Genomic DNA, 144,179 nt, shown 5'->3' on the forward strand with positions numbered 1-144,179 from the left:
CCTTAACAAATAAGTACTTAAAATATATATGCAATCCAAAGATTAGAAAATATTTGTAATATAGCTAACAATATATATAAAGCACTCTTAAAAATCAACAAGAAAAACACCAACCATGTCGAAAATAAAAAGCAATTAATTTGAAAAGACTTCTCAGCAAAGTCATTTTGAGGCCAATTTCCAGGGCCAACAGGTAAATTAATAGGTACTAACCATCATTAGTCATCAGATAAGGAATTACATATCCAAAAAATTATTAAAAAGACTGGCAAAATCAAACATTGGCAAGAATGTATGATAAATAAAACTCCCAAAATTTGTGGATGGAGTGCAAAATGGTACAACCACTTCGGAAAACTATTTGGCAGGTTTTTTTGTTTTTGTTTTTGTTTTTGTTTTTTTAAAAAACACACCCTACTCTTACCCTAGCAATTCCTAGGCATTTGTCCAAAAGAATAAAAACAGATTCCCATGAAATGACTAGTACACAAGTTTATATAGCAGCTTTATTCGTATTGGCCCAAACTGGAAAGAATCCAAATACCTATCTAAATGATAATGAAAAAACAAAATGTTATATTCCTAGTCTTCAGCAATTAAAAAAATAATAATAATAACTGAGGGGTGCCTAGCTGGCTCAGTTGGTGGAGCATAGGACTCTTAATCTCAGGGTTATGTGAGTTCAAGCCCCACACTGTAGGTAGAGTTTACTTCAAACAAACAAAAAACAAACAAACAAACCTGAGACATTCAACAGCACGAATGAAACTCTCATATTATTTGGAGCAAAAGAAGTAAAACACAAAAGAGTAGAAGACACTGCTTCATTCCATTTACGTGGTGTTCAAAGATTTTAAAAAATAATAAACTACGGTCATAGAAATTATAGCAATGCTTGTCTCTGGGGAAGAGATGGGAAGTGATGGGAAAGTAAGAAGGCAAAACTTTCTGGGATAATTGAACTAGCTTATATTTTGATCAGGAGATCAGAGTCTAAGTTACATTAATATAAACATTTTATCAGAAATGTTCAAATTATTTTCTGTCCTTCCACCAAAATCACACTACCTTGATAATTTGATAAGCTTTGTGCTGAACACTACTGAAGACGTCCCTTCAACTATTTTCTTCTTTCAGACCATCTTGTCTGTTGGCTGTTTTATACTCTTTAAACCAGCTTTCAAACTTGACCCCCACCCAAAAAGAAAACTGCTGGGATTTTGATCCATATTTTTTTTTAATTTATAAATCAATTTAGGGGAAATTGACACTTAATGATATAGAGTCTTCTGATGTCTGAACACAGTATGTCACTCTTTATGATCTTTTAAAATCTTTTCTTAAAATGTTTTGTATGTTCAGGAGAAAAGTCTAGCACATCTTTTATTGTATTTACTTTTAGGTATTTGATATATTATTTTAAACATCTTTTCTAGTATATAGAAATGCAAATTCATTTATATTTATCATTTATTCAGGAAAACTGCAAAACTCACTTATTAATTCTAGTATGTTCTTAGTGGATTCTTTCAAAAATTTCTATATACATGAGCCATGTCAAATAACAGCTGTTCTAATCTATATTTTCAATATTCACTAAATATGAATATTATATGAATATTAATTTCTTCATTTTCCACTATTATAATGATTATCAGTATAATTTGAAAAATAGTAGTGATAATAGCTATCTTTGTCTCATTTCAGACTTTAAGAAACAAACTATTCAACATTCTATAAATCTATTAAGTATTTTATGTACATGTTTTGCAGATGTTCTTTTCAGATTGAGAAAATTTTCTTCTATTTCTAGCTTACTGAAACTTTCTTTCACAAATGTATGTTTAATTTTATCAAATCTTTTTGGTTTTCTAATGAGATAATCAAGGTTTTTTACCTTGATATGGTAAATTTGGTCAATGCAGTAACTGAAGTTTTCAAATGTTAAACTAACAATGGTTCCTTAGAATAAATCACACTTATGATTACCATTATTTATGTATTACTAAATTCAATTTGCTTTTTTAATTGTGGTAAAAAAAAAATCTACTCTCAAATTTTTAACAGTAGAGTGCCGTGTTGTTAACTATAAGCACAGTGTACAGCAGATCGCTAGAAACTTTTCATCCACATGACTGGAACTCACTACCCACTGAACAGCAGCTCTCCATTTCCTCCTCCCCTGTGTCCTTGGAAAACACCACTCTATTGTCTGTTTCTAAGACTCTGACTCCTTGAGATACTTCAAATAAGGGAAATCAGGCAGTATTTGTCCTTGTGTTACTGGCTTATTTCAATCAACACAATATCCTCAAGATATCATATTATCATATGATAGGATTTCTTTCTTTTTATGACTAAAAAAAATTCTATTGTATGTATATGCCAAATTTTCTTTACTCATTCATTCATTAATGAACATTTAGATCATTTTCACATTTTGACTACTGTATATAATGCTGCAATGAACACAGGAGTGAAAATATCTCTTCAAAATCCTGATTTCAATTATTTTAGATAAATACACAGAAATGGGATTGCTGGATAATATGGTAATTCTATTTTTAGTTTTTTTTGTTTGTTTGTTTTTATTTTTTAGGAAACTCTGTATTGTTCTCCATGATGTCTATACCAATCTGCATTCCCAACAACAATGTACAAGGGTTTCCTTCTCTACACATCCTCACCAACACTTGTTATCTCTTGTCTTTTTGATAATAGCCATTCTAATAGATGTGAGGCAATATTTCATTGTGGTTTTGATATACATTTTACTGATGATTAGCTATGTTAAGTGCCTTTTCATGTACTTGTCCATTTGTATGTTTTCTTTGAAGATTGTCTATTCGAGTCCTTTACACACTTTTTTCATCAGTTTTTAATTTGGGGGCGGCTTGTTTTTGTTTTTTTGCTATTGAATTGTAGGAGTGCTTTATTTTGGATATTAATCCCTTATAAGATATATGGTTTGCAAATACTTTCTCCCATTTGATAGACTGCCTTTTTCCTCTCTTATTTCCTTTGCATACAGAAGGTTTTTTATTTGATTTATTCTTACTTGTTTATTTTTGTTTTTGTTGCCTTTGCCTGTGGTGTCATATCCTAGAAAGTACTACCAAACCAATGTTCTGAAGATTTTCCCTGTATTTTCTTCTACAAGTTTTATGGTTTCAGGTCCTACACTTAAGACTTCAATCCATTTTGAGTCGGCTTTTCTATACAGTGTAAAAAATAAAAAGGTCTAATTCTTGTATGTCAATATCCAGTTCTTCCAACACCATTTGTTGAAGAGACTATACTTTCCCCACTGTGTAGTCTTGACACCTTTGTCAAAGACCATTTGGCCTTACATGCATAGGTTTATTCCTGAATTCTTTATTCTGTTTAATTTGTCTATATGAATGTACTTATACACTGTTTTGGTTACAGTAGCCTTGTAATGTGTTTTGAAGTCAAAAAATAAGAGACTTTCAGTTTTTTTATTTTTTATCAACATGCTTTGGTTATATAGAGTCCTTTTTTGTTTCATATAAATTATGGAATTTTTTTTTCTATTTCCTTAAAGAATACCACTGGGATTGTCATAGGGATTCAGTGAGCTATAGGTTGCTCTGGGTGGCATGGACATTTTAACAATATTAGATCCTCCAATCCATGACAAAATAAAAATCTTTCTATTTATTTGTATCTTCTTTAATTTCTTTCATAACTATTTTAAGTTTCCAGTGTATAAATCTTTTGCCAGCATGAATAAGTTTATTTCTAAGCATTTTATTTTTTGATACTATTATATTGATATTATAAATATATTGTATTTCTATTTATTCATAAGTATATTTATATACATTTACATGTTAATTATAAATAAAATAATATAAATATAACAAATATAATAACATAATAACCATTGTAATAGTTGATAATATAAATAGGACTTTATTTCTTTTTTGGATTGTTTATTGTTAGTGTATAAAACTGCAATTTATTCTTGTATGTTGATTTTGTATCTTGTAATTTGCCAGATTTATTTAACACTTAATTTTTTGTGCAACTTTTCCTGTTTTCTACATATAATTTCATGTCACCTGTAAATTTTACATCTTCCTTTCCATTTGAGTGACTTCTGTTCCTCCGTCTTGCCTAATTGCTCTGGCTAGTACTTCCAGAACTATGTTGAATAGAACTGGCAAGAGTGAACATCCTTTTGAGAAAGATGAATCCTCTTACACTGTTGGTGGGAATGCAAGCTGATATAGCAACTCTGGAAAACAGTATGGAGGTTCTTCAAAAAGTTAAAAATAGAGCTACCCTATGACCCAACAATTGCACTACTAGGTATTTATTCAAAGGATACAAACATAGTGATTCAAAGGGACATCTGTGCACTAATGTTTATAGCAGTAATGTCCGCAATAGCCAAAAATATGGAAAGGGCCCAGATGCCCATCAACAGAAAAATGAATAAAGAAGATGTGGCATATATACAATAGAATATTACTCAGTCATCAAAAAAATGAAATCTTACCATTTGCAACAACATGGATGGAACTAGAGTGTATTACGCTAAGCAAAACCAGTCAATCAGAGAAAGACAATTATCATATGATTTCACTCGTGTGCAATTGAAGAAACAGAACAGATGAATATAGAGGAAGGGAGGGAAAATAAAATAAGACGAAACTGGGGAGAGAGACACAAATCCTAAGAGACCCTTAACTATTGGAAACAAATTGACAGTTGCTAGATGGGAGGAGGGTGCAGGGATGGGGTAACTGGGTGATGGACATTAAGGAAGGCATGTGATGAAATGAGCATTGGGTGTTTTACGCAACTGATGAATCACTAAACTCTACCTCTGAAAATAATAATATATTATAATTGATTTTAAATTAAATGTAACTTAATTTTTTTTAAAAAAGTGAGTATCTTTGTCTTTTTCTTGATCTTAGAGGAAAGGCTTTCAGTTTCTCATTATTGAATATGATATTAACTGTGGGCTTTTCATATATGGCCTTAATTATGATAATTTTATTCTATTCCTACTTCATTGAGTGTTTTTATTTTGAAAGGGTGTTGAATTTTTCCAAAGGCTTTTTCTGCATCTATGAGATGATCATGTGATTTTTATTCCTCAGTTAATGTGATGTAGTACACTGATTTTCTTACATTGAATCATCCTTGTATCCCAGTGTAATCCCACTTGGTCACAGTGTATGAACCTTCTTTTCCCCCTTTTTTTTAATGCATAACTTTTAAAAAATTTTAGTTAGTGAACATATAGCGCAATATTGGTTTCTAGAATAGAATTTAATGATTCATCACTTTCATACAACACCCAATGCTCATCACAAGTGCCTTCTCTAATACCCATCCTCATCTAGCCCATTTCCGACCCATATCCCTCCATCAACCCTCAGTTTGTTCTCTATCAGTAAGAGTCTCTTATACTTTATTCCCCTCTCTTTCTTTTCTCCCTCCCCATACGGCATCTGTTTTCTTTCTTAAATTCCACATATGAGTGAGATCATACGGCATTTGTCTTTCTCTGGCTGACGTACTTTGCTTAGAGTAATACATTCTAGTTCCATCCACATCATTACAATATTCCCTTAGGTATACACACCCACATCTTCTTTATCCACTCATCAGGTGATGGACATTTGGGCTCTCTCCATAGTCTAGCTATTGTTGAAAATGTTGTTATAAACATCAGGGTGCATGCACACCTTCCAATCTCTAATTTTTTAATCCTTTGGGTAAATTCCTCATAGTTCAATTGCTGGATCATAGGGTAGTTCTATTTTTAGTTTTTTGAGGAACCTCCATACTGTTCTTCAGAGTGGCTGCACCAGTTTGCATTCCCACCAAAATTGTTAAGAGGGTTCCCCCGTCTCCACATCCTCACCAACATTTGTTGTTTCCTCTGTTGTTAATTCTACCATTCTGACAGGTGTGAGGTGGTATCTCATTGTGATTTTGATTTGGATTTCCCTCATGATGAGGGATGTTGATCATCTTTTCATGTGTCTATTGACCATTTGGATGTCTTCTTTGGAAAAATATATATCCAGGTCTTCTACCCATTTTTTTAACTGGATTATTTGTTTCTGGGGTGTTGAGTCTGATAAGCTCTTCATAGATATTGGATAAAAACCCTCTATCAGATATGTCTTTTAAAAATATCTTTTCCCATTCCAGAGACTGCCTTTCAGGTTTGTTGATCATTTCCTTCGCTCTGCAGATTTTTATCTTGATCAGGTTCCAATAGTTCGCTTTTGCTTTTGTTTCCCTTACCTCTGGAGACATACTTAGTAAGAATTTGTTACAGCTAATGTCAAAGAGGTTGCTGCCTGTGTCTCCTCCAGGATTTTGATCATTTCCTGCCTCACACTTTGGTCTTTCACCCATTTTGAATTTATTTTTCTATATGATGTAAGAAAATGGTTCATTTTCATTTTTCTGCATGTCATTATCCAGTTTTCCCAATACCGTTTGTTGTCAAGACTATCTTTTTCCCATTGCATATGCTTTCCTGCTTTTTTGAAGATTATATTATTGACAATATAGTTGTGGGTCCATTTCTGGGTTTCTATTCTCTTCCATTGATCTATGTGTCTGTTTTTGTGCCAGTACCATACTGCTGCTTTTTTTTTTTTTTTTTTTAAGATTTTATTTGTCAGAGAGAGATCACAAGCAGGGGGATCAGCAGGCAGAGGGAGAAGCATGCTCCCCGCTCAGCAAGGAGCCTGCCACAGGACTCAATCCCAGGACCTTGGAATCATGACCTGAGCCGAAGGCAGATACTTAAGGGACTGAGCCGCCCAGGCATCCCAGTACCATACTGTCTTAATAATTACAGCTTTGTTACATAGCTTGAAATCTGAAATTGTTTTGCCTCCAGTTTTTTGTTTGTTTGTTTCCCCCCAGAATTGCTTTGGCTATTGGAATCTTCTGTGGTTCCATACGAATTTTAGGATTGTTTGTTCTAGCTCTGTGAAAAATGTGGGTGGGTATTGGAGAGGGCACGGATTGCATAGAGCACTGGGTGTGATGCAAAAACAATGAATACTGTTACGCTGAAAATAAATTTTAAAAAAATTAAAAATAATATAAAATAAAATTTTTTTTAAATGTTGGTGTTATTTTGGTAGGGATTGCATTACATGTTTAGATTTCTTTGTGTAGTGTAGACATTTTAACAATGTTTGTTCTTCCCATTCCATTTCTTTGTGTCCTCTTCAATTTCTTTCATAAGTGATTATAGTTTTCTGAGTACAGATCTTTTACTTCTTTAGTTAGGTTTATTCCTAGGTATCTTGTTATTTTTGGTGCAACTGTAAATAGAATGGATTCCTTGACTTCTTTTCATGCTTCTTCATTATTAGTGTATAGAAATGCAACTGATTTTTGCACATTTATTTTATATCCAGCAACTTTGATGAATTCATGTATTAGTTCCAATAACTCTTTGATGGAATCTTTTGGGATCTCTGCATAGTGTATCATGTCATCTGCAAATAGTTAAAGTTTGACTTCCTCCTTCCAATCAAATGCCTCTTACTTCTTTTCGTTGTCTGAATGCTGAGGCAAAGACTTCCAGTACTATGTTGAATAGTTATGATGAGAATGAACATCCTTGTCTTATTCCTCACTGTAAAGGAAAAGTTCTCAGTTTCTTTCCACTGAGGATGATATTAACTGTGGGTCCTTTATCTATGGCCTTTATGATGTTGATATATGTTCAATCTATCCCTGCTTTATTGATTGTTTTTATCAAGAAAGGATCCTGTATTTTGGTCAAATTCTTTTTCTACATATGATCCTTTAAATGTACTGTTGAAACCTATTTACTAATATTTTGTTGAGGACCTTGCACCTATATTCTCTAGGAATATTTGCCTATGGGTATTCTTTACTTGTAGTATCTTTATCTGGCCTTGATATCAGGGTGAAGTTGGTCTTATAAAATAAGTTTGAGAATTTTTACTCCTCTTCAATTTTTTGGAACAGTTTGAGAAGCACTGGCCTTAATTCTTTTTTACATCTTTGATAGGATTCACCTGTGAAACATCTGGTCCTGGGCTTTTCCCTCTCATGTGTCTCATAGCTTTGTGCTAATATCCAAATATTTGAAAAAAACAGCCCTCTCTCTGTCTTTATAAACTGGCTTTCTGCAGGCAGAGATGCTCACCAATCTATCCAACTACAGATTCTGGGAACCTCTAAAACAATTTTGGGAAGAAATTTCTCTGGGTCTGTACATGAAATTTCTTAATTCAAGAAACTTAATGATTTCTTTCTCAGGAGCTCATAATTTCTTCCTTCCTCTAGTACCTGCCTATGGCAATGCAGCTCTCTGGTTGTTCAGCAGCAAGCTGCAGGCACCAGGCATCCAAACTATGTTGGCTTCCTATCAGTACCATGAGTCAGAAAGACAGATCTATTAATCCCTTGGGCAGCACTCTGAAGAGCTAGAACATTGATACACATGCACTACTCTTCTCTTTTCCCCCAAGATAGAAGTGGTGAGCCAGAACATTCTCTCCTGGCAATGAGATGTGCTGCCTTGGAGGAGGGACTGACATGGTAAAATGAAATTGCTCTTATCTGTTTCGCTGCAACTGTTCTCTGCTTTTTGCTCACCTGGGGGATTACACCTTCTTAACTGAATTCAGAAAATCTCATGAAGGTATTTTGGTTTGTATATTACTGTTAAATCAGTGTTTTTAATGGGGGAATAGGCACACAGACCTCCTGTTCTGACATCTTGCTAACATCTGCTCATATTTTGTTTTGCATATTCAAGAGTGTGGGTAAGATTCAGACATTTTCAAACATTCAAAGCCTGAGAAAATTTACCACTCAGATTCTCAAAGTGAACTACTAAATTTTCATAAAATGCAATTTAGATAAAGAAGGAATGGTTTGGAAAAAAAAAAAAAAAAAAACAAGGTGGGCAAATAAATTGCCAAATTTCAGAGCCAATTTGAATAAACATTGACTCTAAAAACAAACCAAAAAATGTGATATAAAAACTAAATAAAAAACTAAATAGTAGAAATAGTTTTATTATATAAAATGGGAGAAGGTAAAAGGAATTAAAACTTCCTGAGATATGTGCCTTATACTGATAAAGGGTAGAGATATTAATTAAATTAAACTGCCAATTTAGGCCTACCTATCCTCGTGATGATTCAAATATCCTTCTCAGGTCATAATCCCAATAAAAAAGAATATCCATTCTCCTTTAGTCTATTCTCAATTCAAAAGCTTAAGAAAGCAGTAAGTCACCAACTACTATTCTATAACAATTTTAACAGGCAAATTTACTACCAGTAAATATGCTTCAATGATTACGTCCCTCTTCAGAGACCTATGACACTTCACTGATCCTTTTCACCAGAAGTTAAATGCTTCCCACTCATTCCTTCTTACCTCTTCTCTTTAAGTTTTAATTAAGATTTGGTCTCTTTATTTCTAACCAAAGCAGCAGTATAATCAGTGATGCATATCTGAATTACCTAGAAAAAGCGCTACAAAAATATATATACTGTATTCTATATCCACATTCCCAGATGTACTTATGCAATAGGATTTAGATGAATCCCAGGCAGGAAAACATGTCTCTACCCCAATAACTCTGATGCACAGCCCATGATCTTCAAGTGAAATCTATATGCATTTTCCAGGACATCAGGCAGCAAAATATCATTTATACCAGTGTTCTACCGTGTGCTGAATCTACCCTGAAATGTAACTTCCTACAGTAAAATTTTTATAGAGGCTTCTTAATCTACAAGGCAGTACCATTCAATTTTTTTTTAATTTTGCAGCAATATATGCTTTCACAGGATATTTTTAAAAATTAATATAGTTGTTCTTAATTCCTTTTTTTGCTTATTCTAATGTGTATGTATGTGTATGTGTGCGTATACTTTTTGCTAAAAGTTAAATTGTGCATTTTTTATATAGACCAGTTTATTTTTATCTTTCTTCATATAACATTATATTGTGACCATTCACCAATGTCTTTGCAAAATTCTCCCAGCACTTGAATTTTTGTTTTATATTTCCTCATATAGACACACTATAATTTATCTAACAATTGTACATTGTTGAACATTTAGTCATTTTCAATTATTTCATTAAGATATATAACGATGTGAAGTTCTTTAGCATAAGTCTTTGTACTTTTCTTTAATTATATCTTTAAGAGAGATTCTCAGGAATGTAAATTAGTGGGGGTGAACATTTTAAAGCTCTGCATTCCAGACATGTTGTTTAAGGTTCTATTACTGATATGGATCTGTATTTTTTTCTTTTTTTTTTTTAAGATTTTTATTTATTTATTTGACAGAGAGACACTCAGCAAGAGAGGGAACACAAGCAGGGGGAATGGAGAGGGAGAAGCAGGCTTCCTGCCAAGCAGGAAGCCCGATGTGGGGCTGAATCCCAGGACCCTAAGATCATGACCTGAGCCGAAGGCAGATGCTTAACACTTGAGACACATAGACGCCCCTAGATCTGTACTTCTTATGGAGGGTCACACTATTGTAGAAACTCTATACTTTTATAGATCATTGAAATATGTAGTCTAAGGATAGAACATTTTACTCATCATAGCAGAGAATGTGGACCCAGGGAAATAAGAGACTTGAACCTTTTTCCCTTCCTTACAGCTTACTTGCTCTGTGGCCTAAAGCAATTCACTGAACTATTTTGTTGAAAAGCTGCCTCAAGTTTCCACAGAGTAAGGATGAACAAGAGTGTAACATTCACATTCTTTTAAAGATTGCACTGTCTGCTATAAAATTCAAGCAGATAAAATGAGATAAAAATAAAGAGTTGAATTTAACACACAAGAGCAAACAAGTGACTATATTACTTTATGGGTGAAATTGTAAAGAATTATATTTAACATACCTGCAGAAGTTTCCACAGATTGAAATACCTTGTTGCCTTTCATAAACAAGCATTTACCTTTCTGTTTAGAAACACCTACAATTTTTCACTTAGCAGAGCAATTTCACTTTATAAAGTTCACATTGATCCATAATTATCTCTTATCCAATTCTTACTTAAGATTTCAAGTTATTTATTTTCTCCTATTTTTTCTCAAATGCTCATTAAAAATTAATAAAGAATATAGTGTAATTGCTTTCAAAATGCCAATAAAAAGTCTCTTGAGCAAACCAATTTGGTAGAAGAGAGGAGCCTATTTGAAATGAAACACCTATTGAAGTTTTAAATTTTGTAGCATCTTTTGAAAATGTATAGGAGCAATTCATTCTAAAAATGATTCGGAGCATTTTCTAAGTGTCTGGCACTGTGTTAGACAATAAAGACTGAGAAACAATAAGACAAGTGATCTCTCTTCAAAAGGTTCAGAGCATAGTGAGAGAAGTCAACATGTACACAAATAATTACAGTGCCATGGGTAAGTGCTACTAGACTTTGAGGAAACATTTAGGCTGGAGTAAATAATGACAAATTGAGCGTATGGTTAGGTAAAGAAAAACTTCTCAGCAAAAGCAACTTTTGAACAGACAAAAAAAGAATAGGCCTTCACACAAGTTAAAAGAAGAAACATGTTAAAATCATGCTGCATTAAAAGAACACAGAATTATAGAACTTGGACTATACCATGAATGGTCAGAAAGTCTCATATTATGTAAGAATTCTCTATTAAAACACATTTATTCGGGGCACCTGGGTTAAGCCTCTGCCTTCGGCTCAGGTCATGATCTCAGGGTCCTGGGATCGAGCCCCGCATCGGGCTCTCTGCTCAGCAGGGAGCCTGCTTCTTCCTCTCTCTCTGCCTGCCTCTCTGCCTACTTGTGATCTCTGTCAAATAAATAAAATCTTTAAAAAGAAAAAACACATTTATTCTCTCTACATTTGCAATCAGGTATCATATTTCCTTCTGCTGTAATCCTAGGAAACTACCAGAAATTGTTTCTTTAGCGCTTTTGTACAGATATTTTATATAATTCTCTCCAAACTAAAACTAATTTTTAAATTAAATTCTAACAAAAATGTGAAAAAAATCATTCAGTAATGAAGCTAAACCCAGACAGGCAGTGAACCTTCAGAATTGGAGATGTTTTCTACAAAGACTAAATAACTGAGCAGAACTTCAAGAAACTGATGGTACATAAAAGACTACTTCCCCACAGCTTGGCCCCACTGCTAGGAACGGTGTTTTCAAGAAAGCTGAGCAGAGTACAGAAGCCTGGAATCCTTCCCAGGTCTCAGGGAGTTTGTGATCGGGACTTTGATCTCTTCAGAATGAGGCATAATGCAAATACAAAGTATTTATTACTAACTTTTCACAGAAAAATTTAAGAGCTGAACAGTAAAATTTCAACCTAGCCAAACAACATTCTTTAGGTCTAACAGGCTGCTAAATAAAATGAAACAAAATGTTATAAGCAATTAACATTCCTCATACTTATGCAGTGTTTCTGTACAAATGCCTATTAAATAGTAAGGTGGATCATGGCTGGTGGCATGCCAGGGCTCTGCAAAGCACACAGCATATTAGCCACTACCATTTGCTGGCATCAGTTGAGGCTGCAATTTGAAGATAATCAAGTTCTTCTCTCCCTCCCTGTGTGCATCTAGTTTGTTTGTTTTTGTTTTTCCATTTTATCTTCCTCCCCAATGTAAAATCAAAGTCAGTGATTTAATATTCACATTTTTTAAAACCACATATAAAAGAGGTACGTTAAACCACATTGGGAGATTTACTAGGAAAGAAGCAATTCTAGGACTGCACACACACAGTTTTCCCTAATATTTTCTAGCATAAAACATTAAGCAAGAAAAGAAGAATTTTTTTATCTATTCAGTAGACACAGAGAGAAGATTCATTTGCCAGATTATAGAACTACACAAAGCCCTGTGGAAGGGTAGAAGGAGAAAGCACCTTCCCACAGTAATCCATTCATACTCTTCTAGACCAGCTTTCCTCCCAGGAGGCAGTAGCTAGTATTCTGGAATTCCCAGATGAGGAAAAGATCTGATACTTAAAAGCTAATCCTGTCCTATATTGCATACTTTGGTACATTTATTCTTCATAACAATTCTGGAAGTAGGAAACCATTTTACAAAAGGGGAAACTGTATCAGGAAAATTAGGTAAAATATATTGCTAATCACTGACTGACTGAATCTCTACAGAACACTAAAGCATACAATATTTTCCTTGTAATAAGCTACCTCATATGAGTCTCTCCAAGCTCAGTACCACTCCCCACCCTTATTTTTTTCACACAGACTTCTAACCAGATGAAACTCACTACCCATAGATTACTGATATCTGCTCTATAAAGATGTGAAAATCAAGTTTATAATTCTCTTACTCCTTTCTCTTCATTCAAGTCATAAGAAGTCTGCCCATATGAGTTGGATTTTTTATTAAGGTCCAAGTCCAATCTACTTCAAGGTTGGGAACAGATGGGAGTTTGGAAAGTCCTGAATAGCAATCTTTGATAAATCATTCCAATCCAGAGGGTCTCTGAGAAATATGTCCAATGACCTCTGTATTTAAGCTCAATGGACATTAGCCTGGTATCTCTGGAAACTGTATCCGGTGTGTAGCCAATGGTTTATTGTCATGAAAAACATAACAGGGCAATCCAATCTTCTTCCACATATAAGGCATTCCAATGAGCCCCACCCCTTCAAGGGACCCAACTCATTATACCAGACCTTCATAACTGGTCTGGAAGGTGCAAACACTTAGGCACATTATATGGCTTTTAGTAGTTTTGTTTGTTAATTTTTTTAAGATTTTATTTATTTGACAGAGATCACAAGCAGGCAGAGAGGCCGGCAGAGGCAGAGAGAGGGGATAGCAGACTCCCCACTGAGCAGAGAGCCTATGCAGCACTCCAGGATCACGAACTGAGCCCAAGGCAGAGGCTTTTTTTTTTTTTTTTAAGATTTTATTTATTTATTTGACAGAGAGAAATCACAAGTAGATGGAGAGGCAGGCAGAGAGAGAGAGAGGGAAGCAGGCTCCCTGCCGAGCAGAGAGCCCGATGCGGAACTCGATCCCAGGACCCTGAGATCATGACCTGAGCCGAAGGCAGCAGCTTAACCCACTGAGCCACCCAGGCACCCCGATTTATTATTTTTTTTAATATAAAATATCCATGAAGAATGTTAGGTCAAAAAATCTTCATGCTTGTTTTTCTTAGCAAATAATAATAATAATAGTTATTACTTATTATTTATTATTTCTGACACATATTACTTATGTGTCAGAAACTGCTCTATTTTTTAGAATAAGCTCATTTAATCTTTATCACAATCTTATAAAAGGTAGGTGCTATTTCCATCCACCTTTGTTCAAATCAAGAAAAGGAAGCAAGAATGAATGCATGATTGACTTCTCTATGGGTACAAGTCAGAGTGAAACTTAATCCCATGGACTCTGGCTCCAGATGTGAAGCCTTTAACTGCACTCTGCCACCAGCACAAAGTGAGCTTCATATGAGGAATCACAGATTGCAATTCAGAACTTTCCAAACTCCTTGTATAGTCTCTTTCTAAGTATCTTTAAAGGATGGCATTAGATCTGCCTCATCCAAGTAATAGAATCATTTGTATGTAAATATTTAAAGATACAGTATTAGCTTCAAAGTACTTAAGATAATAAGATAATCAACCCAAAAGAAAATACAGCATATCCAATTCAGCAGACATTTCTACTATAGTCCCTACTCTGTGGTCTAAGAAATATTCCCTCTTTGGAATCTTTATGCTTCCACAGTACCTTGCATTTAGCTCTACTATTATACTAATCGTACTATCTTAGATCTATTTCTTTATTCTCCTGCCTATCTCACCATTCTCACACAGGGCAGAATTAGAGATTTACCTATTCTTCTATCTTGTACACTACTCTGACAACATCAGGTACTCATAAAGAACTGGTTCTGTGAATAAACAATACTATTACCCTCAAAGAGTTTACATTTTATTACATAATAACAGGCATTCTATTTCAAAATTAAACCCTATTAAGATCACAGTAAGGTATCACCTCACTCCTGCTGGAATGGCTATCATTAAAAAAGAAAGAAAGAACGTAATGCTGATGAGGATGTGGAGAAAAGGGAACTCTTACACACTGTTGGTGGGATTATAAACTGGTATAGTATATGGATACTATGGGATTATAAACTGGTATAGTATATGGATATAGTATATAGTATATGATATAGTATATAGTATATGGATAATAGTATGGAGGTTCCTCAAAAATTAAAAATAAAAATACCATATGATCTAGCAATTCCACTTCTGGGACCATACCCAAAAGAAGTGAAAACATTATATCAAAGAGGGATCTGTACCTCCATGTTCACAGTAGCATTATTTACAATGGCCAAGACAATGGAAACATATCCATCAATGAATGAAAAGGACAAAATGTTGTGTGTACACACACACATACACAATTATTCAGCCATAAAGGAAAAAAAAAAAAAACATGAAAATCCTACCATTTGCAACTATAGATAGACCTTGAGGGCATTATGGTAAATGACGTAAATCAGAGAAAGACAAATACTGTTTAATCTCACTAATATGCAGAATCTCAGAAAGAAAGAAAGGAAGGAAGGAAGGAAGGAAGGGAGAAAGAAAGAAAAGGAAAGGAGAGGAGAAGAGAAAAATTAAAAACCCAAAGAAAAGGAGATCAGATTTATGGTTACCAGAGATGAAGAGTGGAGACAGGGGGATTGGGAATTTCATGAAGGTGGTAAAAAGATACAAACTTCCAGGTATGAGATAAATAAGTACTACAGAGATAATGTACAACATGATGATTAGAGTTAACACTGCTGTATGGTATATATGAAAGTTGTTAAGAGTAAATCTTAAGAGTTCTTATCACAAGCAAAAAAAAAAAAACACTTTTTCTTTTATTGGTATCTATATGAGTTAATGGAGGTTAAATAAACTCAATCATTTCACAATATATGTAGATCAATTCATTTTGCTGTACACCTTAAAATTATACAGTGTTGTATGTCAATCTTATATCAATAATACTGAAAAAATCCTATTAAAATGTAATTTAACATGCTGACGTTTCAAGGATTATTACTAATAGATTTCTGAAACCTTGCTGCAAATCCCATTCTTTCATGGAAAATACAATTCATGTTCCAGATTTTTCATTCAAATGGTTTTACAGTGACATTTCATAAGAGAAAGCAAAATATTTCATTGGTAGTTTGAATCCTATGAATTTGGAAAATACATAAGGTTTTTTGAGCTTGTGAAATATATATTTTTTCATATTTTTATATATATGTATTTTTATATATTTATATATCTTATATGTATATAAATTAAGAATTAACATACATTGCTAAAGGTTGTTTGAATGTGCAAAATACATTTTTTCATAACCAATACACATTTAATTATAAGTAAGCCTACTGCATTTTTCTGATACTTTTAATTTTTTTCCTCTTAAGAATCAGGTCGATTTTCAACGATACCTTTCTATGAAAATCCTGCTGAACAGGATTCAGGCAATGAGTGCTATAATCAGAATGAACTCCTTCTGTGCTTTGGACAGACTTTCCCATGATTTCTTACAACCCCCCCGAACATTTCAGAAATCAAGATTAAAGTAGGAAGAATTGATACACATACATACAAATAGGATATGCCAGGAACCAGCACTATTCTTTAAATGGAAACTATTCAGAAGACGTGCTTCTTGATTACACACAATACTCAGTGTCTTAAGGCTGTGTTTGATTTCTGAGCACCAGTGGCTTTGCTGGTAACAGCGGATCCTTTTTTCTGCACTCTTGAGAAGAGTTGTAGTTTTAAGGTAATACAAAATAATCCAAGAAGCAGTGGAAACAATTTTTAAAATAATGGCCTGGATTCCTTTCGTACATTGAGGTCCTTCATCCATTTTGAGTCTATTTTTGTGTGTGGTGTAAGGAAATGGTCCAATTTCATTTTTCTGCATGTGGCTGTCCAATTTTCCCAGCACCATTTATTGAAAAGGCTGTCTTTTTTCCATTGGACATTCTTTCCTGCTTTGTCGAAGATTAGTTGACCATAGATTTGAGGGTCTATTTCTGGGCTCTCTATTCTGTTCCATTGATCTATGTGTCTGTTTTTGTGCCAGTACCATGCTGTCTTGATGATGACAGCTTTGTAATAGAGCTTGAAGTCCGGAATTGTGATGCCACCAACGTTGGCTTTCTTTTTCAATATCCCTTTGGCTATTCGAGGTCTTTTCTGGTTCCATATAAATTTTAGAATTATTTGTTCCATTTCTTTGAAAAAGATGGATGGTACTTTGATAGGAATTGCATTAAATGTGTAGATTGCTTTAGGTAGCATAGACATTTTCACAATATTTATTCTTCCAATCCAGGAGCATGGAACATTTTTCCATTTCTTTGTGTCTTCCTCAATTTCTTTCATGAGTACTTTATAGTTTTCTGAGTATAGATTCTGTGTCTCTTTGGTTAGGTTTATTCCTAGGTATCTTATGGTTTTGGATGCAATTGTAAATGGGATTGACTCCTTAATATCTCTTTCTTCTGTCTTGCTGTTGGTGTAGAGAAATGCAACTGATTTCTGTGCATTGATTTTATATCCTGACACTTTACTGAATTCCTGTATAAGTTCTAGCAGTTTTGGAGTGCATTCTTTTGGGTTTTCCACATATAGTATCATATCATCTGCGAAGAGTGATAATTTGACTTCTTCTTTGCCGATTTGGATGCCTTTAATTTCCTTTTGTTGTCTGATTGCTGAGGCTAGGACCTCTAGTACGATGTTGAATAGCAGTGGTGATAATGGACATCCCTGCCGTGTTCCCATCAAAAGAAATGAAATCTTGCCATTTGCAACAACATGGATGGAACTAGAGCGTATCATGCTTAGCGAAATAAGTCAAGCAGAGAAAGACAACTATCATATGATCTCCCTGATATGAGGAAGTGGTGATGCAACATGGAGGCTTAAGTGGGTAGAAGAAGAATAAATGAAACAAGATGGGATTGGGAGGGAGACAAACCATAAGTGACTCTTAATCTCACAAAACAAACTGAGGGTTGCCGGGGGGAGGGGGTTTGGGAGAAGGGGGTGGGATTATGGACATTGGGGAGGGTATGTGATTTGGTGAGTGCTGTGAAGTGTGTAAACCTGGTGATTCACAGACCTGTACCCCTGGGGATAAAAATATATGTTTATAAAAATAAAAAATTATAAAAAAAAAAAAAAAAAAAAAAAAAATAATGGCCTGGGATTCATTAGAATAGGTAACTTCTAATCTTGGCCTTTTGGTCCCCAGATGTGAGGTCTTCAGCTAATCTCTCCTTTTTATGTCACAGTTTGCTTCCCTACAAACAAAGAGGGTTCAGGGTAGCCTGGGTGGCTCAGTTGGTTAAGTGTCTTCCTTAAGTTTGGGTCACGATCCCAGGGTTCTGGGATCAAGCCCTGCATCAGGTTCCCTGCACAGCAGAGAGCCTGCTTCTCCCTCTCCCTCTGCTACTCCCCCTGCTTATTCTCCCTCATTCTCTCTCCTTCTCTCTCTCTGTGTCAAATGAATAAATACAATATTCTTTAAAAAATAAAGAGGGTTCATTCATTCCAGGTTTGCTTTCCCTGTAACTGACCATATGCAAAACATTATGCTAAACTCCACAGATGATACAAGTAGCCTTCAGTTTACTAACTAATAGAAATAACCTGTCCTTTTAGAAATGCAGCTAGAAGCCATTCAATTGAGATAGATATTACTTTAAGAGACCCAGAAATTCCTAAATCCTATCATGTCAATCACCCATTATTTGAAGCCATTCCCAAGGAGTAACAAATAAAAACCAAAGTATAGTTTTATTAATGAATCAACAATGATAGGGGTGCCTGGGTGGCTCAGTGAGTCAAGAATCTGACTCTTGATTTCAGCTCAGATCATGATCTTAGGGTCAACAGGATCAAACCCTATGTCAGGCTCTGTGCTCAGCTAGAGTCTGCTTGAGATTCTTTCTCTCCCTCTCCCTCTGCTCCTCCCCATGCTCTCTCTTTCTCAAATAAATAAATAAATCTTCAAAAAATAAAATAGAATAAGTCAGTAATGATAATAACAAATAAAATTTTCAATCACCTACTATGTATCAGAACTCATTCTAAGCATTTTATATGTATTAGCTTACTTGATATTCAAACCAAACCTATAAAAAAGTTTCATTTTTATCTTCATTTTTCGTAAGAAAAAAATGAATCCAAGAGAGTCAAAAAGAAGCTGAGTCAATTAGTTAGTAAGTGGAAAACCTCATATTTCAACTCAGGATTTGAATATATACAGACTATGTTCTTAACATTCCTCTCTATTGCCTCCTATAACAAGATAAGGACCCAATAATTCAATCCAGAATTTCATCATAAGAGCAGAAGTACAACAAACAGTTTACCCCTTGATGTTCACCCTTTGAGACTAAACCTTGTGTGTTGGTAGAGGGTAACACTTATGAAATTGATCTTCCTACCTCTAAGCAAATACCACGATCTTTAAGGCTATCTGTGTTTTGTGTATCTTTGTGAGTTTGTATTATTTGTGAAAAGTATACTCATATGAGTAGAAATAAATGTCTCTGACGACCCTTCTGACAAATAGACTGTTCTTAATCCAACTAAATTGGAATCTACAGGAATCTACATGCTACATGGGAAATGGCAGCAAAAGAGTCAGTTGGGTTTCCACAATGGGCCCTGGCTCAGTTACCCTCTCCCCTCTATTAACAGAGGTAGTGAAAATAAAAGAAAATGAAAGACAAGAAACAGCAAGAACTGGACAGAATTTACCCTTCTGCCCAGCTGTACAGAAGAGACCCAAACATAACTAACTGAGTTTTAATACATTGATATGCCATTTTGTAAACATGACTAACTCATGGGGGCAGATAGCAGAAATAAAAGCTTACTGGTACACAGAAAATTGAAGTGCTCCTATCCCCACATATATGGAGAGAGCTTTCTTTCTTTTTCAAACCCATTTCCTTTATATATTTTCTTTTATCCTTATAACAGTAGTATAAGAAGAAAATACCTTCAAATACCTTAGTCAAGATATACATGCTTTATTACATCAATAAGCACACACTCTACCCATAATTCCTGAGACTAGTCTGATTATTAATTCATACGTGGTCTTTATTTAAACCAAATAGATATTTATGAGAACCTGTTTCAATTCAAAGACTTCTGTCATTAATACATTCAAGACAGCTAATGCCAATGAATAAAATAGATAAATCTGAATATGTTTTCCCCTTATTTTATATTTAAGGATGTTCTTCCAGCTTTGGAGACTGACTAATTCAGTTTGAGTCAGAAATTTTATTTGTGATTGGAAGCTACCTTTTTTCCATCCTATAGTAAGCCAGATTACCATTGAGGAGAATGCCCACTCAATTAATTTTACCTTCTTACCCTGAATTGCCCCTTCTATGTCTCAGACTAGAATCCACCAAATTGAACAGACTTTGAGATTTCCTCCAAATCAATCCTCAGTTAGCAATCTCCAGAGCCACGTGTGACTCATTCAAATAGATGCTATCACCCCAGCTATTGCATAGCTGCTTTAGAACTGTTTTATACAATAGCTCTCTGATGTTGTAGCCATACATTTTTTAAAAAGATATTAATGACTATAAATGTGGCTACCCTCCCAATGGATGTATAATATCGTGCTCAATTAAGATGACCCAATATTGGAAAAAGATTTTTCTCCCCACAATGCTTAGCTGAATCAGATCCGGACCCATGTTCCAAGTCTGAGCAAGCATCTCATTTTCCTTTATAAGTTAGAAAGCACATAAAACATCTCAGGGATATTTTCCCAATGTTTTCAAAAGAATAACAGAGACAGTTATTTCTGTGTCTACCATAGCACTTAATGTTTCTGGCAAATGGAATACTTATCCAAAAGACAAAACTAAAACCTAAATGACACCCCTGACTCCTCTATCTCCTTCATGACTAACATCCAACTGATTAATTCCCTCTATGCTGCACACATGCTCACACACCCCCACACACCCCTCCATCCTCACTGTCAGTGCACCTCGCTTTCTCATCACCTCGTCCAACCATCCCCAAACAATTTATTGGTCACTTCACTATATTGGACCAAGTAACATGCTTGTTACTGCTTTACAAAAAATGAAATGGAAATACCAGATATCAAAGTACAGAGGCAAAAACAGATGCATAATCAAACAACTAAATATATCACATTAAATATTCCAGAATGAAGAAAAAAAGCCTTATTTTCCTTGAGGGAGTCCAAAGCAGATATATGGTTTCGAAGGAGAGGAAAGAACATGTGCAAGGCAGTGTGATGCTAAAGATCAAGGCACACTGAGAGATAATCAAATAACCAAAGATTCATGGAACAGAGGTACATAGTAGTCTCCCCAAAGTGGCTTTCTACCAGAAATGCTTTCTCATCTACACCCTTCTTTTATTTTTTTTTATATAATTTTTTTATTTTTTTATAAACATATATTTTTATCCCCAGGGGTACAGGTCTGTGAATCACCAGGTTTACACACTTCACAGCACTCACCAAAACACATACACCCTTCTTTACATGGCTACCATTTATTTTTCTAAGACATATGTCTGGGCCTGTAGCGTAACTCCTAAAAAAATGTATACAGCCCTATTTTTCACAGCATAAGATATAAACTCTGCCCCCAAGCATTCATAGCCCATTCTTGAATTAAGACAATGGAGTTTATCTATTGACAGTGGTGGCAATAGATGGATTTTGACATAATTTTTGAAATAATTTTAATCGATCTTTTGACATCATTTTTTTCTGGACTACCTCCTTATATAATAGTTTTTTTCAGATGTTTTAGATTGACAGAAACATACCATATTCACAAACTATTCAATATTTTATTATTGAAACAAATAGGTTTTATACATTATTTCTGAAACATTCAATTCCCATCCACCAAGTTTAATAAAAGTATATAACAGAGAGGGGTTGTTGCTGTTTTAAACCAAGGGTTGACTAGTTCATTCATAGTTCATTCATTCAGCAAATATTGCTTGCTCATCTTCTATGAAAAGCACAGTTCAGTTCTCCCAATACAATGGTAATTCAAACTATCCCTGGCATTTTTGTTTTGTTTTGTTTTACCTTTTGAATCTTTTCACCCATTTCTCTCACTGCACCCCCCCCACCACCACTGCCAGCCTCTGGCAACCACCAATCCGCTTTATGTATGAGCATGCTTTTGTTTTGTTTTGCTTTTTTAGACACAATTATTCTAACATTTCCATGGCAAAATATCAAAACACTTTTATTTCCTACTTTAAGTAATCATTTTCAGGTGCCTGTTATGAACCAAGCACTTACAGATGTTTATGATGTATCGATGAATGAAAAAAAGATCAGTGCCTTGGGGAGTTTAAATCCTAGTGAAATGAGAAAGACAATAAAAATAATAAGAAAGGAAATTGATAAGTTTTAATATGATTAGCATAATGAAGAAGCTGAAGAGGTAAAAGAACCAAATCTGCTGGGTTTGGGAAGTGGGCAGTTTGACATTTTTGACATGATTTTTAGTATGGCATTCATCAAGAAAGTAACATACGAGCAAAAACTTAAAGGAACTGAGGGAGTTAACCATGGAGATATCAGAAGAGGTGTGTTCCTGACAAAAAGAACAACCAGTCCAAATTCTCTAAAGGGAGAAAGAGCATGGCATCTTCAAGGAATAGCAAGAAGACTTGCTGGAATAGAGGAAGTGAAAGGAAGAATAGTGTAATGTAAAGACAGAGTATAAGATGAGGGGACAGATTATTTGGAATGCTGGTTATTATTAGAAGGATGACAGCTTTATTCTGAATGAAATGGGAAGCTACTGAAAGATTTTAAGCAAAATGATATGTTCTGATTTACACCTACATTTTCAAGGCAACACTCTAGCTACTGCCTTGATAAAGAGAAAAGTAAAGAAACAGGGAGAAAGTTAAGTAGCAACTGGCAACATAAGTGAAAGATGACGAAAGTGAAAGATGATGATGGCTCAGAACAAGACGACATCACTTTTAGTGAATAAAATGATGAAAAGTGGTTAGATTCTAAATACAGTTTTAAGGTAGAACTAATAGAATGTCTTAATAGATTAGATGGAGATTATGAAAGGAAGAAAAGAATCAAGTATAACTCCAGGATTTTTTTTTTAATTTTTTATTTTTTATAAACATATATTTTTATCCCCAGGGGTACAGGTCTGTGAATCACCAGGTTTACACACTTCACAGCACTCACCAAAGCACATACCCTCCCCAATGTCCATAATCCCACCCCCTTCTCCCAAACCCCCTCCCCCCAGCAACCCTCAGTTTGTTTTGTGAGATTAAGAGTCACTTATGGTTTGTCTCCCTCCCAATCCCATCTTGTTTCATTGATTCTTCTCCTACCCACTTAAGCCCCCATGTTGCATCACCACTTCCTCATATCAGGGAGATCATATAAGTCAAGCAGAGAAAGATAACTCCAGGATTTTTTAATGCTTTCTTTTTTTTGTTTGTTTGGGCCTAGAAAAAAATGGAGTTGTTACCAAATATAAGGGGAGACTACAGGAGTAGCAAACTCTGGGTGTTGATTCACACTAAATGTAAGTGATAAACACCCTAATGAAATACAGATACTTACCTATGTTAGATAAGAAAGCAAGACCCAACCACATGGTGATTACAAAAAAACTTCCTTTAAATATACAGAAACAAATAACTTTAAAGTAAAACAATAGAAAAAGAGATTCTTTGCAAACACTAATCAAAAGAAAAGAGAATCAGCTATATTTATAGCAGACAAACCAGATTTCAAATCTCAGGATGTTACTGGAGATAAACAAGGTCATTTCACAATGATAAATAGGTCAATACTTCAATAGGGCCTAAAAATCATAAATTTTTGTGTACTAATAATAAAGTCTCAAGATACATAAAGGAAATACTGATAGAACTGTAAGGAAAAAAAATAGACAAATCCATAATTACAGCCAGAGAATTCGATACCCTTCTCATGAGTGATAGAACAAGAAAAATCAACATCAGTAAAGAAATAATAGATTTGAATAACGCGGTCAATCAATTAGGCATAACTTACATTTAGAGAACATTCTATGTGCAACAACAAAATAAAAATCCTTCTCAAGTGTACATGGTCTATTTACCAGGGTAACCAATATCCTGAGCCATAGATCAGGTATCAAAAAACTTAATAGAATTAGATTTATACATATTATGTTCTCTAATCACAATGGAATTAAATTAGAAATAATAACACAAAGATATCTGGAAATTTCCTAAATACTTGGAACCTTGAATAACATAGTTCTAAAAAACCCAAGCGTAAAAGAAGAAACCAAAACTGAAATTAGAAAGTATTTTAGAATGAATGAGAGCACAACATATCAAAGTTTGTGGGATGCCACTAAAGTAGTACTTAGAGTGAAAGTTATAGCCTTAAATGCCTAAATTAGGAAAAAAAAAAAAAGATCTTAAGTGCCTCAGCTTTCACCTAAAAATCTAGAAAATGAGCAAAATAAACCTGAAACAAACAAAAGAAAGGAAATAAAAATATCAGAACTTAAATCTATAAAATAGTAAACAGAAAAACCATAGAGAATATCAGTGAAATAAAAACTGATACTGATTATTTGAGATTAATAAAATTAATAAAGCTCTAGTCATACTGACCAAAAAAAACAGAAGATACAGGTTACCATTATCTGGAATGAGCAAAGTTACAAACAACAAATTTTACTGTTAATAACAGCATAATATGAGAATTACTATGGCAATAAACTCAACTACTTAGATTAAATGAAAGTTGCTTGGAAGAAAAACTACCATATCTCAGTCAAGAAGAAATCGATACTCTGAATAGCCCTATATCTATTGAAGAATTTGCTTTTGAAAACCTTCCCACAAAGAATAATACTAGACTAGATGGCCTCACTGGTGAATACTACCAAATATTTAGGAAATAATACCACTTTTATATAAATAGTCCGTAAAATTGAAGGACAGGCAACACTTCCCAACTCATTATATAAGGCCATTATTATAATGATACCCACACAGAGAAAGATAATACCAGAAAAGAAAATGGCAAGCCAATTTCCCTCACAAAAACAGCTATAAGTCTTAACACAACTTTAGCAAATTAAATCCAACAATATATGAAAAGAGCAATAGCCTAACCAAGTGAGTTTTATCACAGGAATGCAAATAATTCAAAAGTCAATCAATATAATTAATCACAGCAACAAACTAACCTAGAAAAACTATATGATCACCTCAAGAGACACAGAAAAAGCATTTGACAAAATTTCACATCCATCCTTAACAGAAAGACTCACCAAACCAGGAACAGAAGGGAACATTCTCAACTTCATAAAAAGTATCTATGAAACATCTACAGCCAACGATATGTTACAAGGTGAGAAACAGCTTGCTTCTTTCTTAAGATCAGTAATGAGACAAGGAAGTCTGCTTTCCTATCTTCTATTCAACATTATACTAGCAGTTCTCTAGTGCAATAAGCTAAGAAAATAAAAGACATCCATACTAACAATAAATAAATAAAACCATAATTACTCACCAATGACATGATCATCTTCTTGAAAAAAAAATCCAATGGTATCTGTAAAACAAGATATTAAATCTAATAAGTGAGTTTAGTGATGTCACAGGATTCAAGATCAATATGCAAAAATCAGGTTTTTTCCGAATTCTGGCAATGGACAGTCAGTGAAAAAAAAAATATCATGTATAACACAAAACATATGAAATACTTAGGAATAAATGTAACCAAAAATGTGCAAAAGTATAGTGCTGAGAGAAATTAAAGAAAACCTAACTAAATAGATAATCCATATCTGTGGGTCAGAAAATTCAGTATTTACTTGAAACTGATTCATGGAGTTAATGCAAATTCAAATAAAAGCCTATCAGAGGTTTTTGTTTTTGTTTTTGTTTTTGTTTTGTAGACACTGACAAGATGAATGGATAAACAAATTTTGGTACATCTACACTAAGGAATACTATTTAGCAATATAAAGGAACACACTACTGAAATAGGTAACATCAACGAATCTCAAACTAAGTATGTTGAATAAAAAAGCCAGATGAACTGGAGTACATACTGTATTATTCCATTCATATGAAATTAAAGAAAATGAAATATACTCTTTGGTGACAGAGTAGTTGTCTGAAGATAGGTGAATAGGTGGGGAAAGGGGAGGAAAGGATTTCAGTGGGACATGAAACTTTGAAGGGTAAGGAATATGTGCATTATCTTAAATATGGTAATGGTTGCATGGATGTTTACATATGCCAGAATTTATATTTTAAGCATCAGCAGTTTGCAGAATATCAATTACATCTCAGTACAACTCTTTACAAAGAATGTAGGTAATTGCTGAAATGCCACCTTTGAGAAGCTAATTGGAAAGATAATCAAATAGGAAAGCCAGGACAGACTGATAACATAAGTAAAAGGACTGGCTTTAGATAGGAGCCCAGATACAAGCACTAAGGCAAAAGAACAGAAATGGAAAAGCTGATAGGTGAGGAGATGCAGCTGTGGGAGTCCTTAGTTCTCTTATCAGTGTTTCAATTTTCTCAGTGAAATGCCATTATCTGTGATTACAGACAGAGGACAAGGTTTGGGAGGTTTGAGGAAAAGGGACTAATATAGAAGAAGTAGTAAAGAGGAGTCTGTGCTAGTCTATGAAAATTCAGTATGTTTGCCAGGTAGCATTAAAAACCCACTGAGGGACACCTGGGTGGCTCAGTTGGTTAAGCCTCTGCCTTCAGCTCAGGTCATGACCTGAGAGTCCTGGGATCCAGTCCAGCATCAGACTCCTTTCTCAGCAGGGAACATGCTTCTTCCCATGCTGTTCAGCCTTCTCTTGCTCTCTCTGATGAATGAATAAACAAATTCTTTAAAAAAAAAAAAAAAAAAAGACAGCTAATGTTTGAGGCCATGAATTTAAAGTAGAACCATTCAGCATGTTTGGGTATTATTCTCTAGTCAGAGGAAAAATGTAAGCATGGAGCAGGCAAGGAGCTCTTTTTAACTAGGGTAGTGGCTTTTTCCCGAGTAAGTCAATGAAACAAGAGAGAAACAAAAGAATTGGGACAGGGGACAGAAGTTTCTATTAATGATTGCTCAAAGGACTAAATCCTGGTTAGAGTGCAGGATGCATTAAATTAATCTATTGGACAGGTTGTAATTATTAATTATGATATGATCTAGAGTAATAACATATGAGTGAGAGCTGAAACATGATATAGGACAAGATCACTGTAGGACACAATGTTGAAAGGATCATCAAAGGCCGCCTGGGTGGCTCAGTTGGCTAAGTGTCTGCCTTCAGCTCAGGTCATGATCTCAGGGTCCTGGGATAGAGCCCTACATTGGGCTCTCTGCCCAGGGGGTAGTCTGTTTCTCCCTCTCCCTCTGTATGCTCACATATTCTCTCTCTCTCCCTCCATCTCTCAAATCAATACAATCTTAAAAAAAAAAAAAATCATCAAGTTGAAGTTGAACTGAAGTAGAATTAAGGTAGGAATGGTGTTGGCAAAACACAGGTAATTAGATGCTAATATCTTTGAAAAAAGAAGGGAAACAACCCAGAGGTTGAGATAAAATCAAAATGATAGAAAATGAGTAATATAATTAGATGACATAAAATGTTTCTGCAGTTTGAAGAGGATAGAATCTGTGAAAGAAAGACTATCAATAGCTGAGTGAGCTAAATAGAGTCTCAAGGGGAAAACAGGCTTTTATTAGAGCAAAAAAATAAAAATAAGTGATTTAAATGTTTTGATAAGAGAGTCGTCACATATGAAATATTTGCTGATGCTGGACAGTGAATTCTAGAAAGCACAATGAAAATACTGTGCTTTCTAAATTATGGAAAATACTGACGCTAAGGGATGATAGCTAGTTTAGGGCTTCGCTTAGTGTCTGATGAATCAGAGAGAGATGCATAGGATTTGTCCTGATAGATTCAAAGTAAATTGTGTTGCTAATAATCTGAGTTCAGAGGTAGGAAGGATTAGGTGTCTGGAACTTTCTCTTAACTCCTCTTTATGGAATCTAGGAAGTATCCTGATGTGGGACCTGAGTCCCAAGGCTGTGTAGGGAAAACTATGGTGAAGCATGGTCTTAGTCACAGCATGTAGATTCACCTTTATGCCATATCGGAAAAGGGGTGAACTTATGACGATTGTGTTGACTCATCTTTGACCAGTTTTGTAGATTTCATAGGGAAGCTAGTTAATGAAAATAATCACCCTAAGCTGTACCCAATCTGATCTTCCATCCCATCTTTAAGCACATTATTTGAAACTTCTGAAAATAATTTAAAGTAAAACATTTTAGCATTTTAGGCTGCATCAAAATATCATGTGGTTATTTAACCTTCTACATCTTAATCTCCTACCCCTCTTTTTCCCACCTTCCTACCTACCTCCCCTGCCCCATACACACATACCATGAACCACTTACTCATGACTGCTCAAACTTTTCAAATCCACAATACACTTTTATTGGTCTGTGCTTATACTACCCTCTCAGCCAGAAATCTCACCTGCTGTCCTCTCATCTGCCTGATGTACTCTTACTCAGACCTTGTTCAAATGTCCCACCCCTCCTGGGAAGCCTTCCCAACATCAGTGCTCCATTCCCAGTCTTGTGCCATACTTCATATATACTACTCTATCAGAGCATGTAGCAGAATACTAACTATTCATGTGCTTGTCTTCCTTGCTAGATAGTGAGTTCTTCAAATTCAGGAAATGATACTGAAAATTTATACTATATTACAAGGACCTCAGTGCCTTGTTGAATTAAACTGAATAAAAGTCCTACTGATTATTTCAAAATAGGCAGTGTTGACCAAAGCTAGATTCATAGCAAGCTCATCCAAGCTTTCAAAAATGTGATTCATATTCACTTTTATTAAAAAAATAGCTTATTCACATTTCCAACAATATTTAAGGAAATAGGATTCATGAATTTTGTAAAGGGAACAATTTATTTTATCGGACAATGATTAGTTGAGTCATATCAGCAGTATAGCTGGAGTCAGTAAATTCAAGCTAGCTTAACAAATATCATTGGTTTCAATGAAGAATTAAAGGATAAAATTATACTCTATTATCAAGTGAAATACTATGCATTGAAATAACATAGATGAAACAAAAGGTTAATTGGAATTTAAACCAAACCCTGTTTTAGTAGACTAAATAAGCTTTCAATCAAAAGGTGAAATTCAGCATTAAACACTAAAATAAGTAAGTGTTACCATCTGAGACCCAAGCTTATAAAAGTATGATAAATCAGGTTAGCTTTAGTAGAATACAAACAACTTTGAAATATATAGGAATACAACTAGTTAAGGCATAGTAACAATCTGGTAAGGCACAGTTTACAACATAATTCAAAATATACTGGCCACAGAGTAAAAGCCTAAGTCAGATGCAATTTATCCGGACAGATGAATTAATAATACAATGTTAGCCCAATCCTGCTCAACTATGTAGACATCCCAGGAAGTTAGCCTCACATTTTAAAAGTTGCTTAAAACTGAGGGCACATATTGCATGGAGCACAGGGTGTTGTGCAAAAACAATGAATTCTGTTATGCTGAAAAGAAATTAAAAGAGAGAGTCAATTATCATATGGTTTCACTTATTTGTGGAGCATAACAAATAGCATGGAGGACAAGGGGAGTTAGAGAGAAGAAGGGAGTTGAGGGAAATTTGAAGGGGAGGTGAACCATGAGAGACTATGGACTCTGAAAAACAATCTGAGAGGTTTGTAGGGGTGGGGGGTGGGAGGTTGGGGGAACCAGGTGGTGGGTATTAGAGAGGGCACGGATTGCATGGAGCACTGGGTGTGGTGCAAAAACAATGAATACTGTAACACTGAAAATAAATTTTAAAAAAAGTAAGGAGAGAGAGGAAATACAACAACAACAAAAAAGTTGCTTAAAACTGAATTCAAGTGCAACACCCTGAAACAATCAAGTGGCTGCTGAGTGATAATAAATATAGATTTGAGGTTTAATTTTTAAATATGAGATTTTATTTGAAAATTGATATTCAATCTTTTATTTTGCTATTGCATTAACATGAAAGTTAGTGCATAATAGTGTCAATAATCTGTTTGAAAGTCAGCAAAAAGATTTGCAAGCTGTCAACAGGTTTAAGAGCTTGTCCCAGTCATACTGACAGAAGCAATTCACAGCCTTCTTTGCTGGACACTCACAGAATGCCCAAAGTTGACATGCTAGGAAATTCTATTTTTTTCTGAACCACGGTTTATCCCAGAAAATGAGTGCTTCATATTGCTGGGGTAACAAAACGGTGCAACTCACCTATGCTGCTTTTTCACCCCAAGGCAGGTGACAGAGATGGCATCTCCATCTTGAGAAAGGCTTGAGGAGGGAATGAGGAGACATTAGCATCCTTCTTAAGCAAGGAGAAATAAAAAGTTAACTGGTCTTCCCTCCCAGGAGAGAATAGCCTCCCAATTAGCTACTCCACTAACACTGTATTCCCCAAAAATGTAAAATTCTCTCTATTCTTTTAATCCTTCTGAAAAGTTGAAACTCCTCACCAAGTTGCAAATCATTAGCATTAAGTGACATTTATGAGGTCTTGATTTGCATAACTCTGTTGAAATTGTTAATAAAATCTAAGAACAGTGCTCTCCAGAATTACATTCACATATTAATTTTTTTAATCAAAGAAGGAGTCATATAGAGACAATGACTGCAATTATCCGATCAGTTGCTGCAATCAGCAGCAAAAACAATATCCTTGAATACAAACAGTGTGACCAAAACACCCAAAATTGAGTATCAGTAGTTTTATGTAAGAGTGAGAAGACACTGCCTGTTGTCCATCGGCCTGTATTTATAAAAGAATGTGTTAACAAAAGGAGACGGAATTGAAGAAACCCAAGGCATGTTAAATTAAAAGTCAGAAGCACCTGGTTTCTTAGAACCTCAAGCCTGCTCTGTACATACACCATGGCCTTCTCTTTCCTCTTGCTTCGACATAATACTAATGTTGCTTCCTAATGATGATTTATACACAAAATCATGGTGAACACTGCATTATCAAGGCCTATTGTAAAATTTGAGGCTATCACATTAGCAATTTCAACAAAAAAACTGCAGACTCCAGAATTCTGTCCAAAATACACACACACACACACACACACACACACACACTCACCCTGTAAACAGCCACGCTAGATTTCCTTCAAAAAACTTACTATTGTCGTAAAATGCAAGAGTTGCAATCAGTGATATTTTTTGACATTTCAGAAAAGCAGCCCAGTAGCATTCTCATCCAGGATGGTCAGTTCCATGATGCCTGCAGTGAAATTGATAGACGCAGAGTTCATAGGCCAATCTGCTCAACTAATGCTAGACTTGCCATGCGAAGTGACAGGGAATTGATATTTTCTACAGCAGCTTAGAGTTAGTCAATTAAGGAGTATGAAAAAATGGGAAAGACTCCTCTCATCCTATTATAGCTTATTAATTTTTGGCAGGTACTTGGACTTCCTACTTCTGTCTCTGCCTCAGGATTCCTAAACTCTGAGCAATGTTATTATTCCTTAACTATGATCTTCACTTGGAGAGCAAAGAATCTTCTGTAGTAGATAGCAAATTTGAGCTCCCCAAAATGATGTTGATTTAAGTTGCTATTAAACACACTGCTATTAGGTATGAGCACATACCTAAATATACTTCTAGTTGTTTTATTTTTGCCACAGGGAAATCCTGCAAATTATAATTATCATACAGAAACTTCATAGCAATGGAAAGTTTTCCTGGAGAAAGGAAGTACCTACCTGAAAATGTTACATATGAATAACCCCAAAATACCCTTTTTGCCAAGTTGAAGAATAATAGATTTGAGTTGTTATTCGAACAGTAAACATGATTCTCTAATTGATTTTTCTTAAAGTCTTACTAACATTTTATTGTAACAGATTTAATCTTATTTCTATGAATATTTCAAATGGAAATTATGGTTTATGCCTTTTCTTTCCTACTTGGTGGCAACTGATAGATTGAGTTCGAATTTTTCAACTATTTAGCAATTATTCTGCTGCTGTGCTTCATCACACACTGACAGAATAAGGTGGAATGGGGCATTAGGAAGCATGGATAACAAACAGATCTACTTTTGGAAGTGTTTAAATCACTATTAACCTCCAACTCAGCATTTTATAACAAACTGTCCCTCAAAGTATAATGGTACACATTAGTCTCAAGAACATACCAGGCACCTAACAACCAGAACTGAATAGATAATCTAGTTGAATTCAAAAATCAAACCCAAAAATATCTGTAGATACCCTCTGAGTAAGGCACTCTGGGGGATACAAAGGAGGCTGCGTACCTTAATGAGCTATTGCAAATAACTAGAATACAGGCTTCCACGTGATTTAATTAGAGTAGAGAGGAAACATTTAAAAAATGAGAAAGCATATTTTTTGGAACAACCAGAAAAGCATCATGGAGGATTTCACATAAAGACATAAAGAGTTTTTCTAGAGATCTGTTCAGACGGTAATTTATTTTTCAAAATAAATATGAAGAGAGGTAATTAAGATGAATAAATTAAAGTTCTTACAACCCACATAATCTCTTGGGCAAAAAATGGCAGAATCATTCAATTCTTGTATTTGATCTTCCTGTTCCTTATTTCCTACTAATACTACCCAGAGCATAGTGTTTTGTTTCCTTTTGTTTTTTCTTTTAAATCAAGCTGAATATAGTAGAATGGCTAAATATATTTTGATATATTTATATTGTAGAATATTAATAGTTTTGTAAAAGATAGATTTACAAGTGATTAGATGAATAAATTTCCAAAATAGATGTTGAATGGAGAAGCCAGTTGTAAAATGTTGCACACAGTATGATATTATATGTGTCATAAGCACTAAGGAAATCTCATGAGAACTTGTAATTTCATATAACTAAATCTTAAGCCCCTAATACTCAATTGACTGGAGCCTCTAGGCAATAACTGTAAACACCTGGGATTCACAAACCCAAGGGAGACATATTCTAAATTTTCACGATAGGATTCAATCCAGGAGTGGCATGAGAGAGTCAACAACTTTTGCAGAAGGAAGGATTTCAGGACAGGACTATTGTTCATTAACTTAACCTGAATACAGGATCCAGATGAGGCTATAAAGGTGATGGGATGGGGGGGGGGGGTGTTCCCTGCTCTGAGCATTCAGCTCGGCTACTACCAGGCACTCAAAAGGACACTGGCAATGCTCACTGAGGAACCCTAAGAGACTCAGTGTCCTGATGGAATCCTTCTCCATCTCGTTTCCACAATCTTCAAGTACACTGGCCCCCATGTATCCAAAGTAGGTTTTATCAAATAAAGTTATTGATATGAAGCAGCAGGAAAGGAGAATATTCAAAACTGTGCCGATTGACCAGCAATTACAAATATATTCTACACAAGACTAGTCCTGTGATTTTTTTTTTTTTTTCTGCTCAGAAGAGGTCCAAATTTGAAAAAGAGCTGCAAAAAAAAACCCAAAACCCTGTCTTGGAGAGTCACAATTCACATACATATTTAAATACATGAAAAGCTCTAAGAAGTCATACAGTAACAGAATCTGTTACACGTTGTTTCATTTCTCTCTAAACTCCACTGCCATATCCCTCTTCAACATATCTAAAGGCACCTAAGCCTCCATGTGTCAGAAACTGAATGATTATAGCTCCAAACTCGATCTTCAGGTGACTTCTGAAGTGTGCAAATCATTCATCAAAGGTGCAAGTCACAAAGCTCTCTCCCTCTCTATCTTCTATATACAATCCAACATCAAATCTATTAATTCTACACGCAGAAAGCCCCTTGCTTTTCTCAATTTCTGCCATTCCCATTGTAGTACATACCACATTATCTCCTCTCTGAACTCTGTTGTTGTTCCCTACTCAGTACTCCCATATATATTCTCTCTGCCCATATTCATCAGCTTGGCCGCCATAACAAAACATCACAAGCTGGGTGGCTTCAACAGCAGAAATTTATTTTCTCATGGCTCTGAAGATGAGAAGTCCCTGATCAAGGTACCAATAAATTTGTTTCCTGGTGAGACCTCTCCTCCTGTCTTGCAAATGGCCACCTTCTTACTTGTCCTCATGTGGCCTCTTTTCTGTGCGCAGGCTGAGAGAGAACTGTGATGTCTCTCTTCTTTTAAGGACACCAGTCCTATCTGATTAAGGCCCCACCCTTATAACCTCACTTAATCTTTATTACATCCTTTTAGGCCCTAACTCCATATACAGTCATATTAAGGCATCAACATATAAATTTGGCCCGACCAAATTTATGGGGTCACAATTCAGTCTATACCACCCACTTCTCCTCTAATACCTATACTACAACCTAAGTGTTATTTTAAAAATGAAAATCTCTTCTCTTCCAAATGTCTCTCTTTTTCAAAAATGGTCTTTAAAAATATCATAGGTGCTTTCCTCATTCTGGCATCTGCTTACCTCAGCAACCTCCCTTCCAACCTACCTTCCACTATAATGACCTTTAAATTTCTCACATATCATGTTTCTGTTTATGTGAAGTCCTCTGTACATGCTACTCCATTCCTGCATTGCCAATTTCCCTTTCCCCCCGGAAAGCTTCCCTAGCCCCCAAATACTCCAAAACTATACGACACCTCCTAGAACAGTCTATGTGTCCTATACTTCAAGTACATTGCAATGCTTTCAGTTATGTATTATAGATTTCTGTAATTAGTTAATTAATGTCTTAGTCCACCTGGGCTACTATAACCAAATAGACTAGGTGGCTTATAAATAACAGAAATTTATTTCTGACAGTTCTGGAGACTGAAGTCCAAGTTCAAGCACCAGCATGGTCGGGCGAGGACCCTCTTCCTAGCTCACAGCCACAGCCATCTTGCTGCATCCTCACAAGGTGCAAGGGGCTAGGGACCTCTGTGTAGCCTCTGTTATAAGAGCACTAATCTCATTCATAGGCTCTACCCTCATGACCTAATCGTCTCTTAAGGGCCCACTTCTATCACTTTTGGCACCAGGATTTCAACATATAAATTGGAAGGCAGGCACAAATATTCAGACCATAGCACTTAATGTTTGTTTTCCTTACTAGACCATAAGCAATATGAGGCAGTGATCATGTCCATTTTGCTCATCATTATATGCACAGCATCTTGCATTGTGTTTACCATGCATACTGTGTTCACACAGTAGGTAAAACATTTGTTTAATGAATGAATAAATGTACCCAGAATTCCTCTAATTTACTTGAAAAAAAGATTGCAAGACCTACTTACAAATATTCTGTTTAACTAATATTATGCAAAACACACTTTTGGAAACATACCAGTAATCTAAACTTCCCTGGGCTAGAGATATAAACTGTCAAATAAACCCATAGGAATTTGCATTCAAATCTAAAATCCACAAGATCACAAACCTGTGAATATGAACTAATAGCAGAATTCTTATTAGAAGAGTTATAGACATATTCTTGAAAATTTTCAGGTGAATTCTGAAAGGACGGACCTCTCTCCCTCTTTCTTTTCATTCAACTTGTGACCCTGTGATCAGAATTAAAGTCCAATTCCTTAGGTATAGTGACCCATATGTATGTGATTCAAATTAATTATGACAGGTTTACTTGGCTCTAGCAATAAATTTTTTATCAGCTGATTGCTATGAGTGTGTATGTATGTGGTTATGATGAAGGAAGGATGCATGTGTCTGGCTCCACATATAGAAAATTCCTGTCATTGCACTGGGGGAACGTTACAAATAAAATATATTTTCTGGAAATTCGGATTTGTGCTATCAACTAGTGGTTTTTACCAACTAATCTTAAAGGTCCTGTCAACTCTGAGATATTATAATCCTACTTTTTCATACTTAAGAATTAATACACCAAAAAGATGGATGGTATCTTGAGACCCTAGAGAAATATCATCAAGGATGTCTTTGGGGTGGTATCATCAAGGATGCCCTGGGTGGTACAGCTTGTCGGGCAGCTGACTCTAGACTTTGGCTCAGATCATAATCTCAAAGTCCCTCCTTGGCTTCATGTTGGTGGGGGGCGTGGTCTGCTTCAGGAGTCTCTCTCTCTCCCAGAGCCCCTCCCCCAGCTTGCTCACATAATCTCTCTCTTTCTCAAATAAATAAATAAATCTTAAAAAAAGGCGGGGGGCACCTGGGTGGCTCAGTGGGTTAAGCCTCTGCCTTCAGCTCAAGTCTCAGGGTCCTGGGATCGAGCCCCACATCAGGCTCTCTGCTCGGTGAAGAGCCTGCTTCTTCCTCTCTCTCTCTGCCTACTTATGATCTCCCTCTTTCTCTGTCAAATAAAAAATAAAATTTAAAAAAATAAAAATGAATCAACAATAGTTTTAAAAAAAGGATGTCTTTGAATAGCAAAGGTACTAGAAGATCCATTACATAAATGACAAGAGAATTATCATGCTCCCACCGTATAGATAAGTTGAGTTGCCTGATGTCTAATTCCATAATACTAATACAAACTCTATTGTTCCAAATTACCTAGTTCATTTAAAAGGTAGCAGAAAAAATAAAGACTAAAAGTCCATGTAAAACTATGAGTCACTTAAACCAACTTATGATATATTATTGTCCCATATTGAGTTAGGTGATAGAGAAGTCTAGAAATTAAGATCATAAAACCTCATTAATTTGTTTTTCCAAACTAAGGATAATTTATATTCAGTTGATTATAAAGTTTGCTTGTATGCAATCCATCAGAAAAAAAAAAAGGCTTGCTAAGCAAATGAATATCATATACAAGATTATAGAGATAATGTTTATCCTTCTTAAGTCAAACTGTTCAAGTACTTAAAATCATTTGCATATAAGCAATTAATATGCTCAATATAAGAGGTGGTTATGTATTCATTAGAGTAATTCCTGTAGGACTGCTACTTGGCAAGTCGTCAGTGTGATTAAACATAAATTATATTATATATAATGGTTGAATACAACCATCAAACATTTAGAAAGTTCTTTTTATCAACCAGTTAGTAGCAGATTGTTTCATTTCATTCTTTCTAAATTCCTCATAAGTAGATGCTTATTTAGTATCCGATCAGATACTATATGTCCCATATATTTCTGAAGAATAAAAGTTCCGATTTCTCAAAACATTCCTTAATTCTGAACTTTCAGAAATTCATGCTGCCTTTCTCTACTAACTTTGATCTCCTCTTCCCTGACTTGGACTACTGCAGAGGTCTGGGCCAAAGCAGGCACTGTGGCAAATGGAGCCTCACTTGGGCACCCCCTGTTCAACCAACAAATCTGTGCAGCAAGTTGATGAGATTATAATCCAATGTGAGGTCACCTCAGTCATGGGAAGATCTTCTAAATAAGATATCCATGGAAAGCTTTGTGTCATCTACCTTGCTCGAAACACTGTCTTAGTAAAAAAGACCTTGGATGCTCAGTGTAGGTTAAACTTTCATGCAAATCCTCAGAATAAGTTAATTACAAAAGAGAATGATAGGTATGGAAAGATATGGCTAAGACTGAAAACAAATCAGAGGGGCTCTAGAAAGAAAAGCAGGAAGTGGTACTAAATCTAACTAAACACGTGCCAAGCGGCTATGAAGCTTTTTGATCTTCCCTCCTTCTTGACTTCCTTCCTCAAAGATAAATTATCTCTCCCCAAAATGGAAATTGTGCTGAGTCTGTAACATAATGATGAATGAAAGCCCCACAAAAATTGGTTTTACATCACAGAAGAGAATAGACTCAATGAAAATTTTGTGTCATAAATAAAATTTGTGGAAATGACTTGCAAGTTATAAATGCAAGTATTATTATTCTCATCCAGGGGACATTCAAGAATTCCTAAGTGTTCCCTAAACTTTTAATGCCTTTCCTGTCACTTATCACTGACAGATGCCACAGGGCATTTTGTCTAAAATTTAATAAAGTCAATGCTCATCATAAAATCAATTAAAATGCAAGCAGCCTGCAGGCTGACTTCTTCCCTAGGTGATGAAGATGGCATGTTCTTCTCAGACCAAGTGTGCCTTTGTGTTGAGAAGCAATACTCTTCAGTTGTGTGTAAATCAGGATACCATCCACCATTGTCACGGAACACTAATTAGTTCTTCTGAGCAGAGTCCTATGTCAACTTCCATACTTACCTCCTCCTTCCCAAAACAACCAGGGTGGTAATGACAATACTGGTGTTTTAAAGGAGAAAAAAACTATGGGTTTTTAGTACAGAAGTATAACCAATGACTGCATATAAATGACACCTAGGGGAAACAATAAAATACCTGTGTTCTTGGTCAGAATGTTCACTGTTAATAAACAATGAAAGAATCTTAGACAACATAAATGTTCTGATGTGAGTATAAATCATCAATGCTAGATTACAAACTCCTCAACTAATATTTGCATAGCAATTAACATTTACAAAACACTTTTATATATATTCTCGTACTTGATATCAAAACTTATAAAGTTGTATTTTACTATTGGTAATTCATACAGAAGGAAAGAGAAACTAAAAGAGGACATACAATTTATTCAAACTTATGAAGCCCAGCAGAGGCAAAAGTGGGCTCAAACTCAGAACTTCTGATTCCAGATACTCTGTTTTCCCCCATCCACCCAAGCTATCTCTGATGATTCCACAGACTTGAGAAAATAATTTCAGGTAAAATGATTTCAAGCCCAGTAGGAGTGTGGTACTCTTTAGAATAAAGAGTTTAGTACTCTTAGAAGTCTGAGACTGAAAATTTCTGAACTGAAAATTTTGAGTGGGCCCACCCAGCATGAAAATATCAGTGGTAAGGCCTTTGCTTTGGGTTCAATTCCTCAGCATGGAAATCTAGGAACATAAATTGTATCTAGAATCCAAAATACTTAGGGTCTGTATTAAAATCAAAAGTGTTCTGCTTCTCTAGGCCTGGTCTAAGTGTTGAATTTGTAGCAATGCAGAATCGTAGGCTCCATCCTAGGCCTGTTAAGTTAGAATCTGCATTTTCACAAGGTCCCCAGATGATCCATATGCACTCAAAGTTTGAGAAGCATAGCTCTGGCCTAAATATCACTGGACTTTATATTCTAGTAGAGGCAGGGTCCTGCCATTATGGAAGTTTGGGAGTGTGGGCAAGATATCTCCTATTGTCATTAGATGTACCTCCAGATTCAGCTTCTCACATTATGCTCACATCTATGCCAGCATGTTTCCCCTCTTGAAGGAATGAGGCGAACACAGTGGTTGGCCAGAGCAATTAAAAGAGAAACAGAGGGGGAAAAAAAAAGAAGAAAAGAAAAAAGAAAAGCAAAACTGAAGCTAGGTGACTTGACACATTCTGCAACAAAACACTGAGGAGAGAGCATTAGAGAATCAGTGGAATATCTTATATATTAGGGGTACCTGGCTGGAACAGCAGGTTATGTGACCAACTGCTCAGTTTTTGATGAGTTTTGGCTCAGGGTCATGAGATGGAGCCCCCACATACCAGCCCAGAGTCTGCTTAAGACTCTCTCTCCCTCTCCCTTTGTCCCTCCCCGCTCAAATAAATAAATAAATCTTAAAAAAAAAAAAAAAGTAGTATCTTTGTTCAGAAACAATGATTTTTTTATTAATTAATTCCTTTATTATCAAAGAAGTACCAAATACTGTTAGTCCCAGCCTTATATAGTCCTGAAAATTAGCATAAACTAATCTGTAAGTACCAATAAAACATACTACATGAGTCGAGTCACCTGGAAGCTTCAGTATGTGCTAATATTTGTTACTGGAACTTATTTTAAAGACAACTATGATATACTTTTTAGATGACACACATTATTCTGAAATGTAATTTGCCTAAGGAAAAACAAGTGAGTCAGCAGCCTGCATCAGATTTCAAAAGTAATTCTGGAGATTTGTTCTTAGAATAATAGGGTTGTGGCTAGGAACAAAGTAGACATCTCACATTGCAAAGGAATCTGCAAATGTCCAGGGAGAGCACCAAGTCTAAGTGCAGCATGCCTTTAGGAACTGATAAAATCTGTGTCAAGACCCACAAGAACACCAACCAACTGGAAGGTCCAAAAGGAAGGGTGTTGTAGGTAACTCCCCATGTGACAGCTAGACCCCTACTAATACCCTACCAAGCCGATTAGCTCATCTTTGCAATCACTGAAACACATTCTAACTGGAACTATTCATCGTGTAAACAACATGGCCCAAAGGAAACAAAATCCTGCTTTAAATGTCAAATAAAAGGTCTTTTTTAAAGCAGATATGAAAGGAAAACAGTCCTTAGAAGAAGCCTTGACAATAGGCAATTAATGTTTATTTAAAGATTTTGAATGAAAAAAATCAATAAATCAGTGAAGTTATTGATCATTGCTACTCCCATGCCAGATTTCTATCCAGAGTCCCCTTTGGGGCTCAAATGTTAGGGATGTTTTTGCTTTGCTGTGATTTCCTTTTACAGCAGTGATGAGGTTCACAAAGTCAATAGTATGAAAAAACTGTTATCCTCCAAGCATTCATGCTGAAAAGGGTAACACACACAGAATATATGATACATATTTTTTTTTAATTGCAGGCAGTTGCAATGCACTGAAGTGGAATCCGTAATGCAGAAAACTCAAAAGTAAATTTATAATTGTCACAAAACATCCTACAGTGAAACAAAGCATGTGCCTTAAAAGAAAGAAGCAGAGCTTTATCTGTAATTGAAGAAAGGGTTGCAAGCCAGGGCACATAAATGGATCTTTAAGCAGTAGGGAGAGGAATGTTGATGGCACTACGGTCTTTTGGGGCCACATCAACACACAATTATCCAAGTCACCAGCTATCATATCACCTTAGAAAATATGCGATCCCTGCCTGTGTATATACAGTCATTTCTAAACCCGGTGTAAATCTTTCAAGAGCCAACACAAAAAGTCGAAATTGGAAAACTCTTAATATCAAGAAATGTTTTCTAAGAAGCTGCTAAGTATAAGGCACTCAGGAACATCAGTGGTAGAAGTAAGATATCTGCATTAGCCATAAGAGCAACCACATTCATGAGTACTTCTTTATGCCCCATTTAAATCACTTTTGAAATTACTTTTTGTTGGAGAAAATGATCTCCTCACTAACCACTTATGCATTTTTACATGAATCCAACTATATCAGTCACAGGATATTCCTTGTTAGATAAAGAATAATTAGTTCCTTTTCTAAAATGGATGCAATAATTCAAAAGAATAGTAGCCATCATTTCTTGGGGAAAAAATGAATTAGCAAAAGTAAGGTCTCTCAGCCAGAACTTTCAACATGTGATATTAGGAATGTGGTGGCCTTTGGTAAGAGGTTAGAGTTGAAATGGGAGGCAAAGCTTACCTGAATTTGCCAGAAAGAATGAAATGAGAGCACTGAGTATTTCCATATTCCAAAGCAGAACAATTATGAAGGCAATAAATTATGATAAAATGTGTAGCTCTGTGCAAGCCCATAAAAGCATGAAGAGTTGCCAAATGCAAGCAAGTTTATGATCCACCCTGGATAGTTTTCAGTCTCTGAAAATGATAGCTAGGAAATGCATACTTGTTGAGCTGAAGAAGAAAGAAAATGCCTATCCCTAAGGTTGCACATCGTATATTTAGCTCAAGTAGAGGAAATGATCTTATGGCAAAATTACCCCCCACGGCGGGGTCTCACATCACAGCAAACATTTTTATAAAGAAAACTGCTTGCAAATCTGTCAGTAGTACATCCAAGGTAAAGAAAATATACAAACCAGTAGCCCCCTCTATTTTTAAAAAAATGTTCATGTTCTCCTACCCACTTAAGCCCGCATGTTGCATCACCACTTCCTCATATCAGGGAGATCATTGGGAGGGAGACAAACCATAAGTGACTCTTAATCTCACAAAACAAACTGAGGGTTGCTGGGGGGAGGGGGTTTGGGAGAAGGGGGTGGGATTATGGACATTGGGGAGGGTATGTGCTTTGGTGAGTGCTGTGAAGTGTGTAAACCTGGTGATTCACAGACCTGTACCCCTGAGGATAAAAATATATGTTTATAAAAAATAAAAAATTAATTTAAAAAAAATAAATAAAATAAAATAAAAGGATAAAAAAAATATGTTCATGTTATAAGTGAATCGAAAAGGCATGAAAAAGAAGAGAGAAAGGAAGTCAAAATGAAGGAGGGGGAAATGACTCATTCATGAGTTCTTTAGTGCTCCCAGAGTTTTTAAATTAAATTCAAAATGAAAGTTTCCAAAATAAAGAAACGTCAACCCAAATCCTTGTTAACAAAAGTGAAAGAGTCTCTATTAAATAGTCAGCTTGTTATTTTTTTCTAAGTTTAATTTTATAGCTAAGAAGTGTGACCACAGAGGACGTAAACTTGAAATGAAAATAATGCATTTATTAGACGGATAAAGGTGAAGCACATTACAGCCAAAGACGATGACATTGCTAAAAGGAGGAACTCTGAAGTGATAAGGAAAAATGAACAGGGGAGGAGAAGAAAAGAATTGGGAGAAATGGAGCACGAAGAACATTATTTCGTGTAAATTAAAATTAAATGTAAAAGGATGACAGTAGCTGTGATCTCGTCAGGCTGAGGTATTTTGGTGGCAGACGGTAATATGAGAATTATAAGCAATTTGCAAACCACAAGTCTGCAGGCATGCACATTTCTCCTCTCCTGTGTCTGTTAATCAAGTTTGTTGTTTTTCTTTTTTTTTTTTTTTTTTTCATGGAGAAAAACAAATTCCAAAATATCAGTTTCATGAACCCCTGCCAAAATCAGGAACAGTTTGGTCCCTGGCGATGACATTCCCCCTGCAAGATGCAGGCAAAATTGGGCAAAAGATGCAATGTTTTTATGGTGCCTCCATCTGATAGCAGCATTCCTAGAGCCTGCCTTTCAGGCAGAATGCAGACTGCCCCTTTCTCCAGGCTGTCTCTGATTTGGCAACAGTCCCCTGACCCCTCTCCAGGCTTGTCAGCATCACAACTCTCCTTCTCTAGACCCATGTCAAAAATGGTCTGGCTCCATCTCCTATCCTCTACTAAGAGCTAACACATAGTGCTTGCTATATGCCAGGCATGTTGACATATATTAATGCACTGAAAATATGTCATCCTCAAAACCACCTGATGCAGTTTGCACTATTCTGACCCTCATTTCACAGATGTGCAAAAGATTATAATCTATGTAGGGAGTTTTCATTTTGTGCAGAGTGCAACAGAAAGCTTTTAATGGGATTTTAAGCTGCAGAGTGACATGATCAGATTTATATTTTTAAAAAACTCTTTTGTGGGAAATGGATTGGAGGAACAAGAGTAAATACAGAGAGACAAAGAAAAAGGCTATCATAATAGAACCATCCAGAAGGTGTGGTGGTTCCATGGTTGTGCCAGACATGGTATTGACATGAATGCAAGCAATGAACAAAAGGCAGGACTTGATGAAGACTCCCATGGTAGACAGTTGGGAAAGATTGAAAGAATGGAAAAGTTGAAACCAAGAGTTCAGTTTTTAATGTATTGTGTATAGTTGGTCTTAAGCCTCCACCCTAGTGTTTAATCAAAATATGATTTGATTGGCTCCAAGGTGGAAGGCAATAAGAGAAATATTTATGAATCTGGGAGAAAAGGAGACATTCTTTTCCAAGGCAGGGGCTCTAAAAAGGGAATCAGTTCTAGAATTCCCAGCACTGTGCAGTGTCCCTGGTGTAGCTATAATAGAACAAAGCTTGTTTCTGTAGCAGAGAGCCTGAGGTAGCCAAACCATGATGTCTTTTGCCCAGCCAGGAATGGTATGGGACAGAAGCCCAATGTCTCTGGCCCCTAGAACGGTGCTGAATATCTGAATGGGGAGTCCTGAAGTATCTTGCAATCATGACAAGCCCTCTCCCCACACCCCACCACAACCGAGAGCTTACAGCCAGCCTTCAGATGGTAACACCAATATCTCCAATGATGGGAGCACAGAGCAACAGCCAAAGGCCAACGACCAGACAGGATGAGTGACATCCTACTTTGTGTATGTCTGTATGAGAGAAAGAACAAGTTGCACCACATGCTTCCCTCAGATGCCAGAACTTGGGCCACTTTGAAGAAAACGCTGGGGAGGAAGAAAATTCAGAATTAACTCAGTTTACAACAGAAACAATAAGACAACGCATAAAGGTAACTCAGTTTACCTGAGTTATTATTTAACTAGTTACTATTTAACTAGGTAACTACAGTTTACCTGAGTTAAAACTATTACAATTAATGTGTTTTGCCTTGAAGCAGAATGTGGATTGATAAAGTTTCCTCACTTAAGTAAACTTACTTGGAAATTTCCACCAACTACAACAGTAATGACTGGTATTTATCCTTCAGTTCCCCCTCACAATCTTCTGGGAGATTCTGTGAGGTGCTTTACAGGGGGATACAAACATTCAATCCATAACACCCTCCTTTTTCTCCTTTTCTGCCTCTAGTGTCCCTGGTATATCTTTTAGATAGAATTTAAGTGGCAACTTAAGTATCAGTTCCTCATTTATTCACTTATCCAAAAAAATATTTATAGAAAGCCTATTATTTGCCAAGAGTTGGTTCTAAGTTGCTGGTAAAACATCAGAAAAGAAGAAAAATAAGATCAATAAGCAGTCATTCTAAATGTGAGGAGGGGTGGCTGGGATAGGGGAGTATGGAATAGATAATACAAAAGTAATCATGTCCTACGGTTAGAATAACACAGGTTATCTGATAGAGAACAAATGGGGAAGTATCATAGCTGGAGCTGCCTTAAACCAGAGTTAATTATTTACATCATCCCACTCTTTGCAACCTTAGGTAGTCTGATTTACATGAGAATGTATTATCATTGTTATTTAATTGTATCTCTATGTAAACTTGCCACTGCCATAAAACAAAGTTAGAAGTGCCCTATATGGAGCAGTATAATGGGTTAGAAAGGGTACAGGCTTCAATGTACAGACCTCTACTGCATTCCTATACACTTAATAATGAAGCAGGAAGGTTGCCTGGGTGGCTCAGTGGATTAAAGCCTCTGCTTTCGGCTCAGGTCAAGATCCCAGGGTCCTGGAATTGAGCCCCACATCTTGGACTCTCTGCTCAGCAGGGAGTCTGCTTCTTCCTCTCTCTGCCTGCCTCTGTGCCTACTTGTGATTTCTGTCAAATAAATAAATAAAATCTTTAAAAAAATAATAATAATGAAGCAGGAAAAAGGGAAATTAACAAAACAATCCCATTTACAATTGTACCAAAAACAATAAAACACCTAGGAATAAACTCAATCAAAGAGGTCAAAGACCTGTACTTTGAAAACTGTTATAAAATGATGAAAGAAATTCAAGACAATATAAAGAAATGTTAAGTTTCATACACTTGAAATGGAAGAATATTGTTAAATATCTACACTTCCCAAAGCAATCTACTCATTTAGTACAATCCCTATAAAAATACCAATAACATTTTTCACAGGATGAGAAAAAAGAATCCTAAAATCTGTATGGAACTGAAAAAGACCCCAAATAGCCAAAGCAATCTTAAAAAAGAAGAAAAAAACTTGAGGCATCACAATCCCAGATTTCTAGATATACTACAAAGCTATAGTAATCAAAATAGTATGGTACTAGCATAAAAGCAGACATAGATCAATGAAACAGAACAGAGAACCCAGAAATAAATCCACGATTACATGGTCAATTAATCTTCAACAAGAGTAAAAAGAATATGCAATGGGAAAAAGACAATGTCTTCAACAAGTATTGGGAAAACTGGACAGCTACATGCAAAAGGATGAAACTGGACCATTTTCTTTCACCATATACAAAAATAAACTCAAAGGGATTAAAGGCCTAAATATGAGACTTGAAACCATAAAAATCGTACAAGAGAACACAGTCAGTAATTTCACTAACACTAGTCATAGCAACTTTTTTCTAGACACAGCTCCCAAGGCAAGGCAAACAAAAATAAAAATAAACTTTTGGAAATACAACAAAATAAAAGGCTTCTGCACAGCAAAAAACAATCAATAAAACTAAAAAGCAACCTACCAAATGGGAGAGAAATTTGCAAATGACATCTCTAATAAAGGATCAGTATCTAAAATACATAAAGAACTTATACAACTCAACATCCAAAAAGTACATAATCCAATTAAAAATGGGAAGAACACACGAACAGACATTTTTCCAAAGAAGATATACAAATAGCCAACAGACACATGAAAAGATGCTCAATATCATTAATCATCAGGGAAATGCAAATCAAAACTACAATGAGAGGGTGCCTGGGTGGCTCAGGAGTTAAGTCTCTGCCTTTGTCTCAGGTCATGATCCCAGAGTCCTCGGATCAAACCTGCATCAGGCTCCCTGCTCAGTGGAGAGTCTGCTTCTCTTTCTACCCTTCCGCCCTGCTTGTGATCTCTCTCTCTCTCCCTCTCTCTAATAAAAAAATAAAATCTTCACACACACACACACAAAAACTACAATGAAATATCCCCTCACACCTGGCAGAATGGCTAAAAGCAAAAACAAAAGAAACAAGTGTTGGCTAGGATGTATAGAAATAGGAACCCTCACACACTGCTGGTGGAATGCAAACTAGTGCAGCCACTATGGAAAACAGAATGGAGGCTCCTCAAAAAATTAAAAGTAGAACTAACCTATGATCCAATAATAATACTACTGCCTATTTATCCAAATAATACAAAAACACTAATTCAAAGGGAAACATGCACCCCAATGTTTACTACAGTGTTATTTACAACAGCCAAATAATGGAAGCAACCCAAGTATCCATCAACAGATGAACTGATAAAAAAGATGTGGTTTCACACATGTGTGTGCATGCATACACACACAGAGAGGAATATTATTCAGCCATAAAAAAAAGAAGGAAATCTTGCCATTTGTAACAACATGGATAGGGCTAGACAGTATGATGCTAAGGGAAATAAGTTAGAGAAAGACAAATACCCAAAGACTCTATTGATATGTGCAATTTAAAAGACAAAACAAATGATCAAAGAAAAAAGAGAGAGAAAACAAGAAACAGACTTCTAACTATAGAGGACAAACTGATGGTTACCAGAAGGGAAGAGGGTGGAGAGTAAAATAGGGGAAGGGAATTAAAGAGTACCCTGATGATGATGAGCACTGAGTAATGTAGACTGTTGCTGAATTACTGTATTGTACACACCTGAAACTAATATAACCCTGTATATTAACTATACTGGAATTAAAATTTTTAAATATTAGTAATAATAAAAAAGAAAGGCTGTAGGCTTCAAGGTCCAAGAGATGAGTGTTCCGATCCCTGATCTGAATCTTGCTAGTTGTGTCCCTTTGGGTAAGTCACCTGACCTCATAAAACCTCATCTTACCTATCTGCAGTGTTGAGAATAGGAACACTGAACTCAAAGTTTTGTTACAGTTATCAAAATAATAATAAAATTAAATAATATACGTTTACTTAGTTTGATTAAAAAGTCTCAACTCATTGAACTATAAATCTGAAGTTGTTTTACCATTTTCCAAAGGAAAACCTATTCAAATGTCTCTTTTCAACCTCCGTTCCACCTAGGAACAAACTCCTTAAAGATCTCTGAGCCCATGCTTATACCATTTCTTCAGTTTAGGTTTAGTCTCTGAGCCCACGCTTATACCATTCTTAAGTTTATCTCATATCTTCTATTTCTCCCTCTTCTACAATAGCAAGGCACCCCATTAACTGACAGTGTTTGGGGTAGGGAGGAAGGAGGGTGGACTCCAGGTAAAGTACCGTCTGCCTAAGCTTCAGTTGCAGGTGGAAGTGGGGAGACATCTGCTCATGTGAGTGACCACAATACCTGGTAAATAATCCACCATTCTCTTTCCTTTAATTGTTGAGATTCTCTGTTGAACACTGGCTGCTTGTCAATTCCACCTCTGAAAGAGATATCCAAGTGTGTGGGCTCTTTGTAGGTTCATAGGAGTGATATCACTCTGCATAATCTCCTGGCTGGGAGACCAGGCTGAAGCTAAGTCTATTCCTTTCTGCTCAATACCAGCCTTCATTAGCAATGTTTTCGATACAAACAGGAAAATCACATATCCTTACTAAATGAGGGGAATAGAGTTGAGCCTGTCACTCTACTCACAACCCTGTCATCTCTCTCTTTCCTGCCCTTTCATCCACGCCCAGAACCATCAGGTGGTATGCTGGCTCAGTGGTTCAGCACCATTCAGGAAAGAGAAGGTCATCGTTGTAGACCTCATAGAAAGGGAAGTACTCAGGCATTTACTACCAACATCAAGGCCTCCCTGGAACCCACCACACTTAAGCATAATGTCAAAATCCTTATCACAGAGGTCTTCCAATCACTGCAAACTCTTACTTACACCACCACTCCAGCCATATCCCATGCCCACTCCACCCCTTGCCATCTGTATCCTTGCCTAACTTTGTCTTAAAGACTTTATTTTTTGAGGCAGAGAGATAGAGAGAGACCACACAAGCAGCGGGGAAAGGAGGACAAGGAGATTCTTCCCTGAGCAGGGAGCCTGACCCGGGCTCCATTCCTGGACCCTAGAATCATGACCTGAGCTGAAGGCAGATGCTTAACCCACTGAGTCTCCCAGGTGCCCTCTCACTATCTTCTTTATGATCATCAAATATACCATGCTATTCCTCACCTCAGTGTAAAGACAGATGAGAAGCATTCCACAGTGTGAGGAACACCGATGTTTTATGGTGGGTTTAAAGTAGGAAAAGATGGCAAAGGAAACAAGAGAGATATCCAGTAAGGAAGGAAGAAAACCAGAGCATGTGGTATGGCAGAAGTGAAGTAAGGAGAGTGTTTCTACATAAAGTAAGAGGTCAACTGTATCAAATGCCACCATAATGAAGCCCAAGAATTGGTCTTTAAATTCGACCAGGTGGAGGAGACCAGTGACCTTGAAATAAATGTTTTAGTAGAGTAGTGAGGACAGAAGTCAGATTGAAGTACCATAAAGGTGAATGGGAGATAAAGAACTAGATGATCTTTAAGATAATTATACTTAATAGAAGGAACAGTATTTATAGCACTTAAATTATGTTAATTTAAAGTGTACTTACTCTTTGCCAGACACTGTGCTTAGCACTTTACAAGCATTTTTTTCATGACTCCTCACTGGGACACATTAGGTGATGTCACTGAATCTAGACAGACTAAATAAATTGACCAAAAACATAGCTAGCAAGCTCTGGCTGACAGAATAACGGTCCCCAAAGGTATCCAGGGTCTAATCTCTGGAAATTGTAATGTTGCCTTATATGGCAAGAGGGACTTTGCAGATATAAGGCTCTTGAGATGGAATTATCAGCCTGAGTTATCCAGATGGGCCCTAAGTGTGATAGAATTGTCCCAAAAGAAAGAAGGAGAGAAACATGACACAGAAGAGAGAAGACAAAGTCATAATCTCAGCAGAGAGATCTGACGATGCTTTACTACTAGTTTTGAAGCAAGAAGCCCTCTGCCCAAAGACTACAAAGCATGCAGCTCTAAAACCAGGAAAAGCCAAGCAAACAGATTTTCCTAGCAGCCCTGAACTTCAGCCCAGGAAACTGCTTTCAGACTTCTCATCTCCAGAACTGTAAGAATAAATTCCTATTGTTTGAACCCACCAAGTTTGTGGTAATTTGTTATGGAAGCCCTAGGAAACTAACACATATGTGGCTGTGATTCTTTCTCTAATACAATTCCACAATAAATTGAAAGATCAGACATATAAAAAATAAGGAGAAGGCAGAAGAGGAAGAAAGAAAGAAAAAAGGGAAGTGAAGGAAGTAGAGAGGAGGGGAAAGGAAAGGAAAAATGGGGGAAAGTTAAGAAGATAAGAGGATAGGGGAGAATAAGGCCCCACATATTCTTGAAGTGACATCACAACTGCCCACAGCAACCTCACCTCAGACACAACTGGCCCAACCTGAGTCAGACTGAGTTGGCACTTGGCCCACAGTCCAGAGTTAGCTCTAGGGCATAAAATCACAACACAGAGTAATCTAGACTCATGTAGTCCTAGTTTAGACATGGACCGGCTTAGCAATTGTTGGGGACAGCTAACCATTAAAGATACAGTATTAAATGCTAGAAGGTGGGGGCACCTGGGTGGCTTGGTCAGTTAAACATCAGACTCCTGATCTAAGGGTTGTGATTTCAAGACCTATAAAAAATAAAATAAATTCTGTGAGATGAAGTTCAAAAAAATCAACTTGATTCATTTTCGCATCAGCAACTCAAGTATGCCTTAATTTGCTTTTTTGCTTTTTTGGTTTTTTTAATATATTTTGGGGGAGCTCAGTCAGATAAGCATCATTTGCTTTCGGCTCAGGTCATGATCTCATGGGTGGTGAGATCCAGCCCAGCATCAGGCTCCAGGCTCAGCAGGAAGTCAGCTTAAAGACTCCTCCTGCCTCTCCCTCTACTCACTCACTCTCTCTCATTCTCTCTCTCAAATAATTTTTTTTTAAAAAGGTAATTTTGTAACTTTTTTAATGCTATTATCTTGTTATTACTTATTAGTGTCTATTATTTGTTATAATGAAATTATGTTGAGACAACTTCACTGAACATGCTCTAATAACTGATCTATTTTCAAAAAGGAATTTTATACATGTATTATTATTTAGATACATTATTTAACTTCATGATGAAATAATGTTCTTTTATATATTAATCAGTGACCATATCTTCTTTTTAAGATTTTATTTATTTGAGAAACAGAAAGAGAGAGAGAGAGAGGAAGGAGCCAAGGGAGAAGGACAAGCAGACCCTGCTTGTCCTTGACCCTTGCTGAGCACAAAGCTGGATGCATGGTTTCAATCCCAGGACTGAAATCATGACCCCAGCAGAAACCAAAAGTCAGACATTCAACCAACTGAGCCATGTAGCACTCCAAAGGCCATATCTTAAAACATATACCTGTATCCAATTTTTAATAAAGCAGAAGGAAACAAATAAAACAGCAGAAAAACAAATAATTTGTGTGTCTAACACTACCACTCAAAAAAACTGATGAAACTTATTAAAACGTCTGTCCCTTAGGTTCAAGGGCATCTGAGAGTAAGGCATAATGACTGAGTTCTTAACCCTGACTTGCCATGCTCTCATAGGATTCTCTTCCTAGTTGGGGGTTAAGGTTACATAATTTTTTCCTAAGGAAATGAGAAACTGCATTTTGAAGTTCGCTAAGATTTTGAAGAGATTATAAGAGAAACATTTGGAGTCCATATATAGATTGTGAATATCCGCAGCCGGGATTTTCCAAATTTGCTAACAAACAGTCCTCATATTATAGAGCCGAAAACCACATTTTAAGGGAGAATTAAGAATTAGTAAGGCTAGAGAGGAAGGTGTGTTGGGGGAAGAAATGCAGAAAGGAATTTAATTCAGTCTCTCCCTTTCAAGAACAAAAAGGGGAAATAGCAACCAATAACATAACATACGGAATGTCTGTCTGGGGATGAAAATGCCAGGTAAAGAGGTCTTAAATTGAAATCCTCAGAAGACAGACTTATCCTCCCCTCCTGAAAATTCTTAACCCTGCTCCTGGTGTCTGTCACACAAAGGACCAGGTAACAGCGACATCTAGTGTTTAAAGTGATGGAGGACAGTGAAACAAATGCTCAGTGAGAGCTGAGAGTAAAGCTCTGGAACGGAGCTGCTCTATTAAAAGTTTCCTGATTTACATGGCAAAAAAAATTGTATTCTGATGGAATCAGAGAGCCCTGTCTCCCAGAAAATGATAGTGTTCTGGGTCAACATTTAGAAAAGTCACTTAGTGTTCACTGCTGGACAATGGGGAAAGCTGTAGTCATATCATATCACACCACCTCAGTCTTGGAATGGGAAATGTGGCAATATTGCTGGGATTTAAAAAAAAAAAAAGAGCATTATCAAATGGCTACAAGAGGTTATGCTTCCCTGACGGGAGAAAGGCAGCTGAATACGCTTCTGAATGCCAACCCTAAAAACCTATCCAAAGATATTAAATTTCACTTTTTTTTTTTTTTTTTAATTTCTCTCCAGACTACTTTCTGCTGTCAACAGAAGAGGCCATCGTAGGCCATTTTCTGGCAGCTGAAACTCTGGCACTCAGCCCTGTGAGTTAGACCTAGAGCTACACTGCTCTGCCCTTCTTTGCCTCAGGTGCCAGCCCCAGCATCCTTTTGTCTGGTTGCCAGGTCAATAATCTCTCTTGGCATCTGCCTTTTTCACCCCTTCCCTCCTCCTCCCCCTCCATCAAGAAATCTAATTCCAAGCTGGCAGGCAGAAGGTCAGAAATCTTTGAAAGCTGCTGCTTCCACCGCCTACACTCGGATCTTGCCTCTGCACGTACTGCCAAATGCCAACGTACTTTTCTCCCTCCTCCATAACATTCTGTATCTCTATAATGCCCAGGTTGTCACCTGAATCTTGCCCTCACATCTGCTTCCTTCCCCTTCCTCGGCAGCAGAGCTATCTTTTATTAGTAACATTCTGCCGTGTCTGTCCCAAAGGCTCAGCACATCTTGTCATCTGTCCGGGGATCGGCAGCCTCTTCAGAGCTGGTGACTCTGGGGCTTGCCACCGTCAGGGGTGTCTAGAGGCCTGGAGCAGGCCCAGGGCATCTGGGAAAAGGAGAGCTGACAGCACCATGAAACCCACACAATCGTATCTTTGAAAAGTGGGCCGTATTCAGCAAATGACTGCAAGCTAGTATGACAGAAAAGACAAAGGACAGAGTCACACCCAACCTGAAGAGGTGACAGTTTTATTTCTTTATACATTTTGAAATGACATATTCAAAGCTACTTTAGAACAGTCTTTCAGGGGAAAAAAAAAATCTTTTAAATATCTTGCATGATTTTTGCCCACTCTGAAAGAATGCTTTAGAACATGTTTAGAACACTAGGGATCTTATATATTTCTTAGTTTTAAAGAGGAGACCATGTCAATGTTTAATTTTGAAACTACATTGTATATAAATTATATTCTTAAAAAATGGGATTTTCATCTCACATCTTTTTAACCTCATGTAACCACTGTACTAACTCTCTCAATTCTCTTCCCAAACAGCAAAATCCAAGCTACCCAGCCACCCCAAAAAAGGAACAAAAGGTAACACAAGTATTGGGAAAAAAAACTAAAAAAGAGAAAAGGTAATTTCTATGATACAAATATCTATCAAATGGAACCTGAAAATTACTCCAAAATCTGTAAAACAAGGAAAATGTTTATTAGTAGCAACTCAGAAAAGATGGCAACATTTTGAACTACTAAAAAAAAGTGAAGTTACAAAAAAAAAAGTCTCTGAAGTGTACTTTAGAAATTTTATTACTTCTGTGTTGCTGTTATACACATAACATTGTGTTAGGACCCTTGACAAAATTACTTAAACACGGATATTATATGGGGATCATTTAGTTCTACCCCATTTTTTTTTTATGTGAACTGAAACAGAAGTCTAAAGATTTGGACTGTTTTTCCTAATGCTAAAGCAGGAAACAGGCCTAAATTTTTGATTCCCGATCCAGTGTTATATGTAGCATTTTTGAATACTAAAAGGATGTGGTTGTGAAACAGATTATGTTAGGGGCTGAATTCTGTCCCGCAGAATTCATATGTTGAAGCCGTAAGTCCCAGTATAGTAATACTTGGATACGGGGTCGATAGGGAGTAATCAGGTTTAGATGAGGTCATGAGGATGCAGCCACCATGATAGAATTAGTGCCCTTATAGAAAAGAAAGAGAAACAGACTTAACTACAGAGAACCAACTGAGGGTTGCTGGAAGGGGAGGGGGGAGGGGAGATGGGCTAGGGATGGGCTAGGGATGCACTAAGGGGGATTAAGGAGGGCACTTGTGATGAGCACTGGGTGTTGTATTTAAATGCTGAGTCACTGAAATCTCCACTTGAAATTAATATTACCTTGTATGTTAACTAACTGGAATTTAAATAGAAACTTGAAAAAAGACCAAAAAAAAAAAAAAAAGAGGAAGAGAGACCAGAGCTCTTACTCTCTGGCTCTCTCATTTTCTCTTTCTCTTTCTCTCTCGTTTTCCAATCTCTGTCTCAGTATATACAACAGAATATTACTCAGCCATCAAAAAGAATGAAATCTTGCCATTGCAATGACTTGGATGGAACTAGAGGGTAGTATGCTAAGCAAAATAAGTCAGTCAGAGGAAGACAGATATCATTTCACTCATACTGGAATTTAAGAAATAAAACAGATGAACACAAAGGAAGGGAGGGAAAAATAAAATTAAATTAAATGAAATCAGAGAGGGAGACAAACCATAAGAGACTCAATCATAGGCAACAAAACTGAGGGTTGATAGAGGGAAAGGGGGGCGGTCAAAGGAGGGGGTAACCAGGTGATGGGCATTAAGGAGGACATATGATGTACTAAGAACTGGGTGTTAAACGCAACTGATGAATCACTAAACTCTACCCTGAAACTAATAATACACTATATGTTAATTACTTGAATTAAAAAAAAATAAATTGGGCACCTGGGTGGCTCAGTGGGTTAAGGCTCTGCCTTGGGCTCAGGTCATGGTATCAGGGTCCTGAGACCGAGCCCTGCATCCCGCTCTCTGCTCAGCAGGGTGCCTACTTCTCCCTCTCTCTCTCTCTGCCTGCCTCTCTGCCTACTTGTGATCTCTCCTTCTCTGTCAAATAAATAAATAAAATTGCTTTCAAATTTCCTATAAAAATAAATAAGTAAAATTAATCAAATAAGAATAAAAAAATGACATTCTTTCCCCAGATTGTGTAAAAGGAAAAATAAAAGAACACAGAAACAGACTGAGGTGAAGAACCACAGCCTGTAAAGAGTGATGATGATTATAAGATTCAGACATCACATGTTGATGGCCCAGAGACAGTGCTTAGAACTTGCTCCTCTCTCACCATGTTTTATTTGTGTTGCTAAGAAGACACTCAGTTTAAGATGACTGGAAGCCAGTATGTCATCCAGGGACTAATGCTAAAGAGAACGATGGACAGAATGAACAGTCTGCTGCAAGCTAAAAGAATAACAGAAGGTTTCTCTATCTTCTACAGATTTGTGATGGACTGATGGTGAATGTTTGCCTATGGCTACAGCTCTCAAAAGCACCTTTCATTATTCTTTTAAAAGTGGTACATCAAAAGAATTCCCTGATCATCCAAAAGCAAAGTATTCACTGAAACCAGTTGCAACTCAGTAGAAGAAGACACCACAATCCAACATACCTGAGTTGAAATCCACTACTTTTTGATTATGTGATCTTGAGTCAGGCACTTAACCACACAAAGCCTCACTTTCAATCTTTAATGTGGAAATAATACACATCCACAGTCTCTTACATGAAATCTTGGGGCTATTACATAAAGCAATACAGTACAGATACTGAATTTTATATAACACCCATCATGTTTGGGCCAGCACTTAGTAAAGCAAACACGCTGATATTCCATCACAAAAATATATCAATAATCAACTGATTGAGAAAATAAAATTTATCAAATGACAATTCGAGTCAGGTGTTTGTCAACAAATTTAAAAGATAACATTCTCATTTAGAGGTTTCTGGGTTTTGGAATTATAGATACAGGATGGGTGTTCCATAAATATATTGATCCTAGAGTGACAGTGGGGAATAAATGACTCATGGAGGACAGAAACTCTTAAATATGACTATGTAGGATGAATAATAAATTGAATTATAAATGAGAATCCAAGGAATTCCAAGGTACCCATGTCTAAGCAAAAACAAATCTTTGCTGAGATAAACTCCCTCTTCTCAGATAACTGACATCCAGATGCCAAGTGATCTGAGAAGCAATTGTAAAGGTGCATAGATCCCGTTTCTTTCTTCCACTCAATATTCCTTTCTTCAAACCCAGTATCTCCAAGCCCATAGGAGCCAGCTTTTCTGCAGTGTGGGGAAGGGAGGTGCAATCAATAGCATTTTCCTTTTCTTAACACCACATCTGCCCTCTTTTTCCTCACTCCTTGCCCTGTGAGTCCCCAAGGAAGAGGAAAGAGCTTTGGACATTGCTTTATAGTTTTTAAAGCACATTGCTTGCACTGACTTCTTTCATCATCACACCAGCCAATGAATGGCAGGTCTTATCCTACTGCTTGTGGTATCAGAATTTAGGTTCCTCACACACTGCCCTTCAGGCAGATGACATCATCCTGGGAACTTCTCTGCCTCATGGCACACCTCTCCCGGGATCCAGGAAAGCGTGGCTCTTCTTAGTTCAAAGCTCAAGTCCACTTTTCCCAGCAACCCCTTGTTTCCTGCTTCAAATCTGAAGAATGCCTCCACTCCTACCCAGTGACTCATTCTAAAATCATGCCCTCTTCAGTCCCCCTAGGAATCCACCTTTCTCGAATTCTATTACTACAGGTGTTACAATAGAAAATTGCTTTACACTTCAACAGCAACAGCAGCCATTCAGCCACCACAGTGAACAAAGATTGTTCTCTCATGGTTCTGTACAGTTTAACAGAAGTCATAGATGCAGACAGATATTAAATCTGTCATTTACGTCCCCAAAACTACTGCACAGAGATGTAGCTTGGTTTGATTCTAAATTCTAATTTTCAAAACCCCTAGTGACACCTAGTAAGATAAGGGTTTTGGGAAAGAGGACAATTTTCATGGAAAGGCAACCACCCACACAAATATCTTATGACTTAGACACTGTGTTTCTCAAACATCATCTTTAAAAGACTACAGTAAGTCAGGACAAGCATAATAATTTTAAATATTCCAGTAACCAATAACAGGACTAATACAGCTGCTATGAGTTTTGTTTCCATTCAACTCAAGAATCCTGTGTGTTTCTGTTTATCTGCGCATGTGCAGTAAACCTTGAAAGCATTACAACATAATCTGTTTCTATGTTGTTAGAAGGAGTACATGGTATTGGTGCTATTTGGTATCAGATCAGAAAGACGGGCATTCTGAGCAGAATGATCTGATACCAAATAGCACCTGTGGGGCCACTGTCCTTGTACGTGTGGTGCATATAGATTCTTTCTCTCACATTTTATAACATGGTACTCTGTGGCTATCGGGCCTCAAAACACCAGGTGGTGAACACTTGGAGAATTCAAGATGCTGTTACCATGGGGACAAGATGCTAGTCCTTCTCGAGGCAATCAACACACTTCCTCTTTCCGAAAACTATTTCCACTGGAAAATAAATGAGCTTAAAAATTGAAGCTTTTAGTTTAAAAAAAATGACTAGTTTCTGAAAGATCTGTATTTAATAGTGAAAGACGGGCAAGCAAACAAGAAATATTTAGAAAGGCATTGTTTTCAAAGACATACTTCTGACTTTGTTCTCCACTGGCTAGTATTAGGTGAAGAAACAATCTTCTATCTGCATTTCTTGAATGTCTGTCCTGTGATAGATTAGCAAGTGGCCACCAATCATTCTTTCTTCCTTTTTCTGTATCTGTTTGTATTTGACTTTTTTAACTCTTGTCATGAAGAATTAGAATCTACTTCCTCACTCCTTGAATATGGGCCGAAATTGTACCTTGTCGGGCCAACAGAATGTGGCAGAACTGAGAGGTCACCAGTTCCAAGTGCTGGGATCCAGCGCCTTACAGTCTCCCCCTCTCCTTGGGATCTTGCCCAAATTCCTTGTGAACAAGGCTGAGCAGTCCTGCAGGAAGATGAGAGACACTCGCCTAAATCATCTCCCCTGTTTCTTAGCCTGTAGCCAGAACCCTCAAAAGCAGAACTGACTAGCAACAGGAAGCTGAGGACACATGACTAAGTCCAGTGAGACCAGAAGAACTGCTGACCCACAGAATCATGACCTAAATAAATGGGAGCTATATACCATATTCTACTTTATTGTATCTGTTAGTTTCGAAGGACTGTTTATGGATATGCAGCTGGACTCCTGAAACCAAAATCCAAGTGTAGGCTGGAGCACCATGAATGCTTACTGAAAACTCTAAGCAGGGATGTGCAAGCGTGAACAAATGCATTGCCCTCATTTTGACAAAATGGACAGCAAATAGTTTCCTTTCATACGTGAATTCAGCTGGTTTTCATTCCATACGCTATGGAAAAGAGAAAACTTAATGAAAAATCCCTCTCTCCTGATCGCACATTTATTAAATGAAATCACTCTTGCTCTCCCAAAATAAGTGTATTGTTGTGAATTCTATGGAAAACTCACAAACACAGAATGAAAGAGAAAATTCCATTGATATGTCCACAGCATACAAAGGAGATCATCATCCTTATTTTTCTTATCAGTGGTAGGTGAAAGCTCATACAATGGATAGTAAAAACTTATTTTTAGAATTATCTTGGAATTTAAAATTTTTATCTCTACAGCAGTATTTCCTAGAAAAAAAACAATAAATGCTATTCTCCCAATTATGTGTGTGCCATTTCCCCTCTTTTTCCCCCTGCCATAGGAACACTGGGAGCCATTTGTTGAGGTGATGACCTCATAGGCTAGAGGAACCAGGATCCCTGTGTCAGTCTCATGGGGGAAAACTGCCCTTTAAAAGCCCCCCAGCACCCAATGGATGTTGTATCAGAAAGAGATAAATCATCGTTGCATACAATAAGATTTCAGGGTCTGTAAACTCAGCCCAACAAAGCCTACTGCAGAGAAGCATTAGCAGATATGGGAGCCTGACACATATGAGCCTGCAGAAAGCTGGGAAGGGCACTTGTGCAGGAGAGGGAGGGGTCGACTGCAGGAACAATTTCCTTGAGTAGACAATCCAGAGCACCAGTAAAGGAGTTGCTAGAAAGAGCAGAAACTCATCCTTTTTTACAGATCAGATGACAAACTATGTGGGCACAGAAGCAAGGCAAATGAGAGATTTGGTGAAATAAGACTGAAGAGTACTTTTCTGGGTGGCTTCAGCTTGGGCCCTGAAACAAGAGGCAGATCATTGAGAATGTAAAGGGGAATGAAAGTCTGAGGACCAAGATGCTGTCAAGCGGTCTCTTCTGAGAAGGGGAGACTAAGTAACTAGAGGAATATTGGGAGTGCAATGCTCGCATGTATACTGATGGGTGTTGAGTTTCCTTTATCCATGCTCAGCTGCTTGGCCATGGGATTTATGCAACTGGTGAGCTGGATCCAAGCAGAGTGGAAGCTTTTCCAGGCAGAATTTATAACACATAACATGTAAAAGATTGATGCAGGGCCAGAAAAACAAAGGTGTATAAAAGGGTGTAGTTTTAGTACTAGACCATAAAATCCTATCTGAGGAAACATGTGAGAACGCATGGATATTAGAGGGCTGTACTGGTCCTCTCAGGATGCCAAAGTAAAATACCATAGACTGAGTGTTTAAAACAACAGAAATTTCCAATACAATATTATAGAGCCTTTGTCTGCTTCTTTTCTAGTTGACTGTGTAAAACACACTCTCTGCCAACCAATGTTGAACATAAAGTATAAGTAACAAAGGAGCCTTTACTTCTTTAAGTGCTGGGGTATTTTCTTGGGTGTGTATGCATGTATGGCTGATTTGTTACCACAGTAAAACTTAGCCTCTCCTGATTTGTACACACATCGTGAGTCCCAGAATATACAGTGGAGAAGCCGTGGAAGGAGGAAAACTTGAGACTCACTGGAGAATATGCATAGCTATATAAGGGTCGTAGGGATGGAGGATGGGCTGGGAGGCAGAGGCTTCTTGCAGTGACTGAGAAAAACAAGGATGCAAAGCTTGATGACATCTTCAGGCAGATTATTAGATGTAATTGTGGTCTCCTTCAGTGGGCTGGCCATTCAGGCACTCTATAGTAGAGAGATGAGGCAAGTGGTCACGAGTAAGGGCCAGCAGTGATCCCACAAGGAGCATACAGAGCTCCGTGATTAGTTTTCATAATTTCCAATAACCTGCCACTGGAAAAGGGGAGATGTTACTGTGGTTATAATTTTTCAGGAAACTCATAGGACTAATGTTCCTTGCTACATAGACAGGAAAATGCAAGTCTAGAAGTATGCTGAATTAAAATTTTATGATTTGATATCTATCAACCATAGGAATTCCTAAAAATGAGAAAACATGGAAAAATCATAAAAGGTTTGTCTCATGATTGAGAATATAATTTTCCTGACAACTGCTAATAAAGGTAGGTCTTTTCCATATCAAGAATGAAGTTTCCTAAGCAAAAGACAAACTTGTGTTTTACTTAAAATATAAGAAGTGAAATAAGTGGGACCCGCAGAGTACTTGAAACCAATTACCCAATACTAAGGCCACTAGGTTAAGCTAAATCATATACCAGATGATAGGCAAGTCCAAAGAATGTAAACAGAGTGTGGTATCAGGCAACACAAAGGAAGGAAATGCAGAATACATGAAATAAGAAACTGAAAGATGGGAGAGCAGACAAGGACGAACTCTCCAATGGAGGGCTAGAATAGGAGGAGTGGGGAAAAGCAGCAGAATCCAGATTTCTGGCAGCAGTGCATGGAGCTGAGAACTTATCTCAGTGAATATGCTGAAGAGAGGAATCACAGAGTCACAAAGAAAAACAGAGTAAAAAAAGTGGCAAAGTTGGGAAATCTTAAAGCCATTGAGAAGATGCAATCCTTCCCAACTTCTACTCACTACATATAACACATTCACAAGAAAAGAGGAAATAGTGGATCAAAATAGGAATACTGGTGGAAACAGGAAGGCAATACAACACAGCAAAGGGACACAGGCTGTGTCTTTCCCTGAACCTTGGCTGTGCCACTGATTAATCAGATTATCTCAATTTCTGTGTTCCTCAATCCCCTCATCTGTAAAATGGCTATGACAATTACATTCAGTGTCTAGGGCTACAGTAAGAATTCAATGAAACCATGGCTAAAAGGATTAACAACATACGATCAACATAGAGAATATTGCACTGAAGACTAGAAATTCTCATTTCTAGAGGGCAAGACTTAAATGTTGAAGTATCCTTGGATGGCTAAAGAATATTTATTAGCTCTCAGTATGAGGAAAGATTATTGGTCTAACTTAAATACAACCTTGTGTATTTTATGCTTCATTCTACTCCATAGTAAATACAGTTAAAAAATTCATCCACAGAGCAAATATTCTCTTCTGCTACAAGTGTAAGTAAAGAAGACTTAAATGATACTGACAAATGGATAGGGATACCTCAATCCCAGGGGACCCTACTGATCATTGGATCATTAGCAAGGAGCCCAGACCAAAAACTAATTCCTGATTATCAGCCAACTTCTTTATCTACTGGAAGGAAAATTCAAACATATGTTTAGGAAGCTCTTTAAATTACTGATGGTCCCCCCACCCCCACCCAAAAAAGTGCCATTATAATACAGACAAGACTAGAAGTAAAGAAGGGGGACCGCCTATGCAGATAGGGCTACCATGAAACCTTTCACTAAGATTTTGCTTTCCTTGGAAGGATAAATCCGGGTAATGAGCTCTTTGAGGGCAGGACTGGTACCCATTCTTCTGAGTACAACCGACAAAGAGGACCTACTACAAGACCTAAAATCTAAAGCCACAACAACTATTGGTTGATCAGCAAACTTTTAAAAATGGAATTGTGGGTTGTGCTTATCCCTCTAGGTTATGTAACCCTTTTACAAAGACCAACAGGGCCCCTTTCTACATCCTTGATTCAAACACACTTATTGAGAACATTCGATATCCTAGGCCACATGCTGAGGTCTGAGGATACAAAGTTAAGACTCCTTTTGATAGGGCTGTCATGGGACGCCTGGGTGGCTCAGTCATTTAGTGTTTGCCTTAGGCTCAGGTCATGAACCCAGGGTCCTGGGATGGAGCCCTGCATCTGGCTCCCTGCTCAAACAGGAAGCCTGCTTCTCCCTCTCCCACTCCGCCTGCTTGTATCCCGTCCCTCGCTGTCTCTCTCTCTCTGTGTCAAATAAATAAATTAAGTCTTTAAAAATAATAAAAATAAATTTTAAAAATGATAGGGCTGTCACAATGAAGTACCACAAACTTGGCAACTTAAACAACAGAAGCTTATTTTCTCATGGTTCTGAGAACTAGAAATCCAAGATCAAGGTGTCTTCAGGTTGGTTCCTTCTGAGGGCCATGAGAGAAGACTATGTTCCAGGCTCTCTCCTTGATTCCTTCCTGTATCTTCACACGATCTTCCCTTTATGTGTATCTGTATCCATATTTCCCCTTCTATTAGCTAGGGTCCACCCTATCAACCTTAGTTTAACTCAATTCTCTCCATAAAGATATTATATTCAAATAAGGTGACATTTTGAAGGTTAAGACCTCAAGAGTTAACTTTTGGTAGGGAGAGTATTGAGCCCATAATGGACACATTCCTTATTTCAGAATACTCAGACATGATTGTTCACTGAGATGCCCATAAGAATGCCTCAGAAGGCAAAAATTGTGTTGCTATCTAGCACTTGCCTGACAGAATCCTACTTCCCAGCAGTAAGCTCACCTTTTTTTATATTTAAACTGAATTTGCAGTTAGTACTCTGTTCAGAGATTTCTAAGCTCTGCTAACAAGCCACACTGCCAGAGAATTAGAGAGGCATTCTGTATTTTCAAAATCCTTGTGGAACTATAAATCACTGTGACTACATTTGACAAAAAATATGTATGCAAGAAGAAGCCAAAATGGTAGTGAAGTAACCAGATGGGTCCATTCCAGAAAGAGCAAAATGGCTATCTGTATACTATCTACACTTCCATTTTATCTGTATAATTCTCACAAAGGATATTCATTCTTCACAGGACTCTGTTCCCTGTTCTTTGTGTCCAGTCCAGACTTTGAGAGAAGAGAGTCCACATGCATAAACATATTTTCTGCTTAAATAATAAGGTTTAGAAACCAAAGGCATAAGCATCTTAAAGCAAACTACTCCTTGTCTGCTAATATTTACACAACGTTATTAAGAACCACTTGGATACCAAAAAAAAAAAAACAAACAAACAAAACAAAAACACACACACAACCAAACATTCCATTCATACATAGCATTCCATTTCAGGCAAACTCATGAAATTTGATTGCGTGAAGCAGATCAGTTCCTCATAAAACTTAAGGTCAGTTTCTGCTTCTGCATGAGAAATGTCAAAGACGTAAGGAGGAATACTTGGAGTCTGACCAATGAAGTCAACCTACTCTTTCCTTTTATTTTAAGGAACTCAAGCTTTGTTTACTTGATATATGCAAAGGATAACAGAGCCTTCTTAAATTGGGGGTGAGGGGATGAAACCCAAATTTTTAATTATTAGACACATAATATACTTAGCCCAATGGAGATTACTATTCCATGGTCATCTTATCATATTCAACATGCCATATGAACAAAGCCAAATTTACCAACTCTCCTTTTCACCATCAGATTCATATCATTCTCTGGAATCTCCGGTTTCAGTTAACAGCATAATGATCTTCCCAGTTACCCAAAGGAGATATCTTGGAACCATCTTTCACTCCTGTCTCTTTTACTTTCTGTATCTACTCAATCCCCACATTCTTGTGATACTACCACACTCACTCAACTTTATTGGCCTATCATATGCCAGGGATTGAGCTAAACATTGGGGAAATAAAGACATGAAACAATGCCTTCTATCAAACAGCTCATAACATAGTTGGGAAGGAAAGTCAATTATCAACTACAGTGATAGAGTCATGATAGAACTAAGTTCTGGGTGTTTGGGGAGTCTCAGAAGCAATATTCTTGAAGGGAGTTTTAAAGAACAGAAGAATTAAACAACCTAACCTTATACCTAAAGGAGCTAGAATAAAAAGAACAAATAATGCCCAAAATCAGTAGAAGAAACAAAATAATAAAGATTAGAATGGAATAAAGACTGAATAAAATAGAAGCTAAAAAAAAATCAACAAAACCAAGAGCTGATTCTTTGAAAAAAATCAACAAAATTGATGAATATTTAGCCAGCTTCATTCAAAGACAGAGACAGAGATCGAGACAGAGACACAGACAGAGATATAGATAAAGGACTCAAATAAATAGAATCAGAAATGAAAGAGGAGTAATAGCAACCAATGCCACAGAAATACAAAGGATTATTATGACAGATTATTATGAAAAATTATATGAAATGAAAATGTAACCTAGAAGAAAGGCATAAATTCCCAGAAACATATAACCTTCCAAAACCAAACCAGAAAGAAAAAATTTAAACACACCAAATACTAGCAATGAAATTGAATTAGTAATCACAAAACTCCTAATAAATGAAAGTCCAGGTCCAGATGGTTTCACAGGTTAATTCCTCCAAACATTTAAAGAAGAGTTAATGGTTATTCTTCTCAAACCATTCCAAAAAAATAGGAGAGGAAGGAAAGCTTCCAAATTCATTTGATGAGGCGGCATTACCTTGATGCCAAAATCAGATAAAGATACTACAGGGGGAAAAAAAAAAACTATAGGTCAATATTTCTGAAGAACATATATGCAAAAATCCTCAACAAAATATTAGCAAACTGAAGTAAATGATACATTTAAAAAATAATTCACCACGATCAAGTGAAACTTATTCCTGGGAGGTAAAGGTAGTTCAATATTCACAAATCAATCAAGGTGATACATCACATTAACAAGAGAAAGGGTAAAAACCACACAATCATTTCAATAGAAACAGAAAATGCATTTGATAAAGTACAACTATCTATCCATAATAAAAACTCTTAAGATAGAGAGAAAAGAAAGAGTTAAGAAAAAGTCTTAACAAGATAGAAAGAACATACCTCAGCATAACAAAGACCGTATGTGAAAAATCCACAGTTACCATCATACTCAACGGTGAAAGACTAAGAGCTTTTCCTCTAAGATCCAGAACAAGACAAGGATCTCTGCTCTCACCACTTGAATTCAACATAGTGCTGGAAGTCCTGGCCACAAAAATCAGATAAGGAAAAGAAACAAAAGGCATCCAACTTGGTAAGGAAGAAGTATAGCTTTCACTATTCATAGACAACATGATACTGTATTTCCATGTACAGAAAACCCTATAGATGCCTGGGTAGCTCTGTCAGTTAAACGTCTATCTTCGGCTCAGGTCATGATCCCAGGGTCCTAGGTTCTAGTCCCACATCAGGCTCTTCGCTCAGCAGAGACCCTGCTTCTCCCTCTCCCTCTGCCTACTGCTCTCCCTTCTTATGTGCTTTTTCTGTTAAATAAAAAGAATATTTGAAAATAAAAGAAAACCCTAACGAATCAAAAAAAAAAAAAACTATTAGACCTAATAAATGAATTCAACAAAGTCACAGGATACAAAATTAATATATAGAAACATGTTGCAGTTCTATACACTAATAATGAAGTAGCAAAAAGAGAAATTAAGAAAACAATCCCATTTACAACTGTGCTCCTTTATTATGCAGACTCTGCTCTAGTTGTCTTGAAATTTGAGTTTCCCAATGACATCATGCAGTTTCATGTGTGTGCATTTTTATATTCTTCCAATTACATCTCTGCACTGCCACCTGCTTCCATCCCCTGGCCCAGCCGGCCCTTATTTAATTTTTTTTACTCTTTTAAAAAAAACAATCTTTAGAATTTTCAGAGTATAGGTCTTTTACCTCCTTGGTTAAGTAAAACTGCATAATAAAGGAGGAAAGAGATTTTAGAATATCTTGTGTTTTAAATTATGGTGATCCATTAAAGGCTTCTGAACAGTGACACAATCAGATTTCTTCCCTAGAAAGCCTCCTTTTTCTGCATTGGATAGGTTAGATGGAATGTGTAAATGAAAATATACTGAAGGAGAAAAATCAGATAGGAACTACCAGATAAACATGGAGAAGAGAGAAAATTATCCTAACCTGTTGTCTCCATTCTTAGCATCAGCTATAAAGGTGAGAAAGCAAAAATTTTTTTTTAATTTAAACATCAATGCATAAAATTGGATGTGCAATGGCTACTCCACCAGAAGACCATATTGGTTACCAAAGTAGCAGTAGAAAAACGATACTTAACAATTCTGGTAGTAGAGGGTAATTGTTAAGAAAAGGATCTTGGAATGAAACAGGTCTTAGTCTGAACTTAATAGTGCTGTAAATTTAAGCAGGTTATAGAACCTCACCAAATATCACTTTATTTATTAATCAAATGAGATTAATAACCTTGCCAATCTCTTAATTTATGATGAGGACTAGATGGGCAAAAGCATAGTCTGCACAGTACCCGACACACAGTGAACAACCGATACAGAGGAGCTAGTCTTAACACCAGTATGTGGAATTGTTCGCCTCTAAAATAAACCTGCAGAGAACTTGAGAGCAGAGTCCAGGACTGGGACATCTAGGTCTATTTCTTATCAGTTATTTAAGTTCATCTAAGATACTTAATATCTCTACCTTTCTTGTGATTAACTGAGACAAAATTCTTGCTCTATTTATGTAATGGGGTTGTTTTTAATATGAGGTAATACATGTGAAAGTAGTTTTAACAGTCTAAAATGATGACACAAATAAGATATTATGGTCTGACCTTAGCATATTCTATATTGAGCATTTCTGGCCACATGGAAATAATTACGAGCTGCAGCACACTAATAGTGACAAAAAAGCAGTGGGCTCAGATGAGGGAAACTAGACTCCAGCCCCTGGGATCACCACTGACCCGTGACCCAGGGCCACCCACTTATCTGCTCCAAGTCCCCACTTTCTCATCAACAACTTAAGGGGATATATCCCACACCCTTCAAACCATCCTACTACAGATCCAATAACCTGATCCCCTTCATTAAGACAACTTTAAGTGTTCCACGGTCCACATTTTCCTCTAGGCCAACAAAACTGCACTGAAATGAAGCAAAGACAAGATTTACTATGGGTCAAGAATCTTTCTAACCCAGAGTCAGTGCAATCTCACATTATTTAATTTTTCACATGCTTTAATCTGTGATGACATTCAGAAATGAGCAGATTAAATACAATTAGCCCACCAGAACACAGTTATCAGGCTGCACCCTGAAAGGGATTTATGTCTCACCTTTTGACTCAAAGATGGCATCTGTGCAGATTCTGCTCAGCACCACAGAAAAAGGAGCTGCTAATAAAACTCAGCAAGTAACTTACAATCTTTTAGTATTTTTCACACAAATCTAAAATAGTTATTTACTATTATTCCCTGCTATTCAAGTTTCGTCTCTCTGCAGTATATTGGGTTTTTCCATAAGCCATATAATCAGGTTAAAAGGGGAAAAGGCTAAGGGTTGACAATGCTATGAGAAAATTATTTTTCTGGATGAACTAGTAGGACACCACATCCTCCCCCATTATATTCTGAGGTTCAAGAGCCTGAATTATAAACACAGTGAAAAACTGCATAGGATTTTATCACTATTGACACTGTTGCCTATTTTGAGTTGTTTCTCTGAATGAAAACCACTGTTCTCTAATGGCAAAAATAGTTCACGTAAAGCAGAGTTCCTCAATGCCGGCACTATGCATTTTGGACCAGATAATTCTTTGTTGCAAGGGGCTGTGCTTGTGCTTTGCAGGATGTCTAGTGGCATCCCTACCCTCTGCCACTATGTGCGGAATACTCGCCCATCCCCAGTCATGGCCATCAGTGTTTCCAAACACACTGATAAATGTCCCTTGGGGAGACAAAACTGTTTCTATTTGCAAACCACGGACCTAAAGAAAGCCCAGACATACTTGCCTGGTTCTGAATCTCTACCATCCTACCTGTCATTATCATCCTTTACCCATTATAATAGGAAACACAGTAATTATCAATGAGGTAGGGAAGGTAGGGGAGGTAAGGAAGGTAGGGTCTTTAACATGACTCCTTCTAAGGAGGGCCAATCAAATGACTGACCACCAGGGCAACAGTCAAGAAACCACCATTCTACACATGCTCAGGCACCAAAAACTGGTTTGGATTCTCAGCACCCCCAGAGGCTAAGGAAAGCACATGGCTTGGTATACAAATGCGTGTGTGTGTCTGTGTGTCTATTCCCATTCTGATATATGCCATCTGGAGGACTCTTTTCTTTTCTTTTTTAATGGTTTTCTCTTATGTGCTATGTCTCTGTTTAACTTTCTCCTTTAAAAAAAAACAATCTTGGAAGCTAAAATTTGTGATCAAAATAGCTCTGAAAGGAAACACAGGAAACAACATTTGTTTCTGCAAAGGGTGAGTTAGGTGGGTGGGAGTCACTAGACATTTTTTGTTGTATTCTCTTCCATGCTGCTTGAACAGTTAATAATTGCATGAACTTGTTTCCAAATTTAAAGAAGTAATTATCAAAATACATTTAAATCATGATCTGCCACCAACTGTACACAGGGTAATGTGGTTTTAAATTAGAAGACAGCTGCCAACACTGATTTCCCCTATAGACAGCATGGCAATTACCTTGGTCTGTGATTTGAAAGTCTCTAATATTTTTCCAGAATGACAGTACAGCTATCATTGCCTGTAGTATGAATAATGCAAAGAAATGGCAGGCGAACTTGAGACTGTTGCATAAAATAGAATTCTAGGTCCCCAAGTGAAGCTTGCAGAAGGGGATTCCAAGTAGCCCACCCTTCTGAGAATATGTTCTTAAATTTCTTCAATAATTCAATCTCAAACTTTGGGTTGCATCTGCTCTTTTGGACAGGGACTTTCACACTACATAGATTAACTATGAGTTCGTTGTGCATCACTCAGTAAGAACTAGATGGCATATACATGCAGAATAGTTATGAGTAGTTTAGCTCCTGCTAATCAATACACCTTATATGTCTGTATCAGTTTAGAATATATGGCACGTATTTTTTCAAGGTCAGCTCAGATCCAGCACTGTGCTAGACAGGGAAGACAGAAATGTGAAACAGAGACAGCCCCACCCCTCCTGGGGCACATTATGTTGAAATGTATAGAGAATTGTAGCTTTTTAACCTTACATTTCTGTAAATTTTTCATTTACAATGAGCATTTGTTTCCCTTTTATTATTGAAAAATATCTTGAAAGCAAAAAAGAAAATGACATTTATTTATCAAAATAGAGCAAAGTATCCTGTCTTTTTCTATATAAAATTAGTTCCACAAAATGTCATCTGAGGAAAAAAAGTACATTCTGTGGTTAAATAAGTTTAGGAAACAATACCTACTCTATCATATATACTCTCTCAGAGAACTGAAATGTAATCAGATGGGAAACTGTACTTACCCTAAGTCCAGGGTATTTATCCCCACAGAAAGAAAGGCGGAAGAAGGAGAGGAAAAGAAAAAGAAATACAGCAAAGACTGTGTTAAATTTCCAAGATTGCCACGAAAAAAATAAAAAGATTTTCATTTTGGGAACAGAATCTATATATGAAGAAACATGGATTATTAGAAGAGAATGGAATAAATTGATTAATGAATGGGTGGACAGACAGACCAAAGGACAGAGAGAAAGACAGACAAATGGGGGAAGCAGAAAAAAAGGAGAGAAGCACAGAGGAAATATTCTTTAGCAGCTGCTTTAATGATGGATGCTTTGCTTTGTAATACACTTCACAAACATTATCTCTTCAATACTACTGATGGTTACAATCCACATTGTTCTTCAGGGCACTCGGGGTCAATGTGGTGAGTCTGGGGAATACACCAACAAAGACAGACTGCAGAGTAGTTCAGCTCTGTTAATGTTAAGCACATCAGGACCAATGAGGCTCAGCGAAGCCTGGCTGTAAGTAAGCCCATTTGCTTTCACTTAATTAAAAGCCCACAGAATTAAGAATCAACATATTTTAGGAAGCACTAATGTTGACAGAGAAAGTGTACTAAGACTTGCCAAAAAATAGCAAGAACCTGATTAAAGAAAGTGGAATAATACTAACCTGATAGATTATAGATAAGAAATGAAAGAGAGAGAGAGAGAGAAGGAAGGAGGAAAGGAAAAGAAAGAAAAGGAAAGGAAAAAGTGAAGAAGGGAGGAGGGAGGGGAGGAAAAACTCTCAAGTACTCTCTCAAAAAAATTTTTTAAAAAGAGTTAATTTTAAAAAATGTCTCACCCAGCAACTGATTTTGTGATTCTGATAACTGAAAGGCATCTCTATCATCATGAATTTTTTTTGTCATTGTAATCATCTGAAACCGGTTTACGATAACATTTACCTTGGTTCAATGAATGGCCACAGAACGTTTATATAGAATATATTCTAATTTTAATATATTTTTAGATTTTATTTGCTAATATTTTACTAAATATTTCTGTGCCTATGTTCATGAGGGATGTCAATCTGTGTTTTTCTTATCTTGAAATATCCTTTTTAAAAAGGTTTTGGTATCGCGGATATGACCAAAATACATTAGGAAGCATGTTCTCCTCCTCTATATTTTGGAAAAGTTTGTATGAGATTAGTAGGCATTCTCTTCCTTAGATATTTAATAGAATTCATAAAAATATGTGGTCCTGGAGTTTTCTTGTGATTTATTACAAATTCTATTTCTTCCATTGACTTAGAGCTCTTCAGATATTCTGTTTATTCTTGACTCTGCTTTGGTAATGTCTATCAACAAATTTGTTCATTTTATCTAAATAATCAAATTTGCTAGCATAAAATTGTTTAGAACATTCCTATATTATCCCAGCAGTGATGTCCCATTTTCATTCTTTGTATTCATAATTACTGGGTTTTTTTCTCTTTTTCTTTTATGCTGCCTTGCTATAGCTTTATTGATTTTCTTAATCTTTTCAAAAAACTAGGTTTTGGCTTCTTTGCTGATTTTCTGTATTATAGTTTGTCCACTTTAAAATTCATTAATTTGTGCTCTTATCTTTGTTAATTGCTTTCTTCTTACTTTGGATTTAACTTGCTCTTGTTTTTCTACTTTCTTAAATTGGAAACAAAGTTATTAATTTTTAAACTTTTTTTGTATTTTCTAATACAGTTGACCCTTTAAAGACATGGGTTTGAACTGCATGGATCTACTTATACATGGATTTTTTTTTCAATAAATACTGTAAATATATTTTCTCTTCCTTATGATATTCTTAAGAATATTTTGTTTTCCTTAGCTTACTTTATTGTAAGAACCTACTTTACTGCAATATACCTACTTTATTGTAAGTATATAATACATATATGAAATAGGTGTTAATAGACTGTTTATTTTATCAGTAAAGCTTCCAATCAACAGGAGGCTATTAGTCTAAGTTATCTTTGGGGGGAGTCCAAAGTTGTACATGAATTTTCAACATGCAGGGGTTGGCACCCCTTAGCTCCACATTGTTCAAAGGTCAACTGTATAAGCACTTAACATTACAAATTTGTAACATTAACATTTCTATGTTAGCTGTATTCCACAAATTTTTATCTTAATTTAACTTTTTAATTTGTTAATAATTTCAAGTTAGCAGAAAACCTACACAAATAAACATAGTATCAAGACACATGCATATCCAATGCACATACTATTAATATTTTATTCCATTTACTTTATCATTTGCTGTCCATCTCTCTTCATAATAGTATTTTTTAATTTCAGTAGAGTTAACATAGTGTTATATTAGTTTCAAGTGTATAATATAGTGATTCAACATACTATACATTCATTACTCAGTGCTTATCACCATAAGTGTGCTCTTAATACCTTTCACCTATTGTACCTACTCCCCCATCCACCTCCTCTCTGGTCACCACCAGTTTGTTCTCTGTATTCAAGAATCTGGTTTTTGTTTGTCTTTTTCTTTGTTCATTTGTTTTGTTTCTTAAATTCTACATATGAGTGGAAGCATATGGTATTTGTCTTTCTCTGACTGACTTATTCACTTAGCATTATATTTTCCAGATCCATCCATTTTGTTGCAAATGTCAAGACTGTCTTCTTTTTATGGCTGAGTAATATTCCATTATCTGTATAAACCACTTCTTTATCCATTCATCTATTGACTCTTGGGCTGCTTCCTTATCTTAGCTATAGTAAATACTGCTACAATAAACACAAGGGTGCATACATCTTTTTTGTTTTTTTATTCTTTGGGGGAAATAACCAATAATGGAGTTACTGGATTGTATGGTAATTCAATTTTTAATTTTTTGAGGAATCTCCATACTGTTTTCCAAGATGGCTATGCCATTTTGCATTCGCACCAACAGTGCATGAGGGTTCTTGTTTTTCCACATCCTTACTAACACTTGTTTCTTGTGGTCTTGATTTTAACCATTCTGACAGGTGAGGGTGATATATCATGTTTTGATTTGCATTTCCCTGATGATCAGTGTTAAACACTTTTTCATGTGTCTGTTGGCCATCTGCAAGTCTTCTTATGAAATGTCTGTTCATGCCTTCTGCACATTTTAAATTCGATTATTGTTATTTTGTGTGTGTGCATGCTGAGTTGTGTACTTTTTTTACATATTTTGGATCCTAACCCCTTATCGGGTATACTGTTTGCAAATACCTTTTCCCATTCAGTAGGCTTTTTGTTTTGTTGGTTGTTTCCTTTGCTGTGCAGAAGCTTTTTATTTTGATGTAGGCCTAATAGTTTATTTTTACTTTTGTTTCCCTTGCCTTAGGAGACATGTCTAGAAAAAAAGTTGCTATGATCAATGTCAGAGAAATCACTGCCCATGTTCTCTTCTGGGAGTTTTATGGTTTCAGGTGTCACATTCAGTTCTTTAACTATATAAGCACTTAACATTACAAATTATCCTCTAAGTACAGTGTTAGCTACATTGCACAAATTTTGATAGACTGCATTTTCTTTAAGTTAGAAATATTTTCTAATTTCCTCTGGCTTACTTAAAACTATGGCTCATTCTTAAAACTGTGGATTATTTACAAATGCACTGCTTAATATCATAATACTCTATAGATATGGACCCAACAATTTTTCTCCTCTCCATACATGCTACTGCTCATATCAAGAGAGAGATATTTATCTTGCCTCTAAATCCACAATGGCCTTGTTAACTGGCTTTGACCAAGAGAATGCAGCAGACGTTATACTGTGCTAGTTCCGTGTTGAGTCAACCTAATCTGTAGTTGAGCTGATTTGTTTTGAGCTGTTTAGATTTGTTTCAGCTTTACGTAAATTCTAGTAACCAATGGCTTTCAATATTTTAATGGCAGGATCAGGAATTATGACTTGAACACCAGTAATGCTTCAAAAGTTTCTCTATGCTTTATAATCTACCCATCAGCTTTTAAGACCTCTGTGGAGTCCCTTTGCTCTGTCCTAAGCTCTGAACATCTTTCTCCAGCTTACTGTCCTGCCCCTAGTCTTCAGTGGACCACTGCCTCACAATTAGTAAATTCCTGGTGTACCAGAGGGATTTCTCTCAGCTCTCCTGCTCTGCCTCCAGCCTTTAGTGCACTACAGTGACGTGCATTTGATTTCCCCCAAACCCTAAGAAGCTATTGTGTGCCTCAAGGTAATTTTAGCTCCCCAGGTGCCCCCACCTTTAGCATGCTCTCTCTTTACTCTCAATAGGCCAGAATTGGAAGGCAGGTATGGCTTTGCTTTCAGACTAGGGCTTCTTAGGGTTTAATCCAACAAATGAACCAGAATGCTTTGTTAAATATTTATTAAAATTTCACCTGGTTTCATTTTACCCAGTTTAAGTTGGGTAGATGCCTCCTTTGCCATTCCCCAAGGGAAAAAACAGCCTTGAGGAAGGATTGATCCCTTTCTAGAATTTAATTCACTTATGATTAATTAGCTCATTGCTATTAGAATTTATCTGATTGTTCTCACAGTGGAAACAATGGTCTTTTGCAACTTTCTACTCAAAACAGGAAGCAGAAGTCCTTGAACTTAAACATATTAAGATCCATACCTTTTCACTTAACCGATTACCAATCATTAATGAGCTCTCAGTACCTCCTCAAACTTCTTTCCCATTTACTAGCTATACAACTAGAGTGATTGATGCCTTCCTCCTGTTACAGTTCATAAGCCAATATTCATAAGGGCTGGAGATCAGCAACCTCACTGCTTTGTCTTACCAGTCTCTGGTTGTATGCACAGGGATGAAGGTGGAAGGTTTAGGACTAGAGTCTGTTTATGGGTTAGCCTGGCTGACCATACATTAATATACTAACAGTTCCCCACATCACAAAAACTTTTCCTGATACCTACCATATTGCTTCTATTTATAGGATTAATCTTATTTGTTTCCCATCTGACATTTCAATGAAATTAGGATCATACCCTGGGCTCCACCCTACGTGGCCAGAATAATGATGCTACCTAAATTTTGCCAGCCATCCAGAGTCTTCCACCTGTCATCTCCACATGTACTAACCACTAACCAGCACCCTGCTATTGTAAAGAATGGATCTCCTGCAAACATAATACTGTGCTCACCTAATTAAGCATTACCCACCCATATTTTCCTCCAAGATTTTATACAGAACTTGTGGGATTTTTTTATTACTATCTTCCAAGCATAGTGTGTGGCACCAAGCATTCATTCAATAAACATTATTATTTAATTAGAGATATTATTGACTAAAATTTCTATCTATATCAAAGGTTAAGTGGGCATGGCAGACAGATGAAAGAACACAGTTCAGGGATGAGTCTTACCACCAATAATTAGGATTGGCTAAACAACAAAACCAATTATCTTAGTAATAGTCAAAAGTAGATTCCCAGGGCGCCTGGGTGGCTCAGTGGGCTAAAGCCTCTGCCTTCGGCTCAGGTCATGATCTCAGGGTCCTGGGATCAGGCCCCACATCAGGCTCTCTGCTCAGGGGAGAGCCTGCTTCCCCCTCTCTCTCTGCCTGCCTCTCTGTCTACTTGTGATCTCTCTCTCTGTCAAATAAATGAATAAAATATATTTTTAAAAAGTAGATTCCCTTTCTCTGTATACTTCTCCAACTCATGGTTCAATGGTTAAATTTCTGGTTTGAAATATAATGTTTAGAATTCAGATGTGAAACTGGGTGAGGTGAGATGATTCTACACGCAAGTAATGTCAACTATCAAGAACTACGCTCAGTTGAGCTGTGCTGCCAGATGTCAGATTAAATGGTACTGTCAATTAAGATGACAAGCCAAAATGAAAATGGTCAAGCCTTTAATCATTTACTGTGATAGTATAAGCAAGAAGTCAAATAGGATTTAAGTGCCAGCTCCCTCACTATTCCATTTTTCCCCATGGATCACCACTGAGTAGCGGTCAGGTGGATCAGCCCAGATGTGGGGAATTATCTCACTGCCAAAATGTTCCCAAATAAAAAGTTCCTGAAATTTTAAGAACCTAGAGGCCAGAAGGAGAAAGAGTGGGAAGGGTTAGAAATGGAAATGTACCAAGAACTGGGTCAGAATGGAGAACATTGTCTTCAAGGCTTTCCTCCCTCCTCTGGATAAAGGGATCTTAGCAGAGGCACTGGGAGAACAGTTCTGCCAAAGTCCCCCAGTAAAGAAGCCCCTGAATGGAGGGACCTGGGCTAAGAACCCAGAAATGCATGAGAGCATGGCAGCTAGCCAGGCGCTGGAGTCCGTGACCAGAACTCCTTTCAGAGACTACAATGCATTGGCTGTGCACCAAGCCTGGTTATGGGCAGAGTAGCTTTCTCTTAGAGTCTTTGTTCTTTCCTGTGATCAGGTCTAAAACAAAAAAAATCACACCACAGATTTTTGCCTGGGAGCATCAGTCTTCATCATCTACCAGCAATAAAGAGGAACTAAGGTGGAACTAAGGTGGCCAGTAACCTAGAAACTCCACCAGGCCCCTGAGGGCCTGGTCTCCTGTCAGAGGCTGGAGGTGATTCAGAGCTTAGAAAAGTTATTTTCTGGGGTGCCTGGGTGGCTCAGTCAGTTAAGGGTCCAACTCTTGATTTCAGTTTAAGTCATGATCTCAGGGTCCTAGGAGTTGAGCCCCAGGGTGGGCTCCCTGCTCAGTGGAGAGTCGGCTTGTCTCCCTCTCCATCTGCCCCTCCCATAGTTCCCTCTCTCTCCTTCTGAAATGAATAAATAAATAAGAAAGAAAGAAAGAAAGAGAAAGAAATGAAAGGGAGGGAGAGAAAGAAGGAGGGAGGAAGCAAGGAAGGGGGAGGGAGGGAGGGAGGGAGGGAGGGAAGGGGGAGGGAGGGAAGAAGGAAGAAGAAGGGAGGGAGGAAAGGGAGTTCTTTTCTAAGTACCTGTGGCATTCTGTCCTGTCTAAAGAAACTGAGTCTTGTGGCCCACTGCATACATATGCAGGAACTAACCAGGGGAAAGGGAGAAATTCTGAGATGGTTTATGAAATCATCTAAAAAACAGTGAGATCTTTGAGATTAAAAGCACTGGTATTATTATGATTCTCACAATAAATTAGAATTAAAACCTAGAGCCATCTTCATTATAATCATTATCACTTCATACTTTGTATCCATGGATATTAAATACTATAGACTCAAATAACAGCTTCAAAAGATATAGCTCCTGTCCTGAGACAACTTGTATTTTACAGATGTGCTTAGGTCCTGGGCTTGGGGGTTAGAGGGGAGCCCTGAGAGAATACAACTATGCAGGTTAATGTAAACAACAATAAAGGAAATGAAGCAAGCAAGTGGGAGTCTCCATTAAAAACAGTCTCAAATAAAGGGTTAGTTTCTTTTAAAGATGCAATAGGCATTCTTTTACTATGACATATACACAGATTCTGGACAGTAGAGCTTTATTAGTTTTGTTTGATATATCAAAAAAGAAAGGTATAGAGTGGTTTATAATATCAGCCTTGAACAGCGATTCTGGATAATGTATGAAGTACTTGAGACAGTAAATCACATTTTAATGGGATTTGTAATGAAAATGCCATGGAAGGATAATAGTCTAAGGGTCTCTGTCATACTATGTGACTAACAGTAGTAATTGTGGGTGATTATTTCTAGAGTCAATGCCCTATAAAAGCATGACATGCAGAAAAAAGTGTGCAATCCTGACATTAGCCTTGGTAATAGGCTGGTATCCAGTACTGTGTGCCTGGCAGAGGTAAGAGCAGGTATATGAATATTTAGATAGGAAACAGAGGAAATCATTTCAATCTCTAAGACATTTTTTCTGAATTTCTTTTCAGAAATAAATACTAAAGCTCTACTGTCTGTCCAAATACCTAGTTGCTGCCTATAGGGGATGAGGGAGGGAACATTGCCTTGAAAATGACCACCATAGAATGCAAGTTGGTACAGCCACTTTGGAAAACAGTGTGGAGATTCCTTAAGAAATTAAAAATAGAGCTACCCTATGACCCTAAAATTGCACTACTAGGTATTTACACCAAAGATAGAGACGTAGTGAAAAGAAAGGCCATCTGTATCCCAATGTTCATAGCAGCAGTGGCCACAGTCACCAAACTGTGGAAAGAACAAAGATGCCCTTCAAAAGACAACTGGATAAAGAAGATATGGTCCATATATACTATGGAGTATTATGCCTCCATCAGAAAGGATGGATACCGAACTTTTGTACCAACATGGATGGGAATGGAGGAGATTATGCTGAGTGAAATAAGTTAAGTAGGGAGAATCAATTATCATATGGTTTCACTTACTTCTGGAGCATAAGGAATAACACAGAGAGTATTGGGAGATGGAGAAGAGAAGTGAGTTGGGGGAAATTGGAGGAGGAGACGAACCATGAGAGACTGTGGACTCTGAGAAATAAACTGAGAGTTTTGGAGGGGAGGGGAGTGGGAGGTTGGGTGATCCTGGTGGTGGGTATTACGGAGGGCACATATTGCATGTAGCACTGATTGTGGTCCATAAACAATGAATTTTGGAAAACTGAAAAAAAGTAAATTAAATTAAATTTTATAAAAAAAAAAAATAAAGAAAATGACCACCATGAAAAGTCATGTAAGTTAGGCTTGGCAAGAAACATTATTTTTTTTTTTTAGCTTTTCTGTTTTTAACCAAAGGAAAGTTTATTTTTCTGATGGTTTTATGGGCAATGTTTTCTGCAAATATCATCTACAGCCCTAGCTTTCATTTTACAATCACTAGAAACCATTCTCACTTCATTTCACAATCATCAAAAAAATGTAAGGTGTCTTTTGGATCCACTATAAGGGTTCCCACTGAACTGGTAAGTTCTAAATGAGTCTCTAGTAATATCTCATTAGGTCAGTGAAGTTATTAAATAGATGACCTTTAGACTGAAACAAGAGCCAGGGCATTACAAATCCCATTTGGATTAAAGTTTCCAAGAAAGCATTAGTTAACCCATTCCTGAGTATCATCCTTGCTGAAGAAAGCTCACAGCTGATGATTCTATCACAGCTGATTTTAAGGCCAACACTGAAATATTCAAAAACACAAAAAAAATTTCAAGAAAAAAATGCAAACAACTCAATATTAGAGACAAATCTATTTATTAGGTAATCCAAGTGAATTCTTATTTTACTCTTAGTATCACTGAATAAGACTAGGTATTACAGAAGAGGATAGTCCTAGCAGTCATCTTGCCAGTGTATATATAAGCTATAAACACTAAATTTTTCATAAAGCTTAAATATTCAGCTTAGTAATTACAGTAATTGCATTGTTCACTCAAAGGAAAATTTCCATTAATTTATCTTTCCATGTATATTTGCCCTCCTTTTGTGTCACAGTTCTGCAGTGAGAACTCTTTGAAATAGCACAACACTTAAATACTAGAAATAAGAATGAAATTCTGGTCACTATTTCTCATTTTGTTATTTTCCCCATGTATTCTAGATACTCACTTTAATGTTCTTTTTTTTACCAGAGCCCTCTGAGAGCAAAAGGCAGTCTCTCATTTCCCAGCATTTAATCACAGTTTGTTAAATGTTAAATCATCTTCCTATCCTAAATATTTGTTGTGTCCTAAATATAATTTTAAAATTCCATTTTATCTTATTATGACATTTTCAACATTTATTTTGAATCAAGTATAAATTTTAAAATCACAATCTCATAGAGCAAATGGGACATGTATATGGTTTATTAGAATACAAAGTCAGCAAGCGTTTTTAGGAAAATCCAAAGTCCTTCCTAGTTCTAAGGTAAGAAAGCTCCAAACTGGATGAGGAGCTCAGGATAAGCTCACTAAGAGCACTGAATTTGAGACAAGACTTGGAAATGAATTCAATTTCAATGCAATACTCTCTATTTACTTCATTTTTCTTATTTTATATGATAAAAGGATTCAAACATCCTATCAAAATACACAAAACAGGAAAGCAGGATCCACAGGTTTTACTTGGCCCTCTGTGAATATACAGCATTCATTAAAATTGTATACAGTTGATTCTATTTTTCACATAGTAATATCACAAGATGAAGAGATCATGTTCATAATTATTGCGAAAAAGCTACTACAAACTAAAAGATATTACCTTTACCCAAATATGCACTCTGTTGGTTGACTTGTTAGTTTTCAAGGAATATCCTGTTAATCTTTTATTGATTCCATTATTCCCAGAAAGAGAAATCTCTGACTAAAAGCACATCTTACTGAGATGAGCCTGAAACAGAAAGATTTGCATGATTGGCCTCATCAAGACCTGCACACTAGCCACAGGCCACTGGAAATCTATCACAATAATGCTGCCTCCCCTAGTTTCTGCTTTCCAGTCTCACAAAACTCGAGTTACTGACAATAGCATTTATTGCAGCAAATTTAACATGTCCTTTAAACTCTCACAAGTCAGATGTACAGTACATGATACAAACAAAATACACACTAAACATGTATTTACCTCATCCCAGAATGTCATATCCACTTTAAATATAATACCTCAGGGTTCCTAAGAAGACAATATCACACCTTATCTTCCCCACATCTTAGCTGAATAATCTCAACGGGGACATTTTTCAGAACAAAAGTGTTCTGAGTGCCAGCTATGGTGCCAAGACCTGAAAATACAGCATGAACCAAAGAAGCAGAAAACCCCCTCTTCCCATTCACACTCCAGTGGGGGGAGCGACAGCAATCCATGTGCCTCAGTGAGGGTGCGCACCAGGTGTGAGAATACAGCCCAGTGGAAGGTAGAGGAGCTACAGAGAAAGAAACCTGAGCCACGTCAGCAGGCAGGCGTGTTATGGCCTAGACAGGGCACAGGGCTCTCAGTAGCAGGCTCCCTGTGTCCCCAGACTGCAGAAAGGGAGCGAGTGGGCCTGGAACCCTGGGGAAGAGCACTCTGGTCAAAGCCGCACACATGGCAATATAGACAGAAAAGCAGGGCAGGCAGGTGGCCAGGGTCAAGTGAGAAGACTGGGTCGGGGAGGTAGGAAAGGGGGTCAGAGAGGAAGAAACCAATTTCACCGCCCACTCATATTTGTACTTTGTTCTTTTTCATGTACAGTCTCACTAGTTTTATATTCTTCAGATTCTCTTTACTCTTTTCATTGTTCTCATTCCTGAGTACAGAGTTTAATTAATCTGCAGTGACTATGAAAAGACCTGAACACATCCAGTGTGAGGGCAGAATTGGTAATGAGGTGGAAGGAAACCACTGATTTGTTCCAACTCTGCTTAAGCTTTGGGCAATGGGCTGCTCCCTTTTCAGGAGGTCCTTTCAAACCTCTGCCTACTAGGTCCTCCCAGCCTTCAGCCAGTTGTTCAGGTTTTGCAATCCAAGAATATGCTTTCCAACATGTGATGGCCCTGCATCTTTGGAGACCAGCCAGACTAATCCAGGAAGGAGAAAAGACCTACTTCTTGCACAGTGTATACTTCATAGAGGGGCTAGCGCAGAGCGAAATGGAGAAGGAATTCAGAGTCTTCACTAGGATGGTGACTCTGCTCTCTGAAAAGGAGCCACTGGCTACAAAGCATCAGAATCCTGCTCTTCTGCTCCCCGTCGAGGGACACCTCTATTCCGTTACCTGCACCGGATGGTGAGCCGGAATGGTGAAGGCAACAGGGAAAATAGTCAGAAACCCACCTGCCCAAATGCCACAAATTCTATGTAAAAGAGAGATAAGAGATTTTTAAATAAATTTTAACATGGATAGAAATGCATGGGGTGCCTTGGTGGCTCAATCAGTTAAGCAGCTGCCTTCAGCTCAAGTCACGACCCCAGGGTCTTGGGATGGAGTCCACTGTCTGGCTCCCTGCTCAGCCCAGAGCCTGCCTCTCCCTCTGCTTACTGCTCCCTATTTGTGTACTCACTCGCTCTCTTTGTGTCAAATAAATAAATAAAAATCTTTTTTTAAAAAAGGAGGAATAAAAATAAAAAGTATTATATAATAGACGTTTAGAGGGTTTCCTTAAATAAGATTCAAATGCTTAAAAGGTTTAAGCATTTTAAAATTAGAAATTTTAAGCATTTTAAAATTTAAGAATTTTAAAAATAAAAATTTTAAATTTGTAATCATAAAAGGCTCCGTTAACAAAGTTAGAAAACAAACAACAGATTAGGAGAAAACATCTGCAATGTAAGTAGCAGAAAGATTAGGAAACAGAATACTTATGAAGAGCTACAAATCCAACCACTCAAAAATGGTTAAGGGGCGAGAAATAGGAATAGATCACAGAAACAGAACTGAACTGCAGAGATTTCAACTTCTAGTAATTAGGGAAATATAACAAGATACAAATTTTTAGTTCTACTAACTAGCAAAATTTAGAAGGTTTGATACTATTCAGTTGTGGCAATGCTGTGGAGAAATGGACAAAGGTTTTAAAGGATAATTTGATAGCATCTATCAAAATATAAAATGTGCCTCTTCCTTGACCCAGAAATTAAATTTACAGTTGTTGTTTTTTTTAAAATCTGAAGTGATGTTAGTATAAGGAGGAAAGAGTCACATGTAAGGATGGGGGTATTAGGAGATGAACCATGAGAGACTGTGGCCTCTGAGAAACCCTCTGAGGGTTTTAGAGGAGAGGGCAGTGGGGAGATGGGTTGCCCCGGTGGTGGGTATTAAGGAGGGTACATATTGCATAGAGCACTGCATGTTACATGCAAAAAATGAATCTTTGAACACTACATCAGAAACTAATGACATACTGTATGGCGACTAACCTAATTTTTTTTAAAGATTTTAAAAAAAGGAGTCACACATAAAGATGCAGTTTTGCTTCTAATGGTAATAAAATGGAATATTCTAAATGTCCATCAACAGAAGCATAGATAAACTGTGGCAGAACCCATACTCTGGATACCATGCAGCAATTTTTTAAAAATTAAGGATATCTTTTTATACCCATGGTTTTCAACTGACAGCAATTTTGCCCACCAGGAGACATTTGGCAATGAATGGGGTATTTCTGGTTGGCACCACTGGCAGAGGGGGAAGTGTTAGTGGCATCTAGTGAGCAGAGCCAGGGATGATGCTAAACATTCTACCATACACAAGACACCTTGCCTCCAGACAAAGAATCATATAGTCCCATAAACCTACAGTGCCAAGGTTAAGAAACTTTGCCTTATATCAACCATAGAAAGAACTCCAAGTCATCACGTTAGGGGGGGGGCAAACAACAATGCATATAGTATTGTGCCACCTTGAAAGAACAAAATATAAATTTAGAACTCTGTACATCATATCTGTGTATAAATATTATTTATCTGGAAGAGGAGATATTAAGACAGTAACAGTGTTTGACTTCAAGGGGGGAGGAAACTAAATATAAAATAAAGAAGGCAACAACGTTTTATGTTTTCTATACAGTTTAAAATTTTCTCACCAAGCACATTTGAAGGTATTATCTGCGTAATTCAAAGAATAAAATTAAAAATGCAGGAGCAATATCCCATTCATTCTAAGAGCACTGAATAATGTTCTCACTTTCTCACCCAAGTTTTGGAATCCCTAACAAACCATCCCCTATTCTAGTGTTTTACAGTCTGAAAAGCAGTAATGGTATTAACATTTGTTTTAGTAATGGTTATGATTTAAAGGTATTTTGAATTCCGTAGAATACATTTGCTCCAACAAGTGGCACTGTGTTCAGCCCAAAATTCATTTGTTGAAGTCCCAACTCCCATTCCCTCAGAACAGGTCTTTGAAGAGGGAATTAATTTAAAATAAGGCCATTAAGGTAGTACCCTCATCCCACATGTCTGGTGTCCTTATAAGAAGAGAAAGAAACACCAGGGATGCTGTACACAGATGAAAAAACCCTGTGAAAACACAGGGAGAAGGGAGCCATGTGCAAGCTAAGGACAGAGGCATCAGAAGAAACCAAACCTGTAGATACCTTGATCTTGGACTTTCCAGCCTCTAGAATTGGGAGAAGATCAACTTCTGTTGTTGAAGCCACCCAAGTCCCTAGCAAACTAATGCTGTTGCTGTATAAAGAATACCACAAAAATAAAATTATCTATTGGTTCCTATCCCATTCTCACGAAGAAAGGTTAAAGGCAAGAAGCAAACAAAAGTTATTGAGCTGGTTTCATTTCTCAACTGAGAAAAATACAATGAATGAAAGCAAATTCATACTTCTAGATGGCAACAGGGCTGCGTTCCTGATTGCTGATCCTACGAAATGACTGTCAAAATTTCTGTGATGGATCGTCCTTCCATGCCCCGTGTTCCTTCTCCTCTCCCTACCAATGACCTGCTAACATCCATACCACTGGCTGTACTTCTGCACCCACAGATGCCACAGGAAACTACACAGCACATAGCAAGAGAGCAAGAACTGGGATCGGACATGACTTTGACTCAAGATGACAGGGAACTGATCACTTCTTTTTTTCCCCTTTTTATTTACCATGTATACATGGTTCCTTCCTCATGGGAAAAATAAGAGGAAAAGAGCAGTGGGGAATCAGAGGTTACAAAGACCTACGAATCTGATTCTGGCATCAGATTGAAGGGCAAGAGAAATACTCAAGATTGGTTAAAATGGAAGTCAGGTGCCATGGGGAACCCTGAAAGACCACCCCTCCAACCAGCCTTATCAATGCTGGGCAACTGTGGAGGAATAAAATGGTAGGCTTTGACAGAGAGAGGGCCTGATGTAGTATCCCACATCCTCTGTGGCGTCAGTGTGACATGTAAGTAATCCAGAAGCTTCCTTTGTCCCAGAGAGAACAGCAGATGCTGGAAAGCTCACCTGCTGGGGTACCACAGTGAGATAAGTGATCCTGAGGAAGGAAGCCAAAGGGCCAACTATCACGCTGGGGTAAGTGGGAGTCATTACCATGTGTAATCAGAGCATCAGAAATGCACAGGTGGGGGCACCTGGATGGCTTCAACGGTTAAGAGTCAACCTTCAGCTCAGGTCATGATCTCAGGGTTCTGGGATTGAGCCCCATGTGGACTACCAGCTCAGCAGGGAGTCTGCTCCTCCCTCTCCCTCTGTCTCTCCCCCCTGTTCATGCTCTCTCTGTATCTCTCTTTCTCAAATGAATAAGTAAAATCTTGAGAATAGAACAGAAGAGAAAAGGAGAGGAGAGGAGAAGAAAAAGGAAGGGAAGGGACGGGACGGGACAGGACGAGAAGAGATGAGACGAAACGAGAAGAGAAGAGAAGGAAAGGAAAAGGAAAGAAAAGAAAAAAGAAAAGAAAAGAAAAAAGAGCCAGTGGAGAAGGAGAAATGCTCAGGAAACGCCCAACCACTTAGAGCCCACTGTACTACTGTGCTAAGAAAACAGGAGCAGACATGTTAGTGACAGAGGCAGAGAGGCAGACATCTCTGACTACACACAAGCAGAACAAGACACCCTCCCCCAGAGGCCTGGCTGGACCAGGGCTTCCTCCTGCCCCAAGTCTGGTACTTCCCACCCACTGCAGTGAGAATACTTAGTCTCCTCCTGCCCCGACCTGCCTTCCTGAGAAGGAAAAGATGGAAGTGGTACCACCTGAAAGGAAAGAAACAGCCCTGACAGTGATGTTGAGCTTTGAACAGATGGAATATTTATCTAAAAGAGGCTGTTGTAGCCAGAAGAGACTTAATTATCACTAATGATCAAGGTTAAGTTTTCACCTCACTAGCAAAAGGGGGTCACAGTGCCTGATAAAATCAGTTACAGAAAAACCTCAAAGCTTTATTCCCCTCATGAGTTGAGCTGCACATTTCTACTTTCTCTTCTCACGTTTTAGACATTTCTTAATAAATAAAGCATAAATGTGAAGGACCCTCTGGCAGCCTACTGAAAAGACCACTTTATAAAATGATGGATGCGTGCATTATCCTGGCCGCAGGCACGTGCCTGAGAATTACGGTGCGCATGTGAGCTGCAGTCCCACAGAGTCATCCCGCTGCACAGGCTGAGGGCAGAGGGACTCTGGCAGGAAAAGGACAGAAAGGGAAGACCTGGGCATCCATGTTCCAAGAGGAGTCTCTGAACCTTAGCTTCTAGACCATCACTGACAAACACTGGTTTGTTGTCTTGGCTGCTTTAAGAGAAGTGTGGAGAATGTACAAAAGAGGACATAAGAAAGGTTTCCCCCTTCTTTACTAAAATAACTACCTATTTCCAATGTACCCTTCAATATTTCAAGGGTTAACGGGGCATCTTGCTTGACATGCATGCTCCTAATTTCTTTTTGATTACATAATTATTGCTGTAAGTAGATGCAGATGTTTAAATTAATTTTATTATTAATGCCTCAAGGTATTTTTAGGAAAAGTGCACAAAGCTTTTAAAAATCCAATAAATTATATAGAACCTTCATTTACTTTGCATTATACCTTCAATTGATGAAGGACATAAAGTGTTCTTAAATTTAAAATCTTGCTTTTATCATCAATATAATAAGTATTTGACTTACTAAAGTAGACAAGACAGACTCTTGGTATGTTATTTACATGCTAACAATCCCTCATTAGTTGGAAAAATAATTACATATTGACAAAATTGATAAAAAGCTTATAAAGTATCTTATTAATCTGTACATAATGATAACTTGTAGGCATATTAGGTTAAGCAAACACCAAGAGAAATGAAAGTTTTTCTGGAACCATTCTATCAAAATGTCTATACACCCACTCTTCCCTCTAGGCACAAACTCCCTGCTGTAATTGTCAGCAGAAATTTCAATTCAGTTAATTATGCCCAATAACACTTCAGGGAGATTAAATAAGTATTTCATAAAGATAAACAAAAATGGAGAATGGCTAAACATACACTATAAATTATGGAAGAATAATTGTATACAGTTTAAAATTCAATTTATTCATTATAATCCACATGAGACCAGCCCTCACTAGACTTCCTTTCTCTCCTCCCAAATGTGCCCTGGGGTCAGCCTTGATATGTCCCATCTCAATACACAAAAATAACTCCAAATATAAATAATGTCATTTTTACTGAAGTGTCCCTGTAGAAATGAAAGAAAGTGTTCTGCCCTGTAAAACCTAAGAAATGCTCTTCTTTAACCTGCTTTTATATCACTCTCAGCTTCCTCTCCTACTTCAAGCATCGAACCCTTCTCTGCATCTACGACCCCCTCTCTGCTCACAGAACTATCTCCCCCAAGATCTCCATCTGCTTTCTTTAAATTGGACATTTTGGTTCATCCTTCACTTCCCCAGTTTGTATCCTTACCCATCACCCACCTCAACAAAATAAAAGTCCCCCTGAAGAGTGTTCCCTCGTTATAACTCGAGAGAGGTATTAAAAAATAAAGACATACCAGAAATTTTAAGAGTTAATTTGAACATTTTTCACTTCTACTAGGGCAGTGCCAAACCAGAAGTGGTTCAGGGACAGAATTATATATAGAGAGAGAAAGTGCAGAAGCAAAGAAAGGAAATCATTTGATTGGCTGTAGCATAAAGCCAATTTGTGATTGGTTCTCCTTGGCATTTCAATTTTGTAACTTTGAGGCATTTGCAGATTTATATTTTGGTTTGCTGACCTAGGCCAGTGGTCATTAGAACCAAATCAGTCTAATGGACTCTCCGTTAAATTAATTTAACAGGAGCTTTTGAGTAACAAATGGTTTGTTATTGACAGTGAAGCTTAAGATTCTCTTTGCCTCAAACACACTCAACTTTACACTCACTCAGCTATGCAAGCAGCCAGGTCCTAGGCAAAGCATCTAGCTGCTCCTCCTGGCGAACCCAGGAAGCCAGAGGAAATGACACAGCACTACTCTGGTTTAGCTTCTAGTACCTGCTAGTCATCAAATTCTTTTCATCTGCAGACCCTATCTGCATTTGACACTGATGATACCTTCCACCACAAATGTCTTTTGGAACGGTCACCGGCCACTTTTTTCTATCAATGTTCTCAATACAACTCAAAAATAATTTTTGGTCTCTCTCTTTTTTTTTTTTAAGATTTTTTATTTATTTATTTGACAGAGAGAGATCACAAGTAGGCAGAGAGGCAGGCAGAGAGAGAGAGAGAGAGGGAAGCAGGCTCCCTGCTGAGCAGAGAGCCCAATGCGGGACTCGATCCCAGGACCCTGAGATCATGACCTGAGCCGAAGGCAGCGGCTTAACCCACTGAGTCACCCAGGCACCCAATTTTTGGTCTCTTTATTACAGATGGCAAAATTGATCATTTCAACATGGTCTCCTCTGACTGCATTTCAGTGACTTCGCTTCCTTCCCAAACACTCTGCAAAATCCTGACTGCAAGTGTTTTATTACCTGAGAAAATTTCTCTCAGCTCTGTATAATCTCCTCTGTGAGCCTGTTTTTTTTTTCTTTTTTTGCTGTATTACATCCCTTATCCACTGTAAGCCGTATCAGTGGAGGGATTTTTATCACACTCTTGTTATGGCAGAATTTTCAGGTTGCATTCATACAGAAAGAAGTTCCTCTTCGTGATCGGATAAGATCTCTGTGAAATATTCTATTTGTCCGCATGAACTAATCCCTGAAAGAATCACTAGAGGATTTCTGTTTTGCTATTTCACTCACTTGTGGTATGCTGAGGCCACGGAGTCACCAATACTCTTGGACCCATTTTGGGGGGGGGTGTGTGCCTCCCCCTGGCGGTCCACGTCACTCATCCCGAACAGCCCGAGTTGCCTGGATTTGGTACAAAGCAAATATACACAGAACTGAAACCATGGAGATAAATATTGATATTTATCACTCCTAACATAAAATCACTGAGAGAGCGGCTAAGCTAATTATCTTCTAATTATTGTTCTAAAACTAATGGGCATTGGCAAAAAATGCTCCAAACTGAGTGTTTCACTAAGAACTAACAGTTTCAGAAGTATTATCATTTTGGAAGTTTGTTATTGACTTTTATGCCAGGATTCACAGCAGCACTGTACCCTCAAGCTCCTTGGAACCACACATCCTATACTGTAGAACCCAAACAAAAACAGGCTACTCTTCAGAAGATCATTCAAATTTTCAGTTATTTAAACCGTGCCCCAGAGACCGCCTCAGTTAGTTGTGTTTCTGAATACCATTCCTTTTCACCAACTCCCAGCTGTTTTTCATGGCTATATCAATGGAAGGATCAATGGAAGACTACTTCCATTAACAACCTTCAATCATTCAACATTGAGGGCTTTTTACAAAGCACTTGAAGTTTTATGTAACTGCCAGAAGCAAATGATTTTTTTTAAGGAACGTGCTTTGCAAATGCCTTTGAACTATTTCATTTACAAACATGGCTCAACTGGAGATGTTTCAATAGATACAGAAGATTTTCAGTTGTTCCTAATTTGATGACTTTTAGCTCACATAGTTTTCCTTATTAAAGAGCTTGCCTGCCAAACAGGTTGATCCTGGTTCTCCACTCTCCTGCCCGTGATAAAGTCCTTAAGTAGTAAAGGAGCATTCTATTTTCATAGATACAAATATGTGCTTAAGCCAAATATAGGAGCATACAAAGCAGAGCTCGTGGTAAAGCTGGAAAGTTATGTACAGGTGAACACAGCTCTTCGTCCCAAATCCTTTTTGTCAGTGGCAGTGGCAGTTGTGACTGTGGAAGGGTCATTAAAGTGTACTGTGGCAGCTAGTTTTGATGGCAGACATGTCAGAACAGAAGTAACATATTTTACTCATCCGCCCACAAGTTCTTTTCTTCAGAAATCTAAAGCGAGCACCTTCATGAATAAAAATGTATTTTGAAACTTCTGTTTTTTTCCCAGGGGGCAGGCACACCTAGCCCAAAGAGGACAAAGGAATATATACCTGCAGATTTGTATTCAAGTTTCTACAGCTAAATGGAATCCTGTTGGAACCTGAAGAAATCAAGTAGTGAATATTAAAGAATATCTTCTGCTTTATTTTTATTGTTCTATGTTTTATTAGTCATTAGCACTCGATGAGCTTAGTTAATAATATATGCTAATTTTTGCAAGTCTGATCACACAAGTTTTAATGAAACTGTAAGTCAAGGAAGATATTTTCAGCCTTGTAGAGCACATTGTTTCCATCTGTCTTCAGGTCATTGCAGCACAATATGGCAGGTGCAATCACAGCAAAGGGTCCAGGATGGAAAAGAGAAACAGGAACGTGTTTCTCATTAATGGGAAAAATCTCGACTTTCTCCCTTTTTCAGATCACATAAAATGTTTTGTCTCTACTTTCATAGCATTTATTACTTATAAGAAAAATTTAAAAACATGTATTACTTATTTGTGAAAGCAGTATCATCATATAAGATTTAGAAAATAGAGAAAATATATATTTTTAAAAAGAAAGCCATCTATGATCCCAGTGCTAAAATAACCAAGATCTCTGAAACTAGATAGAGCTAGGTTGAAATCTTGTCATAAGTAGATGTGTGACTTTAGGCAAATTACAGTCTTCTCTATGTCTTAATTTTACTTATATGGAAAAGAAGTTACTAACCAGTGTTTAGATATTATTCTCAAGAGAAGAATCAAAGCCTGTGTTAAAACCAGTTGCCCTGCATTTGCATGCTCAGGCACCATAACAGAATATGGTGATTCTTAGGAGAAAATGGCTATCCTAGCACAAACATTTTATTACTGACATTTACCCAATCCCTAAAATCTTAAGTAAAGGCTATTAGCTCAAGAACCAATACCAATCTTTAACCCTTGAGATGTCAGGGTAGCTGACTGGAGAAGAGCAACAAGAGCAGAAGAATGGCAACGGACAATTCTAGAAACTTTGGGCTCCAATCATGCTGAGCCTTTTAGTTCTGCATTGGGGAAAATGGCTCCTCTCGAGTTCCTCAGGGAAAAATCACCATGACTGGAATTCAAGCTCAATCAAAAGGACTACTCCATATCACTGAGGCAAAATGGTTTGTCTTATGGGTGCCTGGAAGTGTTAAGGAATAGACAACCTAAAAGTTACAGATGGAACCAATCACTGGAAAGTATTTTAATGTCTACATGTACGTGGCTGGTTTATACTTTAAGAACCAGTCCCAACAATAGCAGTTGTTACATCTCCTCTGAAAAAACACACTCTTAATATCAGTGACATTCACTACATTTACATAATTTCTTCCAATAAACAATCTACATGTCTCCAAATTGTTGACCTATGACTTTCAACTTCTAAATTGATCTCCTAAAACTAGTCATGCAGGGAATCAGTCCTTGACTGTGTAATTTTCTGAGTTGCCCAAAATAATCTCACTGGGCTCCTGTGAAGATTAAATATGATAGGACCCTCAAAGTGCTCAGCACTTTGCATTATCCCACTCATTTCGTCTTTACAAACCAAAATTCTACTGTATATGCAGTTGGTTTTCTGGGTTTGTTGTTATTGTTGTCATTATGTCTTCTTACATTAGGAAAAATGTCCTGTGCTTTTAAAACTTCCTCAAAAATATTTTTAAATTTTGCCTAATAGTCCATTAAAGGAAAGGTCACAGTTTTTCTAACAATATATTTATTGTTGGAGAATTTGGTAGTTCCCAATTATTTTATATAAGTAATACTTTTAAGTATTAATGCAGTAAACATTTATATATAGTATTAAAGCAGTAAACATTCATTTGAAGAAATCTTTATCTGCAAATTTATTGCTATATGCCTGGTTATTTTCTTTCAATTTCTACTTTAATATAATCAACTTACAACATTTTCTAAAAACCATACAAAGCCAAATAAAACCAAAATGCAAAAACGTGTAATATATTCTTTGGAAAGCCGTGTAACTTGTTTCCTATTAACTCAAAAAATTTCCAACTGAAAAGAAAAATAACTATCTAAAAATTTAATTTCACTTTGTGGAGTAAAAATAATGCTCAATTTAATAAGATTTTTGTTCAAGCAAGATGACAACTTTATATGCCACTAATTTAAACCAGAATATACTTTATGTAGCAAAACAATGCAACTGATATTTTTCTCTTGCATTAAAGAGAATCAGATCTTTTGTCAAGTCATTCAGAGAAAGGGTGAGGTCAATGTAGCCATCTTCATAAGACTATGTGTTTATTTTCTTACAGCATTTGTGATATCATGCTAGTTGACAGCAGATTAAAAGCTAACCCTATAAAGTCTGCAGCCACAAGCCTATGTTAGCAAGCAAGCTCCAAAATCCATCCATAACCACGCTTCCACTTACCCACAGGTCCTCGGGTTGATCTAGATCCAGATATAACAGAAACTTACGATCCTCTTCCCATCTGGTATTCAGTCATAGCCCTAAACTCACAAGGAGAGGAAAGGACGAATTTGTAGGCATTACTTAGAAGAAAACATTTTAAAATCTTGTCAGAATTTAAATTATATATTCTTATAATAATACTAATACCAAAGTCCATAACACAATTACGAAAATAATCATCAACCATTTATCCAGAGAGAATATTAATTTATATTACATGTAACCCAAAGAATACTAATTTAATTTAAATGCCTATGAATAGTTTTGAGAAAAAATTGTTAAGAAGAAGGAAAAATTGAAACTGGAAAGGGAAAAGATAATAATCCTGATATCTTATTTATCAGTCTGTGCTAAAATACAATTATAATAATGAATTATTGTGAAATCTAAGAAAACAACTAAATATAATCTCTATAGAAAAGATTATTTTCTTCCTAGCTGTGTGAAGACAAAGGCACCTCTAGTAACCTCAAAGAGGTTTTGTTTTTGTTTTTGTTTTTGTTTTTAAAGATTTTATTTATTTTACAGATTGAGAGAAATCACAAGTAGGCAGAGAGGCAGGCAGAGAGAGAGAGAGGAGGAAGGAGGCTCCCCACGGAGCAGAGAGCCCGACGTGGGGCTTGATCCCAGGACCCTGGGATCATGACCTGAGCCGAAGGCAGAGGCTTTAACCCACTGAGCCATTCAGGCGCCCCTCAAAGAGGTTTTAAATTTGGTCATAAATGAGCACTTTACAGAATTTTCTAGTCAATTACATTTGGCAATGTGCCAAAATGGAACAGCAAACTCAAAAAATTATATATTAGAATATATTAATTATGCCATTAAATATTTATTAAGAACTTACTATGTGTGCCTAACAATATGCCTGACATCAAGGCCCCAGGGAGCTCAATATATATTGTGAAAGTAAATTACTTCACTGGTATGATAATCATAAACTCAAGCATTGTAGCCTGGTAAGATACATCTGTCTCATCAAAACAATTTTAAAGTTTTTCAGAAGACTTTAAATAAACATTCTCCAATAATTTACTAGAAAACCTACTCAGATAAGCATTGATGACTGACCTTACGTCTGGAACATCTAATCACAGAGCTCCTTTATCCACCAGAGAGAAAACTTCCAAATATTTCAAGGTTTCTTCCATGATTACTACCACTTCTATTCAATAGTTCTTCCACAAATATTTGTTGAGCCACTTAATTTTTTCTTAAATATTCTTTGGGGTTTTCTGGCTCCAATTCCAACAGGTCAGGGGGAGTTTCCCCACACCCACAAGCCAGCAGAGTATCCATAATTCAACCCAATTCTGAATCTAGTCACCTGGAAATAGCACCTGATTTCACAGGTGAAGGGCTCAGTCCTATGAGACCGCCCCCTCTGCCTCTACTTCAGATGGCAATCTCAAGCCCAGCTTGATATTACTATAAATTAGAGGTTCCCATAACCCCCTCCCTGGGTTTAACTAATTTGCTAGAATGGCTCACCAGTACTCAAACATTTTACTTAATTGGTCACTGGTTTATTGTGAAAGGATATAATTCAGGAATAGCCCAGGTATCAGAGATGCACAGGGGGAGAAGGCTGCAAAGCCTTCTCCAGACATGCCATTCTCCCTAAATTTCCACATGTTAACCAACCTGGAAGCTCTCCAAACCCTATTCTTACAGATTTTCATGGATGCTTCATTACAAAGATTAAATCACTGGCACTGACAACTGATTTAATTTCCAGGCCCTCTCCCTTTCCCAGAGGTCTGAGGCTAGAACTAAAAGTTCCAATCCTCTAATCACATTGTTGATTCTCCTGGCAACCAGTCCTCTTCCTCTGGAGGGGTCCAAAAGTCACCTCATTAACATTAAAGAAACACTTCTGTCACTCTCAACACTGAGGAAATGCCAAGGGTTTTGGGAGCTGTGAGTCAGGAATTGTGGATGAAGACCGAATGTATATGAGGGATATATTTTGGTCATCTGGACGACATTTTCCTTACAAATCCAAACATCACAAATACTTACACAAATAGGTTTTATAACCAAATAAACAATCCCAGCATTATTCTTCCAGGCGGCCAGCCCCATATCATCATCCTGAAATGTCCAGGAATTCTTTAAAACATTTACAGGGATTTGAGACCAACAGTTTGTACCTCTTAACTCAGAGGACAGAGTTCAGTTGTATCCCTTGAAGCCGGCCAATGTCACAACCCCTAGGGAAAACCTGTTGCTCCTGTCTCAGGGCCTGCTCACTGTCCACACTGTCAAATATCAGGCTTCAGTGCACAGCCAAAATCTAGACTTTCCTATGATATCCTCATTTCAAGGACACTGCCCTTACTTGTACGAATAAAAGTGATGCAGTGAGAAGATTGCCTCTCCCCATCCTGGGCTTTGGACAAAAAAGGGGGTCCAAACTGAACTAGAAATTATAGGTCACAGGAACCACCACTTGGCTTCAAGCCTGACAGCTACATGGTGGGATTAGGAAAGATTTTACGAACGTCAATTCATAAACTCCAATCCACGTTCTACCTTGGAATGTTGGGTGAGGCACAGGGGGAGTCCATTTCCCAACTGTTATCTTTACCAGTATTATGACTTCTGTTAAAAGACTTGTTGACGGGGTGCCTGGGTGGCTCAGTGGGTTAAGACTCTGCCTTCGGCTCAGGTCATGATCCCAGAGTTCTGGAACTGAGCTCCATCAGGCTCTCTGCTCAGTGGGGAGCCTGCTTCCTCCTCTCCCTCTGCCTGCTTCTCTGCCTACTTGTGATTGCTGTCTGTCAAATAAATAAATAAAATCTTAAAAAAAAAAAAAAAGACTTGTTGACTTCCTTGAACCCAGGACTTGTTCACAATCAGCCATGTCTATTTTGGCGGTATCAGTCATATTCGTCTCAAGAGGTTGGACAGTTTGATCTCTCAACTCCACCTCTTCAGAAAAATCAAAGGGACCTGAACTCTGCAAATTTGCCCACACTTTTCCTAATGCCCTTCAGTTGCCACATTTCAATAGTTCCATAAAAAAGATAAATCCCACTTCACCAGATACTTGTCGTAGTTAGGAAAAGATAAATATTTTGATTGGTAGCTAGAGAGAGAGAGAGAGAGAGCAGACACATAGACTACTGAAGTCTTAGGTTGTTATTACACTGGTTCTTTTCTATCACATTAACGACACTTCAACAAGTACAATTTAAAGTTAAATGCAACTAATTTAGTGACTATAAAAAAGAGTCTACAATTGATTGGGGCAATAGCATGTTGAATAAAAACATTTATTGTCATTTCATAAAAACTGGCATTTACCATTCAAGTGTCCCGAAATGGATGCTAAATAGATCTGACATATTTTTAAGGTAATTTATTCCTCAGACTTAATATGTAGATGTTTTCAATTATGATAAAGCATTAATATTAAATGCTTGCTTGTTAATCTTTTCAGGACAGTGAGAAATGAAATATGATGCAAATATGTCTTCCCAAATTAGAACAAAAATAAAGGACGCAATTCAAAGAGCGAGGGAGAATTGGCATATCTTAATGTTTTAAACAGAATCCTGCTTATGTTTTAAACAGAATGTGTAAAACAGAATACCTAATGTTTTAAACAGAATACCTGCTGCTCAAAATCCAAAATTTTGTTCCAAATCAAAATTTACAATGGAGTATTCAACTATCAATACAGGTGAGTATAAAAATCTACAAGTCACTGAAGATTTTACCTATTCTATGATATCTAAACATCTAAACTCAATGGTGATTTAATACTGAGAAAGGAACAGTAATGTTTAGGCTACTTGAGCCCCTCAGGACAAACTGAATACAGCTGTGGAAGAAGAGTCTCAACTGTTTCCAGTTTCTGAGAATACATTAGGCCACTTAATATAACATCCTGGTGTATTGTTTGCTTTTTGATAGCAAACAAGATAGACTGATTGATTGAGTCACTCACAGGTATTCCTTCCTTCAACAAATATTTATTGAGGGATCACCATGTCAGACACTGGGATAAAGGATTCTCTCACATAACTTAATTGAAATTCAACAAGTATTCTCATGTTATAATGAGGATTAAATGAGTTAATATTTGTATAGTGTTTAAAACGGTGTGGGGCACATCGAAAGTGCTATATCAATGTTTGTTAAATAAATTATGTTGAGGAGTCAGTTGTAATATGATCTTTGTACAAGATTTTGGCATAGGAGATAATGGTAGAGTTCTGAAATACCAGCCTGTGAGCTGAGTGCAGGAAACACCTAAGTCGGTGTGTACCCATATAAAAACTCACCTGATGGCAAATTTCTGTGGAGAAATAAATATTTTATGAGACTATTATAATAGGTTTTACATTGCCTATAAATATTTACTTAGCACACACTTCTGAAACACTGCATACCAAGTCCTGTGTAACTGCTTCACATATAATAACTCATTTAACTTTCACAATAACCCTATGATACTATCACTCCACTCTACAGATGAGGAAATGGAGGCACAGAGAAGCTGAACACCTTGCCAAAGTCATACAGCTATTAAGAGGCAGAGCCTAAACTGATACTCAGGTAGCCTGGCGCCAGAGACCAGGTTCTTAAACACAAACTTAAAATGTGACATATTTGGGCATCTGGGTGGCTCAGTCGGTTAAGCGTCTGTCTTCAACCCAGGTCATGATGCCTGGGTCCTGGGATCAAGCCCTGTGTCCAGTTCCCCACTCAGAGGAGAATCTGCTCCTCCCTCTCCCCCTGCCCTTCCCTCTTCCCCGGCTCATGGTTTCTCTGTCTCTCTCTCTCCCTCTCTCTCAAATAAATAAATAAATAAATAAAATGTGACATACAAAAGGGCTGGCATTTATGGGATCCTCACAGGCTGTCTCTCTGAGTCAGAACGGCTCTGTGCACTGGTTCATTTGTCAAGCACTACCATAATGGGAAAAACAATAAGCCCAGATGCCACCTTACAAAACAAGATGGAAAGGACTTTGAAATACTCCTTGAGGGACGCTTGGGTGGCTGAGTCGTTAAGCGTCTGCCTTTGGCTCAGGTCATGACTGAGCCCAGCACTGGGCCTGCTTCTCCCTCTCCTTCTGCCCCTCCTCCTTGCTTGTGCGCTCTCTTTCTCTCTCTCTCTTGCTCTCTGTCAAATAAATAAAATAAAATCTTTTTTTAAAAAAGAGAAAAAGAAATACACCTTGAACATACAGAAAATTGAAAAGGAGAACTGAGGGGATAAATGGGAGTCTGGAGCTAAAATGAGTCTTAAATTTCACATTTGGTATTCACATATATTTCACAAGACGACTTAGGACCCTTTGAGAGTTGGTGAAGAACACAGTAAGCAAACCTATATCCTCCTCAATTGAATAGAGGAAATTCCAATTCTTCGCCTTCATCCCAGCACCCCCACCCCTCCTCAAATTAGTCCACCACAAATAAGGATATATAAGCAAACTACAGACCACAGTGGTAGTAAATACCACTACACAACTTTTCCACACAAGAGAAAATGCAACAATTGTGGTAAAACACTTTTGAAAGGTATCTTCAACTTGGAAATCCTGCCTACAGCAAAGGACGCAGACTTTTTCAAATAGCCACAGATTTTTAAAAAAATGAATTTTAAAATGTGATAAATTTATCCCCCATCCCGAAGACCAAAGAGACAGACACTTCGGCAACTTACCAAGAACAATTAAAGCTAGAAAACTGCCAATAATTTCTCTGCCTCAGAGAGAAAGATCAAGAAAGAACCATCCCAGTGCCTTCTCAAGGACATGGTGAAGTTTATTTCTCAGTTCTTCCTACCTACAGTTCAGCTTAGTGAAATAAGAGTTTAAGAGTACAAAGGTTTTCTAAAATGTTTGCAGTCACAGATCCTGCCAACTGCTGCTTCCCCATTAGCTGAGTACTTTTGCTCTTCTAAAGCGGGAATGTTAGCTCCTGGTTTGACAATAATTCAGTAAAGAGAAAAACTTCAATGTGCTTTCTGCCCAAAATGGTCAAAACAGACACACAGATTTCAACAGCCTGATGCCTGTGCCTCCCATAACTGCTCAGACAAACCACTCTATCAATCATGATTATTTGGTGCCCCCCTCTGGCCTTTCTGCAGCAATTTTATTTAGCTCCTCTAAGAAACTGAACAAGATTTCTAAACAAAACTCCAGAGTGGAATCACAAAAATCTGCCTGTAAGAGAAACCTCATTTTGTCTGCACTTACAATATAATTATTCCAATTCTCCAAGGCAAAGGAAAATCTGGCAGGGCTAACTGTGTGCTTTTAAATTCATAATGTACTTTGGGTGATATAATTTTGCTTTATGTATTTTTAAACACCCCTCAAGGAACCAGAGAACTCTATCAGTTCTTCACAATTAAGATTAGGCTACCTAGGGTCCCCTCAGAAGAGTTGACAATTTACTTAGGAGAAATCATTCTGTAAAACAGACAGCCTTAGAACCCAGGGCAGTTAAAAAAAAAAAAAAAAAAGAATACTGGGCAGTAGAAACCTGTATCAAATATCAGGTTAAATAATATTATTAATTAACACTTACACAGTATAATTCCCATCATTTAAAGCTATTCATTGGCTTTCACCCAAGTTCCCTGGGATTCTTAACTAAAGAGACACAAGTTGTGTCTGGTCACAGAAAGCTTCCAGTACCTCAAAGTGAGTCTCTTCTCTGTATCCAAGAACTCCTTTGCTGCAGCCACTCACAGGATGACCAGGCTCTTTCTGCTAGATTAACATGGTCTGACTGCTTTTGGGGACAGCACACACCTTGGTTTCCAGTTTATGTCACTGAGGAGCTGGGCAAGGGGACAGGGCATTCACGCCGGTTCTTACCAAGAGAGAGCTGAGCCAGTGCAAGGTCTGGAGATAAGGGGAAGAGATCAGACCCCATGGGGTTTCCAGAACAGGGCTAAGAGTGTCAGATCCTGACAGACAGGATGACAAGGGGAAGTAAAGCTATAAAGGTAAGAGGGTGATGAGCCAAGGAGGCTCCTTGTGGGTGACAAGAAAGTTATTGTGGAGGAAGGCTCTGTACAGGGTTTAAGATGTTAGCGGCAGTCCTTGACGTAGCAGGCAGGAAGAAGATAGACATAAGACACACACAGAAGATTTCCAGGAATCCCTAATTCTTCTTTCCTTTTTACTTATTTATTTATTTATTTATTTATTTATTTATTTATTAGCTGATGTATAGTTGACACACAAAGTAAGATGGGTTTCAGGGGAACAACGCAGTGATTCAGCAAACCTATATGTTATGCTATGCTCACTGTAAGTGTAGCTACCATCTGTCACCATATAAAGCTACTGCAGTACCACTGACTGTGTTCCCTGTGCTCTACCTTTCATTCCCTTGATTTATTCATTCCATAGCTGGTAGCTGATACCTCCCATTTCCTTTTGCCCATTTTGCCCATCCCATCACACCCTTTCCCTGGCAGCCACCAATTTGTTCTCTATAATTATGGATCTGTTTCTGCTTTTTGTTTATTCATTTGTTTTATTTCAGATTCCATATATAAGTGAGATCAAATAGCATTTGTCTGTCTCTGTCTACTTCACTTAGCATAATGCCCCCTAAGTCTGCCCCTGTTGCCACAAATAGCAAGATCTCATTCTTTTTTATGACTGAGTAATATTCCCTTGTGTGTATTTATCACACCTTTTTTATCCATTTGTCTACTGATAGAACACTCAGGTTGCTTCCATGTCCTGATTGCTGTAAATAATGCTGGAATAAACATAGGGGTGCATATATTTGTTTCAAATTAGTGTTTCTGTAAATAGTAGTGGAATTACTGAATCACATGGTATTTCTATTTTTAATTTTTTTGAGGAACCTCCATACTGTTTTTCACAGTGGCTGTACCAATTTACATTCCCAACAACATTTCATGAGGATTTCTCCACATCCTCACCAACACTTAAACTGTCTCTTTTATTCTAGCCATTCTTAATTGGTATAAGGTGATAGCTCATGGTTTTGATTCACATTTCCTTGATTAGTTATTCCCATGTGTCTGCTGGCCATCTGTAGTCTTCTTTGGAAAAATGTCAATTCAGGTGCTTTTGTCCATTTTTATTCAGATTATTTGCTTTTGGGGTGTTGAGTTGTATAAGTTCTTTGTTTTAGATATTAGTCCCTTATCAGATATATCATTTGTGAGTATCTTCCCTCATTCAGTAGGTTGCCTCTTCATTTTCCTAATAGTTCCCTTTGCTGTGCAAAAGCTTTTTATTTTGGTGTAGTCCCAACTGTTGGCTTTTGCTTTTTTCCCCCCTTGCCTGAGACATGTAGAAAAACATTGCTAAAGCTGATGTCAAAGAAATTACTATCTGAGTGGTCTCTGGGTATGTCAGTGAGTTAAGTGTCTTAAGTCTTGATTTCACCTCAGGTCTTGATCTCAAAGTTGTGAGTTCAAGTCCCACACATTGGACTTCACACTGAGTATAGAATCTTCTTTAAAAAGAGAGAAAAAGGAGAAAAATGAATTATTGCCTATGTTTTCTTCTAGGAATTTTATGAATTTTATGGTTTCAAGTCTCATACTCAGGTCTTTAAACCATTTTGAGTTTATTTTCATGTGTGGTGTAAAGAAAGTGGTCTAATTCCTTTCTTTTGCATATAGCTGCCAGGTTTCCCAGCACCAGTTTTTGAGGAGACTGTCTTTTCCCCACTATATATTCTTGCCTCCTCTGTCATAGATTAATTGGCCATGTAAGTATCAATTTATTTCTGGGCTTTCTATTCTGTTCCATTGATCTTTGTGTCTATTTTGTGCCAATATCACACTGTTCTGACTACTACAGCTTTGTAGTATATCTTGAAACCTAGGATTGTAATATACCTTGAGCACTATTCTTCCTCAAGATTGCTTTGGCTACTGGGATCTTTTGTGATTCTATACAAATTTTAGTATTATTTGTTCTAATTATGTGAAAAATGCTATTGGTATTTTGATTGGAATTGCACTGAATCTATAGATTGCTTTGGGTAGTGTGGACATGATAACAATATTAATTCTTCCAATCCATGAGCATGGAATATCTATCCATTTGTTTGTGTCATCTTCAATTTCTTTCATCAATATTGTACACCTTTCAGAGTACAGGTCTTTCACTTCATTAGTTAATTCCTAGGTATTCTTTTTAGTGCAATTATAAGTGGAATTGTTTTCTTAATTTCTATCTCTGCTACTTCATTACTAGTACATAGAAATATAACTAACTTCTATATGTTAATTTTGTGTCATGCAGCTTTGCTGAACTCATTTATTACTTCCAATAGTTTTTTGGTGGAATCTTTAAAGTTTTCACTATAATATGTCATTTGCAAAGATAATTTAACTTCCTCCTTACCAATCTGAATGCCTTTTATTTCTTTTTCCTGTGTGATTGCCATGGGAAGGAATTCTAGTACTATGCTGAATAAAAGTGATGAGAATGGACATCCTTGGGCTGCATAGGTGGCTCCACCAGGTGAGTGCCCAACTTGTTTTTGGCTCAGGTCATGAACTCAGCATGGAGTCTGCTTTAAATTCTCTGTCTCTCCCTCACTTTCTGCCCCCTCTCCCTGTTCATGCTCTCTTTCTTTCTCTTTCTCTCAAATAAATAAATAAAATCTTTAGAAAGAAAGAAAGAAAGAGAGAGAGAGAGAAAGAAAGATAAGGAAAGAAAAGAAAGAGTGAACATCCTTGTTTTATTCCTAATCTTGGAGGAAAAGCACTCAGTTTTTTAGCATAAAGTATGATATTAGCTGTAAGTTTTTCATACATGGCCTTTATTATGTTAAGGTATATTTCCACTAAACCCACTTTCTAGTTCTTCCTTTCTTGCCCTTCATTCAGAGTTCTGAAATTCAGGGACTTCATGGACTAGAACATGCAACTGTTTCTTTTTGCTAAGTGGTAAAAAAACAAAAAGTCACTGAGGAAAAAGAATCAATTAAATTTTAGTTTTAGGATAAGGAACAAATCATAGGCACAGCCACAGTACTTTTTCTGGAACCTGTGATATGATACAATTAAGTTAATACTCAGTAAAAAATCTCATTTGGAAAAAAAAAAAAATGGCTCAAGGAAGAGAGTAATAAAATTAATCTAGTGAGGACCTGGCTTTAGTACTATATTAGATCCTACAGAAAATAATTATTTAGTTCTTCAACAAAAGACCAGATGGGCAGAAGGTTCATATGCACCATGTACTCACTAAACATTATGAGTATCACAGTTTATAAGCCAAAGATGGTTCTATTAAAAATAGTTTTATTTTCACTCAATATCATCTTTAAAGCAATATCTGGTAAAATTATCCAAGTAAATGACAACTTAATAAATAGTTCTCAGCGGTGAACATTGGTGCCACTTCCTCATTACAAAAATATTTTCCTGGGCAGATGAACTTAACTGAATCAGAAATCCACGGACACTGAAGTCACACAACCAAATTCCCTATCATAGCACTTATCACATTGTGTTAGAGTTGCTTATTATTTTTATTTGTAGATGGTATAATGTTTACGTTCCTCTCCAATGCCCTTCACAGAGTTCAGCATATAATAGGTCCTCAAATAATATTTTCTTGGATTCAACTGAATCTCCCTTTACAGTCATTTTGCTCAGTGACTTAATAAGGAATAGTACACTGCAAATGGATTTTCTATTCTCTCATAGCTGTGTATTGTTTTTATTTAATAAAAGAGGGTCTGATCTGGGAAATATTGTGTTATTATTTATGTTAAGGTCAAATATTTTAGTGGGATCTTGGAAAAATGGTAGGAAACCTGGGCCAGGTGGACAGCTCCAAGTGTCCTATTATTCTATTCTAGCACCCCCAATGGGGAACACAATTTATTATTTTACATTTGTGAAATGAAAAAGTAAAAATATAAAGTTATTTAAACTGTGAATACCCATAAAAAGGAAAATATCGTGATCCTCAATCTCACATTTTAACAAGGATTTCAAAACTGTTCTCTAATACTTCCATGTGTTCTCTGGAAAATATATGTGAATATGCAATAATAATTTCTTCCAAAGTATACATGTAGAGTACAACAGAAAAACATCCTTTATTTGTGTCATAACTAAAACAGTTTAGGGGTACCTGAGTGTCTCAGTTAACTGTCTGCCTTTGGCTCAGGTCATGATCCAGGGTCCTGGGATCAAGTCCCATATCAGGCTCCCTGGATTATAGTGGGAAGCCTACTTTTTCTTCTCCTGCTCCCCCTGCTTATGCACATGCTATCTCTCTCTCTCTCTAATAAATAAATAAGATTTAAAAAAAAAAAAAAGAAGGAACAGTTTGCCCATTTAATCAGACAATTCATTTGAGTTTGTCTGGTTTCCACCTACACAGTCTAGTGCAGCAAGAGAGACAAGACCCCAATAGGCACGTTGAAAAAAATGCTTTAGTTCTATCTGATTTAGTGATCCTCTTCTGACATTATGTCAATACTGAAGGGGATAATAATGAGTCAGATAGTTTCAGGTAACTCATCTTCTGCCATCCTTTCTACTCAAGAAGTAACATAACTCACCTGTCTTATGTGCAAAGAGGAGACACAGCCTTGAATCACGAGTAGGTCCAAGAGTAGACACAGCGAGGCCTCTCTGAGCAGCCCTGTCACATCCAATAGGCAAATCTGTTCCAGATGACCAACAGCCCATCAGTGCACAGACCAAGAATTCCAATATTATTCTCCTATCTAAGACATATGCCTATGGGAGCACAGATATTCTTGGGAATGATAACAACCATAAAATCATGTTTGATTTGATTCTATTTTCTGGCTTCCTGCTCTATGATGTTTGTACCAAATCAACCATTGCCTTTTGTAAGGGAAAAAGATATCTGCAAGATTGATGACTTCCTTATCTCACTGCCCCTCCATGTTGAAATTAATAAGAAAAGAAACTTTCAGTCATTAAAATTCTTCATGCAAGTACAGTCTCTTCCTGCTCTCCACTTCACACATTTTATCACCTGCGAACGATTGCAAACTTATAAGTTTCCAATCTAACTTCCACAGGAGAGTCAATGCTACTGTCTATGGCATGGAAACTTCCCTCTCTCTTTAGAGATTTTACACAGTTCCAAGGATGCAACAAATCTCATTTAGGAGCGGCACACCATCACCCACATATTAACTTGTCACCCTGAGTAATAAAGTTCACAAACTCCATTTCATTTTTTTCTTCACCATGTTGCCTGATAATATAAAAAGGTGTCACATCCCTTTGATTTGTAGCTTGCGTGTTTGCGAAATAGCCTCTCCACAAACAACCTGACGAAGTCAAGGAAGCTGGATGACTTTTTTTCTTTAATGTCCAGGTCTATTTCCCAGTAAATATTCATGTGCATAAACATAAAAGTGTTCAATGAGGTGAAATCTTGGTAATTGCACAAATAGGAAAAAGTCAAAGCATGATTGTTCTGAGGTGGGTAGGATTTCTAGACTCACTGCCTACATTAAAAGCAGTGACCCCAAATGACGAAGGCAGGTATGGCATTTCCCAACCTTTCAATTACTGAGTAAGATATCAAAAAATACCACATTGGTCATATATAATTGAAAAGTGCCTATCTGCTCTTCCACAGCTTTCCTTAATTTAGGAGTCTTTTGTGATACGCAAAATATATTTATACTTGATCTACTTTAACAGCCTGTTTTCTAATGAACATATTTGTGGTACACTCTGACAGACACTTAACTACCAGTCATTCTTTTACCACCATTATACACAGAGAAAAGAAGAGCAATCAATCACAGACGCCGTGTGGCTTTCTAACAACCATGTTTGCAGATAAATAATGGAGACTCTGTGTGTGTGTGTGTGTGTGTGTGTGTGTGTGTTGAGATCATCAGCTATTCTCCTTACTATTTGGCATATTAAATCTACTTGGGAGTATCAGAGTCTATATAAAGGACATGATAAAATCCAACACTTCTTCCCTGAAATAATCACAAACATAATTCAAAGGGATCACAGACTTCTAAATTTCACCAATAATGGACGATTTCAGGTTAAGAACCTCTGTTCTAGGGTTATACCTATGCCTGATTTTAAGCCATCATATGGCAGCAGTGTGGGGAACAGGTTGGAGTAAGTCAAGAAAGGCTGAAGTGCAAGTGTAGAAGGTATTTGCCATTTTCATCAGAACAGTGAGCAATGAGGGTGGTTTGACCAGGGTGCAGGCAACTGAAAGTAAGAAAACTAGGAATGAGAATCAACAAAACATGAAGATTGAAAGGTATTTGTTTTTTTTTTATATCTACATGGAAAAAAAAATTTTTAAACCCTAAATCTTAGCAACATCTGACAGCAAATAAACAAACAAAAACATCAAGTAGAAACTTGGTCTTTGAAAAATGCTAAGGCATTTATTGTTGTGTCTTTATTTTACATGAAACTAACCTTCTGAAAACTAGAAAAAAGAGATTCCCACACAGGATTCTTTTTGTAGTGATTAGGTAGTTCAGCTATGTGATTTTTTTCCAGAATTCCTAAAGAATGCTAGTTTCCAGTTCATCCATAGGCTGTGTTCTGCAGAGGGGGCAGTGCCAACGACACACACTACTGCATTTATAGTAACTAGAAAGGGCAAATTCAAAGAAAAGTTTATAAAGAGGTTAGATCCATGGGCCCTTCCCAGCCACCCCTCCCCACCTGGTGGTTATCTCCACCACCACCATCACCCCTTCCACCCTCCCTAAAAGATAAGAGGCTTATTCTCTGGAGAAATCAAACCTGAAGAGGTAGGAGGTGAAGACATGGAGCAAACAACACATAGAAGTGAAATTTCACAGTGAAAAGTAATCCCAGCCCTCTTCTTCTAGACTACCACAAACTGGGCTGAAATCCCCACCCAGGGCAGTATATCAAAGGATTCCTCTACCCCACCCCACCCCCCAAAAAAATCCAATAGTCCCAAAGAGAAGATACCACAAATTTTAAGGCTCCTAAAGAAAAGGCTGAGAGCTCTCAGAATAAGGCATCAGCAGATAAGCCTCTCTGACCCAAGGCTTTCAATCAACTTTCTATTGCCTCACTCTTAATATAAATAAACATCCAAGTAACACCAGCCTTGAGAAAATCCTCTAACAGGAAAAATAAACAGAGCAAAGTATGACTAGAGGAAACAAAGACAATGCAGGATAGTATAAAGTGTTTTTTAAAACCTATCATTAACATTTTCTGAGAAATGAGTTTATATTAATAACAAAGAACAGAGTGCCATCGAAAAGGAACAATGGGAGACAAGAAGCTCTTTAAAATTAAAAATAGGATAGCTAAAGTTTAAAACAAATCAATGAAAGGAAAAGAGAAAGATTCTGTTTTGTGTTTTAAATAGTATGCCCTTTTTGGTTGTGCTTGGTAACTAAGAAGTTAAACACCTGTGAGATTATAAAAAATGCATACTACAGTCTCTGCCTCTCCCTCCTGCCACAGCACTCCTAAAACCCTAGCAATTTCCTGTGACAGGAATACTGGGAACAACCTTGTTTCTAATATTTGGTCTTTGACTACAGTTTCTGACATGGTGCTCATAAAAGAATTTAATTTCCTGGGTGATGCAAATGTCTTTGGTTCTGAGCAGACTGTGGATGGCTTCTGGATAGGAACTGGTCACTGGAAAAACCACACCATGACTAGAAGCTTAGAATTTTTACCCGCAACCCCTCATTCTCTAGGAGGGAAGAGGTGCTGGTAATGGAGTTAATAACTGATGAGCCTACATGATGAAGCCTCCATAAAAATCCCAATAGTAGGGCACCTAGGTGGCTCAGTCAGTTAAGCATCCAGTTGTTGGTTTGGGCTCAGGTCATGATCTCAGGGTCATGAGATGGAGCCCGGAGCCCTGCACTGGGGTGTGTGCTCAGCAGATTTGCCTTCCTGTCTAATCCTCCCGCTGCTTGCATGCACATGTGTGTGTGTGCGCATGCATGTGCTCACACACTCTCGCTCTCTAAAATAAGTAAATAAGAGTCAAGATGGCGGAGAAGTAGCAAGCTGAGACTGCTTCTGCTAGCCGGAGATCAGCTAGATAGCTTATCTAAAGATTGCAAACACCTGAAAATCCATCGGCAGATCGAAGAGAAGAAGAACAGCAATTCTGGAAACAGAAAAACAACCACTTTCTGAAAGGTAGGACTGGCGGAGAAGTGAATCCAAAGCGACGGGAAGATAGACCCCGGGGGGAGGGGCCGGCTCCCGGCAAGCGGCGGAGCAACCGCGCACAAAATCAGGACTTTTAAAAGTCTGTTCCGCTGAGGGACATCGCTCCAGAGGCTAAACCGGGGCGAAGCCCACGCGGGGTCAGCGTGGCCTCAGGTCCCGCAGGGTCACAGAAGGATCGGGGGTGTCTGAGTGACGCAGAGCTTGCGGGTATTGGAACGGGAAAGCCGGCTACAGAGGCAGAGCTGACAGTAAGCTCGCAGCTCCGTGTTACCTTGAACCGGTCGCAGGCTCGGTGAGCTTGGAGCGCGGCCGGAGGTCAGGCAGACGGGAGTAACTGGGCACTGTTCTCTGAGGGCGCACTGAGGAGTGGGGCCCTGGGCTCTCGGCTCCTCCGGGCCGGAGACCAGGAGGCCGCCATTTGTATTCCCGTCCTCTGGAACTCTACGGAAAGCGCTCAGGGAACAAAAGCTCCTGAAAGCAAACCCGAGCGGATTACTCACCCCGGCCCCGGGTAAGGGCGGTGTAATTCCGCCTGGGGCAAAGACACTTGAGAATCACTACAACAGGCCCCTCCCCCAGAAGATCAACAAGAAATCCAGCCGAGACCAAGTTCACCTACCAAGGAGTGCGGTTTCAATACCAAGGAGAGCAGCAGAATTCCAGAGGAGGAGAAAGCCAAGCACGGAACTCATGGCTTTTTTCCTGTGATTTTTTTTTTAGTCTTGCAGTTAATTTAATTTTTTCTTTTTCATTTTTTTTTTTTTCTCTCGCCTTCGGGTAAAATTTTTTTTTTTTAACTGTTACCTTTTTCTTTTTTAACGATTTTTTACTAGTTTATCTAATATATATATATATTTTTTTACATTTTTCTTAGGTGTTTTCTTTTTTTAAAAATTCTTTTCTTTTCTTTTTATTTTTTTTTCTTTTCTTTTTGTTTTTTTTTTTTTTTCTTTCTTTCTTCTTTCTTCCTTTTTGAACCTCTTTTTATCCCCTTTCTCCCCACTCACGATTTTGGATCTCTTCTAATTTGGTTAAAGCATATTTTCCTGGGGTTGTTGCCACCCTTTAGTATTTTACTTGCCCCTTCATTTACTCTTATCTGGACAAAATGACAAGACGTAAAAATTCAACACAAAAAAAAGAACAAGAGGCAGTACCGAAGGCTAGGGACCTAATCAATACAGACATCGGTAATATGTCAGATCTAGAGTTCAGAATGACAATTCTCAAGGTTCTAGCCGGGCTCGAAAAAGGCATGGAAGATATTAGAGAAACCCTCTCGAGAGATATAAAAGCCCTTTCTGGAGAAATAAAAGAACTAAAATCTAACCAAGTTGAAATCAAAAAAGCTATTAATGAGGTGCAATCAAAAATGGAGGCTCTAACTGCTAGGATAAATGAGGCAGAAGAAAGAATTAGTGATATAGAAGACCAAATGACAGAGAATAAAGAAGCTGAGCAAAAGAGGGACAAACAGCTACTGGACCACGAGGGGAGAATTCGAGAGATAAGTGACACCATAAGACGAAACAACATTAGAATAATTGGGATTCCAGAAGAAGAAGAAAGTGAGAGGGGAGCAGAAGGTATACTGGAGAGAATTATTGGGGAGAATTTCCCCAATATGGCAAAGGGAACGAGCATCAAAATTCAGGAGGTTCAGAGAATGCCCCTCAAAATCAATAAGAATAGGCCCACACCCCGTCACCTAATAGTAAAATTTACAAGTCTCAATGACAAAGAGAAAATCCTGAAAGCAGCCCGGGAAAAGAAGTCTGTAACATACAATGGTAAAAATATTAGATTGGCAGCTGACTTATCCACAGAGACCTGGCAGGCCAGAAAGAGCTGGCATGATATTTTCAGAGCACTAAACGAGAAAAACATGCAGCCAAGAATACTATATCCAGCTAGGCTATCATTGAAAATAGAAGGAGAGATTAAAAGCTTCCAGGACAAACAACAACTGAAAGAATTTGCAAATACCAAACCAGCTCTACAGGAAATATTGAAAGGGGTCCTCTAAGCAAAGAGAGAGCCTACAAGTGGTAGATCAGAAAGGAACAGAGACCATATACAGTAACAGTCACCTTACAGGCAATACAATGGCACTAAATTCATATCTCTCAATAGTTACCCTGAATGTGAATGGGCTAAATGTCCCTGTCAAAAGACACAGGGTATCAGAATGGATAAAAAAAACAAAACCCATCTATATGTTGCCTCCAAGAAACACATTTTAAGCCCGAAGACACCTCCAGATTTAAAGTGAGGGGGTGGAAAAGAATTTACCATGCTAATGGACATCAGAAGAAAGCAGGAGTGGCAATCCTTATATCAGATCAATTAGATTTTAAGCCTAAGACTATAATAAGAGATGAGGAAGGACACTATATCATACTCAAAGGGTCTGTCCAACAAGAAGATTTAACAATTTTAAATATCTATGCCCCCAATGTGGGAGCAGCCAACTATATAAACCAATTAATAATAAAATCAAAGAAACACATCAACCATAATACAATAATAGTAGGGGACTTTAACACTCCCCTCACTGAAATGGACAGGTCATCCAAGCAAAAGATCAGCAAGGAAATAAAGACCTTAAACGACACAATGGACCAGATGGACATCACAGATATATTCAGAATATTTCATCCCAAAGCAACAGAATACACATTCTTCTCTAGTGCACATGGAACATTCTCAAGAATAGATCACATCCTCGGTCCTAAATCAGGACTCAACCGGTATCAAAAGATTGGGATCATTCCCTGCATATTTTCAGACCACAATGCTCTAAAGCTAGAACTCAACCACAAAAGGAAGTTTGGAAAGAACCCAAATACATGGAGACTAAACAGTATCCTTCTAAAGAATGAATGGGTCAACCGGGAAATTAAAGAAGAATTGAAAAAAATCATGGAAACAAATGATAATGAAAATACAACGGTTCAAAATCTGTGGGACACAACAATGGCAGTCTTGAGAGGAAAATATATAGCGGTACAAGCCTTTCTCAAGAAACAAGAAAGGTCTCAGGTACACAACCTAACCCTACACCTAAAGGAGCTGGAGAAAGAACAAGAAAGAAACCCTAAGCCCAGCAGGAGAAGAGAAATCATAAAGATCAGAGCAGAAATCAATAAAATAGAAACCAAAAAAACAATAGAACAAATCAACGAAAGTAGGAGCTGGTTCTTTGAAAGAATTAATAAAATTGATAAACCCCTGGCCCGACTTATCAAAAAGAAAAGAGAAAGGACCCAAATAAATAAAATCATGAATGAAAGAGGAGAGATCACAACTAACACCAAAGAAATACAAACTATTATAAGAACATACTATGAGCAACTCTACGGCAATAAATTCGACAATCTGGAAGAAATGGATGCATTCCTAGAAATATATAAACTACCACAACTGAACCAGGAAGAAATAGAAAGCCTGAACAGACCCATAACCAGTAAGGAGATTGAAACAGTCATTAAAAATCTCCAAACAAACAAAAGCCCAGGGCCAGACGGCTTCCCGGGGGAATTCTACCAAAACATTTAAAGAAGAACTAATTCCTATTCTCCTGAAACTGTTCCAAAAAATAGAAATGGAAGGAAAACTTCCAAACTCATTTTATGAGGCCAGCATCACCTTGATCCCAAAACCAGACAAGGATCCCACCAAAAAAAGAGAGCTATAGACCGATATCCTTGATGAACACAGATGCGAAAATACTCAACAAAATACTAGCCAATAGGATTCAACAGTACATTAAAAAGATTATTCACCACGACCAAGTGGGATTTATTCCAGGGCTGCAAGGTTGGTTCAACATCCGCAAATCAGTCAATGTGATACAACACATCAATAAAATTAAGAACAAGAACCATATGATACTCTCAATAGATGCTGAAAAAGCATTTGACAAAGTACAACATCCCTTCCTGATCAAAACTCTTCAAAGTGTAGGGATAGAGGGCACATACCTCAATATCATCAAAGCCATCTATGAAAAACCCACCGCAAATATCATTCTCAATGGAGAAAAACTGAAAGCTTTTCCGCTAAGGTCAGGAACACGGCAGGGATGTCCATTATCACCACTGCTATTCAACATCGTACTAGAGGTCCTAGCCTCAGCAATCAGACAACAAAAGGAAATTAAAGGCATCCAAATCGGCAAAGAAGAAGTCAAATTATCACTCTTCGCAGATGATATGATACTATATGTGGAAAACCCAAAAGACTCCACTCCAAAACTGCTAGAACTTATACAGGAATTCAGTAAAGTGTCAGGATATAAAATCAATGCACAGAAATCAGTTGCATTTCTCTACACCAACAGCAAGACAGAAGAAAGAGATATTAAGGAGTCAATCCCATTTACAATTGCATCCAAAACCATAAGATACCTAGGAATAAACCTAACCAAAGAGACACAGAATCTATACTCAGAAAACTATAAAGTACTCATGAAAGAAATTGAGGAAGACACAAAGAAATGGAAAAATGTTCCATGCTCCTGGATTGGAAGAATAAATATTGTGAAAATGTCTATGCTACCTAAAGCAATCTACACATTTAATGCAATTCCTATCAAAGTACCATCCATCTTTTTCAAAGAAATGGAACAAATAATTCTAAAATTTATATGGAACCAGAAAAGACCTCGAATAGCCAAAGGGATATTGAAAAAGAAAGCCAACGTTGGTGGCATCACAATTCCGGACTTCAAGCTCTATTACAAAGCTGTCATCATCAAGACAGCATGGTACTGGCACAAAAACAGACACATAGATCAATGGAACAGAATAGAGAGCCCAGAAATAGACCCTCAACTCTATGGTCAACTAATCTTTGACAAAGCAGGAAAGAATGTCCAATGGAAAAAAAGACAGCCTTTTCAATAAATGGTGCTGGGAAAATTGGACAGCCACATGCAGAAAAATGAAATTGGACCATTTCCTTACACCACACACAAAAATAGACTCAAAATGGATGAAGGACCTCAATGTACGAAAGGAATCCATCAAAATCCTTGAGGAGAACACGGGCAGCAACCTCTTCGACCTCTGCCGCAGCAACATCTTCCTAGGAACAACGCAAAAGGCAAGGGAAGCAAGGGAAAAAATGAACTACTGGGATTTCATCAAGATCAAAAGCTTTTGCACAGCAAAGGAAACAGTTAACAAAATCAAAAGACAACTGACAGAATGGGAGAAGATATTTGCAAACGACATATCAGATAAAGGACTAGTGTCCAGAATCTATAAAGAACTTAGCAAACTCAATACCCAAAGAACAAATAATCCAATCAAGAAATGGGCAGAAGACATGAACAGACATTTCTGCAAAGAAGACATCCAGATGGCGAACAGACACATGAAAAAGTGCTCCATATCACTCGGCATCAGGGAAATACAAATCAAAACCACAATGAGATATCACCTCACACCAGTCAGAATGGCTAAAATCAACAAGTCAGGAAATGACAGATGCTGGCGAGGATGCGGAGAAAGGGGAACCCTCCTACACTGTTGGTGGGAATGCAAGCTGGTGCAGCCACTCTGGAAAACAGCATGGAGGTTCCTCAAAATGTTGAAAATAGAACTGCCCTATGACCCAGCAATTGCACTATTGGGTATTTACCCTAAAGATACAAATGTAGTGATCCAAAGGGACACATGCACCCGAATGTTTATAGCAGCAATGTCCACAATAGCCAAACTATGGAAAGAACCTAGATGTCCATCAACAGATGAATGGATCAAGAAGATGTGGTATATATACACAATGGAATACTATGCAGCCATCAAAAGAAATGAAATCTTGCCATTTGCAACGACGTGGATGGAACTAGAGCGTATCATGCTTAGCGAAATAAGTCAAGCAGAGAAAGACAACTATCATATGATCTCCCTGATATGAGGAAGTGGTGATGCAACATGGAGGCTTAAGTGGGTAGAAGAAGAATAAATGAAACAAGATGGGATTGGGAGGGAGACAAACCATAAGTGACTCTTAATCTCACAAAACAAACTGAGGGTTGCTGGGGGGAGGGGGTTTGGGAGAAGGGGGTGGGATTATGGACATTGGGGAGGGTATGTGATCTGGTGAGTGCTGTGAAGTGTGTAAACCTGGTGATTCACAGACCTGTACCCCTGGGGATAAAAATATATGTTTATAAAAAATAAAAAATTTAAAAAAAAAAAAAATAAAATAAAATAAAATAAGTAAATAAAATCTTTTTAAAATCTTTTTTAAAAGAATTCCAATAGTATGGGGTTCAGAGAGTTTTCCAGTTAGTGAACACGTCAATGTACCAGGAAGTTACTCCCGAACTGCACAAGGACAGAAGTTCCTGTGCTTGGGACCTTCCCAGACCTATTCTAGCAAATTAATCAAACTTGGGAAAGGAAGCGGTGGGAACCTCTGGCTTATAGCCTATGAGTCAGAAGCACAGGTGACAACCTGAACTTGTACTTGGCATCTGAAGTGGGGTAGAAACAGTCTTGTGGGACTGAGACCTTAACCTGTGGGATATGATGCCATCCCCAGGTAGATACTGTCAGAATTGAGTTAAATTGTAGGGCACCCTGATGGTGTTGTAGAAAATTGCTAGGTGGGGGAAAACCCCACATATTTTAGGACTAGAAGTGTGGTCAGTGTGGTAGTTGCATAACAGTAAAGGAGAAATATAGGAGGTAGGCTAGAGGTTTTTCCTAATCCCCCACTCTTTCCATCTCTAGCAGCTGCACATTTCGTATGTTAAAGGAAGAGATCCTCAGGACAACAGACTGTCTATCCATAATTTTGATCTCTAGTTCTCAGATTCATGTGCCAAATGAAATTCTTAAGAAGATACTCTGTCTTTTAATTCTACATGCTTACATCTCATCTGGATTGTAAACTTCTGGAAAACAGAAGTCAAATTTCCTTGGTTTATACCTAGCATTTCACAGCACCTGGTACACTTGTGGTCATAATTAGGTGCTCTAAGAAATCCTTTTTTGAAAATACACTGAAGTATTCCAAACATCTCTAAATCTTTTGGTACAGAAGAAATAGGAGAGATGTTCAAATGAGTGTTAATTATATGATGGTAGATCTACTAAAAGAACAAGAAAAATTATCACTACTTTTGAGTTACAGAATGGTAGTTAATTAGATAAGGAAAAGTAACACATTTATTTCAAACTGAAAGCAACAGAAACACTCAACTAATATAATCAGCAAAGTATTTATGATATTTGCTAGGTACAGCATTAAGATAGATGCCCTGAGTTTTCTTCTAATACAGTACAAGAAATCTTTATCAGTGTCCTAGCATGTGCTAAACAATGCGCTAGACATGTCTGAGATAGAGATGCAGAGATGAACAAAACAAAGTTGTCTCTCTTCAGAGAGCACAAAATGTAGCAGGACCAGATTAAAGTAGTATATGGTAATCCCTTGGAGGATATACAGATACATTTCAGCCCAAAGGAAAAATTGAGTTGGAACAGGATTTTAGAAGAAGTCAATGTAAGCACTCTTGAAGACCTAATGAGGAAAACTGAAGGGAAAGCAGTATTCTGAGCAACAGTGATAAACCACCCCTACTTGCCTGGGGATGAGGGACTGCCAGGCAGAGACTTTAGGGCTAAATCTAGGTAAATTCTGGACACACTGGAACAGCTGATTATCTTACTATAAACAGATGGAACGACCTCATTAAAAGACAAAAGAAAATACAGATTTTTGGAGACCTAAAGAATTCCAGAGTTGCAGAGTGTACATAAAGGAGACAAACAGTAAACAAAAATGGAGGAAGCTCATCTTTCTAAGGGGCACTATGTGCCATACAAAGGAATCTGTAATATAATTCTAAATCAATAGAGAACCCCTGATGGGTTTTGCTGAAAGGAGTGAAATGTTTTGATTTGTCTTTGGAATGATCATTATGACTGCCCTGTGGATGATAAATCAGAAAACTAAGACAAGGGGGAAGTGAACTGGTTAGGAAGCTGCTATATCAATTGACGGGGGGGGGGGAGATAAAAAGAAATATGGTAGCTTTACCAAAAATAAATTTACCAGAGATAAATTCCAGAGATATTTAGGCAATGGAAACAAAAGGATTTAACACTTATACATGAAGGATCAATAATGACTCCCATGTTTCTGGTTTAATGGCTCAACAGATGGAAGTTGCATTCATCAAGAATGGAAATAAAAAAGAAAGAACAGGCTTTAAGATGGAGACACTTGGGGAGGAGGAGATCATGAATTCTGCTTGATTTGTTAAATGTAGGAGTCCCATAGAGGATCCTAATCAAAGCAGCAGCAGGCGAATATTTTCAGTATAGTTCTTGTGCCCAAGACTGAGCTTTAACACAGAGACAAATAGAAACTCCAAGTTAGAGTGGCATCAAGGAACAAAGGAGCAGAGTTTTAAGAAGGAAACGACAGGTCCGTATCAAAAGCTGCAAAGAGATCAAAATAATGAGTCTGAAATGTGTCAAAAGATCTTGGTGATTTGGAGCAAATTAGAGACCTTTTCCAGAGCAGGCTTAGTGTGGAGATGGTGACTAAAACTTTACAACAGTAAGTAAAAATGTCAGAAAGCAGAGAAAGAAATTATAGGCTAACCTCTTTTAAGAAGCTCAGCTAAAACAATACAACATTTGGCTCCTGCCTCAAAAAAGTGACATTCTGTTGGAAATTAAGAGTCATCTAGACTCTGCCAACAAACTCAGCATTTTTAGGCATCCCCCAACACTCGATCATACTTGTGGCTGTAAAATTCTACATCAATAAAATGTGTTTAATGGCATAACCCCCCCCAAAAAAAATCTATCAATTTTTGCATCATATTAATATATATTATAAATCAAGGTTATGTTTAGTTGAAGCTTCAACTTTGCTAAGAAAAAAACTAGCATTACTTAATGGGATATCCTAGGCAGTGAGAACTGGTTTCTACTACTGAAAACAGTCCATGAACAACTCTAGAGGCAAAATATGGAATTCTCCAAGTGAGTTATGCCGCTTAATGTCCTAAAATTTTTACAGTACAGCAAACTCTTTGGATTCCTAGTCAAAAAACAAAGTGCAATCTGTAAAAATTGAAACAACTGACCTTTATATCTAGAGATGGCAGCTCCAAATACCAAATAAGATTTTTCTCCAACCTAAGTCATCAGAATTACACTTCTGGTAAATTATCCCCAAATCTGCCCTAATAATACTTACAGAAGTCTGAGTAGGCTCAGGTATGCTGTGATAACAATGTTTTCAATGACTTAAAGAGAAGAGATTTATTTCTTCTATTACATATCCATACCAGCTTAACCAAGTGTTCTGCTCTTCTTAGCCATTCAGAAACACAGACTCACAGGACAGCCACATTTCAAACATCACAGAGCAAAAATCCTTGCAATCAGCCAGAATAACAAATGTCATCTTTGCTCATAAATATTTAGCTCAAACTAGTCACGTGGTCCAAACCTAAATATAAAAGGACCATGGAATGAGGGAATTCAATCCAACCATGCACCCTAAAGGTGAAGAGAGAGACACATGGGAGAATTCTGTTAGTGATTACAACACATGCTATCCTGAGTGGACTCACATCCTCCCACAAGGTGTAATACACACACACTCACTTATGTATGTGCATTAATGAGAAACGGATGATATATTTTCAAGTTTTATGAATCCTGGGTGGGGAGCATCCTTTAAGTATTGTTTCTATGTTACCATACTAACATCTTACTTTATTTATCTACTCAGATGTCCTAATCAAAGCAGAAACTATATCACTCTAAATGGGGTTATCGCAGAATACTGTATCACTATAGTATATCACTCTAAATGGAATAATCTCACCCAAGGAAACGTCCTATCTTTTTAAAGTATGTAACAGAAAAATAAAACTATTTTCTATAAGGATAACTGGATACCATACTGTACAGGAGATGCAAGTTCTACATTTCATTGGCAAATGAGTACCCTTCTTTAATAAAGGGCTAATCAGGATTTATTCTTCACTTGGGAAGACAGAAAGAGAAAGGAAGGTTTTCATGGGCTGCTACTGCCACAAGCCTTCTCCCTGAACAATTCCCTCTAGGTATATTTTTAATTGATTGGCTCCTTTCCAGACATCTTTACATTATGCAATGAAGCAGAAGAAGAAATGCAATGTTTCGACCTTGACCTTATAGTAAGAATTTCTTTAGAAGTTTTTCTCCTAAGCCTGTTGCTTCCCAAAGCCAGACAAGCATTCTTTTGGGGCAATGAAATTATTTCTTCAATAAACTTAGAATTGTTAGAAACCTACCAATTAATTATAAAATGAAATTAATAGCACATTCAGATATTGTGTTTGTATACTCATACCAATGTTATTTGTATAAAATATTTCTTTCCACGTTAACTCCTTCCAGTCTCTCTCATTTTCTCATCCCCTTCAAGATTTTTGCAAAACTAGTCCCACTGGTCGTTCTAAGAGAACACTGGCTTCTCCTTACTAATTTATTCAGAGCCAATTAGTATGAAGCAACCCCCATCTTAAAGCAAAAATCTGCCTTTTAAAACAAAGCTTCTATTCTGTGTTGTTGTCTTTTCCCCCCCTAAACCAGGACACTTCTCTGAGCATCTCAAAAGAACAAGTCAGTTTTCTTCTCTTCTTTTGAACTTACAAACGAATCAGTTCTCCCCTTTGCTATCTATTGTATTAGATTATTGCAGTACCTGAACTCTTTTTTTTTTTTTTTTTTTTTTTTATAAACATATATTTTTATCCCCAGGGGTACAGGTCTGTGAATCACCAGGTTTACACACTTCACAGCACTCACCAAATCACATACCCTCCCCAATGTCCATAATCCCACCCCCTTCTCCCAAACCCCCTCCCGCCCGGCAACCCTCAGTTTGTTTTGTGAGATTAAGAGTCACTTATGGTTTGTCTCCCTCCCAATCCCATCTTGTTTCATTTATTCTTCTACCCACTTAAGCCTCCATGTTGCATCACCACTTCCTCATATCAGGGAGATCATATGATAGTTGTCTTTCTCTGCTTGACTTATTTCGCTAAGCATGATACGCTCTAGTTCCATCCATGTTGTTGCAAATGGCAAGATTTCATTTCTTTTGATGGCTGCATAGTATTCCATTGTGTATATATACCACATCTTCTTGATCCATTCATCTGTTGATGGACATCTAGGTTCTTTCCATAGTTTGGCTATTGTGGACATTGCTGCTATAAACATTCGGGTGCATGTGTCCCTTTGGATCACTACATTTGTATCTTTAGGGTAAATACCCAATAGTGCAATTGCTGGGTCATAGGGCAGTTCTATTTTCAACATTTTGAGGAACCTCCATGCTGTTTTCCAGAGTGGCTGCACCAGCTTGCATTCCCACCAACAGTGTAGGAGGGTTCCCCTTTCTCCGCATCCTCGCCAGCATCTGTCATTTCCTGACTTGTTGATTTTAGCCATTCTGACTGGTGTGAGGTGATATCTCATTGTGGTTTTGATTTGTATTTCCCTGATGCCGAGTGATATGGAGCACTTTTTCATGTGTCTGTTCGCCATCTGGATGTCTTCTTTGCAGAAAATGTCTGTTCATGTCTTCTGCCCATTTCTTGATTGGATTATTTGTTCTTTGGGTATTGAGTTTGCTAAGTTCTTTATAGATTCTGGACACTAGTCCTTTATCTGATATGTCGTTTGCAAATATCTTCTCCCATTCTGTCAGTTGTCTTTTGATTTTGTTAACTGTTTCCTTTGCTGTGCAAAAGCTTTTGATCTTGATGAAATCCCAGTAGTTCATTTTTTTCCCTTGCTTCCCTTGCCTTTTGCGTTGTTCCTAGGAAGATGTTGCTGCGGCAGAGGTCGAAGAGGTTGCTGCCCGTGTTCTCCTCAAGGATTTTGATGGATTCCTTTCGTACATTGAGGTCCTTCATCCATTTTGAGTCTATTTTTGTGTGTGGTGTAAGGAAATGGTCCAATTTCATTTTTCTGCATGTGGCTGTCCAATTTTCCCAGCACCATTTATTGAAAAGGCTGTCTTTTTTCCATTGGACATTCTTTCCTGCTTTGTCGAAGATTAGTTGACCATAGATTTGAGGGTCTATTTCTGGGCTCTCTATTCTGTTCCATTGATCTATGTGTCTGTTTTTGTGCCAGTACCATGCTGTCTTGATGATGACAGCTTTGTAATAGAGCTTGAAGTCCGGAATTGTGATGCCACCAACGTTGGCTTTCTTTTTCAATATCCCTTTGGCTATTCGAGGTCTTTTCTGGTTCCATATAAATTTTAGAATTATTTGTTCCATTTCTTTGAAAAAGATGGATGGTACTTTGATAGGAATTGCATTAAATGTGTAGATTGCTTTAGGTAGCATAGACATTTTCACAATATTTATTCTTCCAATCCAGGAGCATGGAACATTTTTTCCATTTCTTTGTGTCTTCCTCAATTTCTTTCATGAGTACTTTATAGTTTTCTGAGTATAGATTCTGTGTCTCTTTGGTTAGGTTTATTCCTAGGTATCTTATGGTTTTGGATGCAATTGTAAATGGGATTGACTCCTTAATATCTCTTTCTTCTGTCTTGCTGTTGGTGTAGAGAAATGCAACTGATTTCTGTGCATTGATTTTATATCCTGACACTTTACTGAATTCCTGTATAAGTTCTAGCAGTTTTGGAGTGGAGTCTTTTGGGTTTTCCACATATAGTATCATATCATCTGCGAAGAGTGATAATTTGACTTCTTCTTTGCCGATTTGGATGCCTTTAATTTCCTTTTGTTGTCTGATTGCTGAGGCTAGGACCTCTAGTACTATGTTGAATAGCAGTGGTGATAATGGACATCCCTGCCGTGTTCCTGACCTTAGCGGAAAAGCTTTCAGTTTTTCTCCATTGAGAATGATATTTGCGGTGGGTTTTTCATAGATGGCTTTGATGATATTGAGGTATGTGCCCTCTATCCCTACACTTTGAAGAGTTTTGATCAGGAAGGGATGTTGTACTTTGTCAAATGCTTTTTCAGCATCTATTGAGAGTATCATATGGTTCTTGTTCTTTCTTTTATTGATGTGTTGTATCACATTGACTGATTTGCGGATGTTGAACCAACCTTGCAGCCCTGGAATAAATCCCACCTGGTCGTGGTGAATAATCTTTTTAATGTACTGTTGAATCCTATTGGCTAGTATTTTGTTGAGTATTTTCGCATCTGTGTTCATCAAGGATATCGGTCTATAGCTCTCTTTTTTGGTGGGATCCTTGTCTGGTTTTGGGATCAAGGTGATGCTGGCCTCATAAAATGAGTTTGGAAGTTTTCCTTCCATTTCTATTTTTTGGAACAGTTTCAGGAGAATAGGAATTAGTTCTTCTTTAAATGTTTGGTAGAAATTCCCCCGGGAAGCCGTCTGGCCCTGGGCTTTTGTTTGTTTGGAGATTTTTAATGACTGTTTCTATCTCCTTACTGGTTATGGGTCTGTTCAGGCTTTCTATTTCTTCCTGGTTCAGTTGTGGTAGTTTATATGTTTCTAGGAATGCATCCATTTCTTCCAGATTGTCAAATTTATTGCCGTAGAGTTGCTCATAGTATGTTCTTATAATAGTTTGTATTTCTTTGGTGTTAGTTGTGATCTCTCCTCTTTCATTCATGATTTTATTTATTTGGGTCCTTTCTCTTCTCTTTTTGATAAGTCGGGCCAGGGGTTTATCAATCTTATTAATTCTTTCAAAGAACCAGCTCCTAGTTTCGTTGATTTGTTCTATTGTTTTTTTGGTTTCTATTTCATTGATTTCTGCTCTGATCTTTATGATTTCTCTTCTCCTGCTGGGCTTAGGGTTTCTTTCTTGTTCTTTCTCCAGCTCCTTTAGGTGTAGGGTTAGGTTGTGTACCTGAGACCTTTCTTGTTTCTTGAGAAAGGCTTGTACCGCTATATATTTTCCTCTCAGGACTGCCTTTGTTGTGTCCCACAGATTTTGAACCGTTGTATTTTCATTATCATTTGTTTCCATGATTTTTTTTCAATTCTTCTTTAATTTCCCGGTTGACCCATTCATTCTTTAGAAGGATACTGTTTAGTCTCCATGTATTTGGGTTCTTTCCAAACTTCCTTTTGTGGTTGAGTTCTAGCTTTAGAGCATTGTGGTCTGAAAATATGCAGGGAATGATCCCAATCTTTTGATACCGGTTGAGTCCTGATTTAGGACCGAGGATGTGATCTATTCTGGAGAATGTTCCATGTGCACTAGAGAAGAATGTGTATTCTGTTGCTTTGGGATGAAATATTCTGAATATATCTGTGATGTCCATCTGGTCCAGTGTGTCGTTTAAGGCCTTTATTTCCTTGCTGATCTTTTGCTTGGATGACCTGTCCATTTCAGTGAGGGGAGTGTTAAAGTCCCCTACTATCATTGTATTATTGTTGATGTGTTTCTTTGATTTTGTTATTAATTGGTTTATATAGTTGGCTGCTCCCATTGGGGGGCATAGATATTTAAAATTGTTAAATCTTCTTGTTGGACAGACCCTTTGAGTATGATATAGTGTCCTTCCTCATCTCTTATTATAGTCTTTGGCTTAAAATCTAATTGATCTGATATAAGGATTGCCACTCCTGCTTTCTTCTGATGTCCATTAGCATGGTAAATTCTTTTCCACCCCCTCACTTTAAATCTGGAGGTGTCTTCGGGCTTAAAATGTGTTTCTTGGAGGCAACATATAGATGGGTTTTGTTTTTTTATCCATTCTGATACCCTGTGTCTTTTGACAGGGGCATTTAGCCCATTCACATTCAGGGTAACTATTGAGAGATATGAATTTAGTGCCATTGTATTGCCTGTAAGGTGACTGTTACTGTATATGGTCTCTGTTCCTTTCTGATCTACCACTTGTAGGCTCTCTCTTTGCTTAGAGGACCCCTTTCAATATTTCCTGTAGAGCTGGTTTGGTATTTGCAAATTCTTTCAGTTGTTGTTTGTCCTGGAAGCTTTTAATCTCTCCTTCTATTTTCAATGATAGCCTAGCTGGATATAGTATTCTTGGCTGCATGTTTTTCTCGTTTAGTGCTCTGAAAATATCATGCCAGCTCTTTCTGGCCTGCCAGGTCTCTGTGGATAAGTCAGCTGCCAATCTAATATTTTTACCATTGTATGTTACAGACTTCTTTTCCCGGGCTGCTTTCAGGATTTTCTCTTTGTCACTGAGACTTGTAAATTTTACTATTAGGTGACGGGGTGTGGTCCTATTCTTATTGATTTTGAGGGGCATTCTCTGAACCTCCTGAATTTTGATGCTCGTTCCCTTTGCCATATTGGGGAAATTCTCCCCAATAATTCTCTCCAGTATACCTTCTGCTCCCCTCTCACTTTCTTCTTCTTCTGGAATCCCAATTATTCTAATGTTGTTTCGTCTTATGGTGTCACTTATCTCTCGAATTCTCCCCTCGTGGTCCAGTAGCTGTTTGTCCCTCTTTTGCTCAGCTTCTTTATTCTCTGTCATTTGGTCTTCTATATCACTAATTCTTGCAGATTCGGGTATAGTCTAAATCTGTATAAATCCCTCAAGCTAACATTGAATAAATGATTTAACTAGGTAGTTCTTCTTAAGAGCAAACTTATTTTCAAATTAAGGCAAAATAACCAAAATTAATCCCTGACCGCAACATTAAAAAGTTAATCTATTAAAAGTTAAACATTAAAAAGTCATATCTGTTCCCCATGTACATGTATACACATGCAATGATGCTAATTAAGCCTAAACTTTAGGACCTCTCATTTGCCCAAGGCCCAGAGAAAATCCCTAGCGTTGCTGTATTCATAAAACTTACTATTTTTCTTAAAGAGGGGCCTAAAGCTGTTACAAGCTTCAGGCCCCACAAAATCTGTACCTAACCTATATGTCCTAGAAAAATTAGATGCAACTCCTTCTTGCTCATCACAAGACAGATAAAAAGAAATTGTCAAAGGAAGAGGTTTTTTCTCATTTTTGAAAGAATATTATGTAAAATGAACAAAATTATGGTATGACAATACCTGAGAATAAGGTGATCAAATTAATAAACCTAAGTGTTAAAAGGGTAGAATATTTTAAAGAAGTGGTTGCCATGGAAACTGGTACAACAAAAATTATTATATATACAGACAAACTGAATTTATTTATATTGCTTTCAGTGGAAATAGATAGCAAATTCCCTCTTCTTTTGCCTACCTTTTATATTGACTTTAAGGATTGCAAATGTTAATAAATTAATTAATTTAAAAATAAAAATTAAAAAAAAAACAGATTAGAACCTGAAAAAAAAAAAAAAGGATTGCAAATGTTTCTAATAACAGCAACCCACTGAAGGCTAAGGCTCAGACAGAACCATCACTAGTCAAAGCAACAGGAAAGGCTTTAGTGAAATCACAAAGACAGAATTCCCACAATGAAACTCAGTGTCTAAACAGTGGTAATCTCTAAAACAGCAGTTTATAACCTTAGAGATCAATAGTCTCCATCAGAGACTTTAGTGCATGCTATGGACGCTGCATCCAGTAAAATGCATCTTTATATTGATGCATAGAATTTCAGGGAGTCCCTGGACCTTAGTCTGTATGTCCATAAAACTTAACTAACAAACCCTTGATTTATCAACTAGAAATTATCATATATTATACTCCTTGGTTGCAACAGAAATGTTATCTAGTGGCCATATCAGTATTTTGGCTATTATATATGAAAGACACACCTTCTCTATAAATAACTTATTATATAACTTACTGCAAACAGTCCTGACATGTGGCTGTGGCCCAGACTTTCAATTTATTTGTTTACTTAAATGAAAGCAATAATCTCTTTTAACTGTAAGAAATTAGTTCTGTAACAGAAATGAACCTGAAAAAAAGAGAACAGGGCAGGAGAGGCACAGAACATAATGGGAGTCACACTGCCCAGAGCTGGGAGGAAAGGCAATGCTGCCAAGACCAGCGTGCCTCATCAAACCTCTTTGGTGTGTGTTGGGATCCTGTGTTGAATGAAACTTCTGAAGTTTTTATGGATGCTGGAAGTGAAAAGGGATAGAATAAAAAGCTCAATTAACTAAACAATTTAATTCTTTGGTCAGGACTTCGTCTCCCTCCTCCCTGGGCTGCAACCATCTTCCCGATCTCATCTATGAACACTGAAGTGATCCACAGCCTGCAATTCGTTCATGCTCTATCAAGAAGCACCTAAGTAGGTTTCTCCCTATAGCTGGCACATCAGGTCTACTGCCCAGGTGTTTGCTTGGTTTCTATCCAATGGGGTGCGAGTGCTGATGCTGGTGGATAGAGGCTGACCTTATTCTCTCACCTGGCCCTACTGTTCTTGTGATTTTTTAAAATTATTTATTTCCTTGATTTATTCTACGATAATTATGCTCTCTTTGTTCCTGACAAGTTAGTGATTTCCTTCTTTTGGATGCTAACTCCATCGTGTCCCCTAATCCCCAAATGCCTACTTGCTTTCGGTCCACTTCCTTGTCTGACTCCCAGCGATATCAGCATGTGGACCGACACACTCAGGCCCATTCAACACACCAAGGGGCACATGCTCACTCACCCTCATAAGCAGGCCCTTGCTTTTACACACTCACTCACTCACATCCGGTCCTGTCATCTACAATCACTCAGCCCTACTCATGCTTATTCATACAATCATCCGCAACCAGCCCCATGCATTCACATTCCTGCTCAAGGCCACAGCACCCTACTCATACTCCATCACACTCACAACTAGTCAGCCCATTGACTTCCATTCAGTCTTGCGCAGTCTTACTCAGCCCCCCACACTCACACCCAGGCTAGTCAGCTCACTCAGTCACACAGTCACTCACTCATGCATGGTCCCTCTCCCTCACACACTTGCCATCCTGCACACTCAGGATGGAGCCACATTCATACTCACTGCCATTGATACTCTTCATATTCACAGACCCAGCCATACCCTGTCACAAAATGTTCCAATTCACACCTAGTCACACCTAGTTCTATGCACACCTAGTCCCACTTAGTCTCACTCACACCTAGTCATGTGCAGTTTCATATAGCCCCATGCAGTCACACTCATACATAGTCTTACACAGTCCCACTCACACCTAGTTCCACTGCATCCTACTCACTCTCAAGTCATTTGCTCTCACACTCACCCAACCTCATGAACAGAGTCTCTCTCCTCTACACACATTCACACTTGCTCAATTGCAGCACTCACACAGATGTTCCCCATAATATATGAGCTATCTTTGTCTGTCCAGGCTACATAAATTCAGTGAATTAATAACAATAAACATTTACTTCTTACAGTTTCGGAAACTGGAAGTCCAAGATCAAGATGCCAACAGACCGGGTGTCCACTTCCTGGTTTATAAAAGGTGTCTTTTGCTGTATCCTCACATGGCAGAAGGGTGAGAGAGCTCTCTGGAGTCTCTTTTACAGGAACACTAATCCACTCATGAGAGATTAAGCATCTTTTAAAGAACCCACCATCACATTGAGGGTTAAGTTTCAACATACAAATTTCAGGGTAGGAGTGACACACACACTTCAGACCTTAGCACAAGTATACTCATACACTCACACCTAGTCCCTGCACCCAGGTATGGAAATACCCAACCCCATTCACACACGTGCTCACCCACACTCACTTACAGTCCCACACATATGGGCACACATGCCAAGTCTCACACATACACACACAGTACAAATATACACATACTACCAAGTCCCACTACACACAAGTTCCCATGCTAAGACCTACTGACTCATACACAACCAGTGCCACTCCCTCACACTGAGCCCCACCTACCCCATTCCACACTCCCTGTCTCACACTCAGTCACAGCCTCACTCACCTATCTTCCCTCTCCCCACCCAAAGTCACTCGCTCCTTCAGTGACATGGTCAACCAAAGGGCTACCTCACTCAACAATAATTTTTCTTCCCCAAGTGTTATTTTTTCACTAAGCAATAGCAAAGAATGACATAGTAGTATGGTCTCCTCTTTTTTCTAAGATTTTGAGTGGTATCCATTTTTATTTAGGTGCTAAAGGAACAGGGCTACCTGTCCTCAGAGAAGGGCACTTTAGGTTTTGAATGACTTGATAAGCTTCCTTGGGATAAAGTTGAGTTCATTTAGGAAAACAACAGCCACACTGTAGTTCAAAAGAGAAAACTGAATGCAGGGAACAGCTTCACAAAGGAGCTAAAAGCACTAACAAGCTTGCAGGGGACAGTGCGACAATTCTAGAATTACCAATTAATTCTAGAAAGCCACTATGACTCTTAAGGAAGGGAAGAAGCAGTGTATTAGCCAGGGTTCTACATAGAAACAGAACCTAGAAGGAAGGGAGAGAGGAAAGAAGGAAAAAAAGAGAGAGATTGTAAGAAACTAGCTCATGGGACCATTAGGGCTGGCAAGTTGGAAATTTATAGGGCTGGCTGGCAGCCTAGAAATTCAGGTTAAGATTTGATGTTGTAGCCTGGAGGCAGAACCGCTTCTTAGAGAAATCTCATTCTTTGCTCTTAAGGCCTTCAACTGACTGGATGAAGCCCACTCACATTATGAAGGACAATCTGCTTTACGTCAAGTCAACTGATGGTACATGTTCATTACATCCACAAACACCTTCACAGCCACATCTAGTGTGTGACCTAACAACTGGGTACCAGAGCCTACATGTTACATTTACCCTCACAGATACTGTTACAGGAGCTCAGGGTAGAGGTCACCTAGCAAAAGCTGTCTATAGAGGAGACACAGCCAGTGCTGGACCCTGATGCAGGGAGAAGGGAAAACCTGCAGTGGCTCCCTCCTTCTGTTCTCCAGTTTGCTCCAGTGCCTCACATTGGCCTAACGTAACTGAAACTAGTTGGCAAGAGATCTGGGAAAGGTCATTTCCAAGGGTCGACACCCTAGGAACAGAGGGCAAAGGAGGGAAGTGCAGAAGTGGAACTAAAAGTATGAGGAAGGACTAACACAGTAGTATTATGAGTTTGAGGTCTGTGAAGTGTTTGATTTCTAAAACCAGCTGTCATTTGACCCAGGAAGAATATGTGTGTATGAACTGAAAACATTCACAGACTAAACATAAAGCAACCTCAGCCATGCTCTTCTCAGAAGACTAGAACTACCAACCCTCATAGAACCCCTGGGGCCTGGGTTACAAAAAGGCTGTTTAGTGCCTGGAAACAATGATATTCCTGGGTCAACCTAACTTCAGTTCCCTCTAAGCCTGAGTTGTAGGAGAACAGAAATGCTTTTGAACCAAATAAGCCTCCTATGGGACCATCCTTGATTTCACTGGAAACTGGATGAAATGATACCCCAAAATTGCCATTCCCCCAGTGCCCATCAGAATGCCAGGGGATATACAACAAAAAAATTGGAGTGAATGACTTCTTACAGGTTTTGTTTGTTTTGGTTTGTTTTGTTTTGTTTTTAATTTTATTTGATGTCAAGATGCTTGCTTAGGACTTTCCAGTGATTCCATTATATTCTTAATCATCCTGGAAAGACTAGGATATATTCAATATTTGGATGTCATATTTATGAATCCATGTCCTGCAGTTTTGTCTTGATGAGGTAAAGATCTCTTTTATCATTAAAATGTCTTTTCCAAAAGAGGGACTTAATTATGTTGTTAATTATATAGTCACATTTATCTTCAGGTAAATAAATGTAAATAGGACATTAGAGGCTAGCCAAGGAGAATTTCTTCTTCAAACACTCCAGAAGCTACCAAAAAAGAATGCAGCAGAACCTTAAAGTTGATAGGGAATCCAGGTTTCTATGCAATGCGGAAATCTTTTATATAGGGGACACCTGGCTCGCTCAGCTGGAAGAGCATGCAGCTCTTAATCTCAAGGTTGTGATTCAGCCCCATGCTGGGTGTAGAATTACTCAAAAATAAATAAATAAACTTTTAAAAAAGGCATCTTCTTACAGAAAATCTCAGAAAGTGTTCATCTGTCCCTTCATAATACTCAAAATTCAATTTTTTTAATTTATAAAACTCAAAAAAATACTTGAGGACCTACTATCTACAGTTCCTGAAAGGGCCAACATACGGGGATGAATATGAAGAACAAGTTCCTCTTCTCATAAAGATGTCAGTCTAGTGACAGGAGATGAAAATAGAAAGAGAAAGAAGCAAGAAAAGGAAAGTAATTGCAGATCAAGACAAATGCTCCGATAGAAGCTGGGACATGCTCTTGGAGAAAGTGATATGGAGAATGAAAAATGAGAAGTACTACCAAACATCATGGGAAGAAGATCCAAAGCAAATGTAACAGCCCTGACATAGGAATAACTTGGCATGTTAAAGTGATGGAATACCAAAAACCCACAGAGCGAGTTGAGCAAGTCTCTACTGGCATATGAGAAAAGTGGAGAGGTACTTTTGATTGTCACATGACAGCCTGGAGGTGTTGCTGCTATTTCATGAACAGGGGCCAAGGGTGCTAATATCTACCACTATTCAAAGTGGTCCTACTCCAGAAAGAATTCTCCTACCCAAAAACCCAGCACCTCCCTTGAGCAACCCTGTCAGACAACATTGAATGAAAGAGAACTAGATAAAGGGGAGGCCAAGGAGCTAGATTGGAGGCACATCAGAAGGGCTTTGGGGTCACAGTAAGAGTGAAGAAGTATAACCGAAGTCATTAAATGCCTAGTAAGCAAGGAAATGTTTTTGAAAGTCTTAGAGATAAGACACATAAAGTCTTTATACAACATTCTGCTCCACTGAGTCCTGATTTAAAGGGTCCTTTTTATACTTGAGTGGCTCTTTGTAACTTCCACTTAAATTCCTACTATGACAGAAGGAAACTCCAGAAAGTTCCCTCTTGGTCTGGGAACCTTCCACCTTCAGATTCCATAACACCCTGGTCTGGGATCAGTTCTATAACCATTAGAGCAAATTCTGTAATTCTCAGGTCCATATATCCAGTGAAAATGAAATCCGTTTTTCCCATTTCTTTGTTGTTCCCACACTGCCCTTGTCCCTAGCTCTTCTTAGGAAGGGGCTAATAGGACTCGGTCCCCGGGTTAATACTCCAGATGAGTACTTCTACTTGGATGGAGGGCCTGCAACTGATAACTGCCAGGAGCCCTTTAAGGCTAGACCCTACTCAATTTTTGCCAATACTTTGAGTGTTCAAATCCTGCCCATGAACACTAGGCCCACAGCAGATGTTCTATTACTTCCAACCAGACTTTCCTAATGCCCACCATATGGCTACCTGGCTGCAGTTCCATGAATCATCTTGTTGCTGACATGTCTGTGTTCAAACTATGCCCATCTGCTAAGACACCCACAAGGGAAGTAGTCCACTGTACAAGAGCAGTGACTTGGGAGTCAAACCTGGGTGTGAATCTGATGCCATACTTGACTAACTGTGGAATTCTTTTTAATCTCTTAGTTTCCTAAAGCACTGATGATGCTGATGATAATAATAATGATAGAGCCTCAAAGCTCTGTAATAAGTAACTGAGCATGACATGGGTCTTCAAATGCAGCTATTGTTATCTTTATTTATTATCAATGTTGGGCCTTCCTTTTTTTTTTTTTTTTTTTTTTTTAAGACACAGAGAGAGTAGAGGGAGAGGGGCAGAGGAAGGGGAGGAGGAAAGACTCCTAAGCAGGCTGCACACCCAGCATGGAACCCAAGGTGGGGCTGCATCTCACACCCCTGAGATCATGACCTGAGCCAAAACCAAGAGTCAGTGCTCAACCAACTGAACCACCCAAGCATTCGGGGCCTTTCTAGTAAAGTCTAAAAGCTTACATCTATCACCAGCCCTCATTGCCCTGCCCCTTTGCCTCCCTAAACCTCTGCTCCATGCTAATGAGTGTGCCCGTTTACTGGCTCTGGTCCCCTTTCATGAAAAAACTGAGCTACAGGAATGACTCGAAACCAGTGTAGCTACTGAGTTAACCAAGTCATGAAAGACTATTGAGCAGGAAGGGGTGGGTGTACACAGGAAGAGGTAGATGCAGAGAGGTATTCTTGGAATGCCAAGAAGGTAGGGCAATTGCTGAGGATAAGGCTAAATGGAGGTTTGAAGACAGGAGAAAATAGCAGGGAGTGGGAAGGGAGAACAAAGGAAATCTTATCCTCAATTACCCTGACAGTTCTGGGCTTGGCCTACATTAGCAGAATCTTTGTTTAGATGTTCATTTTGCTTTGGCTGTAGAGGCCTCTCCTGGTGGGATTGCAGGGAGTTTTATAACCCATCGTCCCACTGCTCTCTCCTGTGGTTTTAACTGATGGGGAGGAAGGGAACCACTCAGTACAATTAGGTCCCTTCCATACAACACAGCTGCATGTCTTCATAGAGATTTACTTTTGACAAGTAATTTATGTTGCTTTCAATGACTATGGGCTGTTACTGGGGGACGGGGGAGGAAAGGATTGGAGACAAGATTGCTGGGAGTGTTCTGAGGTTGCTTGTTGTAACAGGTGGTCTGAAAACTGCTGACTTGAAGCAAGGCCACAGCTGCTCTCAGCTGGCCTGACTGAAGCAGAGGCCTAAGTGAACCCGGACCAGGCATAACCCAGGTGCACCAAGGGAACAGCTGTCTCTATTTTAATTGGGGGAAGGAAGTGGCATGGATTTGAAAAAATAATATTGCAAGAACCAGAGTGCAGAGCAATGGCTTGATTCCATTCCATTTTATTATTTGCCATAAACAGTTTATTAACACATGCTGAGTGAATGATGGTGTCTCTTTAGAGGGTTTTCACCAATGTTGATGACCAATGCTTCTCAGACTTTAATGTGTGTAGAAATCACCTGGGGACCTTGTTAAATTTCAAATTCAGATTCAGGAGGTCTGGGATGTGCCTGAGATTCTGCATTTCTAACAAGTTCCAGGCAATGGCAGGTCTGCCGGCCGGTCCATGGATGACACTCTGAGCAAGGAGTCTGTCAACCGCACAGCACTTCCGAAAAGGAGATTGCTAAAAACACTGGTAAGCTGTCAAATGTTAGAATTGGGCTATCAGTAGGAAATGAAAGTAAACTACATACTGATGAGATTTTAAAGGAAACTGAATGACTAAAGAGGTCATTAATATTAATGATCTAAAATTGCTCTTTTGACCTCTTAGACTTCTGATCATATTCTATGGGCTTATAAGTATCCATTACAATTGTATCAGAAATGGTTTGGTGTATGAATATTTCAATTTCTGAGAAACTTAACTACAGCTTTTTTTTTTATTACTATGACCAAAAAACCAAGCAACCAAGGGACTCTTTAAATTATTGAATTCAGCAATTTAACTATACAGAAAGTTTTAGAAAGGCTTTTCCTCCACTTTAGCGAAATGTTTAATTCTGATGCCTAAGTCAGAAAACTCAGGGCAAATACCAGTGAGAATGCACTGCATGGAGAAAACTGGGAGCAGAGACCCAGCGCAAATGATTCACTGCCCTAGCTGACAGAGAAAGAACATCTGGCAATATTAAGCCAAGGCGCTTTCGATCTTCTCTCTGTCTGCCAATATGAAATTTCACTATCATTGCTCTGTAAAAGAGAAGAAGATGAAAGGAGAGAGCTGCCATGAGTCAGGAAAAAGAGCATAAAGCCGGGCAGTGCAGCCCTGGGGAGTTTGCGAGAGGAAGAAAGAACAGCAAACATGTGCCATGCCCTCCCTTCCAGCCAAGGCAGGAGCCATGTTAGAATGAGAGTTGCACAGAAATACAGAGAACGGGGTACTGCCAGCAGGAAGAGTCATGAGGGATGGGCAAAAACAGGTGATGGGGAGTAGGAGCTACGGCTTCAGTTATGAAGGACGAAAGTCCCTGTGGATAAAAGGCACAGCATAGCAAGCACAGTCAGTAATACTGTAACAGTGGGCCTGGTGACAGACAGTAGCTACCCCTGTGAGCACAGCATCACATGCAGAGTTGCTGAATCACTGTACTGTACCCTGAAACTAATGTAACACTGTGTGTCAGCTATATGCACATAAAACAGTTTTTAAAGAAAGAGATTGAGGATCAAGCCAAAAATCAGCGTGCTTTGACCTCACTTTTGTCTGAGACAGTGAGGTAATTTAATCGGCCATCCTCAGATCAGCATGAGGGGTGGTCACTCCAGGGCAAGAGCTGGAATACTGTCGTTGGTCACAGAAGGCCTGCCCCTGACTGTCTCTGGGACCTCCTCAGCCCCTGAGAGGCAGGGACAGAGATAGGGGTTTCTACATGCACTGTGGAGAGACAGGGAAGACAGCTAATAATGCTGGCTGGCAAGAGAGGTCAAATGGCCCAGAGACAGGAACCAGCAGGGAAGACCAGAGCTGAAAATCAAATTAGTTGCCAGCAGATTGCTGAGAGGCCTGTAGAGCCATCAAAGGCACGGGGAAACTGCATCTTCAGGAAAATCCTTGGAGACATGATGAAACCAGAGCTGAGAGACCTCAATGTGCCCTGTGCCGACCATAGCGGCAGTTAAGAGAAATTGCTGGCAGAGGAGAAGAGGCAGTACTGGGGCCTGCTCATGGCTTCTGGGGCCCCCACTCTTCTTCCCTAGCACCAGCAGGCCAGATCACATCCACTTCCATGTACCCTGGTATTGCTCTGGAAAGAAAACATGAGGGGAGGGTAAAAAATCTAAAAGACTGGAACTTCATCTAATAAGACTCTGAATTACCTTAAAAGCCTGCATAAATTATTGCATTCGAATGACTAAATTTAGGTGCTTTATTTCTACCTCCTCACTAGCTAGACAGAAGGAGGTTCTTAAAGAAAAGCAAATCTACAGAAAATAAAGCTATTACTCCTTTGCACCGCTCAGTGTAGTGTGAGTTTAATTCACAAACCTGTTTGAGCTGAAATGAATCATCCCCATTCAGTCAGTGGATTACCTCATTCTGAGGTGGAAACATGGAGTTTCACATCTCTGATCTGTCCTTGCTCCTCGCCCAGGTCTGCTCTTCTGTGCACTAAGTTCAAACCAAGGCCCCCACTACTAAGCCTTAGGAACCGTGCAGCCCTGAGCATGGCTTTCAGGAGTGGGGTCCCACAGCCTGTGGTTTATCGAGTCTGAGGCCACTTCAGGATCTGCCCTGGTTTTGAAAGTTGATGTGACTTAATTTCCTGCATATATTCAGGGAATAGAATTGGCAAAGCAGGAACTTAGGAAAGAGAGTGTATCAGATTCTGCTCTGGACATTTATCATCCACAGAGCTGTGGATAAGCCACTTTTCCCTCTGAGACTCCTTTAATAAAGTGGAGTTCAAAATATCTACTTTTAGGACTCTTATAAGAATTAGTAAGAAATCAATAAATCAAGTTCATATTGTGCTATTCCAGTTCCTTCCATTATGCCCTATAATGCCTATTCAAGTGGGACCATGACCTCAACTTCTCACCCCACACAAAGAGTTGATTCCAAAACCCCACACATCTTCCTTTTTACAAACAGGTAGATGTTCTGTTTTGTCATCCAGGCCCTCCTTCAGAACCAAAGAATGGATATCTCCCTGATGGCTGGTACTCTCTGGAAATTTCCTCAGCCAAAGTCATACCCATTTTCTGGAGGGTGCTCCTGTATCCAAAGACTGGTGGGTGTAGGTGGGTATTGGCGTACACCAGAAAAAATTCTGAAAGGACATTCCACCATCAGAGCAGGGCTGGCCAAGGGAAGCTTTGTGGGGACTGTATCACACAGCCCATCTTTTCCTTCAGCTCAGTCCTGCTTCTCCACCTTCTTCCTATAGATAATCAATCCTAAGAGCCCTCCTTCACAAACATCCTACATGGTAATCTCTGCCTCAGAGCTGGCCTCCTGGGGACTCCATCTGGTAGCAATAAGTTACCGCATTCCCTGCTCAAAACCAATCACTGACCTATTATTGTTGACACTACGCAATCATCTTAACACAAAATTTGGTAAAATAAATGCTCATAACCCTCTTCGCCACTATTTTTGGAACCCTGCTATGGGTCATAGCCAGGGTAATCCTTTAGCCCTGATCCTTCCTTCCTAAGGGTCTTAGTTCAGCCAACACAAACCAGAGAGGCCATTACTTACACAGTGGCTTTAGAATACTTGCCACACTGCAGTGCTGGCCAACCCAGACACAGCCTTTAGCCTTCCCTTGATCCAGAACAAAAATCTGCAACTACCACAAGAAGGTTTTTATAGCATTGTCTCCAAGCTATGTGAATAAACAATGTCTAGCTATAGGAAATTGTCAATTCCTCTCTGCAAACTAAACACCTGCTTGTATTTTGCCCTGTCGTATACAAATGGACCATTTCAGGAAATGAGTAGAACAAATATGCTCTAGAAACTGCAATATAAGCAGTGCCCAATTTTCAGACAGGCTGTATTGCCTGAGTTGATTTGCAAATTGGCTATTTGGAACTCAGAATACATTATCCCAAAAGCAGTGTTATAAATGATGGCGAGCTACATGTGTTGTCCACAAAACCCTAGTAAATTCACAACTTCACATTGCCTTTAATAATGGACTGTTGGACTCTTCTGCACAGGGAAAATACCCTCCACAGGGCATAAGAGGGAAACCATGTGACACCAGGAACATCATGTCTCTCTCATTCACAGCTGTACTCTCCTCTCTGCCACATGTTTGCTCTAATCACCCATTTTCGAGGTGGCATTGAGGCCTGACAGTGAACCTGATCCTTTTCTTCTCTCTTCTAGAACTTGGGCACAAATATAACATAGACTTGATGAGTTCTGGCTTTAAGTGGCTGATAAGCAACATCCAAAGGTTCTAAGGATGTTTCTTGATCCCAAGACCACAAGGAGAATCTTCTTTAGCATAGTACTATATATTTATTGACTAAAAGTATGAGTATATTTGCAACAGAGTAAATCCCAAAGGAATATCATTACTTTCTATGTCTCACCCTAACAATCAACAGTTGAGGCCCGGAAGCCTAACCTCTGGTTTTACTGCATCCCCCAACAATACTATCTTGTCACACATATGCAAAACAATGTCCTTCTAAAATACTTCTACAAGGCTCCAGGAAGTTGGATCAGTGTATCTGTAGCCTAATGCAGCATTCCAGAATGTAATCCCTTAATTGACAGCATCAGCATAAGAAGCCTGCTTGTTAGAAATGCTACTTTTGGATATCACCCCAAATCTATTAAATCAGAAATTCTATGATTGGGGCCGTATTTTAACAAGTCCTCTAGGTTATTCTACATACACTTAAGTTTGAAAAACAGTGATGTGATTAATGATTTTGGAAAAAATGTTTTAAGAAAATCAAGAACCACTTCTTTTTAAAGATAAATGGCTAGAAATATTGTAAATCTAGTTATCCTACATATAACATCAAATATTATCTTTAGGAGCTACCCAACAATTCAACTCAAAAACATGTTTATTTCATGTCTAATATGTATAGGCTACACCTTGTCTGCTAAGGAATATTAAAATGTGAGATGGAGTGTAAATCAAAGACTCTTCAACCTAATGAGGCTGCAGAGAAAGAAAAAGTAACAAGAATTGACTAATATGAGACAGATTATTTGTAGTTTTAGAGAAAATGTAAAACAAAATATATTGGGAAAAATAAAGAAAATAATTTTAGAGGAAGATATCAGAGAAGGTTTTGAGCTATATCAGAGTCAGGCCTGGAAAAATAGGTGTATATCTTGCTAACAGAGGCCATGTTGGGAGGAGGAGATGAAGGGCCCATGGAACTGGTACACGATGAAGTCGCCCAGCGAAGAGGACATAAGCAAAAGCCTTGGTATAAAGCTTCTTCCAAGGCATATCATAAATAGGTTATGCTTGTGATTAAATAAATTTTCCTCAGCTCTTGAAACAGATGGGTGAAGAATGGAAGAGCCAAAGACCACAGGCCAATTACCATTTTCATAAGTAATTGTGTGCAACTACCCCAGTGTGACTTACTAACGTTCTTTCTATGTGAACCATGATGCCAAGAGCTTGTTCAAGGAATCAAGATGAACACATACAGCAAATAAGGTAAACAGGTGGGTCTTGGGTACCTTATTCAGTAGGCTGGATCTTATTTAGAAGGTAACAGTGTGTTTGGAGCTGCCACCACCACCACCACCACCAACAACAACAAAAAGGCATGAATTGTCCTGGCTTGTGAAACTATTACCACATATGTAGATTGATTAGATTAAAAATAGAGTCAGGCAAATAGGTTAAAATGTTATCAAATTAGGACAAATAGGAAATATCAAGATCCCAAACTACTGTGGAACAGGGAAGGAAAAGAGAAAGTTGCAGGATAATCAGGTCAGTTCACTAATATCTGGTCATCTATGATAGACATGATATATATTGTTGCTTTAGAGAAAACCAAAATTGCAAATACTATCCTTTATTTTAAATAAATTAAAATCTTTTATGCAGAGGTATAAGGCCACTATAAAATTATAAGAAGTAGTAAAATAATTCTAATAAAGAAAGCATAAATACTATGGAGTTTCAAATGGTTGCAAGGTCACATTTTTATGTAGGTATCAGGAGTTATTTCATGGATGAAGTATTGGATTAGTCATGAGCCTTCAAGGATGAAAAATGTTAGCACAGAGGTACAGATAGGGCATTCTAGGTATAGAAAAAAAATGGGTCAAAAAAATAAAGGCATGGTGCCTTGGTGGCTCATTCAGTTAAGTATCTGCCTTTGGCTTAGGTCATGATCTCGGGGTCCTAGGATTGAGTACTGTGTCGAGTCTGCTTCTCTCTGCCCCTCTCCACTTTTGTTCTCTCTCTCTCAAATAAATAAATAAAATCTTTAAAATGAATAAATAAAGACAAAGGCAAACAAACTTGTACTAAGTTAATAGTGCAATATATTTGCAAGAGGTGGGAAGTGAGCTCTAATGAACTCATTAACGAAGTGTAAATCCAAACTTCAATGAGATACCACTTCACTCACAAAAACTGCTACATTAAAAAAATTATAAGTGTTGGTGAGGATGTAGAGAAAAATCAGAACCTTTATATACTGTTGGGGTTATAAAATAGTGAAGCATTCTTAGAAAACAGTTGTTAGTTCCTTAAAAAGTTAAACACAGACAATAGCCAACATCATCCTTAATGGGGAAAAACTGAGAGCTTTTTCTCTAAGGTCAGGAACAAGACAAAGATGTCCATTCTCACCATTTTTATTCAACAAAGTGCTGGAAGTCCTAGCCTCAGCAATCAGATAAGAAAAAGAAATAAAATGCATCCCAACTGGTAAGGAAGACATAAAATTTTCACTATTTGCAGATAACACCAAGCTATGTATAGAAAACCCAAAACACCACCAAAAAATAACTAGAATTGATAAATGAATTCAGTAAATTTGCAGAATACAAAACCAATATACAGCAATCTGTTGCATTTCTATACACTAATAATGAAGTAGCAGAAAGAGAAATTAAGAAAATAATCCATTTATAGGGGCACCTGGGTGGCTCAGTGGGTTAAAGCCTCTGCCTTTGGCTCAGGTCATGATCCCAGGCTCCTGGGATCAAGCCCCACATCGGGCTCTCTGCTCAACCGGGAGCCTGCTTCCTCCTCTCTCCCTCTGCCTGTCTCTCAGCCTACTTGTGATCTCTGCCTGTCAAATCAATGAATAAAATCTTTAAAAATAATAATAATATCCCATTTACAACTGCACCAAAAAGAATAAAATACCTAAGAATAAACTTAACTGAAGAAGTAAAAGACCTGCACTCTGAAAACTATAAAGCACTGATGAAAGAAACTGAACACAAATGAAAGATATTCATCCATGCTTATGGATTGGAAGAATTGATCCTGCTAAAATGTTTATACTGTCAAAAGCAATCTATAAATTTAATGCAATCTCTATCAAAGTACCAACAGCATTTTTCACACAACTAGAACAAATAATTCTGAATTTTGTTTAGAATTACAAAAGATCCCAAATAGCCAAAGCAGTCTTGAAAAAGAACAACAAATCTGGAGGTATCACAATCCCAGATTTCAAGATACATTACGAAGCTATAGTAATCAAAACAGTATGATCCTTATACAAAAACAGAAACACTGATCAGCAAAACAGAATAGAAAGCCCAGAAATTAAAAAAAAAAAAAAAAAACCACACTCATATGGTCAATTATTCCATGACAAAGGGGACAAGAATACACAATGGCAAAAATGAAAATAAAAAGTCTCTGCCACAAATGGTGTTGGGAAGACTGGACAGCTACATACAAAAGAATGAAAATGGACCACTGCCTCAAACATTACGCAAAAATAAACTCAAAGTGGATTAAGGACTTAAATGTGAGACCTGAAACCATAAAAATCCTAGAAGAGAGCATAAGAAGTAATTTCTCTGACATTGGCCATAGCAACATTAGATATGTCTCCAACTAGATAAGCCTCCTCAAGCAAGAGAAACAAAAGCAAAAATAAACTATTGGGATTACACTAAAATGACCAGCTTTTGCACAGTGAAGGATATCATTAAAGAAACAAAAAGGCAAACTACTGAACAGAAGATATTCATAAATGATATATCCAATTAGGGGATAGTATCCAAAATATCTGAAGAACTTATATAACTCAACACTTTAAAAAATAGTAATAATAATAATCCAGTTAAAAATAGCCAGAAACAAAACCCCTGGCTAGACTCATCAAAAAGAAAAGAGAAAGGACCCAAATTAATAAAATCATGAATGAAAGAGGAGAGATCAAAACTAACACCAAAGAAATACAAACTATTATAAGAACATACTATGAGCAACTCTACACCAACAAATTTGACAATCTGGAAGAAATGGATGCATTCCTAGAAACATATAAACTACTACAACTGAACCAGGAAGAAACAGAAAGCCTGAACAGACCCATAACCAGTAAGGAGATTGAAACAGTCATTAAAAATCTCCAAACAAACAAAAGCCCAGGGCCAGATGGCTTCCCGGGGGAATTCTACCAAACATTCAAAGAAGAACTAATTCCTATTCTCCTGAAACTGTTCCAAAAAATAGAAATGGAAGGAAAACTTCCAAACTCATTTTATGAGGCCAGCATCACCTTGATTCCAAAATCAGACAAGGATTCCATCAAAAAAGAGAGCTATAGATCAATAACCTTGATGAACACAGATGCGAAAATTCTCACCAAAATACTAGCCAATAGGATTCAACAGTACATTAAAAGGATTATTCACCACAACCAAGTGGAATTTATTCCAGGGCTACAAGGTTGGTTCAATATCCGCAAATTAGTCAATGTGATACAACACATCAATAAAAGAAAGAACAAGAACCATATGATACTCTCAATAGATGCTGAAAAAGCATTTGACAAAGTACAGCATCCCTTCCTGATCAAAACTCTTCAAAGTGTAGGGACAGAGGGCATATACCTCAATACCATCAAAGCCATCTATGAAAAACCCACCGCAAATATCATTCTCAATCGAGAAAAACTGAAAGCTTTTCCACTAAGGTCAGGAACACGGCAGGGATGTCCATTATCACCACTGCTATTCAACATAGTACTAGAAGTCCTAGCCTCAGCAATCAGACAACAAAAGGAAATTAAAGGCATCCAAATCAGCAAAGAAGTCAAATTACCACTCTTCGCAGATGATATGATACTATATGTGGAAAACCCAAAAGACTCCACTCCAAAACTGCTAGAACTTATACAGGAATTCAGTAAAGTGTCAGGATATAAAATCAAGGCACAGAAATCAGTTGCATTTCTCTACACCAACAACAAGACAGAAGAAAGAGAAATTAAGGAGTCAATCCCATTTACAATTGCACCCCAAACTATAAGATACCTAGGAATAAACCTAACCAAAGAGGCACAGAATCTATACTCAGAAAACTATAAAGTACTCATGAAAGAAATCAAGGAAGACACAAAGAAATGGAAAAATGTTCCATGCTCCTGGATTGGAAGAATAAATATTGTGAAAATGTCTATGCTATCTAAAGCAATCTACATATTTAATGCAACTCCTATCAAAGCACCATCCATCTTTTTCAAAGAAATGGAACAAATAATTCTAAAATTTATATGAAACCAGAAAAGACCTCGAATAGCCAAAGGAATATTGAAAAAGAAAGCCAAAGTTGGTGGCATTACAATTCCGGACTTCAAGCTCTATTACAAAGCTGTCATCATCAAGACAGCATGGTACTGGCACAAAAACAGACACATAGATCAATGGAACAGAATAGAGAGCCCAGAAATAGAGCCTCAACTCTACGGTCAACTAATCTTCGACAAAGCAGGAAAGAATGTCCAATGGAAAAAAGACAGCCTCTTCAATAAATGGTGTTGGGAAAATTGGACCATTTCCTTACACCACACACAAAAATAGACTCAAAATGGATGAAGGACCTCAATGTGAGAAAAGAATCCATCAAAATCCTTGTGAAGAACACAGGCAGCAACCTCTTCGACCTCCGCCGCAGCAACATCTTCCTAGGAACATCGCCAAAGGCAAGGGAAGCAAGGGCAAAAATGAACTATTGGGATTTCATCAAGATCAAAAGCTTTTGCACAGTTAACACAAAATTAACAAAATTAACACAGTTAACAAAATCAAAAGACAACTGACAGACTGGGAGAAGATATTTGCAAACGACATATCAGATAAAGGACTAGTGTCCAGAATCTATAAAGAACTTAGCAAACTCAACACCCAAAGAACAAATAATCCAATCAAGAAATGGGCAGAGGACATGAACAGACATTTATGCAAAGAAGACATCCAGATGGCCAACAGACACATGAAAAAGTGCTCCATATCACTCGGCATCAGGAAAATACAAATCAAAACCGCAATGAGATATCACCTCACACCAGTCAGAATGGCTAAAATCAACAAGTCAGGAAATGAAAGATGCTGGAGAGGATGAGGAGAAAGGGGAACCCTCCTACACTGTTGGTGGGAATGCAAGCTGGTGCAACCACTCTGGAAAACAGCATGGAGGTTCCTCAAAATGTTGAAAACAGAACTGCCCTATGACCCAGCAATTGCACTACTGGGTATTTACCCTAAAGATACAAACGTAGTGATCCGAAGGGGCACGTGCACCCAAATGTTTATAGCAGTAATGTCCACAATAGCCAAACTATGGAAAGAACCTAGATGTCCATCAACAGATGAATGGATCAAGAAGATGTGGTATATATACACAATGGAATACTATGCAGCCATCAAAAGAAATGAAATCTTGCCATTTGCAACAACATGGATGGAACTAGAGCGTATCATGCTTAGCGAAATAAGTCAAGCAGAGAAAGACAACTATCATATGATCTCCCTGATATGAGGAAGTGGTGATGCAACATGGGGGCTTAAGTGGGTAGGAGAAGAATAAATGAAACAAGATGGGATTGGGAGGGAGACAAACCATAAGTGACTCTTAATCTTACAAAACAAACTGAGGGTTGCTGGAGGGAGGGGGGTTGGGAGAAGAGGGTGGGGTTATGGACATTGGGGAGGGTATGTGCTTTGGTGAGTGCTGTGAAGTGTGTAAACCTGGCGATTCACAGACCTGTACCCCTGGGGATAAAAATATATGTTTATAAAAAATAAAAAATTTTAATAATAATTAAAAAAAAATAGCCAGAAACATGAAGAAACATTTCTTCAAAGAAGACATACAGATGGCCAACAGACACATGGAAAGATGCTCAATATCAGTAATTACCAAGAAAAGGCCAATCAAAACTAAAATGAGATATCATCTCACACGTGTCAGAATGTCTAAAATAAAAACACAAGAAATAACAATTGTGGAGTAAAAAGAACCCTTATGTATTGTCAGTGGAAATGCAAACTGGTCTAGCCAATGTGGAAAACAGTATGGAGGTTCCTCAAAAAATTAAAAATAGAATTACTGTATGATCCAGTAATTCCACTACCCAATGAATACAAAAACACTAATTCAAAAAGACATATGCACTCCTATGTTTATTGCAGCATTATTTACAATAGCTAAGTAATGGAAGAAGCCCAAGTGTCTATCAATGGATGAATGGATAAAGAGGTGGTACACACACACACACACACACACACACAATGGAATATTACTTAGCCACAAAAAAAATGAAATTTCACCATCTGCAACATGGCTGGATCTAGAGAGTAGTGAAATAAGTCAGTCAGAGATATGATTCCACTCATATGTGTAATTTAAGAAACAAAAAAGAGATAAACCAAAACACACTCTTAACTACAGAGAACAAACAAGTGGTTACCAGAGGGAAGTGGGTGGGGAGGTAGGTAAAATAAATTTAAGGGGACTGAGAGTACACTTATCATGATGAGACTGAGAAATGTTCAGAATTGTTCAATTGCTATATTGTACACCTGAAGCTAATATGTTAGTTGTTAACTGTACTGGAATTAATTTTTTTTAATTTTAAAAATTAAAAATTAAATAAAAGAACTGATGCATAACTTAAAAAAAAAAAAGAACTTAAATATAGAGGCCCCTGGGTGGTTCAGTTATTAGGTGTCTGCCTTAGGCTCAGGTCATGATCCCATGGTCCTGGGATCAAGCCCTCCATTGGGCTCCCTACTCTAGAGGAAATAGAGTTGCCATGTGATCCATTAATTCCATCAGGTGAATAACTGATGGTAGACTTAAAACATACATTTACCAAAAACCTATACATAAATATTCACAGCAGCAAAAAGGCAAAAACTGGAAACCACCTAAATATTCATCAAATGATGAATGAATCAGTAAGATATGGTATATCTATTCCACATAATGGAATATTATTCAGCTACAAAAAGAAATGAAATATTTTACAGTTTATAACATGAAAATGAAAACATTATGCTAAGTGAAAGTAGAAAAACACAGAAGACCATATACTTTATGCTTCCATCATATAAAATATCCAAGTAGGCAAAACCATAGAGACAAAATAGATTCATGGTTGCCAGGGGCTTGATGGAGGGAGAAACAGAGAATTAATGTTAACAGGTATGGGATTTCTTTCTGGGGTGATGAAAATTATCTGTAATTAGATAATGGTGATGGTTGCACCACCCTGTGAAAATACCAAAACCTGCCTGCCTCTCTGCCTACTTGTGATCTCTATCAAATAAATAAATGAAATCTTAAATAAAAAAACAAAAACAACAACAACAACAAAAAAAAACTATGGCATCTGCTGCCTTTCCTGGTCTGAGGGTAAGGCAATTCCTCACATTAGACAAGACAGTTATTGTCCAAAGAAACAGAATAGGATAGAGAAGAGTATCAAAAATAGGGGAGTTGTGTTTATGTAGAAAAAAGGATAAGAAACACTCTTGGGCTATACAGTTTGTCTAAAAATAAGAATGATCATTACCCAGCCATGAAAAAAAAAAAAAAAAAAAGGATGAGATCTTGCCATTTGAGACAAGATGGATGGACCTAGAGAGGATTATACTACATGAAATGAGTCAGACAGGGAAAGAAAAATGCCATGTCGTTTCACTTATATGTGGAATCTTTAAAAAAGTGAATAAACAAATAAAAAGCAGAATCAGACCTATAAATACAGAGAACAAATTCATGGTTGCCAGAGAGGAGAAAGTGGGGGAATGGACAAAATGGTGAAGGGGAGTGGGAGATACAGGCTTCTAGTTTCGAAATAAATCACAGGGATGAAAGGTACAACATAGGAGATTTAGTCTGTGGTGTCGCTAGTGTTGCATGGTGATAGATGTTAGCTAGATAGATGTTACATTTGTGGTGAGGACAGTGTAGCCTACAGAGTTGTTTAGTTACTATAGTTGTACACCTGAAACTAATGTAACGTGTGTCAACTATACTCAAATAATAATAAAAATAATAAAGAATGATAAGTTTTGAGAAAGTAATAAATTTCATCTGACTAAATTTCATAGACAATGAGATAAACCCATTCTAAGTCACAAAACAACCTCAAAAAGTTTAAAAGAATTAAAGTCATACAGAGAATATTCTATGACAACAATGGAATCAAACTAGAAATTGATAACAGCAAATCAACATAAAATCTCTAAGTACAGGAGAACTAAATAACACATCTCAATAATCCATAAGCCAAAGAGGAAGTCACAAAGAAAATGTAAAATACAAAGAACTGAATGAAAATGAGGATACAACATATCAAAATATTGGGATACAGCTAAATATTGCTGAGAGGAAATTTTATTTATTTTTTAAAAGATTTATTTTGGGGGGGAGGGGCAAAAGGAGAGGAAGAGAGAGTCTCAAGCAGACACTGGCACTGAGTATAGAGCTGAACATGGGGATCAATCTCTCAACTCTGAAATAACAACCTGAGCCTAAACCAAGAGGCCGACACTTAACCAACTCAACTGCAGTACCCAGGCACACCTGAGAAGAAATTTTGTAGCACTAAATGCTTATACTAGAAAAGAGAAAGTCTCAAATTAAAAAGAAAGTTGTTACTTCAAGAAACTTAAAAAAAAAAAAAAAAAAAAGC

At 37.7% G+C, this 144,179-nt stretch overlaps 1 long non-coding RNA gene across 1 annotated transcript; it reads right to left on the reverse strand.

Moving 5' to 3' along the window:
* Positions 1-30,475: 30,475 nt before the first annotated feature.
* Positions 30,476-91,533, reverse strand: LOC101677631. Its single transcript, XR_001182227.2, has 3 exons — positions 91,458-91,533; positions 31,381-31,481; positions 30,476-30,535 (listed from the first exon to the last, which is right to left on the reverse strand). It is a non-coding gene; the product is annotated as an uncharacterized LOC101677631 (long non-coding RNA).
* Between the last annotated feature and the right edge of the window lie 52,646 nt (positions 91,534-144,179).

The sequence above is a fragment of the Mustela putorius genome, unplaced genomic scaffold, assembly GCF_011764305.1.
Source record: "Mustela putorius furo isolate JIRA1106 unplaced genomic scaffold, ASM1176430v1.1 tig00003834_pilon_pilon_pilon, whole genome shotgun sequence".
Lineage (NCBI taxonomy): Eukaryota > Metazoa > Chordata > Mammalia > Carnivora > Mustelidae > Mustela > Mustela putorius.